The 144,179-nt window shown below is 38.8% G+C and overlaps 1 protein-coding gene across 1 annotated transcript; it reads left to right on the plus strand.

The window, feature by feature from the left end:
- The first annotated feature begins 1,151 nt into the window (after nucleotides 1-1,151).
- LOC149175510 (hypothetical protein At1g04090-like) lies at nucleotides 1,152-85,356 on the plus strand. The gene is made up of 2 exons (XM_089419695.1): nucleotides 1,152-1,632; nucleotides 83,299-85,356. The coding sequence occupies exons 1-2, from the start codon at nucleotides 1,488-1,490 to the stop codon at nucleotides 84,984-84,986; spliced, it is 1,833 nt and encodes a 610-aa protein (XP_089275821.1). The 5' UTR covers nucleotides 1,152-1,487; the 3' UTR covers nucleotides 84,987-85,356.
- Nucleotides 85,357-144,179: the final 58,823 nt, after the last annotated feature.

The following is a 144,179-nucleotide window of genomic DNA, read 5'->3' on the forward strand; positions in this document are numbered from 1 at the left end:
TTCAGTTTTGGATCAACAATCAAAATTCGTTCAATCGTTTAACACCACAAATCCACGGTGAACAATAGGACACGACAACGGCTGGGGCAATTCATTTCAAAGGGAAACGCCTTACAACGTAAAAATTAATTAAATTATAACTTTATTTAAAATTATATTATTATTATTATTATTAAAAACATTTTAAGAAAATATTTAACAAGATTTTAAACCATGAAAATTATTTATCTTATCTTTAAATTGGTTTTGTTAGAATACCATGGGCCAATACCACAACTTATCACTTTGTTACAATATCATGGGCCAATACCATGACTTATCAATATGACATGCCAAAAAAAAGAACTAGAGGCAAAATAATTGTTTTGGTCCGATGCAAAAAGATTGGGCCAATACCATGACTTATCAATATGACATGCCAAAAAAAGAAGCCAAAGGCAAAAGAATTGCTTTGGCCCCAATTTGGGCAAAAAATTTTCAAAAAATCTTATAGAGGTAGTGTTTGAATAACTTTAGGGCACCTAAAATTATGAAATTTGACAGTGTTTACTTGGATTTACCCATAGCTTTAAGGGGAAAAAAAGCAGTGTCGTTACACTATGCCAAAAAAATCATAGCTTATTTAGTATGACACTAGTTCATATGACATATTTTTAATTAATAAATTTAATTAAAAAGACAAAAAATGCATGACTACTCCAAAATATTTGATGAAAGTTAAATCTCTACCATCTATATAATAATTATTGATTATTAAATTAAAATTCTGAAAACTCATTAATAATGTATACTATTAAGAATACTCCAAAATATTTGATGAAGGTTAAATCTCTACCATCTATATAATAATTATTGATTATTAAATTAAAATTCTGAAAACTCATTTCAAAATATACATGCGTATCAGCGTAACAAAAAATCAACATATCCCTTTATATATAAAAAATTAAATAAAAATATAACAAACAAATTTTCTAACTAATTAACTAAACCCATACAAATTAACATATTTACAGAAATAAATATAATTACCTTATCTTATTTTTACCAAAAGCTTTTACCGACCTAAAAACACCCTACAATCATGCTAATCCAAACAAGCCACTTTCGAAAAAGGCAAATTGAGGTTCGTTTGGGCGTTATTTTGTCTCTCACCTTTACTTTACTTGAATCGGTGGAGGACAGGATTCGATATCACTCCGCGTATCTGGAATGGTTTCCGAAATTAAATTTTACAAATAACGGATGTCAAGTTTTATGAATACCAAATTTTGTGGAGGTTTACCACATTTTGTAGGCGCAAGGCAGGAATTTGGACTTGTCACGGGTCTCCCGCGAAGGAAAATGAAGTTGGAGTGAAGGTTGATTAGCTACGGGGCTCCCGCGAGGGAAAATCACGTTGGAACGAAGAACAATGATTTCTGGCTAGACAAAGCATTCATCCTTCTCATCTGTTTGAAGGGAGGATTGACCCCCTCGAGGCTGCAATGTTTGATGGTAAGATCAACTGGTTGTGTTGGAAGAAGAGGAAGGAGAACTTGGGCCTCAGGATGAACTTGGCCTTGATGTGCTCTCCTACTTCCAATCACAAACGATTTCACCTCCCTTCGCCTCTACCATCTTGGCCCCCTGGTAAGTCCTCACTTTCTCTCTTCTCTTATGGCACACATTATGAATGCACGAGTTGCTCTGTGATTGATTGATCTGGTTGGCCCATTAATATTCAAATTTAGCTGAGGATCGCCACACATATAGCATCGTGTTTTGAATTTTTATCAATGTCATGGGCATCTTGTCAAATGCTCTGCGGGATTATGGTTCAGGGCTAATATTCAGATGTACCGTGGTTTGAATTTGTATCAATGTCATGAATATCTTGTCAAATGCTCCGGTGTGGGATTTTGGCTAAGGGCTCATACTCAGATGTAGTTGGTTTTGAGTTCGTTGCTGCTCTAGTGCTTGTGCATTGCCATACCTTCATTTATAGCTCCAGTGGTTGAATTTTTACCAATGACCTGGATACTTTGAATAGGCAGTATGGCAAGGACTCACATCTGGTAGTTGTAGTTGATCTGGAGGTTGACACCCTGGTCCCTGTGCATTGCTATACCGGTCCATGGGCTGAATTTCTATCAACAATGAGGGTATTTTTACTTTGGATACTGCCTTGTCTGACATTTTGGTTAAAACCCATGCTCACCAGAGTTGGCTTTGAATTCGATCCCCCACAGATCCTGGGTACATTGCTGCATCTCAAGTTGGTTTTGAATTCGATCCCCACAGATCCTGCGTGCATTGCTACAACTCCAGACACAGCACCATGGGTTGAATTTCTACTGAAGACATGGGTAATTTGCATTCTGCCCCGCCTGACATTTTAGTTAAAACCCCATGTTTACAAGTATTTGGTCTTGAATTTGACACCCCCGCCGTTCCTGTGTGCATCCCTGCAACTTTAGCACCATGGATTGAATTTCTATCGATGACATGGGTACCTTGTGGAAAGGCATAAGGACCCATATGCAAAGGTAGTTGGTGTTTAGCTACAGCTAGGAACCCCTTTGTAATTCATCTCTGCCATCCTTCCACCTAACATACCCATTTCTGTTAATTTTGCTCCTGGATCATTCCTGCTTTTGGATCAATTACATGCTCTGAAGATTCTTATGTGGAAATAACATCAAAAGTAATCTCCCAGCTGCTGTCCTGTAAGGTTTAGCGATATGTGGTATATACAAGCATAAACGTACAGATCCCTCTAGGGTTAACGTTTCGACAAACATTAGAGTAGGTTATGGAGTTTGGCTGCGATATGTGGTATATACAAGCATAAACATACAGATCCCTTCAGGGTTAACGTTTCATCAAACAATAGAGTAGGTTATGGAGTTTGGCTGCCATATGTGGTATATACAAGCATAAACATACATATCCCTTTAGGGTTAACGTTTCAACAAACGTTAGAGTAGGTTATGGAGTTTGGCTTGCCAGAAAACTTCGGCATTTTCACATGACTTAACTGCATTCAATGGAGAAATGCACTGCTTCATCCAGGGCAATTGTCGCATACAAATTCGATTTAGAGCTGCAGCTTGCAACTAGGATATGATTTTTTAAGAAAAGGTATTGATTTTCTTGAAGATTGTGCCAGAACAGAAAATGCTTTCTCTCTTCAACTACATAAGGAGGGGAGGCAAACATGCCCTTCATTTGGTGTACAATGTATGACTTCATGATATATGATGCTTTTGTGATGATAAAATATGGTATGCATTGCAACTCCCCTTAGCATTTTCAAGAGTAAATGACCCACGCTATTCAATGCTGAACATCTTACAAATCAAGCACCGAGTCATTAAGACAAAGTCTAGAATTTTAACAAATGCTAGTGTTTGTAATAAGTGATCCGAAATGTATTTGAACAAGTAAATGGTTGTGAGACTTAGTACCTTCAAGCTAGTTCGACTATTAATGAAGGTTAAATAAAATATGAAAGACTATGTAAATGTGAAAATAAGTAAGACAAAAGAGAGGAAAAAAGGAGAAATAAATGAAAAGGAAAAGTAATAACAGGAGAGAAAGCACCAAGGAATGGAAAATGAAAGGTCATGGCCTTTGGCCTTCCCATTATCCCAACTCTCCCTATTTGGTCCTTGTGCATCCTCCTTTGGCCAACGGAGGAGGATGCACAAGGAGAACCATGGGTTGCATTGTACTATAGATTGCCAAAACAGATTGAGCAAACATTGAATGTTGTTTTTTCTATTTGGGTTTCAAGGGTAAAATCTCTGTGTTTATTTTGAATTAATTGTTATGTGAATTCATTGTGGCATGTTATAGTTTAGTTGCATGTTTTAGTTATAAGTTATCCTAAGGACTCTCATTAAATTATATACTCATGCAATGTTGTGGTTCATTGAATTGAATAGTTGATTTCAATTTATTGTTTTGAATGATGTACATAGCAAATACACAACCAACGTAGGATGAACTCCTATTGTAACCAAATTTGATAATGTTATACTCTATTTTAAACCAGTTTTTGTCCATAACTTGGCTCCACCACGAATTAATTGATGTGGTTATTAATTCATGCTTGTAATCAATCCCTGTCCATTGTGTGGTTAGTGGCAACAGCTAGAAGTTTAAGACTGTTTATCAAATTATGTGAATGAGATCGAGAGCCGCGGTGAAAGTGCTTTTGCACATATCCAACTAGTTTATATTCTTATAATTTCATAAATAAAAATTCATTCTTGCTCTAAGTGGTGGTTGGCAATCAGAAAGACTGTATGCATTTATCGTAGGGATTTCTTGTTGTATGTGCCTTTGATATTGGCTACTTATAGGCAGATTAAATAGTTAGACTTGTACTTCTGCTCTTACTTACTCGATCTCTGTATCACAAGAAATCACAACCCACCGTGCTATTTGACAATTTATGGATATGTTTTGACTTGGGAGAAGTGTGAGGTAACATTGGGTGTTGTTGAACTTTCTAAGAAATTGTTGGAGGCAGTGTGGGGGTTGCTATGGGCTATACAAGACTATACGTGCTTTGGTAGTCCACCTTTTATTTCTTAGAGGTCGTATACACACATGGTGTGTGTTTAATTATGGAAACTTGAGAGTGGGATTTGCTAAAGCTTATCGAGGATAAACACATAATGTTATACGGTGTGACAATGCACTATATTGATTCCAATCTTCATCGAGGAAAGAACGAATCTCTTTTTGTTACTCCAAATACTCTCTCATGTATAGTTTAGGATAGACCCACATGTCTACTTCAAGAATGATTTTTTTTGGTACACTTGTTGATATATATTCTCTTGTATAGTGAGGCTTAGTTTCTCTAGGTATTGTTGAAATGCTTTCAAGTACAGAAAAGAATGCATTTGACATTCTGTATTTCAAGTTAGTTGATTGAAATCCCATATATACTAGATTCGCTATGACATCCATTTCTCATCAACAGACAACTTACCTCTTCAATCTCCTAGTCTTTCTATCTCTTACGGGTCTTCATCATTATAGAACAACCAATTCTTGTGCCTTTGGTCATAATATTCAAGCTTTCAATAATTTCAAGTTTTTGGGATTGTTGATTAGTGATTTAGGCTTGCACCCAATTCAATCATATATGATTTATAGCTCATTGGTTGTTTAATGCCAATAGATGAGGTGGGCCTTGATTGAGGTTTGTGTACTACAATTTAGTTGAGGAGTTATAGTTGGTGGGGGTTCTAAAGATTTGAGTAGTTTGGAGCTTGGAGGCCATTAAGGAGTGCTTTGCTTTGGCCTATTGAGAAATATATTAATATAGAGCCATAGGTACTAGCCTAGAATTGCACCATATGCCTAGTACAAAACATGGGGGACACAAACTACTATGACATTTTCCTTGTGAAATTGTTGGATTATTAATTTCTGTTGCTTGAATCATCGGTGAAGTTTGTGGTGAAACAACATTTTCTCAATTCATGGATTTGTGGAAGTGTTACCTCCGAAGAGGTACCTTATATTTTTCATAGACAACACCATTGTAAGTCTAATGAGATGCAAGTCTAAAGCCTTGTAGGCATGTGATGATTATGTATATGGTGTCATATGCCTCTTATGGTTGGCCATGTCCTGCCCCTTTAGTACCCACTGTCAATTCCTTTCATCTTGGCTTGGATTAGAGGTCTTGAGATGAATCTATTGGGACACATGATTTAGGAGGTCAACATGTCAATAGGGTGTTAAATTGCAGGGTTCAGTGAGAGGATGGCATGCCATGTGGAGTTTTTCCATTTTAATGAGGCATTCTCAAGTTATGGCTGGTCAAAGGTAGTCAATAGGGATGTGCAACTTTCCAAGGGCAGAATACGTGGAGTTTTGCATCATTTCGGACATGCATTAAATCCAAAGTTATCTACTCACTAAGAGGAACAAAACCCATTTCTCAATTTTTTTTCCTCAAGGGTATTGGAGATCATGAGTTTGACCAAGTTTATGTTGCAATGCCTTGCACTTTTTCAAGTAATTCATTATATTGCATGGCAACATGTGGCAAGATGGGAAAAATAGCATGGGACGCTTGGCCAACAAGGCTAGTTGGAGATCTTGATGATGTGGAAATTCAACCTAGTAAATGCATGGAGAAGTCAAGTAAAAAAGGAAATAGCTATTAAAAGGGTAAAACTAACTGTTGAAGTTTACAATTTCCTATTAGATGCCTTTCTGTATAAAAAAGTAGCTGAAGGTCAAATTGCTAGTCTTATCTAATGGAGCTATTTTTTTTTGTAAGTTAGGTAGGCTTTATATTAAGGTGAGATCAAAAAATTACATCCAATAATTGTTGTTGTTGCTATTGGCTTGCCATTGGGGAAAACAGACCAATAGAACAACATTAACTATTTTGTCAGATAATGACATTGCCTATTTGTGATATATTCTATTGCATACCAAAATTGGGCATCCTGCCCTACCAACTTTTGTGTGATAAATAGAGGATAAATAAGTGATAACTATAAAATGACAATTAATGAGTAAACATATAAATTAGAAGTTGTCAATGAAACTCGCAATAGCATGACTAATTGGTTGGAGAGTCCACCTGTATAGTTTTAGTGTGGTCGACTTCATCCTTGGAGTCAGGGAACTGAATGTTGGCCAACTATGCTAGTATATTGATTTTCTGGTCTATCTTCCCAACTTGTTTATGAATCTCGTCCATTTGGAACTGAATGTTTTGTTGTGCCTTTGATCTTTCATGTAAGACTCTACCCATGATAGTCTTAATTTTCCAATGCGCATCAACAACTCTCCAAAATATCGAGTTTATTGGGACAGAGTGCAACTAGCATTAGGCACCCAATTCCCCACTTGTTCCAGCATGTTAGAGTTCGAAATGTATCTTCATTTGATCTTGCTATCCTCCTACTACTGGAATTTCTCTCTGGACATTGAGGGGTGTACAACTAAAGAACCTGCTAGTTGCCTCAACAACTTGTTGAGCATGAGAAATAGAGGGTGCCTCAACACTTAGTCTTTCTCGATGAACACCTCCCCTATGACTGGTTGCGCCCTTTCCTCCACTTCATCTTCCCCTAGGCATTTTACCTAAGAGCTTTGCAAACGACACATAGGGAGGAAACAGATTAAGAAAATGACAGGTTGTAATTATGGATAGCCTGTAGTCATGGTGGGAACCCAAAGAATCCTCCCCAGCCACTCTTGTAAGGCTTTGAAGTATAACAATGTTATCACAATCCAGGTCCACTCTCTTCAAGGGCTAGAGACCAACAATAAATAGTTGATGATAGAGAGAGTTAAAATTCTTCCCCACTACCAATAACTAGGCTTCGGAACACAACTAGTGGACTGGTGTTGTAGTAATAGAGAAAGATGGCCCCAAATAGAATTTAGCACTGGGTCAATGAGAGGCATAGGTCACCCCCTTTTGGAGATGATAACGAGGCTTGACCTTAATGATGCAATTATGAAACCACCAACTGTAACAAGCTTTAAACAACCAGTGAAAACCGAGGCCAACAAAGCTCCATAAAGCCCATGACGTCAAACGATGGATAGTTATAGACAACGATATAAAGCTAAAATGACTGCAATTTAACTAAACTCTCGACCAAAACCAGAGTACCCCCAACTAGAAATCTAGACACATCTCCAAATTGGATACATGCATAGATACAAGTGGTCAATACAGGTCGATACAACAAGACTTACCCCCACATAATCTGTAGGGAGACTTTTTAGCTGGAAACACCCTTCTTTTTCTCAATGGATTTACAGGCATGTTGGGATGAAAAAGCTTTGTATTGTCGGATTCAAACCTATTAACACCATCTCTATCACACTCTGATGCATGATTACCATTATCTGCCATGAGAGAGGCAACCATCATCATAATTATGAAACAAACCTTCCCTGCTGCTGATGTAATTATCACTTAGGGTGGCCATATAGTCCCCATGGACAAACAAACTTCACACGAGCTAACCTGCCTCGATGTGACCCAAATTGCTTGCCATATTTGGGCCTCAATCATGAGATTGAGAACACCTCTACTACTTGTCACAAAAATCTCATGTGATAACGCATGTTCAATGCCCACCCTATGTGGGGGGTGTTGAGAAATCAAGAGGGCTATAATTAGGATGAATTCTCTTATACTTGATAATTGCTTGTGATGTATTTTTACCTTTTCTTGATTATTAGCTTCTTCACTTATTATTATGTTGTTCTTATCATCAACCATCTACCAAAAACATGAAGATCAATAGTACACAAGAACATAGGATGTAGGCTGCAAGCTAGGGCCAAAACCTCTCCTCTTGAGAGGAAACCCACAAACCTCTTCTCTTCGTATAGATTCTTCAAATGATGAATTCCAAGACCTCTAGACCAAGACCAAGCCAAACCTTCATGATGATGTGCTTCTTCTATCCAAGTCAAACCTAGTCAAATCTCTTCTAGCTGCACAATTTCAATACCCATCTACAGAATTTTGGCCTCCACTGTAGGTCTGAAATTTTCGGTCCTTGCAACAGTTGCTGCTTCCACACGTGTGAGCGAAATTAGGGCTTCCAAGGCTTCCTTGCTCCTTCGCTTGGGTTGCTTCTCTTTCTAGGGCTAGTAGGTGACCTAAAAGTCCTTTCTTCGACCTTCTTTCTGCAACTTGACAACTTCGACCTTGTAGCTGCAAAACCCTAGCCTTATCTTTGCATGTGTGAGAGAAAGAGAGAGAATTAACCCACAAACTTCGTCCTTCCTTCTATCCTTCTACGCTTGCGTTTCTTTTGCCTCTTCTTTTCTTAGATGATGAGGAATGAGTGAGTGTCGATAGGAGGTCGAGTTCTCTCCTATATGTAGGCTTCCAAGGAGGACGACATGCTCTAAAGAGGGCGACTTGGTCTTGGAGGGGTATTTTGACACTTTAAATACAAAAATAATTCTTTTGACATGTTACAATATGCCCAATGGGGTCTTCTTCATATGACAATGACTCTATTGACTTCTTGACTCTATGACAAACCCTAGAAGCACTCAATGGGTGCTTGAACTCTAAATAAAATGACCTTGAGCATGAAATCAAATCCATGCTACAAAAAAAAATATCAATAATAATTTTTCTTTATTTTTACAATATACAAGAATCAAGAGTACATTTCATATTTATGAAGACCGAACCTAGTTACATATTTCAACACTCCCTCTTAACTAGGGAGGTATTCATAATGGTACATGGACATTCTCATATTGAAGAGATCTCATAAGAAGAGTCAGATTGGTAAGCCATCTTATAAGCTATTATTTCATTTTATCTCATTGTATCTCATCATACCAACAAACGTTGTCACATAGCAAGGCCTTGACTAACAACTCTATCTCTCCACAAGATCAGAGCACAATGTTGGCAAGAGAATGACTGATAGACACCATCATTGTCTCTTAAGGCACATACCCCATCCGAATGTTCCCAAGGTATGTTCTTCTAGGACAATTCCTGTTTTGGACTAACACATCCCCAAGGAATTTCCTCGTCGACTACTCTTACCTATTGGATGCCCTGCCTCATCCTCAAAGAGTATTGGAAACTAGATGCTTACCCAATCCTCCATTATTTCTTCACAAAGTGAAGACAAGAACAATGTGTCTATCTCTCCCTCTCAACTAGGGAGGAGATATCAACCAATCCAAGCTTGTCTCTCAAATACACAAGCTTCTTATTAGGAAGAGATTTTGTCAAAATGTCAGCTACCTTCTCATCGGTGGAGATATACTGTAGTTGCAACACTCCATCTTGCACCAACTTTCGTATGTAATGATACTTGTTGTTTATGTGCTTTGTCTTTCCATGGAATACTAGGTCTTCAGACAACCTTATGCAATTGGTGTTATCACAATGTATAATTGTAGGGTCCATTAGTCCTTCAAATAGGTCGGACAACAACTTCCTCAACCAGACAACTTCTCTACTAACTTCACATGCTGCAATGTATTCAACTTCAACACTACTCAAAGCAATTGACTCTTGCTTTCTACTCATCCATGATATCATAGAGGATCCCAAGCTAAAACATCCTCCAGTAGTGCTTCTTCCATTTGTCTCACTGCCTCCCCAATCAGAATCTGTATATCCAATCAATTGGACATCATTCTTTCTATCATACTTTAGGCAGTAATGGATTGTTCCTCATAGATATCTCAGTATATGCTTGGCTGCTATCCAATGGTCATATTTAGGCTCTATCTGAAACTGACTGAGAATATTCACTACAAAACAAATGTCTGGTCGAGTGTTCACAAGATACATCAAAGAGCCAACCAATTGTCTATATCTTGTAGGATCCATGGGGCTTGAATCATAACTTCTTAGCCTCTTCAAGTTTGTGATCATAGGGGTTGTCATAGGTTTGTAGTGCATCATGCCAAACCTTTGTAACATCTTAATCACATATTTTCCTTGACCCAGATATATTTCACTAGGTCCTTGCCAAACTTCCAACCCCAAGTAATAGTGCATCAACCCTAGATCCTTCATATCGAATTCTGCTTCCAATTGCTTCTTGCACTCTTGAATACGACCTTCCATATCTGTTATGAGAAGTTCATCCACATATAGAAGAATGATTACGGGTTCATCCTTCACTACTTTGATATAGAGATTCAAATCAATAGAACTCTTTGAGAAGCCCAATCTTTGTAGATATGTGTCCATCCTTGCATACCAATCCCTTGGAGCTTGCTTAAGGCCATAAAGTGCCTTCTTCAACTTGCAGACGTGAGTCTCTCTATCATTCACTTCAAATCCCAAGGGTTGTTCTATATAGACTTCTTCATCAATAGTACCATTCAAGAATGTTGTCTTGACATCCATTTGATGGATGTTCCATCCAATCGATGCTGCTAAAGATACCAACAATTGTATAGTTGTGTATCTAGTTGTAGGTGCAAATGTCTCTTCATAATCAATGCCTTCTTGTTGGGAGAAACCCCTAGCCACAAACCTTGCTTTATATTTATCAATACTTCCATCTGCTGCATGTTTAATCTTGTAGAGCCACTTGGAAGTCACCACAAATTTGTCTTTCGGCCTAGGAACGATTTCCCAAACTCCATTCTTCATTATTGATTGATATTCTTCATTCATAGCATCTTTCCATTCTTGATGATTGACAACTTCTTCAAAGGTGGATGGTTTTGCTTCAATCAACTTTGTCATATAGGCTGCATACCTTGAATATCTTTTAGGCTTCTTGCTTTCCCTGAATGTACCCTTAGCTGTTGCATGTCCTTCTGCATCTTGAAGAGTAGACTTCAACCAATTAGGTCTCTTTCTATTTTCAGGAATGATGACTTGTTGCATAGGTTCACTGGGACCTTCTTCTTCATGATTGGAATCCTCTTCCTCCCTAGAACATTTTTCAAATATCGGTAGTTCTTCATCATCGGAATCAATCGGGAGATCTTTAGATTTCTTATATGCAACACTTTCATCAAAGGTCACATCTTGGCTCACTTCAATTCGATGTCCTTCCTTTATGTAGATCCTATATGCCTTTGAAGTGTTACTATAGCCAACAAATATGCCTTTCATGCTTGTAGGATCCAACTTCTTTCTTTTATCTTTTGGAATGTGAATGTAGATAGGACAACCAAATATCTGGAGATGGTCTACACATGGTTTCTTCCTAGTGAATGCTTCTTCAAGAGTCATGTTGTCAAGTGATCTGTGAGGACTTCGATTTTGAATGTAGACAATTGTTTTGGATGCTTCACCCCACAAAAATTGAGGTAAGTCTTGATCGTGTAACATAACTCTAACACTTTCTTCAATTGAGCGATTCTTTCGTTCTGCTACTCCATTTTGCTCTGGATTATATGGAACTATCAACTCCCTCTTAATTCCAGCCTCCTTACAGAAAGCTATGAGCTCCTTTGATGTGTATTCTCCTCCATTGTCATATCTCAGTACTTTTATCCTTCTTTTTGTAAGATTTTCTACTTTTGCTTTGAATTCTTGAAATTTTTTGAATACTTCATCCTTGGATTTTAGCAAATATATCCAAGTTTTCCTAGAGTGGTCATCAATGAAAGTTACATAGTATAGATGACCTCCAAGAGACTTTGTAGACATAAGACCACAAACATCAGAGTGAATGAGATCCATAATTTCTTTTGATCTTGAAGCACTGCTTCCAAATGGTTTTTTAACATTTTTACGTAATGCACATCCCTTGCAAACTCCTTCATGATCCCCCTTACGTTTAGGGATGCTATTCACCATTGTGTTTAGAGTTGGTAAGATTTTGTAGTGAAGGTGTCCAAACCTTCTGTGCTAAATCTCACATGGGTTGACTTCAATGTGAACCAAGGCTTGAGAGAGAGGTGTAAGTAACCTGCAGAGTCTTCCCATATCATAAGTTTATCCCATACCATAACTTTTCCATCTATAAAAGCGACTCCATCTCCCTTATCTTCTAGACATGAAATAAAAAGTAAGTTCTTTTGTAAACATGGTACGAATATAATGTTGTTGAGATGTATGTTTCCTCCATTTTCCAGCTCCAGCGAAGTTGATCCAATTCCTCTTACATGATAGCTCTTCTTGTCTCCAAGTTCAACAGAGTAGGAATATTTTCCTCTTGATAGGGTCTTTAGTTGTTTGTGCTCACCTGTCATGTGTTTGGGTTCTCCTTTGTCAATTACCCATATATTTTCATCTTCAAACGTACTTGTAAGTGTTGAGAATAACCCTTTGTCCTTTGTAGTAGAAGTCTTGGTCATATGATTCTTGATAGATAATAGTAGATTCCAAAATGCTTTGATGCCTTGCTTGAGATGATTTGGCATCATAAAAAACTTTTTCAATGACTTCTTCAAAGATGTAGTGATCTTCATCATTCCTTTTGTCAACCTTAGCTCTGATACCATGTTGAGAAATCAAGAGGGCTATAATTAGGATGATTTCTCTTATACTTGATAATTGCTTGTGATGTATTTTTACCTTTTCTTTATTATTAGCTTCTTCACTTATTATTATGTTGTTCTTATCATCAAACATCTACCAAAAACATGAAGATCAATAGTACACAAGAACATAGGATGTAGGCTACAAGCCAGGGCCAAAACCTCTCCTTTTGAGAGGAAAACCAACAAATCTCCTTTTCTTATAGATTCTTCAAATGATGAATTCCAAGACCTCTAGACCAAGACCAATACCCTTCCAAGACCAAGCCAGACCTTCTTAATGATGTGCTTCTTCTATCCAAGTCAAACCCAATCAAATCTCTTCTAGCTGCACAAATTTGACCCGCAGCTACAAAAATTCGGCCTCCACTGAAGGTCTAAAATTTTCGGCCCCTGCAATAGTTGCTACTTCCACACGTGTGAGCGAAATTAGGGCTACCAAGGCTTCCTTGCTCCTTCGCTTGGACTACTTCTCTTTCAAGGCTAGTAGATGACCTAAAAGTCCTTTCTTCGACCTTCTTTCTGCAACTTGACGATTTCGACCTTGTCGTTGCAAAACCCTAGCCTTATCTTTGCATGTGTGAGAGCAAGAGAGAGAATTAACCCATAAACTTCATCCTTCTTCCTTCTATCCTTCTTCGCTTGCCTCTCTTCTGCCTCTTTTTCACTTAGATGATGAGGAATGAGTGAGTGTCCATAGGAGGTTGAGTTTTCTCCTCTATATAGGCTTCCAAGGAGAATGACATGCCCTAATGAGGCCGACTTCTTAGCTACTAAGCCGCCTTGGTCTTGTAGGGGTATTTTGATACTTTAAATACAATGACTCTATTGACTAATTGACTCTATGACAAACCTTAGAGGCACTCAATGGGTGCTTGAACTCTAAATAAAATGACCTTGAGCATGAAACTCATGTTACAAAAAAATAACAATAATAGTTTTTCTTTCTTTTTACAATATACAAGAATCAAGAATACATTTCATATTTATGAAGATCGAACCTAGTTACATATTTCAATAGGGGGTATTTAACAGAGCTAATTACCAAGGCTAATCATCCTCATTTTCAAGGCAAGTTGAATTGACCATTAGGGACATCGAAAGCTTAGACTAGAACGTTGGAGCATATTTATCTACTATTTTCCTATTTGCTGACTTCCAAACCCTTTCATGATGGAGTTTTGGATTTTCTTGGTTGTGTTGGAGTAATTTGACCCACTAGGTGGGGAAATTCATTGTATTAAAATATTATTTCTCTTTCTCAAGTTGACTTAGTCTTAGTACTGATTGTGAATGATAAGTCAAATATTATTATTTTATGGAAAGAAGGAAACTAGCCATTAAGAAAAGTTTTATAAATAGCTAGTTCCTTGTCCCATTCGAGGTTGTTGATTGTGAAATCATTTGATGCCATTAATACAAGAAACCAATTTGCAAAAAATACTCTCATTTGTGTTCTTGAGTTGTATTGAGTTGATTTTCTATGCTTTTCTTTCTAAATATTTTGCCTCTATCACTGTGCTTTCTGAATTTGTTTCGCAGTTACAATTCTTTCATCACAAGATTGGAGTCAGAATCCATTGAGGGATAGAAGATCATGTGGAAGGGAAGACTAAAATCTTTCCCTTTGGTAGCCACTAAAAATACACATTTTCAAGTGTTGGACAAGCCCTTTAGGGGGAATCTCCATCTAGAATTGTGGGCTATTGGTGTTGCAATTTCTAATTCAGTTGGGGCATCTTGAATGAGCAGGTCCTCCTAGTGTGCTAGGATTTTCATCAAGGCTTAGAGAGTGGGATTGTTTCACCCCCAACTCCTCACTCTTTAGTCTTAAAAGGGAAGGATTGACAAAAGAAGGTTTGTGATTGTGAGTTTACAAACCGGTAAGGTAAGGAGGCAAGGCAAAAATTCAGTCTTCAACCCCACTTTATTTCAAAATGTTAATTTTCCATGGATTTCTACAACTACTTAGATGAATAACTGAAAACTGGAATCTAGTTTACTTTCACTAAGATACATAATTTCTTAACAACTTATTAGCAGCGAAATAAAAACATAGAGATAACAACACATCACATGAATTGATACACTTATTTTTCTTAGGAAACCCAACAGGGAAAAACTGGTCTCCTTGATGTGGTATTTTATTGTTCTTCAGCAATTGAATCAATTGCAAAGCAATCTGTCACTTTGAGAACACACTTGTTCTCCTACTGATCTAGCCTGGACTTGCCCTGCTAACCCTTGATCCCAACTTCTAATCCTTTGCACACTTTATGACCCTATTTCCTTACGCACTACGACTATCTCTTTGTGCACAAAATCTCCTATTTTATAGCGTACTAGGCTCCTATTTTTGTGCGCACCTGACCTCTTATTTTGTAGCGCAAATATGCTCAATAAACTTGTGCGCTCTTGCTCCTCAAGGCTATGCACACCACAAGTAGATCTCACAAAAATTTGTGCACTCAACAATGAATAAACCTTGTGCCTTCATCCTTTATAGATTCGATCCATGCTGAATTAGGCAAGTATACATTTAGAACTTGAGTTGTTGATTGATAAGTTAATTGAGTCAAACTGGTTCTCTCTCCAATCATCAATGGAGTCATAACTCGTCCGTCCTTTAATCAATCATTGAAGTTCCATCTCGTTCTATTTGAACTCGAATTGCCACCCAAACCTGTAGCTAAATTGAAGAAGGCTCCATGTAATTGATCCTCCAACACTATGCATAAACTGAAGTCTAACAATGATTTCGAACCATGCTAAGAGGACAAACTCGTGGTCTTTCTGGCTAAGGCACAAGCCAAAAGACTTTCACTTGCTACAATTTTCAACACTCCTCTTAGCGAGGAAGGGATTTTGTACAACTCCCAACTTATCTCTGAAATAGACAAAATCGCCTCTTGCCAATGCCTTGGTCAAGATATTTGCTATTTGCTCCTCTGTTGGAATGTACGGTAGCTTCACTATCCCTTTCTGCACACAATCTCTGAGATGCTGATACGTAATCTCAATATGCTTGGAGTGATCATGAAACACTGGCTTCTTAGAGAGCTTAATGCAACTCTAATTGTCACGATGTATCACAGTAGGCTCCATCCCCTGTCTGAAAAGTCCCACAAGCAACTTCCTCGTCTAGATAGCTTCGCACACTGCCAAAGTGGCAACCATGTACTCGACCTCTGCTGCACTGAGTGTAACTGATCTCTGCTTCTTGCTAAACCACGAAACAACTGCTGGCCCATTGCTGGAGACGCAGCATGAAGTGCTCTTCTGATCTGTGGAGCACCCTTCCCAATCTCCATCAGTGAAGCCCTTAAGCCTCACTCCATCAACCTATCTGTACCATAATCCATAATTTGTTGTGCCTTTAGGATACCTCAAAACATGCTTCGTAGCAACCCAATGAACTCTGGTCGGTTCCATCATGAATTGACTCAGCTGGTTTACTGCAAAACAAATATCAGGCCGTGTGTACATCGAGTACATCAACGACTCGATGAGCTGCCTGTATAATGTAGCATCTACATGCCCTGCTCTGCTAGCATCCACCTTCCTCCAGTTTGTGACTAGAGGCATGGCCATGGGCCTACAATCCTAGATATGAAACCTCCTGACAATCTCTTGCATGTACTTGCCTTGTCCCAAGAAGATCTCACCATCACCTTGCCAAACCTCCAATCCAAGGAAATAGTGCATAAGCCCCATATCCTTCATCTCAAACTCCCTTGCGAGGTCTACCTTGCAATCCTGAATCAAGCTACCTGCCCTGGTCGGTATAAGATCGTCAACATAGAGCTCTAGAATGAGTGAAAGCCCTCCAATCATGATGTAGTACAAGTTGGGATCCGCCTCACTCTTAGTGGAGCCCAATCCTTGAAGGTAGCTGTTAATACTATTGTACCATGCTCTCGGAGCGTGCTTGAGCCCATAAAGAGCTCTCTTTAGTCTGCACACGTGTGTCTATGGTGAACTGCTCAAACCCCTTTGGCTGCTCCATATAGATCTCCTCCTCAACCACTTCATTAAGGAATGTTGTCTTTACATCCATCTGTTGGATCTTCCACCCCATTTGTGCTGCAAGTGCCATAATCGTCCTAATGGATGAACATCATGTTGGAAATAATACTGAGAGGGGGGGGGGTGAATCAGTATTATCAAGTCAATAAAACTTTTTCATTTCCATACTTAGATACATATACGCTACTTCATTCAAGGGAAACTGCGTGTATACGCCACTGTGTCTAAAGCAACTAGCGTATATCCAAAATACTTATGATTCAGTTAATCCATTAAATGTTGATCTTTAGTTAGTGTATCAGAACTTCATTAACCATATGAACAGTAAGCAGGGGCAGTAAAATAGAACAGATCATCACACACAAGAAGCACACATGAACACCATGATATAAGGTGGAAACCCAATGTGGGTGAAAACCACTTGCTGCAATTCGTTTCTATCTTCCTTTAATAAGAAACTTCTTTTACAATGTACTGGTGCAGTCCTTTACCAGCACGCAGGCTACAAACTGCAGAAGGCTACAACCTTCTCTCGTTCTCCAGACTCTTCTGGAAGGGAGCTCCAACCCCCTTTGCTCTTGTACTAGCTAAGATACTAGTACGTAGGCGCCGGCCTACAATCTTCTCTCCTCCGGGTACCACGTTTCATACATTTTCAGACTGGATACTCCTGAAGCACAACACTATAATCTGAAGGCCACGTTTCATCAAATTTTCATACTGGACCCATAAATATCATTGAAGCACAAAACAATCAATACTAGCCTCATCAATCTCTGAATCACTGAAACACTGAAACCCTGTCAACAACACAGTCACCAGAACACAGAGCAGAACTCTGCAATAACAATCAGAACCAACTGTACCATTAAAATCATGCATCAGACTGCATACGCTACTTGGAAGTGCCGAACCTGCGTGTATACGCAACTTCATCAAGATGAACCAGCGTATATGTCATTAATCACTTATTCATAACTTTGCTGCACTTCCTGACTTCAGACATAACCAGATCATGACATATACAAGGATAATATATGTGTTAGCACCCAGATCTAGTCCATCAGATCTCATAAATATGAGTCATTATGATCCTGATCCAATATTAGTTCTCATCCATCAATACTGAAGCTAAACACAATCAGCCAAACAAGATATGCAGAATACTGACACCTTTAAACTGTCATCAGAACCCTTCAACAACCAGAACCACCTGTAACTTCAAATATCATAGCTCAAAAGGTATACGCTACTACAATGAACTCAACCTGCGTACATACGCGCTTACACCAAAGCCAACCCGCGTACAGATCTATAAATATTCAATCATGACTTGCAGCGATTTCAAACTTAAGTTATACCCAGTTCAGATCATTACATGCGTCAGTATACAGATCTAGAATAAACATAATCAATCATATAGAGATAGTTCATTTCAAACCATTTGATCCCGATCTATCCTTAGATCTTGTTCTCCATCCACCGGTGAGATCCCTCCTTAGCTCAGATCAAGCAATGCATCATCAACCCATAACCTGCATACTGGATCTCATACTTCCTCAGATATTCAAGACTTTTCGGATGCCCTTGCCTAATGATCTTCATCTTCTTTTATAGTCTTAGCCCTTTCTCAATACCATGGTCCAAAACCATAACAAAACAATACTAGGGACCCAATACCTGGGTTCAACAACTTCGGACGCAATACCAAGGACCAAAACCATAGGTCTAAATACCACGGACCCAAAAATAAGCTTTCCGACATGTACGCGCTTTTCCGTGCATGAAACTGCGTGTATACCCTACTTGGTATATAGCGAACCTGCGTATACGCGACTTGGTATATAGTGAACCTACGTATACCTGTGTGTATACCCTACTTGGTATATAGCGAACCTGCGTATACGCGACTTGGTATATAGTGAACCTGCGTGTATACCCTACTTGGTATATAGTGAACCTGCGTATATACTCTTCTTTCTTCATTCTTTGTAGTCTGATCATCAATTCTTTGCTACTGACCTGCTGCACTATAATTTGTCATCTGTGTGATTTGCCATCAAGGACAACACTTGTCTCATAATGCCAACACATAATACTACTGGGGCAAACGTCTCGTCATAGTCTATGTGTTAATTTTAGATAACAATGGTATGTTATATGCTTAAGAGCAATTTACTTCAATTTTCTTATTAGCCCAATATCAATTTCCAGATTAGCAATCACATTAACATGATAGTAAATGCAAGTAGAACATAAATAAAAACAGTAGAAGACAAGCCAAGACAAGAGGACACAATATGTGGCGCATGCCAAGTACAAACCGCAATGTGGAGAAACCCTTTGATCGATTCTTCTTATTATTCTTCAAAAGTTCAGTAGAGAGAGAGAGTACAATATGCAAAATTCACTTGCCCAATCAAAGTCAAATCTGTCCAGTCAAACAACAACCATAGGAAGCCCCGACCAAGAATTCAATGCTAGCCAACAGGGCATAATTTCTCCTTCAAATCATTTCGGCCAAACCCAGTCAACTTCACCTTCAACAGTCATCCAAATCAGCCCAAAACAGTCTCGAAAATGACAGTCAAACTTGGTCAACACAGAGGTCAAACTTGCAGTCAATTCCCTGTGGTCAATGTTGGTCAAACAACTCTGTTTGCCTCGATTTTTGTGCCCAGAAATGCGGTCTGCCCAAACAAAAAATTCCCCAAGAAAAACGTAGTCAAACTTGGTCAACGCCCAAAATAGAAAACGCAGTCTGTCCTTCGCATGTGTCGAGAGAGACAAGGCTGCCCTGAATTTGTACAACCCAATCCGATGAAGAGAGAGAGATATGTGTGAGAACGAATGATGATCAAATGAGGTAGATGCACCTTCTATTTATATGCAATGTTGAGGATGAATAGATGTGTCTTTTGGGCTTCTGAGCCTACATTAGATTGTTGGCCGACCTTGACAATTTGTCCATAAACAAAATAAATTCATAATTCCATTTGTACATGTCAAAATGAGATGATCTTTAGATCAATCCTACACCTCTTGGGAAGGGAAATCCAATAAAAATATCAGCTGCATCATATGAGCTGTCCAAGGTGGAGTTTGGCCCTAGTTGCCAAATTTAACACTCCCTCTCAACTAGGAAGAACTCCACCTGCCAAACCATCTGACAATCTGTACCATCCCTGTCATCCCTGCTCTGCTCTGCTGAACCATGAAGAAATAATGAAGAAGAAATGATCGAGAATGTATCATACCATTCTCCACTGACCTGAAGTCAGTCTCCAATAATCGAGTGTATCATACTACTCTCCACTGACCCGAAGTCAGTCTCCATTGATCCTAGATCAATATCAAACATCCTAGCATAGGGAGTACGGTAGTACACGATGCGTCCATCGGTAGTACTATGGTCCCTATCCTCATTTCCCTACTCATTGGCCAGATGAGAGGTACTTCCCATGAGTCTCAGACTGTGTGGGTAGGACGTATCAATAGGAGAAGGTGAACCACTCATTCTATGCATATTTCAACCATCATGGTGTGTCACTGGGGAAGGTGAATCACTCACCCTGTACATTTCGCACCACTAGGGGAAGGTGAACCACTCACCCTATGGTCGCTCATCGCTCCAAGAAGTACCCCAAGCCCCTCGAAGCTCCCAGAGCTCAATATCCAAATCAAATGGGACCCTCATAAGAGGGTCTCTCCACGACTCCAAGTCATTCATGGAAGGTTAAGAATTTGACCTTCCCCAGGGGCTTCGTAAGAATATCTACGACTTGATCATCAGTCCCAATATGACGAAGCCTTATTGCTCCCCGTTGTACCATATCTTGGATAAAGTGGTACCTGATATCAATATGCTTGGAGCGGTCATGAAACACGAGATTCTCAGAAAGACGAATCCCACTTTGGTTGTCGCAATAGATCACAGTGGTATCCAACACATGTCCAAATAGCTCACTAAAGAGCTTCCTCAACCAAACAACTTCACAAGAGGCCATACTAGCAGCAATGTATTCAGCCTCAGCGGTGCTCAAAGCAACCGACTTCTGCTTCCTGCTCATCCAGGATATCGAAGCAGAACCTAGAGAGAAGCAACATCCAAATGTGCTCTTATGATCCACCACATTGCTAGTTCAGTCAACATCAGAATAACCATGGAGCCTCACATTCCCGACAATATATCTCAGTCCATAGGTGATTGTGCCCCGGAGATATCTCAAGAGATTCTTGGCAGCAATCTAGTGTATGTGATGAGGCTTGACCATAAACTGACTTAATGTATTCACTGCAAAACATATGTCCGGACGAGAGTTCACCAAGGACATTAGGGCCCCCACGAGTTGACGATACTTAGAAGGATTTCCCAAATTGGGCCCAGTAGCACTTCCGCATAACTTCTTAAAGTTAAGTTCCATCGGAGTGATCACGGACTTGCAGTCCACCATCCCAAATGTTTCAAGTAGCTTCACAATGTATTTTCCTTGAGAAAGGAAAATCTCACCTGGCTTTTGCCAGACCTCCAACCCTAGGAAATAATGCATGAGTCTTAGGTCCTTCATCTCGAATTCGGAAGCCAACTCCCTCTTACATTGACGAATAAGAGGGTCTGCACCTGTCATAAAGAGATAGTCTACATAAAGTACCAAGATGAGACGTTTGTCATTCTCAACCTTCAAGTAAAGGTTTAGATCAACTTCATTTATTGTAAATTCCAGCTTCATCAGATAACTGTCGATCCTCTCATACCAAGCTTGGGGAGCTTGCTTCAACCCATAAAGGGCTTTCTTCAACTTGCATACATGTGTTTGATGATCTTGAACTTCGAACCCCTCGGGTTGTTCTACATAGGCTTCCTCTTTAATTGAACCATGCAAGAAGGCGGTCTTGACATCCATCTGGTGTAGATTCCATCCTTGCATGGTAGCTAGGGCTATAATCGAACAGATGGTGGTATATCGGGCAACTAGTGCAAATATCTCATCATAGTCCACACCTTCCTTTTAAGAGAAGCCTCGAGCCACAAATCTAGCCTTGAACTTTTCAGTACTTCCATCAACTCCATGGTTGATCTTGTAAAGCCATTTCGAGGTGACAATGGATTTGTCCTTGGGTCTAGGGACCACATCCCAAACATCATTCTTCATAATCGACTCATACTCTTCGTTCATAGCATCCTTCCAAACTTGGTGCTTCACAGCTTCTTCGAATGTGCAAGGCTCAGATTGAACAATGGTGCTCATGGCAGTTAATTACCCTTGGTACCTATTCGGCTTCTTACTTTCACGAAATGCCCCCCTGTGGAACATGTCTCTCGGCATCTTCGAGAGTTTCCCTAAGCCATGAGGGTCTCCTTTCCGAGGAGGAGGGATCATGAGGAGGTGGATCAATGGGATCCATTGGTCCTTTAGCATCGGGCATTGGCTCATCCTGCGATTCTCCTTGTTTTCCTGAATTTGCTTCTTTGTCCTTCCTTGGAATAGGGAGGTTACTAATCTTCCCAAGGGCAACATCTTCGTCAAAGGCGACATCATGACTTATCTCCACTTCTCTTTGACTAGGCACATAGATTCTATATGCCTTAGAAGTTTCACTGTAGCCCACAAATGTTCCTTTCTTCCCAGATGCATCCAATTTGCTTTTTTTTCTTTTTCTTTCGGCACATGAAAATATATGGGGCTGCCAAAAATTCTAAAATGAGAAACATCAGGTTTCTTACCGGTGAAAACTTCTTTGGGAGTTTTGGAGTCCAACGCTTGATGAGGGCATCTATTTTGAACGTACACAACAATGTTGGCAACTTCCACCCATAAGAACTTCAGAAGGCTTTGATCATGAAGCATGGCACAAATGGCTTCTATAATAGAACGATTCTTCCTTTGAGCAACTCCATTTTTCTCAGGAGTATATGCGGTAGTAGTCTCCCTCTTAATGCCAGCTTCTCTACAATAGTCATTAAACTCATTTGATTCATATTCGGTTCCATTATCAGTCCTCAAGATTTTGATCTTCTTCTTTGTTTGATTTTCGACCAAGGCTTTGAAAGAACGAAACCATGAGAATACTTCGTCCTTCTTCTTTAAGAAATATATCCAAGTTTTGCGAGAGAAATCATCCACAAAGATAGCATAATATAAATATCCTCCCAAAGAGTTCACGAGCATCATACCAGATAGATCAGAATGAATCAATTGCAATATGTCGGTAGTCTTGCTATCACTTGAGGGGAATGGTCCCCTTGTATGTTTTCCTTCGGCACATCCTTGACAAACACCTTCATGTTCTACTTTAAATTCGGGCATACCTATTACCATCTTCCTCGCATCGGGTAGGGCTTTATAATGAAGATGAGCAAACCTTCAGTGCCATAATTCGGATTGAAGAGATGTATCGCAAGACATAGCTCCTAATGGACTTCCTCCAACTTGATATAGGTTGTCAACCTTGAATCCAAGAGTAAATGCTTCTTTGAAATTTCTTTTCCAAACACGTACCTTTCCATCAATGAATGCCACCTTAAATCCTTTGTCCTCCATTGCCAAGATAGATAACAGGTTCTTCTTTAGATCAGGTACGTATAGTGCTTCTTGTAGATGAATGGTGTTACCTTGATTCAGTTGAAGAGTAACATTCCCAACTCCCTTCACGGGATAGGTGGCATTGTCTCCAAGAATGATTTCCAAATTTGTATCCTTTTCTATCAGATTTGAAAGAGCTTCCTTATACCTAGTGAAGTGCCTTGAGTCACCACTATCAATCAACCAATTTCCCAAAGTATCCGAAAGAGAGGCAGTAAAGAGGGCAAATATAAGATAAAATTCTTTTTGCTTGTTATCAACAACTTTAGATTCATCATACTTGAAGTTTCTTGATCTTTTGGGAGGTCGACCATTTCCATGTTGGGAGCATTCCTTTTTCCTTTGTTGTTGAACTTGCCATTCCTTTGATTGTTGTTGCCCCTGAAATTGTTGTTGTTGTGGTTGTCATCATCATGAGGTGTATCCCTTCTATTAGGACACTCCCTAGTGTAGTGGCCAAACTTGTTACAAATGAAGCATCTTCCCTTCCATCTTTGAATCCCGGTCTTCCTTGACATTGCTTCTTTGAACCCGCATTGTTCTTTTTAGCATGAGTGGAGAATGCAATAGGATCATTCCTATTTGAAGGCATATCCATTTCCATAATCCTTGTCTCTTCTTGAGAACATCTAGTCAACAATTTTTCAAAACCTAGAATCTCGATGTTATTAAGAATAGTAGTGTCGAACACATGCCATTCACGAGGGAGTCCTCCAAGGGCAATGAGAGTGAGCTCCCTATCAGCAATAGCTTCTCCAATCGAAAGAAGATAATTTTTGATCTCGGTAGTCCTCATGAAGTAGGATTGAATATCTTCACCTCGTCCCTTCTTTATGTCCTTCAGCTTGTTCTTGAGGAAGAGAACTTGGTTTGCATTGCTAGCTTTGAACACGCCAACCAACCTGTCATACATTTCCTTAGATGTGTTCAAGTCAGAGATGTATGCAACCAAATGCTTGCTAATAGAGTTCCTGATAATCTTCTTTGCTTTGAATTCACCCTTCTTGTACTTTGTCTTCGCGGCAGCCGGTGCATTTGAAGGAGGTTCAGAAATCTGTCCCTGCACATAGTCCATAACATCTTACTCTTCCAAAGTCAAATCAAGAGACAACTTCCATGCATGATAATCAAACTTATCATTGAGCTTGAAGTAAGATGTGGAGGCCATTGACTCTTGTCCCTGTCCAACAAATCTTGGTGATTGCTCTTCTTAGTGATTGCTCTTTTCACTCTTGCTTGGGCTTTGTCTTCACCTCAACCCTGATACCATGTTAATTTTAGATAACAATGGTATGTTCTATGCTTAGGAGCAATTTACTTCAATTTTCTTATTAAGCCAATATCAATTTCCAGATTAGCAATCACATTAACATGACAGTAAATGCAGATAGAACATAAATAAAAACAATAGAAGACAAGCCAAGACAAGAGGACACAAGATGTGGCGCATGCTAGGGACAAACCCCAATGTGGGGAAACCCTTTGATCAATTCTTCTTATTATTCTTCAAAAGTTCAGCAGAGAGAGAGAGTACAATATGCAAAATTCACTTGCCCAATCAAAGTCAAATCTGTCCAGTCAAACAACAACCACAGGAATCCCTAACCAGAAAGTCAATGCTAGTCAACAGGGCATAATTTCTCCTTCAAATCATCTCGGTCAAACCCAGTCAACTCGGCCTCCAATAGTCATCCAAATCAGCCCAAAACAGTTTCGAAAATGACAATCAAACTTGGTCAACACAGAGGTCAAACTTGCAATCAATTTTCTGTGGTCAATGCTTGTCAAACAACTTTGTTTGCCTCGATTTCTGTGCCTAGAAATGTGGTCTGCTGAAACAAAAATTTCCCCAAGAAAAATGCAGTCAAACTCGATCAACGCTGGTCAAACCCTTCCTGCAATTCGGTCAATGCCCAAAACAGAAAACGCAGTTTGTCCTTCGCATGTGTGGAGAGAGAGAAGGCTGCCTTGAATTTGTATGACCCAATCAGATGAAGAGAGAGAGATATGTGTGAGAATGAATAATGATCAAATGAGGTAGATGCACCTTCTATTTATATGCAACGTTGAGGATGAATAGACGTGTCTCTTGGGCTTCTCAGCCTACATTAGATTGCTGGCCGACCTTGACAATTTGTCCATAAATAAGATAAATTCATAATTCCATTTGTACATGTCAGAATGAGATGATCTTTAGATCGATCCTACACCTCTCAAAAAGAGGAATCCAATAAAAATATCAGCTGCATCATATGAGCCGCCCAAGGTTGAGTTTGGCCCTATTTGCCAAATTTAACACTATGCCCTCAACCTATGAGAAGCCCTTGGCCACAAACCTGGCCTTGTACTTCTCCACACTCCCTTCTGCTTCTTGCTTCACCTTGTACACCCAATGCAACCCTGCTATTGATTTGCCCTCTGGTTGTGGCACAATCTCCCAGACATCGTTATTCATGATGGAGGAATATTCCTCCACCTTGGCATCCTACCAAGCTTGCTAAGACACTGCCTCCTCATAACAAGAAGGCTCTGTGTCCAATAACTATGTCATTAGTGCCATATACCTACTGTACCTCCGTGGTTGCTTGCTCTACCTGAATGTAGAGCTAGCAGGTTCAACATGCTCTTGGGCCTCTTGAATCAACTTGTCGTCTCGGTTGGCTCTCTATCTCCCTGTGCTAGGATTCTCTTACTGAGTAGCTGCTTGCTCTCGTCTTGGTCTCTCGTCCTCATCATCTTGCTGGTCATCCTGCGGTGCGACCCTCTTGCCACTTGGCTAAGACTCAAACTGTGATTTTGGTTGAGGCTCGTCTTTGGGAGCGAGTAACTCTTCCTCAGGTACTCCAACCTGCTCTCGCTCTGGGGACTCTCAGAATTCTGTCCTCCTCAAACCTCACATCTTGCCTGATGACTGTCTTCTTGAGTGATGGAATATATACCCGGTACGCCTGATATGTCTCACTGTAACCCACAAAAATACCATTTTTAGCTGTGGGCTCTAGCTTCTTCCTACTATCTTTAGACACATGGCAGTAAACTTTTGTGCCAAAGATGCGAAAGTGCGAAACGTTAGGCTTCTTGCTTGTGAAAGCCTCCTCTAGTGTAACTCATCCAAGCACCCTGTGTGGACTCCTATTCTGCAAAAATACTGCAGCGTTGCATGCCTCTGCCCACAAGAACCTAGGCTGTCCCTAATCATGCAACAAGGCCTTGGCCACTCCAACTATGTTGTGGTTCTTCCTCTCGGCTACCCCATTCCGCTGAGGGTTATGTGTCACTGTCAATTCTCTCCTAATGCCCTCCTTGGCACACTCATCCCTGAAAGCATTGGAGATATATTCCTTGCCATTGTCACTCCTCAATGCTTTAATCTTCTTCCCGGTCTAGTTCTCTATCAAGGCCTTAAACTCCATGAACTTAGAGAAGACCCCATCCTTCTTCTTTATGAAGAAGATTCGAGTTCTCTTAGAATATTCCTCTATGAAAGTAACATAAAACTTGTGTCTCATAAGTGATGGAGAAGAGAAAGGCCTGCATACATCTGAATGTACTAGCTCCAAAATCCCTTTGGCTTTGTTGTTTTGGCCCTGGAAAGATGACCTGGCATACTTGTTAAGTGTGCACCCCTTGCGCACTCCATTCTTGTCAAGACTGTACTGTGGTAACCCTATGGCTATTTGTTGAAGGATATTCAACACCCCATGATGCAAGTGTCCCATGCGCCTGTGCCAATGTTCTCCTACATCTCTACTTTGCCCACCTGTTGCCTTGTTGCTTAAGGCTTCGTATGTCTCAACTAGCATCTTGTAGAGATTCTTCATCCTCACACCTATCTGCTTCACTGATCTAGAAGCTAGATGCTTGAGGTATGCCTTACCTCTGCTGAAGATGACATCATAACCAGTGTTGTGAAAATCGCAATATTATCGTTTTATCGCGATTTTTTCCTGAAGCCGATATTATCGCAAGTAATAATTGCGGAATTTTTTTTTTTTTTTTTTTATACCCGATAATTTCGAAAAAATCGCGATTTTTTCCCAATTTATTGCCGAGGGTCGGGGCAGCGCGATTTTATAAGGGATGCTAAATGTGACATTCTCCTTAATCTTCATTTTCATCCTTTTACTTAAATTTTTAACATTACCATGAAATGACTCAGGATGTTTGAGAGTGGTTCCGGCCTCATTGGATTTCATATGGAGAAAGTAGAATTTTAGATTTCATTCAAAATCCAACAGAGTTATCAGTTTTTCAGGATTTCAAGATTGGGAGATTGTAATGTTTCCAGGTGACACCACCTGCCCAGGCTACCCCTGCCACCAGTAGAGGACGTGGTCTACCTCCTATAGCTCCTACTTCTAGTTCTTCAGCTTCTAGAGCACAGCAGACTCCACTGCCAACTCCACCAGCACCAGCATCTACATCTAGAGGGAAAGGGAAAGCTGTGGCATTTTCTCGCAAGAGGGGCAAAGGAAATCAATAGGATTAGACTTTAGTTTTTTTCTTCATTTTATTGTATATGACATTATGACATGATGAGATACATTATTATATTTTTTGTTGATATTTTGAGGTTGAGTTGGGACTCAGGAGTCAGGACTTACTATTCAGGACATGATTCAATGTTATGTGTGATTTTAGCACTACAAATGATATTAAACATCTTATATTAGTTCTTTTATCATATTTATGTGTCAATGTATTTATTTTATGTTGTAGATGGTTTAGATATTAAAAAAATTGAAAAAAAATGAAAAAAATAATATTTTTGTACCAAACAATTTTTTCTCGATTATTTCCGATTAGTTCCCGATAATTATGATTTTTTCCGATTTTTTCCTCGTGCCGATATTATCCTGATAACGATTAATGCAACATTGATCATAACCCTTGTCCTCTAGGGTAGCCACTGAAACAAGGTTCTTCTTTAGGCTTGGAACATAGATGACATCTTTGAGATGGAGACAACTCACGGTCTCCCTTTCAAAGCTGACAATACCAAATCCCCTAGTTGCGTACTTGCCATTATCTCCTAGCTAAATATGAACCTGCAAGTCCTCCTCCAACTGGCTGAAATACTCCTTGTTCCCTGTCATATGGAAGGATGCTCTTGAATCAATATACTATATGTTTTCACCTACTAAGCTTGCCATGCAAACTATCAGTGAGAAATCTTTCTCAAACTGAGAAGAAAACCCATCTACCTCAGATGATGCAACCACATGATCTTTACTGGACCCCTTCTTCCTGTTAGGACACTTAGTGGTGTTGCCACACAATCTAGCAAGGCTCTAGGAGGGGAACTTATAGGACAACTACTAGACCAAGTAACAACAATGGGACAAAGACCCTCTGTCACCTCAGAGAATGTCCCCTCCTCTTTACGGAATTTCATCTATGGGACGAGTCTTGGTATGAAGGAAATCACTTGTGATGATATGGTCAATGACAAAGTATAAAGTGATTTCCAAGGCCCATCCAAAGAGAGACTCAATTAGGGCTCAAACGCTTAAAAGAAGCTAAAAACTCTCTAAGAAAGCTTTCCCAGACTCCCTCTCAAAGCTGACAGTACCAACTCCCCTAGTCGCGTACTTGCCATTATATCCTAGCTCAATATGAACCTGCAAGTCCTCCTCCAACTGGCTGAAATACTCCTTGTTCCCAGTCATATGGAAGGATGCTCTTGAATCAATATACCATATGTTTCTGCCTACTAAGCTTGCCATGCAAACTATCAATGAGAAATCTTTCTCAAACTGAGAAGCAAACCCATCTACCTCAGCTAATGCAGCCACATGATCCTTACTAGACCTCTTCTTCTTGTTAGGACACTTAGTGGTGTTGCCACACAATCTAGCAAGGCTCTAGGAGGGGAACTTATAGGACAACTACTAGACCAAGTAGCAACAATGGGACAAAGACCCTCTATCACCTCCGTTAATGCCCCCTGCTCTTTATGGACTTTCACTGATGGGAGGAGTCTCGATATGAAGGAAATCACTTGTGATGATATGATCAATGACAAGGTATAAAGTGATTTCCAAGGCCCATTCAAAGAGAGATTCAATTAGGGCTCAAATGCTTAAAAGAAGCTAAAAGCTCTCCAAGAAAGACCTAGGAGGAAAATCTAGACCTAGGGTTAGGGATGAAGCATGACATGACTTAGACATAATGATATTGATCAACATCAAATATGGTTTTCTGAAGAAAGAAAGAGAGTTGATAATGGCAACTCCAAGGAAGAAGAAATTGCAGCTTAATGGTTAGTTTGTTCCATGGGCACTTTGATTACAAGTGATTAGCATGGAGAAGGATCTTTGGTAAAAAGATGAAGATAGACCATGAGAAAAGATGTTGATCTCAAAAGTAAGCAAAATAAAGGCCATCATATTGAGGTAGTTTTGATATTGATGTCTTGGTTTTGGTTATCTAGTTGATACATGTTTTTTGGCTACTTGGGAGGATATTGCAGAAATGCATAATGGCAATTGAGGCAAGTACATCTACAACTATTGGTCTTGAACTCAATGGATATATAGATTGGGTGGTTGGCTTTGTTAATCTATATGGTCAAGATGTTTACATCATCTTGAGATTGAAAGGTAGCAGTACAAGAAGATAACCTGATGACAATGAAGATCACTTTCATGTTTAAAGGGAGCTATGATTAAGCTCTACTTTGGTAGGCTCAATATAATGCCTTTATTTGATAAAGGAAAGTGATTTGAAAGGTTGATGGCCCGAATCTTGTCACAAGTACATTCAGGAAGATGAAAGCTCAATTTCATGAAGATACGAAGAAGAGGAGGAGCCATGTAGCTACTTGAAAATCTCCATGAAGAACTAGTAGCTGATGCATTAATGAAGACACACTAGAAAGCTTCTCAATTGAAAGGAAGTAAAAGAATCTCCTCTATGCTTTAAAAGGAGTAAGAAGTCTCCTTAAATGTTTGAGAAGGAGAAAGGATCTATTTCCCAATCAAGAGGGAATGAGGATCTACTCACTGGTTAGAGGGAGTGATGTTAAAGACATTATATTCTCTTCTTCATGTGTCATGCGCTAGGCCAGGACTAACAACTGTATGTCTAAGTGAAGGCAATGGAGAGAGAATGGTGGATGAAGGATTGGATATGCATCTGAGATTGATATTCCCTGAGGATAGAGAATCCAAGATAGGAAGTTGACCGACACTCTTTGAGGATTGGATAGGTATCCAAGACAAGAGTGGTTGAAGAGGACTAATATCCTTTGAGGATTGAGAATCCAAGATAAGAATAGTCCTAGGACATACCTAGTGAACATTCAGACATGGTATGTACTTTGAGAGGCAGTTTGGTGTCTCACATAAAGCCTCCCAACATTTTTGCTCTGATATAAATAGAGCTTGTCAAGTTAAGGCCTTACTATGTTTACAATGTTGGTTAGATGTTGATGCTTAAAGATGGCTCACCAATCTGACTCTTCTTATGAGAACTCTTCAGTTTGAGAATATCCTTGTACAATTATGAATGCCTCCCTAGTTAAGAGGGACTGTTGTAAAATGTAACTAGTTTCGGTCTTCATAATTGTCATTGTACTCATGTCATTATGTATATCTTATGTAACAAGCAAAAGAAGAAAGTAAAATTATTATTTTCAACATGGGTTTCATGCTTCTTTTGATTGGTCATCTAGAGACTAGGTTAAGCATGTTTTTCATGCTTCTAGGGTTTGTCATGTCATAAGATTAATTGTCATGAGTCAATGTCATGTATATAAGACCCATTTGGGAAAGATGTATCATGTAAAAGAATTTATTTTGAGTCTAGAAAGTCAAAATAAACCTCCTAGCACAAGTCGGCCCTAGTGACAAGTCGGCCTAGAAGAGGCTATTCGACCTCCACAAATGTGTATATATAGAAGCAATTTCGACTTCATTTGTCACCAATTCAATTTGCACAAGAAGAAGTTAGATCTCAAGTAAGAAGAGGAAGACAAGAAGAGTGAAAGAGCTAGAAGACAAGGAGAGAAACCCTAGTGAAAAACGAAGTTGAAATATTGATTTTTTTGCTCACACGTGTGAAGTGAATTAGGGTTTTCGTGCTACTACAGGGCTGAAGAGTTGCAGGTCGGGTTGCAGACCCGAATTGCAGTGCCGAGAGCTGGATTAGGGGTTATTTGAAGGACGTTGACTCTTGTTAACTTTGGAAGACTTCAAATTATTGCAAGGGATTTGTTGGAGGGCTGACTTGGTGCTTGAAGGAGGACTTGGTCTAGAGTTTTGGGATTTCCCCTTGGAGGGGTTTTGCCTTGGCTTGGAGCCTACTTCTTGTGTCCATTGTCTTTATTGTTTTTGCTCTTGATAATTTTTTGATGAAAAGATCTAATAAAGAAACATAAGAAGATAACTAAAGTTCACAAGCAATTATTAAGGTTAAGGAGAATTGGTTTAAATAGCTGCCATAGTAGATTCTCCAACATAAGAATCAGATTAATCTTCAACCCCTACCCATTATTATTAGTGCTAGGGACCGGGACCAACAAAATTGGGTTGCGAGAATTGAGCCATTGTCATTACTAGTTTGCCCACTTTAGTAATATCCACAAACAAACCAAGCCATGCTGGGGGGAATTACATTGATAACTAGGGGATATTACGATAGGGAACAAAATAATCAGTGTTAGCATGAAGCTATGAAATATGAGAAACAATGTAAATGTAAAAATAAATAAGACAAAAGCATAGTTTTAAAATTGAAATCAGTAATAAACCCGATCCACCTATCAAATTAGTTTTTGAATCGGAACCGAAAAAAATCAGATTGGTCAGATCTCAATGAACTAATTTAGTTTAATGAAAAAATCATTTTTAAGATTTAAAACCATGATTCCAAACCATTAGTGACAAAATATGCAAAGTTTGCTCATTTATATACCATGTAAGGGTGAATATAGCAAAATGGCATCGAGTGCAATACATATTAGCAAACAATACATAATCAATGAGGCTCTAAATGGCCTCTAGAGTCCAAAAACGATGATACAAGCTATTGGGCCAATGGCTTACTACAAGTCTACATTTCGGTGAACAACATGATCACTCCTCATCAAATTCATCTCCACTACTAGACATGGGATCATCAACAAGAATTGCATAAACATCATCTGGGTCAGAGTCCGAGGACTCCTCAGACTCCTTTGCAACCTCAATTGTAGTAGTAATAGCAACAAAACTAGACCTAACAAAAAAACAAGTTGGTTGAGCAGCACATCGGTTCTTTGCCTTGCTTTATTCAACTATTGGTTTTAGTTCCATTGACACTAATAGATATGCATTGGGATCGATCTCTACAACTCCAAATGAGATGTGTGAAGCAAATGAGAGGGGAGGTATGACTTTATAGGCTCCGAGGGGTTGTTTTTGGAGGGAAATTGCCCCTAGTTCCCCAAAAAACCACTCACAGCGACCCTAAACCGCCTTGTGTGTGTCTATAAGCGTGCATGTGCATGCTGTCAATGACTCGACCAAGTTATGATGTAACCAGTCGGTTCATATTAGTTTGGTACCAAATCGAGGTCAACCTCAGTCCAGACTGGGGTCATTGGCTGGATTGATGTTCGAGCCGAATGAACTGGTCGGTTTGATTGGGTAGCGGTTCAACTTGTTCGGTTTTTAAAACCATAGACAAAAGAGAGAACAAAAAGAGAAATAGATGAAAATGAAAAGCAATAATACGGGAGAAAAGATTGAGGAATGGGAAATGAAAGGTCATGCTTGTTGACCTTTCCATTAACCTAATTCTTTATTTTTTCCTATACTTTCGCTCTCGAAGGGATTTTTGTTGGCTAAGAGACGAGGATGCATAGAGAGAGCCATGGGTTGCATTGTACTAGAGATTTTTGAAATAGATTGAGAAACCATTGAATGCTGGTTTTCCTATTTGGGTTTCGAGGGTAAACTCTTGGTGTTTATTGTGGATTAATTGTTGTGTGAATTCCTTGTGGCATGTTGTAATTTAGATGTTTATTTTAGTTATATGTTTCTATTTAGCTAGACCCACAGGGTTTTGAACTGATAACCTTCATATAAGGAGTGCCTTAATAGTACAATTTATTGTTGACTATTCCATGTCCCATGGGATTTTTAAAAGGAGGACATGGGAGTGGGATTTGATCCACTTATGTATGCATGAGCCACCAGACTATTTAATATAATCTCTTTGGGTGCAACCACACGTTCAACCACTACCTAAAGGTGCCCCTGTGGCTTTAGGCTAGGCCCTTAGGGGAATTGAACATTGCCCAATGGTGAAAAACTTCTCGCTTTCCACCATTGGATCCAACCCCTTTGGGATTTAGAAATGAGGACATGTAGGTGGGCTTTGATTCTTTTATGTCTACATGGGTCACAAGACCATTTAATATAGTCTTTTTGGATGCAATCACATGTTTGACCACTATCTCAAGGTGCCCCATGGCGCCAAGTTAGGTCTGTTGGAAAATATGGAGACTTGTAGATCATAATTTATTTTTCCTTATCATGATAATTACTTGTGATGTTAGTTGGTTCTTTATTAATTCTTTAGTTTTGTTCATCAAGAAGGTACCAAAACATCACAAAGAGACAAAATCCACAAGATATAGGCTCCAAGCTAGGGCAAAACCCCTCCAAGGGGAAAACCCAGAAAATGCTTCTCTTCTTCTTTAGAATCTACTTACAAAAGAGACTTCCAAGACCCAAAGACCAAAGCCAACAAACCCTCCAAACCCCAAGCCAGCCCCCAGCAAGATCTTCCTTGAGACAACTTTAGAACTTCGATACTACTTCCTTGATGCTGCAACTTTGGCCCTTGCAACAGAGTTTCGACCCTGCAATTTCAGCCTCCTGCAACTGCTTCAGAATTTCGGCTTCTTGCAACTGGCAACTTCACAAACCCTAGCGAGACAAGGAAAGAGATTCTTTGATAGACTTCGACTTCTGCTCCTCTTCTTCGTCCTCCCAACTACTCTTCTTCACCTTCGCTATTGCAGATTGAACTTGCTTTAGATGAGTGACCAAATGAGTCGAGCTTCACTCCTTTATATAACCTTTCTTGAGGGTCGAATTTTCTCCCTTTAGGTCGACTTGATTTGCTCCTTGGCACGACTTGGTCTTGGGCTTATCCATGGCTTTTTCTCGATAAAATAAATATTTTCCTTCATAACAATGAGTCCAAATGGGACTATGACACATGACCAATATTATTCTTTATCAAGGAATTTAGACTTCTGTGATCCATAACGTTTGTTTAGAAACTTTTTGGCGAAATCACATAATTGATCATTATTCTTTATCTTAGAAAGACCTATAAAGACTTAGAAGACCTAAAAGCATGAAGAACATGCTTTTGGATTAAACTTGAGTATGAAACCCATACTCCAAAAGATAATATAAATACTTTTTCTTTCTTTATAAAGAATATACAATGTCATGTTTACAATTACATCATAATGAAGACCGAACCTAGTTACAATTTCAACACTCCCTCTTAACTAGGTAGGTATTCATGGTACACATAATCTCAATCTTGAAGCATTCTCATAGGATTAGTGGGATTGATAAGCCATCTTTTGTCAAGCATCTTTTATCATAACCAACACTGTCCCTAGAGGCCTTATTTGGACAAACTCATCTTTAATTATGAGAATTATGTTGGGAGGCTTTATGTGACCTACCACACTACCTCTCAAGGCACATACCCCATTCATATGTCTACAAGGTATGCCCTTTTTAGGACTATTCCTATCATGGATTCCAAAACTTGGGTCCTCAAAGAATATCGGTCCTTTTCGACTACTCTTATCTTGGATGCCCTACCTCATCCTCAAAGAGCATTGGCCATCAACTTCTTTCCTTAGATTCTCCAATCAATAAAAATTTCAAATCTAGATGCTTGTCCAGTCCTTCAGACTCTAATTTTTCTTTATGGCCTTCACTAAGACTTACGACTATTAGTCCTAGTCTAGTGCTTGACCCATAAAAATAAGAACTATCCTATATCACTCCCTCTCTATCAGGGAAGAGATATCCACGCTTATCTCTCAGGTACTCAAGCTTCTTGTTTGGTAACGCTTTAGTCAGTATGTCTGCTACTTGTTCATCTGTAGGTAGATAGTGCAGCTCCACGACCCCATCTCGTACCAAGCTTCTGATGTAGTGGTACTTGTTGTTTATATGCTTCGTCTTAGCATGAAACATTGAGTCTTCTGTCAATCTTATGCAACTTTGATTATCACAATGTATCCATGTAGGGCTAAGCGGTCCTTCAAACAAGTCTGATAGCAACTTCCTGAGCCAACTGCTTCTTGACAGACCTCGCTTGCAGCAACATATTCAGCTTCAACACTACTCAAAGCAACTGTATCCTGCTTTTTGCTCATCCATGAGACCATGGAAGATCCTAGGTTGAAGCATCCACCTGTCGTGCTTCTTTCGTCTGTCTCACTGCCACCCCAATTTGAATCTGTATATCCCACGAGTTGGACTTCATTACTAGTGTACCAGAGGCAGTGATATATAGTCCCACATAAATATCTTAGGATATGCTTGGCTACAATCCAATGATCATGTTTGGCTCCATCTGAAACTGACTTAGGACATTTCTTGCAAAACAAATGTCCGGTCTTGTATTTACTAGATACATCAACGACCCAATTAATTGTCTATAGCAAGTAGGATCCGCTGGGCTAGATTTTGAACTCCTCAACTTCTTTACATTGACAATCACAGGAGACAACATAGGCTTGCAATGCCATACTTTTGAAGCATCTTGATCACATACTTACCTTGACCAAGATATATCTCTCCTAACTTCTGCCATACTTCTAGTCCCAAATAATAATGCATAATCCCAAGATCCTTCATATCGAATTCGGCTACTAACTGCTTCTTGCATTCTTGAATCCGATGTTCTACACCTGTAACTAGTAGATCATCCACATACAAGAGTATGATGACTGGTTCATCCTGGACCACCTTGATATATAGGTTAGGGTCTACAGTACTCTTGGTAAAACCAAGTCTCAATAGGTATGCATCCATTCTTGCATACCAAGCCCTAGGTGCTTTCTTTAAGCCATATAGAGCTTTCTTTAATCTGCAGACATGAGTCTCCCTATGATTTATTTCAAATCCTTGAGGCTACTCAATGTAAACCTCCTCATCGATTGTCCCATTTAGGAAAGCTGTCTTGACATCCATTTGATGGATGTTTCATCCCATAGTAGCAACCAATGAAGCTTCTCAATGTAAACCTCCTCATTGATGGTCCCATTCAGAAAAGTTATCCTGACATCCATTTGATGGATGTTCCATTCCATAGTAGCAACCAACGAAACCAATGATCTTATGGTTGTATACCTAGCTGTGGGAGCAAACTTTTCTTCGTAATAAATTCCTTCTTTTTGTGAGAAGCCTCTTGCTACAAACCTTGCTTTGTATTTGTCTATGCTTCCATTTGCAGCATGCTTTATCTTGTAAATCCATTTTGAAGTGACTATAGATTTGTCACTTGGCCTATGGACAATCTCCTTGACATCATTCTTCATTATGGACTAATATTCTTCTTGCATAGCATTTCTCCACTCATGATGTTAGTTGCGTCTTCATAGGAGGAAGGTTCCGCTTCAACAAACCTTGTCATGTATGCAACATATCTAGAATACCTTTTCGATTTTTTACTTTCCTTGGAGGTCCCTAATGCTGCATGTCCTTCTACTTCTTGAAGAGTAGTTTTCAACCAAACAGGCCTCTTCCGACTTTCTGGAATAATCACTTGTTGTATGGGTTCACAAGGACCTTCAACATTTTCTTGAGTAGATGTCTGCTCTTGACCATCATTGTCCCTAGAGATATCCTCAAAGATAGGTATTTCTTCTTCATCAGAGTCAATCGGAACATCCCTTGATTTCTTGTAAGCTATGCTTTCATCAAAGATGACATCCTTGATTACTTCAATTCAGAGATCCTCCTTGATATAGATTCTATATACATTTGATGAAGCACTATATCCCACAAAGATGATGCACTTTATAGCTTCTTTCTCTTGTCCTTGGATATATGAATATACAAAGGACACCCAAATATTCGAAGATGACCCACACTTGGCTTCTTTCTTGTAAATGCTTCTTTCAGAGTCATGTTGTTAAGAATCCTGCGAGGACTTCGATTTTGTAAGTAGAAAGCTGTCATGCATGCATGTCATGCTTCCTTGCAGAAAACTATTAGTTCCTTGGAGGTGTATGCTCCACCATTATCGGAGCATAGAGTCTTTATCTCTCTCGATTAGGTTTTCCACTTCATTCTTGAACACCTGAAACTTTTCGAATACCTCATCCTTGTTCTTGAGAAGGTATAACCAAGTCTTCCTTGAGTAATCATCAATGAAGGTTACATAAGACTAATGCCCACCAAGAGATTTTATTGCCATAGGTCCACATACATTTGAGTGTATGAGATCTAAAATTTCCTTAGATTTGGTGTCACTACTTGCAAGTGGTTTCTTTATGTTATTGCCTAGAGCACATCCCTTATAGGTCCCTTCATGTTCTTCAATTCGGGGATGTCATTGACCATTTGACTTAGAGATGGCAAAATCTTAAAGTGAATGCGTCCATACCTTCTATGCCATAGTTCAGAAGGACTCACATCCAAGTTAACTAAAGCTTGGGTCAGAGGTGTATAGAGTCTATATAATGTCCCTATGTAAGCTATGCTCTCATCAAAGATGACATCACTGCTTACTTCAATTCGATGATCCTCCTTGATATAGATTTTATATGCTTTTGATGAAGTAGTATATCCCACAAAGATGATGCCCTTTATAGCTTCTTTCTCTTGTCCTTGGATATATGAATATACAAAGGACACCCAAATATTTGAAGATGATCCACACTTGGCTTCTTTCTTGTAAATGCTTCTTTCAGAGTCATGTTGTTAAGAATCCTGTGAGGACTTCGATTCTGTAAGTAGATAGCTGTCATGCATGCCTCTCCCCATAGGAATTGAGGGAGATCTTGATCATGTAGCATAGCCCTAACACATTCCTCAATAGTTCTATTCTTCCTTTCTGCCATGCCATTTTGTTTAGGATTATAAGGAACAATGAGCTCCCTCTTAATCCCTGCTTCCTTGCAGAAAGCTATTAATTCCTTGGAGGTGTATTCTCCACCATTATCGGACCATAGAGTCTTGATATCCCTCGATTAGGTTTTCCACTTCATTCTTGAACTCCTTAAACTTTTTGAATACGTCATCCTTGTTCTTGAGAAGGTATAACCAAGTCTTCCTTGAGTAATCATCAATGAAGGTTACATAATACTGATGCCCACCAAGAGATTTTACTGCCATAGGTCCACATACATATGAGTGTATGAGATCTAAAATTTCCTTAGATTTGGTGTCACTACTTGCAAATGGTTTCTTTATGTTATTTCCTAGAGCACATCCCTTATAGGTCCCTTCATGTTCTTCAATTTGGGGATGCTATTGACCATTTGACTTACAGATGGCAAAATCTTAGGTGAATATGTCCATACCTTCTATGCCATAGTTCAAAAGGACTCACATCCAAGTGAACTAGAGCTTGGGCCAGAGGTGTATAGAGTCTATATAATGTCCCCTCACGAATCCCAATTACCCTAGCATCATCAATACTTGAGCCCTTACCCCAAACCAAAACCTTGCCATCAACAAAAGCAATTCTATCACCTTTATCCTCTAGACAAGAAATAGATAGTAAGTTTTTCTTCAAACCTGGAACATATAAAATGTTGTTGAGGTGAATGCTTCCACTTGACTCGAGCTCCAATGATGTAGACCCAATGCCTTTCACTGGATAGCTCTTGTTGTCTCCAAGTTCGATAGAATGAGATGAGTTTCCCTTAGATAGGGTTTGGAGTTGATTGCATTCTCTCGTCATATGTCTAGAGGCACCATTGTCAATAACCCATACATTCTCATCCTTGAATGTGCAAAATAAAGCGGAGAACTTCCTTTTTGAGCTTGGAGATGATCTTCAATAAACAATTCTTGATAGATGTAGCAAGATTTCCAAGAACCTTGAAACCCTTCCTTATAACTTTTGCCACAATGCCAACAAAGATGTGATCTTCAGTCTCGTTGCACCTTAACTCTGACACCATGTTGGAAAATATGGAGACTTGTAGATTAGGACTTATTTTTCCTTATCATGATAATTACTTGTGATGTTAGTTGGTTTTTGTCAGACCAGGCAGTAACTCCTTAAAGCAAAAACTGATTCGTGTATATTCCTTCAGGTAGGTTTTCATTAAATACATGAGGGAGACACTGTTCAGTTCATCTCCCGATGACTGTTCATATTATTTATCTATCTATTTACATTATTCACCCAATCACGAGGATTAGGTGTCAACATTCCCCCCCTTAATCTGAAGGGATGTTGGTGAGTCCAAGCATCATTCTGAATCATTCAAGCGTTTCTCTTCCAAGCGCTTTGGTGAAGATGTCTGCAATTTGCTCATTTGTGGAACAATGACGGAGATGGATTGTTTTGGCCTCAACATGATGTTGAATCAGATGATATTTAGTATTGATGTGCTTCGTTCGAGCATGGAACTTTGGGTTCTTGGCCAACTTTATTACAGAGGTATTGTCAATCATGAGTGGAGTTGATTGTACTTGTTTTACTTGCAAATCTTCAAGAATTTTCCTAAGCCACACAATTTCTTTTGTTGCTTCAGCTGCTGCCACGTATTCTGCTTCTGTTGTGGAATTTGCTGGAACTGATTGTTTGCGTGATCTCCAAGAGACAGCTTGTGATCCACGACTCATAGCATATCCTGAAGTAGATACCCCAATTTCTTTGTCTCCATCGAAGTCTGAATCAGAGTATCTAATCAAGCTGAAGTCGTCCACCTGTGTATACTTGATTTCAAAGTCTTGAGTTCCCTTCAAATACCTTAGAACTCTTTTTGCAGCAGACCAATGTCCCTCACAAGGCTTTTGCATAAACTTGGAGAGGATTCCAACAGCAAACGAAATGTCTGGTCTGGTAGTAGTTAGGTAGTTGAGACTTCCTACAAGCTGTCTATACTTTGTTGCATCCTCAAATTCTTTTCCTTCAATAGATGTGAGCTTTAAATTTTGTTCCATTGGAGTAGTAAGAGGATTGCACTCTGTCATGCCAAACCTGTTCAACAGATCTCCAATGTATTTTTTTGAGAAAGAAATATGGACTTCGGATGTTGGGTTACTTCAATGCCAAGATAGTAATGAAAATAGCCCAAATCAGTGATTTCAAAACTTTTCCCCAATTCCTTCTTTATTGTTCCCTGTCATCAAAAGATCATCTACATATACCACAAGATATACAACTGTTTTGCCAACTTTCTTGACAAATAAAGTTGCATCATCAAGATCATAATGTTTGAAATTGAGTTTCAGAAGATGCTTAGTTAGTTTTTCATACCAGGCTCGCGGTGCTTGTTTGAGGCCATACAAGGACTTCACCAGTTTGCATACTTTAAGTTCATGTCCTTTCACAGCAAATCCTTCAGGCTGGGACATAAAAACATTCTCTTTTAGATCTCCATTTAAGAAAGCAGTTTTTACATCCATTTGGTGGACTTTCCAACCGTTCTGAGCTGCTAGTGCAAAGAATGTCTGGATGGTAGCCGATTTTGCTGTGGGGGCAAAAGTCTTCTCATAATCGACCCCTTCCTTTTGTGCAAAACCTTTTGCCACAAGCCTAGCTTTGTGCTTGTCAAGTGAGCCATCAGCGTTATACTTGTTCTTGTAGACCCACTTGCAGCCAATTTGTTTGGTTCCTAATGGAGGATCAACCAGCTTCCAAGTGCCGTTCTTTATGAGGGCATCATACTCCTTTTGCATTGCTTCTTTCCATTCATCATGAGAAGCAACTTCTTTAAAGAAAGTTGGTTCAAAATCTGTAGACAAGTTCAATTCACAATCATAAGAAACATCCATATCAATAGGTGAATTAGAGTCATCCACATCACCTCCATTTTGCCGGTTTGAATTTCTAGTTCCTGTCTTTCCAACTTCATCAGGATGAACACTTTCAAGTGTCTTTGTCAGCCACTTTGGGGGACCTTTCTCAGATGGTCCAGGCTGCTCCGTTGATTGAGTTGGGACTGAATCAAGATTGAGTCTCCCAATTCTATCAATCACATCACTTAAAGCATCATCTGTTGTTGGAGTTTAATGCGGGGGAGAGTGTTCCTCAGAAGAAGATTCCACATGTTGATCTAGTATAGGAATCTCCCCTTCAAGATGTGGAATCTGATTATCAAATTCTTGAAATGATTTTGCTTTTGTGAATCTATCCAAGCGATCAAGTTGCCGCTCAACAACATTGTCAGTGTTGGATGATTCAAGAAAAATTACATCTCTAGATATAACAAACATTTTATTTACTTCATCATAGAGACGGTATGCTTTGGAGGTGTTTGAATACTCGAGGAAGATACACTTACAACTTCTAGCACCAAGTTTGTTTCTATGTACCTTGGTATCAAGGCATAACAGGTGGAACCAAAGACCCTGAGATGCTTTACCAAAGGAACTTGTCCATACCACATTTCATAAGGAGTCTTGTTTCTAATAGCATTAGATGGACATCTATTCTTTATATATGCAACACATAGAACAGCATCAACCCAAAACATTATCTTTACATTTTTGAAGAAGAGCATGGATCGTACCATATTTAAGATTGTCCTATTCATTCTTTCAGCTACACCATTCTGTTGGGGATTATAAGGCATAGTTGTTTGATGTTTGATCCCATGTTGGCGAAGATAGTTTTCAAATTCATTTGATGTGTATTCTTTTCCATTATCAGTGCGAATAGATCCAATATGAGATTGTGCATCATTTTCAATCCGTTTATGAAAATTCTTGAATGTTTGAAAAGCATCAGATTTGTTCTTCACTAAATAAACCCAACACATTCTGGTGTAGTCATCAATAAATGTCATTATATATTTGTTTCCATTTGCAGAAGGAACAGGCATTGGACCACATAAATCTGAATGAATGAGTTCAAGTTTTCTATGTGCTCTTGAATGTGAATCATGAAAACACTGTTTGCTATGCTTTCCTAGAATGCAAGCATCACATTGCTTAAGTTTTCTAGGAATTGTAGGCAAACCAGCAACACCATTTTTCTTCAACAAGCAGAGGCTGTCATAGTTCAAATGTCCAAATTTAGCATGCCATAATAAACTTGATGGAAGTGTACCTTCTTCATGAGGAGAATTGTATGGAAATGTTGTGCATGAGCAGAGGTTCCTTGCAGCTTGAGAAGCCTTTCTTCTTCTATTCCCCTCATGACAAGTGAGTGGTCAGATGCTTTTCTTACCTCAAGCTTGCCATCAAACATATGAATGGAGTGACCTTGCTGGCGGATGTGGACCAAGGACAGCAAGTTTCTCTTGAGCTGCGGGAGATATAGAACATGACGCAGAAGAAAGTCTGGAAGACCAGGCAGTTTAAGCTTGATTGTGCCGAGCCCTGATAGCTTGATTTTTGATTGGTCTGCAAAGTATATTGCTCCATCAACATTGTCAATGAATTCTTCAAAAAAATCTTTTCTATGAGTCATGTGGCAGGTTGCTCCTGAATCAAGCAACCAATCATTTTTTCAAGAAGCAAGTGAAACATTAAATAAATCTTCATTTACTCCAATATTACATTGTGCCACAACATAGTGAGCGGATTCAAGTGCTTTACCTTTGTCTGTATCATCAGTTTTACCTTTCTGTTGGTTTCTTTTTTGTTCAATTTTGTCCCATGGTAACTTGCATGTAGAGGCATCATGTGATCCATTTCTCTTGCAGTGTATGCAGTGCAAATCTGCCTTTTCTCCTTGAAAGTGTCTGCCCCCGCTGCCTCTGAAATATCTTCCTCTTCCTCTTCGACCACCTCTTCCTATTGAATGCATACTGTAACAAAAAACTTCTGTTGCAAAACTTTTACTCTTAATGGGAAAAATAAGACGGGACAGCAAATTCAAATGTCAATTGGCATTCATCTGGACAACGTTAAAGTATAGAATATATGGGTGAGACAGCCGAAATATGAGTGACTGTGTATATATATATGGCAGCCTAAATATACCATAAATATATATAAAAAACTGTGCAGCGCTGAACACAAAGCTTTACAACGCATACAAGAAGGTTTATATCAGAGTTCCAGCAGCGTGATAGTGGCCCTTCACGCAGTACTCCCAACTTAAATTCACCGCATATCAATCCAATACCATGTGACCCATATAAGTGTTTTGCTTTAAACCTCATATAAATCCACCATTATATATGTATATGCCATACGTCCCCTTTATAAAAAAAAAACTCAATTACCATACGTCCCTTTGTATATGTATATACCATACCATTGATGTAATCTTTTCACCATTTAAAAACGCCATTCGGTCTTCATAAAAAAAGGGATTTTTCACTATTTAAAAACACTATTTGGTCCTCATAAAATTGGATAGTGCATAGTCAATTTACCAACACATGAAATGGCTTCAAGAGAAAAACCCAATGCATGGTACTCACCATAGAAACCAATGCATTGCATAGTCAATGCAACATCAACAACTGTCGGCGGGATTTTGATAGAGATACTCCACACTCACTGCATCATACAACCCATTTTGAAATGCAGAGATTTCATAGCCCATACAATACCATGTGCAACAGAAGAAAGAATTAAATCGTCTTCAAGACTGCTGATACTGTACCAGCGTTCAAAACAGCATATATGTGACAGCGTATATGAAACAGCATTAATATGGAGGGAGCAGCGTATATGAAACAGCTACCAGGAGCAGTGTATATGAAACAACGTTTATATGGAGGGAGCAGCGTATATGAAACAGCTACCAGGAACAATGTATATGAAACAGCGTTTATATGGAGGGAGCAGCGTATATGAAACAGCTACCAGGAGCAGTGTATATGAAACAGTGTTTATATGGAGGGAGCAACGTATATGAAACAGCTACCAGGAGCAGCGTATATATGAAACAGTGTTTATATCAATGTTTACCAAGAATTTCATACAAGGATTGAACCTGGAGCGCTGTTATACCAGCGTGGAGAGAGCAATAGCGTATGGAGGCTGGCTAGCATGGAGAGAGCAGGTCTGGGTTTTGAAGGAGCAACGATTGCTGCAACAGAACTTCTTCAAGGATACCAGACAGCGTTATATGCAACAACGTTATGTACAGAATATTCAACAGCGTTTATGGAGAGAGCAGCATGATATACCAGCGTATGGAGGGAGTTTCATATTGCTTATCTAATTGGGTGAATAAGATCAAGGGACAGGGTGAAAGAGTTGTTGCACATATCCAACTAATAGTCTATTCTCATAATTTCATAAATAGCAATTGTGTTCTAGGAGGTTGTTGGCACTCAGAACAATCGTACACATTCATTTTGAGGTTTTGTTGTTGTATGTGTATTTTGATATTGGCTGCTTGTAGGGGGATTGAATAGTTGAAAATGGTATCCCTTCTCCCACTTACTTTATTGATCTCTATATCATGAGAAATCACAACCTAGCATGCTATTTGACAATTCATGGGTACAATCTGACTTAGGACTTGGGAAAAGTGTGAGGCAACATTGAGTGTTGTCAAACTTCTTGAAAAGTTATTGGAGGAAATGTAGGGGTTTCTATGTCCCATACAAAATTGTACGTGCTTTAGTAGGCCTCGTTTGATTTATAGGAGGCCATAAGCATGCACCATTGGTGTTTGACTATAGAAACTTGCAAGTGGGATTTGTTGAAGCTACTTGAGGAACGATATATAATGTCATATGGTGCGATAGTCCACTATATTAATTCCAATCTTTGTTGGGGAATGAACAAAGCTCTTTTTATTGCTCCAGATATTCTCTCATGTGTTGTATAGGATAGAACGGTGCATCTACTTCAAGAATGCTTTCTTTTGGTAAGCTTGTTATTATAGATTCTCTTGCATAGCTAGGCTTAGTCTCTCTAGGTATTGTTGAAATGTTTTCAATTACAAAAAGATATTGTGTTTGACATCATGTGTTTCTAGTCGGTTGCTTGAAATCCCGTATATACTGGATCCACTATGACATCCATTTCTTATCAGCAAACAACTTACCTCTTCAATCTCCAAGGTCTTCTATTTCTTGTGGGTCTCATCATTATAGAACTGCAATTCTTGTGCCTTTGGTCATAATATTCAGGTTTTCAATAATTTCAGGTTTTTGGGAGAGTTGATTACTGGTTCAGGCTAGCACCCAAGTCAATATTATGTGATTTATATCTCATTGGTTGTCTAATGCCAATAAATGCAAGTGGACCTTGATTGAGGTCTGTGCATTACAGTTTAGTTGAGGAGCTACAACTGGTAGGGGTTCTCAATATTTAAAGCAATTTGGACTTTGGAGGTTGTTACTGCAAAATCTAGCACCTTAGTGCAAAGCCTCACTAAGCATTCTAGATTAAGGGCAACAGTAGGATCAATTGCCACTATCACTTTTAGCAACTGCTCCCTTGTTGTTCTGTGGTTGGATACTATCCCCACAAGGGTGGCTTCCCCAACGGATCTTGAAGATTAGATCACCCTAGTATTCCTAGGCCAAATACCCTTCCAAGGTTTCGCTAAATAAAACACCCAAGGATAATGTTCAATAAAGTAGGGCTTTAGGTGATATGAGATGTAATTCCAAATTAAAGAGCTCAATGGACCCTATAGCGAAACCTAGAGAGCTTAATTAGTCGTGGAGAGACCCAAATAGGTTTCCAAACACATGCTACCTTTAAATTACCAATTGCTGTTATAAATTAGGGTTTTTAAGAAGCACAATTTACAACATGCAAAATTTATGACAACAATAACAAAATAGCCTAAAATTGATGATAAACAAGAAAATAAAGAAAGACTATTCAATGAGTAAACTAGGAAAGAGGTTGCAACAATTTTTTAATGGCTGAAAAAACATAAAACAATTATAAAGCCCTAAACATCAACCCTAAAAATTCGCTGAAAAATGCATAAAAAATGATTTTTCCTTTTTCTTTTCCAATGTAAGATATGCAAAGCCTAACCCTAGAACTATGAGGTCTAAGGTATTTTATGTTATTAAATGTAGATTTTGTTGTAACCTAACCCTAATTTACCTTAGAAAACATAAAAAATTAGGGTTTTAATTTTTATAAGATTGACACACTAATAGACTAGCGCCTTTCTCATTCATAGGCTAAGGTGAGGTCTATGACTGATGACCAATTGAAAAGGAGTTATGAGAGAGAAGAGGGTACAATGAGGTTTCTTTTCATCAAAATGCTAGCGACTTTCAATCACTTGGAGGTAAATAGGCAAATAAGCTATACTAAGGTTCTCCTTGATGGAGACTTGATGATAATTTTGCCAAAGGAGATGTTAGAGCCATAAAAGATTCAACACACATGGTGAAAAATTTAGTGAAACTGTAATTCTACAACAATTACACAATGGAAGAAGATTTGTATAATAAACTTGCACATAATCACCACAGAATCACATTCATCATCCAAGAGAAAATTCCTTTCAATTTCTCAAGACATTTTGCTCAATTAATGCTCCATTTCATCCAAGCGAAAAGAGACACTAGTGTGCACTCTTTAATGAATGAGTGTGTTACAATAATCCATCTCTAAATCAACTTCCCTCTATTATATATGAGGATAACCAAGTCGATTTAGTCCAATAATTGATTAAAAACCCTAGAAATGATAAAATATTTGATTATAAGTTAAGTAGGTTACAAGCAAGCCTAAAAAATAACTATCTCAATGATAAAACATAAAAATAAGACTCCTTTTAACCCACGTGTGAGTAAAAGGCCTCCATGGGTGATGTCATCCTCTAAAAGTGCATGTCTTCATCACAATATGCCATGGATGGGTAAAAAAGGTGATCCTCACTCAATCGCTGATCTCCTCATCAACAAGGTGTCAAATCATCAAGCGAAACCCCTGTCATCAATATGTCATCATAAACCAAGCCCCCATAATCACTCCAAACCACATGAAGGGGATGCCACATGCCTATGGCATGACCTCTTCATCTAGAGAAGTGTACCATCCTTTCGAGAAGGGTTCCAAGTCATCATCATCATCAAATCAACTCAAAAATAGGGCAATGTCCATCAAGAAGGTGTAGTAATAGTCTGGGGGCGTGTCCTCGTCTCTATGGTACATTAGCTCCCTGTGTAATGTCCTACCTAAAATATACATTGTTTCAAGATTTGAAGGAAGAAATGGTCATCATTAGTGCTAGATACATCCCAAGGTCAATGCTTCTCAAAAGGTGGTCAACATCCTAGCTTTGGTGCCTAGAATGGTCATCAAATGGGTTGAATGTCCTTTCTAAAGTGTTGGAGAAACCTCACACAATCCCGTAAAGGATGGTAGTTCTACCTAGGAGTAAGCATCTAAAACATACCCTCAAAATTAAGTGAGACCATAATCACAAGTAAAATAACCATAATATATTATCAAATTGGGCCATATCTAACGGAAAATGCACCAAAGTACTTCACACAAGTATCATCTTCAATTATCTTCCTAGCTAAGTGTTGTAAGAATCGCCTCTTCTGCTCCCAACCTTGGAACCACACTTTGAGTGAAAGCACTAAAGGAGTGCCCTTGGGACACACTCTAGACCTTTTGGGCACAATCCTTGCCAATTTAGGAGCGTGGCGCTTTGAAGGATGCTCCTAGAGCCAAGAAACACACTCCCAAGGTACTCCCTAGACACTCCTTAATGGTAATGTTAAATTCTTAAACCCTAGTACTTAAATTTTTAACATTATCATTAATTGTTGCAGGATGTTTGAGAGTGGTTCCAACCTCATTAGAGTTCATATGGATAAAATAAAATTTCATATCCCATTCAAAATTTAGTAGACTTAATAGTTTTTAGGATACTAGGATAGATGGGATTGCAACATTGTCATTGGATTTTATCATGTATGAGGGTATGTGATTGGCATTCAATCAAGATCCCTGTCACCCACCCTAAAGTGGGTAACCCCATTGGAGAAAATTTAGGAGAAACTTTTTCTCCTCCTTTGGACAACCAACCATCTAATAGCCCTACATTACTCAGTACATGATGACATGCCATGATCCTCCACCATTTGCATCAGACCTCTCACCATTCGACAAGTACTTTAACCATCTTGCAATCAAGTGCTTTTACTTAAAGTTTTGGGCATTCTAACATGGATTAAGGGGTGATATGGATGTTTGAGCGATCTTGACTGTAAACCTGTTCTCTCACTTTACCAGGGAGGTTAGTTTTTGAACCTAGTCCCATGCAAGGTTGTAGGAGGGACTCTACTTGGGAGACTTGGATTGAAGTAGTGTGTCCATGATTATTCCATACTTACCATTTTCCATCATTCCCTAGATTTCATCTCCATTCTTCGGGCTTGTGGTCATTGGTTCATTAGGATTAGTACTCTCTTATCCTCATCCTTGAGTTGGGGTTGGAAACTTTGCCTTGGAGGTTGATGCAACTAAAAGAACGTTAAAAGCATAAAATGGCCACAATGAAAGAAAAGGAAAGTTAAAATGCAAAAGATGGTTGGGACATTAATTAGCGTGTGGGAAAAAGCCTAACATGAGCTCTACCCCCCTCATTAGCCATCACCCAGTTCCTTGAGCACTTGATGCTCCATCACATAATAAAGGAGCTATTGCATGTCCCAACCCCGATGAGCAATTAACCGACTTGTCATTAAGGGGTAAATAAATGCTAAATAATTAAAAGCAAGCTTGGGATCCTAAGCTATGCTCCTAGTCAAAGCATTAATAAAAATAAGTAAAACATGCACTAGAGGGGTGGAAAAAACTAGGGGGAGGAATGGGGTAACTTATGCCTCTGCGATTGGTCCCTCCTTACATCTATACAGTCAAGATGATGCACCTCCATCAACTAGTCTTATGATCGTGGCACCTTGCCCTGAAGTCTTTCCCCTCCACTGCCACTATTATCACAAGCACTTATGGATTGAAGGGTTGACCTAGGACATGTCACCTCCCCTTGGGGGTTGGAAACACCTAAAGGTTGACTATTTAGTCATCCCTAACACAAGTAGGGAACCCTTTTATGGGACTTGGTCTAGTTAGATACTTGAAGGTGACTTCAATTTGAAGTGTTATCATGCCCTTAACAATTAAGTATGGTTTACTATGATGGATCTGTGGTCATTGGTGGCTTTCACTTGATCTTGAGATGGTTTTGCCAGGTGGTTCTCCGAATAAAGAAAAGGTCTGTGAGGGCACATCAAAACACCACTATGCAGCATGCCCAAGCCTTTTTGCACCTTCCATAGAGCAACAATAACCTTGTAGATGCAGTGTTTCCCCTCCAGAGCATAGCGTTAGGCACTTGATGATTGCAAATGATGATTTACACTCCAAAGCACCTCCCAGATATTGAAACGCTCAGCTCCTCTTGCTTGATTTACTAGATGTTGTACTCAATAGACCCAGGATGCCCATAGGCTGGCCTTGACACTGTTTGATGGGCATTGCTTCATCTGGAGTCCAAATGAGGATGGTCATCCCCTGGATGACAAGGGAGGACTTATACTCACACTTGGAGCCCCAACGTTGGAGAGAGATAGTGCCACGTCACCGATCTAGCCCTTAAGAGGGTGACGTAGGGCACCTAGAGCATTGTTTTGGACATGGAGGCACTTCTTCAGGTCTCCCCTCAAGAATTGGAGTTGATTATGATGATGGGACGTCTCATTAGCCCATCCCATACATTTTTGTAGCATTTATGACCCGAAAAGGGCATGGCATCATGCTTTTGGAGGACATCGACCCACCTGTGGGCATTTATGGCATTATTTTGTTGATTTGAATTATGGTGTTGGCTTACAACCCCTTGTCTTGTCAAACACTCAAATTCACATTTGTTTTAGGACTTGTAGGCTCATATTTTGTAAAATTGAAGGGATAGACCTCATATAAATAAAGGATCCCTCCACTTCATTTGTTCATCATCACACACGTGAATTCAACCTCCTTAGAGAGTGCGAATTGCCTTGTCTACTTATGCTTGGTAAAAATGTGCTTTTGTGGAGCATCTTATTATTGGAGATTAATTCTTTCTTTGGAGACGTGTTTTTTGGATTGAAAGAAGGCTTTTCTTGGAAGAAATTGTAATTGTATTGCTGATTTTTCCATATTTTGTATGTGAATGAGTTATTGTAAGGGTTTCTAAATGTTCCATGATTAAATGCTTATTATTTATTGGAGATCTTGGTAAATTTTTGCATGTTAAAATTATTCTTCCATGAAACCTATAAAAGAACTCCTAGGGTGCATCCTCTATATTTAATTTCTCCCCTCACAAAAAAGATAGAGTTTTACAAGTGGAAAATTATTCGCGCCCCCCCCCCCCCCCCCCCCCCCCCATCCCCCCCACTCCAAACGATCTTCTTCTTCCTTTAAGAATTTGCCTTAAAACTCCATCTGCTTAGGTTAGAATAAGCACTAGCCAAGGTTGTTTTGATAAAAAAATCTTAAAACTCAAATATTTTCTTCTCTGTGATTTCTCCTAGGCTTTTTAAGGCAAGCTGCTAGGGCTTTTCTAGGGTCAAATTGCTTGTAGGGTAATATTGGATGGATGTTTGTGGATGAAATTCTCGGGTTTGCCTATATAAATCATTTAAACACAAAGTCTAGCAATTTTTGTGGTAAAACTTCCCTAAAGAGGGCTAATGTCATCCTTTCCAAACGATTTTGTGCCCTAGAAACTCTAAACCCAAGCCAAGTGTCAACTTGAATCCTATTTGAGGGTTTATCTTGTTCCTTTGTTGATCTAATAATTAAGTAAACCCTTTCTTTAACTTCTACATGTCTAGGCACTCCTTTATCATTGCATATCAATAAGGCCTCGTTTGTAGTAGTCCTTGTCTAGGCTAGGGTTAGTATACTTGCTCCTTATTAGAGAATATTTGAGACTATTCCATCATTAAGGTATTTTTCCCTAGCCTATTTATATCACCTGGAGCCCTCTATAATAAAATATACTATAGGTGAATATAGGGAAGCCTCCCCTATGGCGAAATTCCACTAAACTTGAGGGGGAAGATTGTTGAGTTGACTACGAGATTTTGTGGTAACAAGCACCAAGGCCTATATGTACCCGTGTCTTATTGGTGTGGAATGTTGAACTCCTTTGTCACGGCCTTAGCAAAAATGTACCCTTCATTCAAACCAAAATCATTGATCATGCATGTTAAGCTTTTTCTACCATATTTTAAGGCTTGAATTAGGCAATTTGCATCAAAATTGGGTGGTGTCAATTGATGTCCCTAGAGGATCGAGGTAAAGGCTAAACAAGAGGAAAAGAATGAAGAATGATAGTAATAATGAGGATCTCGTTAAGCGACGGTAGAATTTTGCTTGTCAAGGATTGGTGGAACATGCATGGCGGTGCTATCACAAAACTACAACATTTGGCAATAGGGTGCTCTCAGAATTGGTGAACACTTCTTCTATAAAGAGGTGTTTCGCAACTAGCTCAATTTATTTTCTTGGACCTTTTAGTCTTCATATTTTGGTGTGTAGATAGCCTATTTTGTAAACATAACTATTTGGTTAGGTTATTGTTGATTGTTACTACGTAACGTATTTCATTCCATAAGTTAATTGTCTACTTTCTATTATATAGCTTAAAAATTTGTATGTTCGTTTGTAATTGATAGAGTCTAGATTCTATATAGTGTGCCATGGTGTCACAGCCCCATGCTGTGGTTACCAAAGACCACCGTTGGCGACGTGCAACATTGACGAGATTTCGTTGCAAGTTATACAACTACTTTGACCCCGTCCACGCCTAACTTCTAACTCTTCAATACTTAGTCAATTATTCATTTTTAATCTTACTTATTACAGTTATATAAAACTGCGATATCGTACAACGAAAATAGAACAATACAAATAAGTGCGACGGTAGGGGGCAACTCCCAAATACGATTTCTCCCCTACTCTTCTTTTCACTAAACTTCAAACATGTTACAATAGTTTACAAAGGGCTAGCCATGGCTAAACCTATGCGCTGCCCAAGTTTCTTCAAGTACAAAGTGGCAGTTGTTGGCCCAGCCCAATGCACTGGCCCAGAACACCAAGTCCCACATCCAACGCGTGCCCAACTTGAAGGTCAACAGCTTGCCCAGCAAAAACTTAAAAATCTAGCGCCCAACCAATTCAGAAAACCAACCTTACGATGTGCCCAAAAATTCAGTTCACTTGGGCGAACCTGCCTCTTCCTCGACCTTGTCATTTGTTGTGTTTTCCCTTTCTGTGATGCGCGCCCTTGCCCGTGGTTCTGCGATCTTGTGCAAACTTACATCTTTGCGATTTCCTTGATGCCTTCTCCAAGTGCGGTCACCCTCTACTTATATGCATTCGTGCCCATGTATTTCTCTTGGGTCGATGCCCCTTCAAGTGTTGGGCCGACATAAGTTTGGTCGTGCAGGGGCCCTTGCTAGGTGGGCGCCTTGTCATGCCCAACACGCATTTCTCCTTGTGTGCCTGGGCGCCCTGCCTTCGTGCGGGCATGGGCGTTCACCCTGTCGTGCACGTCACGCTATGTGTTTTCTCGTTGGTTCCTTCATCCGCACGTCGTGCCAACCAGTTCACCCATGTTTGCTGTGCCACCTCCACTCGCCGTTATGGTTTACTTCTTCCACACTTCTTGCTTGGTCCGCTCGTTGTCATGTCGTGCAAGCCTACTTTGGGCGCCAAGATGCCTCACCTTCGTGTAGGCGCGCCTAGGGCGCACGCCCTTGTGCCATGCACACGTCGCCCCACAGGTCCACTTCGCTTCCTTTTCATTTGGTTCATCCGTCGTGTTGCCCAAGCTTGCCTGCGTTGTTCTGTCGCGCATGCCATGTTTGCCCATGGGTGCCTGGGCACCCTACCTTCGTGCGGTCGCGCCTAGGGCGCTTGTCTTCGTGTTGTGCATGCGATGCCTCCACAGTCCCACTTCGATTCATAATTTGGTTTTTCGCCACTTCAAGTGGGCATGGGCCGCCATGGTTCCAACTCGGGGCTCTAACATCCTCCCCCAATTCAAAACGGTTGTCGTCATTGACAACAACTTCTCTTGGCTAACTTCATCACCAAGTCTAAACTGTCGCAAAGTGCCACCAACTCCAACGTCTATCATCCCTGCTGCATGAACTCCTTGCCTTCTTCATATGAACCTTCACCAAGGCTCAAGTCTTCATGCTGGTAAGACCTCCTCCATCTCACAGTCATTGGTCACAACTCATCGCAATCCTCCACACTGTCCCAACTCATGGAAGGTTGCCCCTCCACTTGGCTGCATACTTCGGTCACAACTCGTATCGTGCCAATCCACTGCATATTTTCATGTGAACTACTGTTGTCATACTTCAACTCGACTCAAACACATCTCAACTCATTGAGCTCCCCCATGTCTTGAACTAGTGATTGAGGAGAATCTCGTCAGATTAGTTGCACAGGTTCATCGTCAGATCAGTTACACAGTTCAGTGTCGTCATCAGCTTTCAGTTCAGTGTCGTTCAGTTTCGACAATGTTGTTTATGGTTCAGGTTGTTTAGGTGATGTTAATGGTTTTCATGGTGATATGATTTTGTACCTGGCTGTTGACATGTGGTTGTCGTCAGTACCGCCAGAATTTGGTGATCGACATGTGTTTGTCGTTCGCCTCGCAGGATTTGGGTTGTCGACATGTGGTTGTCATCCACTTTGCAGGATTTGGTGTCGACGTGGGTTTGTCGTCGAGTAGGGTTTGGTTGTCGTCATCATGTCACGAATGTCGCAAATGTCGCTTTGTGACAATTTGATGTAAATGGTTTCTTTTCGATGTAAGGACAAAAACATAACCTAAAGACCTAAAACCCTAATACACATAAACCTAAGTCCTAAACCCTAACCTAATGTATTACCTTTATACATTACAATATGTATTAAAACTCATTTCAATACATTAAAAAGCCTAATCCTATACCTAATGGACCATACTACAACTCTATGTATGAAAGCAAACCCTAAGTAATACTCTCGGACTATATAACATAGTAAAAACATTGCAAAATTCAACCATATCAGTGCCTAACCGCCATCCCTAACCGCAGCGGGACCGCGACTCATGTGAGCGGAGATATTAACCATAATCGTTGTCTTAAACCGCTCGGGGAGGCCGACCGTGACTGCAGAACATGTGAGTAGCTGGGGTAACCGTCGGGGTAACCATAACCGCATCAGAACAGCTCCAAACATAACCGCATCAGTATGTGAACAACGACTCATTTCATCGCATAGTCAGGGTTTATCTCCGCTGTCTTGGTGGACAGTTACGGTCAGGCGGGTGGCAGTGCTATGTGAGCGCCGGGTTAGCTGCAACCGGCAACTGTCACGGCAAAAGGTCAGCGGAACCGCCGAAGCTCAAACCGCGGGGTTAGCTCACCTGTTCACATTCGTTGTCAGCTCCTCCGCCTGGTTAGCTAACTGCTAACGGATTTGGGCATGTCCAAAATCATTTTTGGGTTTTTGTAATTAAGTTTTGGTTATTTTAATACAAGGACCTTGTAACGAATGCCTAAGGTGGCAAACTATGATAAGTCCCTAACTCCAAGAACCCAAATTAGACCAAATGCATTCCTAAACTCATTGGAGGAAGTTCGAGTGTACCTGGTGGGTTTTAAAAGGCAGTTTTGTTCATTGAAGTAAGGAGGAGTGGTTTTGGATTTTGTATGCAAGTTCTGGAGGTCATAGTCGTTTTTGTTTTCAGTGTAACAGGAGCATCCAGAGTCGGAATTGGGAACCATGACAGGTGTTGGAAAGCTGGTTCAGAGAGCTATCCTTTGACAGTGACTAGAAGTGCCTACGTGCACATTCAGTTTGGTCAAATTTCTGTGTAATTGACCTCTTCTGTTTCAATCCTAATAAAGCGGTCGCCCATCTTGAAAGTGGACCCGGAGACGTAGTCCATCAGGGACGAACTCCATAATCAATCTTGCTGTCTGGTATCATTGTGTATTTGCTGTTTTCATTACTGTTTTGCATCTTACTTATGTTTTATCAGCTATCGTAAAGTCTTTCTTCTCAAGCAGTTCTCTCGATTTCCGCACTTTCAGTTAACATTCAATTCATTAATGGCTAATCAATTCTACATCAGTTTTAACTTATGATCATTTTAGATCATATAATTTGGTATCAGAGCAGGTTGCGTTTGTAGAATTTGCCATTGAATGTTAACCAGGTCAAAGTCGCAACGTGGAGAAGGAATCCTTGAGCAAATTGATCCAGAGATTGGAAAGCGACGAGTCGTTCATAAGTCGACCATGACAGGATCTGATGCAGGTGAAAACACTAAAACTAAGATGAGTGATGAACAGTTTTAGCAAGCATTCTTGACTATGCAGCAGATGTTGGGAGAACTTTATGAAGACAAGAAGACGAGAGATGCAACTTCTTCTTCAAAGACATTGAAGAAGGACAAAGGTAAAGGCAAGGTTGATAAACCACCTTCACCTCCATAATCTCCATCATCATCATCATCATCATCTTCTTCTTCTAGTGCAGAATTTGAAACAGAAAAGAAACCTAAGGAAACATCTCTTTTGAAACTTGACATAAAATCTGAGTTACCTATTTATGATGGCGAAATGAATGCTGAAAAGCTAGATAACTGGATTAAGCAGTTAGAAGTGTATTGTCGTATTCAGAACATTTCTGATGATAAAACAAAAATTCAGTTAGCTACACTTAGAATGGGGGGAACAACTTTAATCTGGTGGGAAAGTAAAACTCAGATAGATGTAAAGCGGAAAGGTAAAGTCATCTCTTCATGGTCTAAGTTCTTAAAAGCTCTTAGGAAACAATTCTATCCTTTAGGATACATGCAACAAGCTGTTATTGATTGGCAGCATCTAAGGCAAGGTAAAGGGCAGAGTGTTTAGGAGTTTACTTAGGGATTCAGAAAGAAAGCATTGGCGCTTGGTATTTCATTGGATACACGTGAAACTTTATTAAAATACATCGACAGTTTACATTCATATTTGCAACATACATTATTGATGTTTAATCCTGATGATTTTGATGAAGTGTGTGTTTAGGCCATACATATTGAATCAAGTGGCAGACCATTCAAGTTTTCATTGCAATCATCCAAAGAGTTGGATATCAAAGATTCCAATGATAGTAAAGGGAAGAACAATCTAAAGAGAAAGAAATCAATGATATCTCAGAAGGAAAGACCTACTTCTTCTCATTGCTAGAGAATCGGTCATGATGAATCGAAGTGTTAGAAACTTCATCTAGAACTTAAGCCCAAAAAGCTCCTTAAGGAGAAAGATGAAAAGAAGGCAATTGCAGCAATCCAACAAGATCTAGGTTCAGATTTAGGTGATGAAAGGAGGATAACTGCTATGGTTACGACAGGTAAAACTTCTGACACTGGTTCAAGTTCGAATACTATTGCATCTTCATCAAACATAAATCCTTCAAATGAGGATAAAAGAGTTGAATTGTTTAACATAAGGATAACTTCTAAGCATACAAAGATAGATACAATGTTTGACAGTGGATCACAGGCCAATCTAATATCTGAATATTTAGTTAAGAATTTGGGTTTGGAAACACGGAATCATCCAAGACCTTACCCATTAGGATGGCTAAATAAATCAACTCAGATAAAAGTCACAAAATAGTGTCGATTAAGATTTTCCATTACAGCTAATTACATTGATGAAGTGGAATTAGATGTGGTTCCAATAGACATATGTGGAGTTGTCTTAGGAAGTCCTTATCTTTATGATCGTGATGCAGTATTTTATAGGAGAGAGCATAAATATCACCTTAAGAAAGATGGGGTTGAATTTATTGTCAGGGCACATCAAAACAAAAATCACTTGAATTTAGTTGTTTCTAATCAGATGAAGCGATTAATAAGTTCAAATAAAATATTTGTAATCATGTGTGTAAAGGAACAACATAAGAAACAACATGATGTTTGTTCAGGTTATGAGACTCAGCTTAAAGATAGTTTGATTAAAGAGGTAGAAACTTTTCTAGTTCTATTTAAAGAAACCAAACATCTTACTCATAAGCAGGGAATACAACATGAATTACAATTGATGCCTAAAGCTCCTTTTCCTAATGTCAAGATGAATCAATTCAGTCCAAGTTTGGAAATTAACAGTTACAGGGATACAGGTCAGTATTTGGGAAAGTCAGTGTTAAATTTCTCTTATATTGTGTCACCATTTCATGTTTTAAACAGTTTGGAAGCCTCTTTTCAAGTGGAGAGGAAACCTATTTGTTTTCATCTCAAAGCCTTTTCTAAAGCAGTGTCAAAGTATTTAAGGGAAACTTATGCATTAGGGGAAAGTGCTAATCAATGGAAACATCATATAATGAATAAGGAAAAAGTGATTCAAACAAATCAACAACGAATTCATTACTTTCAAAGACAAACTAAGTTGCATCAGTTTTCAAATTACAGTTTGATGGGTTCAATGCAGCAAGTTCACTTAGTAATCAGGAAACAAGAAAGTATGTTAAATCAAGTAGCTGGTTTGATGTCAAAAATGTCTTTGATTGTCTCTGTCGTTCTGCAATATAAATTGTTAATACATGTCAATGGTATTGAACAATATCCTGTAGAGACTGTTTTCAAAGATGATTATGAATCACTAACTCATGGTATTTTGTGGAAAGAAATCAATTGCCATGTTCATAATAGGTTGTTTGACCATCGTCGCAAGTTGTTCATACTGCAGATGGATGGAACAGGTCACCAAATCAAAATGTGCCATGGTTAGCATCATCAGGGTCATCACTTGCAGGGGATTGATCGAATGTATTGGTACGTCATCAGGACAAGGTGGAAAGTGAGGGAGCTCTACCCTCATCAACAATTTGTTTAGTCAAATTTTTGTGGTCCAAAAGCTTTCAAGTGGAGAGGATTGATCCAGGAGGATCTCGTCAGATCAATTGCACAGGTTCATTGTCAGATCAGTTACACAGTTCAGTGTCGTCATTAGCTTTCAGTTCAGTGTCGTTCAGTTTCAACAGTGTTGTTTATGGTTCAGGTTGCTGAGGTGATGTCAATGGTTTTCATGGTGATATGGTTTTGTACTTCGCTGTTGACATGTGGCTGTTGTCAGTACCGCTAGGATTTGGTCGTCGACATGTGTTTGTTGTTCGCCTCGTAGGATTTGGGTTGCTGACATGTGGTTGTCATCCACTTTGCAGGATTTGGTGTCGACGTGGTTTTGTCGTCGAGTAGGGTTTAGTTGTCGTCATCATGTGACAAATGTCGCAAATGTCACTTTGTGACAATTTCATGTAAATGGTTTCTTTTGATGTAAGGACAAAAACATAACCTAAAGACCTAAAACCCTAATACACATAAACCTAAGTCCTAAATCCTAACCTGATGTATTACCTTTATACATTACAATATGTATTAAAACTACATTTCAATACATTAAAAAGCCTAATCCTATACCTAATGGACCATACTACAACTCTATGTATGAAAACAAACCCTAAGTAATACTCTTGGACTATATAACATAGTAAAAACATTGCAAAATTCAACCATATCAGTCCCTAACCACAATCCCTAATCACAGTGGGACCGTGGCTCATGTGAGTGGAGATATTAACCATAACCGCTGTCTTAAACCGCGTGGGGAGGCCGACCGTGACTGCAGAACATGTGAGCAGCGGGGGTAACCGTCGGGGTAACCATAACTGCATTGGAACAACTCCAAACATAACCGCATCAGCATGTGAACAACAACTCATTTCACCGCGTAGTCAGGGTTTATTTCCGCTGTCTTGGTGGACAGTTACGATCAGGGGGGTGGCAGTGCTATGTGAGCGCCGGGTTAGTTGCAACCGGCAACCGTCACGACAAACGGTCAGTGGAACCGCCGGAGCTCAAACCGCGGGGTTAACTCATCTGTTCACATTCATTGTCAGCTCCTCTGCCCAGTTAGTTAACCGCTAACGGATTCGGGCATATCCAAAGTCATTTTTGGGTTTTTGTAATTAAGTTTTGGTTATTTTAATACAAGGACCTTGTAACGAATGCCTAAGGTGGCAAACTATGATAAGACCCTAACTCCAAGAACCCAAATTAGACCAAATGCATTCCTAAACTCGTTGGAGGAAGTTCGAGTGTACTTGGTGGGTTTTAAAAGGTAGTTTTGTTCATTGAAGTAAGGAGGAGTGGTTTTGGATTTTGTATGCAGGTTCTGGAGGTCATAGTCGTTTTTGTTTTTAGTGTAACATGAGCATCCAGAGTCGGAATTGGGGACCGTGACAGGCATTGAAGCTGGTTCAGAGAGCTATCCTTTGACAGTGACCAGAAGTGCCTGCGTGCACATTCAGTTCGGTCAAATCGCTGTGTAATCGACCTCTTCTGTTTCAATCCTAATAAAGCGGTCGCCCATCTTGAAAGCGCACCCGGAGACGTAGTCCATCAGGGATGAACTCCGTAATCAATCTTGCTGTTTGGTATCGCTGTGTATTTGCCGTTTTCATTACTGTTTTGCATCTTACTTATGTTTTATCAGCTATCATAAAGTCTTTCTTCTCAAGCAGTTCTCTTGGTTTCCACACTTTCAGCTAACATTCAATTCATTAATGGTTAATCAATTCTACATTAGTTTTAACTTACGATCATTTCAGATCAAGTAGTTGGGTGTTCAATCCAACCATCATGTCCGAACCATGAGAATGCACCTCCTTATGCCATCGTCGGTTGTTTCTCGAACACTTTGTCATATCTTCGACTTCGATTAAGAACTCTCCCATCTTCACACATCTGTCCTTCAACCAACCATCGTGCCATATCCAGGTCCATGAAGAAAACTTTATCTCATCTCTGATATGTTGCTCATTGTCGGTGTCAAAGGGGTAAGTCTTCACTTGCCTCATTGTCTCGTCCATGTGTTGCCCTTGGTCATAGACCTACAACCTCCATGTCCACCAAAATGGTTAAGTCTCATCAGTCCCAACCCATGCCTAAGTGCTCCACTAAGGCTCTTTCATCGCTTCAGCCATCATCCAACTCCAAGGCTCTCGCTTCTATCGCATCCATGTAGTCACTCCTCATGAACACATCCCATACTATGCCCAAGGTATGTACCCCATATCACGTTAAAGTCAAGTCCAAGACTGACCTCATCTCCTCAACAAACTAGATACTCCAAGACCACCATCAAACGAAGTCTTCATCGATTGCAACTTCAATCAAGTTCTTCAAGTCATCTCAGGCTCCTTTGAACCATCTTCAACTCGTCACTTCAAGAAGGCACACTTGTCTTGGTCATAAGTCACATCGCAAGTTGCCTTTGCCCTCTTTGTCGCATGAATGCTCTCATAGGTTGCCCATGTATTCCTCCAAAATGAACATGGTCTTGCTGTTCGAATGCGCTCAACATCCCCATCAGTCCTTTTGCATAACTTATTTGTATGGCATTGGCACGTCCACCCTGAATGACATCCTTGCTTGGCACTTTTGCTTGATGCCCATATGTGACTTCTTCTGCAAGCGCACTTGCTTAATGTCCCTGCACGAAGTTTGCCATGCCCTTCTCTTCTACTCGATGCACACAACTTCAGTTGCCCAACTCGTCCACTTCAGCAGGACTAACACAACTTCAGTCATCTTACCCTTGCCTTTGGTCAGGTTAGCGTGCTTGGTCGCCCTACACTCATGTCATCATCGTAGGTCCCTTCCTTCATCGTTGCCTCCCCCACTAAAGGTTTGCCAAAGACTTCTCCTTGGCTCAAATGAGACTCCAATGATGAAGTCCACCCATGTGTATGTCATATCGCCTTCCTCTTCGGTGTGCCCTTTCTTCCTTCTTTCCATGAGTCTTACCTGGCACTTAGCCAAATCTTCATTCGCCAAGCATGACTCGCCCATCGTATACAGCAATGTGGAAAAAGTCGAAGTCGGGATTAATTCGGCAAGGGTCCAAAAGTTGAAAAACTCGGCAAAGTCAGGAGTTTTTCGAAAAAGTCGGCAAAAAGTCGGCAAAATTAAAAAAACACAAAATTATTCATTTTTTTTTTAATTTTTTTTAACATCTAGAGTATCCACAACATCAAATAAATTCATTTCCACATAAACATGTAAAGAAAGCTAATATATAATATGTATATGAAGTCTAGTGCTACATCACATATCAAAATAGTGAATCAACTCCTGAATTTTGAGTCCTGTCTGAGTCTCAACTCTCAAGAGTCAAAATATCAACAAAAAATATAATAAATGTACATCATGAGTCATCTAAAAGTCATCAAGTAATCACTAATCAGTCACTGAGATCCTCTTCCCCTTTTACGAGAATAGGGAATGGCTTTGCCTTTTCCTCTAGAGGAAGAAGACCCTGCCCCTGGGGATACAAAATGAAATGGACTCAATCGTCCTCTAGAAGCTGATGGAAGAGGTGGCCTCTGTGCTACGTTGCCACTGCTGCTGCCCACCCTAGATGGTGTCACCTCCTCCTCAGCATCCTCATCCAGCTCTGCTACTGCCTCCTGACCCTGATGTTGCTCCGCCTCCTCCTCCTCTATCTCTGGCTCTCCCTCCTCTGCAACTGCTACATCCTCTAGATCCACACCTAACCAATCCGGGATCGTGTCCAAGATTGGCCTCTCAGTCTCGACTCTCCATGCAGCGGTGGTATCAATATTGTCCAATGAGATGGCTTCCACATCAGTAGGTTTCTGAAGCTGTCTCACCCACAATCGAAGATTGTAGTAGACATAGACCATGTCATTGAGGCGTTGGGATTCCAATCTGTATTAGGGTCATAGATTGTAAATTAGTACTTAGAAAATTTAAATATTAAAATTATTCAAACGAATTCAAAAAATTTAATTTGAAATCTTTTTAGTTTTTACCTGTTGCGCTTTTTGGAGTGCATTTTGTCAAATACACTCCAGTTGCGCTCACACCCAGAGGAACTGCATGTTTGGCTGAGCACTCGAATGGCAAGCTTTTGGAGATGGGGTACTCTAGCACCATAACTTGTCCACCAAGCATCTACAAGCTAAAAGAAAAATGAGAAACATAAAAAAAAACATTGAAATTCTAAACTTGAAAGTTTGAAACAAACTGAAGCTTACCTGGCATTTTGGTCGTCCTATTCTTAATAGCCATGTTAAAACCAAATGTGCCACCTCCCATCCTATAGACCTCCATTTCTTTAGAAATCTCCTCACGTTCTTGCTCAGATGACACCATCCTCTTGACACAAGTGAAGAATCCATCCATCACATCGGCATCAAATCTGAAACCACAAGCATAAGAAAATGCAGGGTTGAGGTAGACAGCTGCAGCATGAATGGGGCGATGGAGGGTATTGTTCCATCGCTGATCAATCACTCTCGATATGACCTGTTGTTTCTCTAACCCCTTGTCTCCCTTATCTGCATAATAAGCACGGATGGCTTCTTTGGCCCTATCCATGGCCTCATACAAGTAGCCCATTGCGGGCTTCTCTCCATCAACCAACCGAAGAACCTTTACCAAAGGTTCTGAAATGGCACACACCTCCTCTACTCCTGCCCAAAATCTCTAATCATATGAAACTAGTCTCCATATGCCCTCTCCCTCCGGTTTGCGGCTAATAGATAAAGAACGCCAATCCGCTGAGAGAAACATGCTCTTCACCTCCCACATAGAATTCAACAGAGACTGAAAAGATATGAAAGTAGTGGCAAATCGTGTAATGGCAGGCCGCACCAACTCTTTGTTGTTGGTGAATTTTCTCATCAAGCTAAGCACAGATGAATGATTATAAATAAATTTTGTTATGCTCTTGGATGATTCAACAATATCCCTCACAGTAGGAATTTTACCTATATCCTCCAACATCAAGTCAATGCAATGAGCAGCGCAAGGTGTCTAGAACAAGTTAGGATACCTCTCCATAAGCATCTTGCCAGCTGCAACATAATTTGCAGCGTTGTCTATTATGACTTGGACAACATTGCTTGGGCCTACTTCCTGAATGAAGAGGTCCAACAACTCACATAATAAACGTGCATCTTTAATTTGTGCAGATGCATCAACAGATTTCATAAACATTGTCCCCTTGGGACAACTAACCAAGAAGTTAAGAAGGGTCCTACCCTTCTGGTCAGTCCAACCATCTAACATGACTGTGCATCCAGTGTGCTCCCATGATGCCCTAAACTCTGCCAATCTAGCAGTGCACTCAGTCTTTTCATCTTGAAGAAGAGGGCCTCTCAATTCTGCAAAGGTGGGGGCTTTGTACCCCGGGCCAATGACAGCAACAACATCAAACATAGGCTGGTAGAATGGGTTTGTCTTGGCAATGTTGAAAGGAACATCACTCCATAGAAGACACCTACTGACCAACTTGTCAGCTTCTGCCTTTTCCTTTTTTTTCATTGATGATCTGATCCCAGGTTGTGAACCAGTTGTTGTTCTAGGAACAAAAAAAGATGAGATAGAAGGATGAGTACCCATGGGTGAGGAAGGTGATGTTGCTGTAGAAGCACTGCCACTCTCAATTTCCCCCACTCTTGAGCCCCCTACAAGTTGTTTTGTTATTGCTGCCCTGGTGTCTTTTCCCTCCTCTTTATCCATCAATGATTGAATGGCCCGTCGGATGATTTCTGGAGTTGTGTTTTTGCAAAGTTCAACATTTTGCCCCGAAATTTGTCCCAAATGGAATTTTAATCTGTTGATGCCTCCTGACATATGCTTGCCACACAACTTGCAAGTCAAATACATTCTATTGACCCCCCTAGTTTCGGGTGTAGCATCAGGCTCAACAAACTCCCACATAGAATCCAAAATCCTCGGCATTTGGTTTTAAACTTTCAGCTAGAATTTAAAGTTTAAACCTGGGCACAAAAAAAATTGAAACAACTTCAATTAGCAATGATCCATCAAAAATTAAAATAGTAGCAAATTAGCAATGAAAAGAATGCAAAGAAAGTGGTACTGTCACTGTGATTTCAATTTTCAGCCCTTGTGTATATATTTTTTATTTATTTTGTGAATATATATTTGGGATTTTACTTCACTGTTTTCGCATTTTCTTTGAATGGAAAGAATGCATGAAAGTGGTACTGTCACTGTGATTTCAATTTTCAGCCCTTGTGTATATATTTTTTATTTATTTTGTGAATATATATTTGGGATTTTACTTCACTGTTTGCTTGCAGATTTGAAGGGTAGGGCGTAGATCTCTTAAACAAGTTTTTACAGGTGGATATGGCCTCATAAGAAGAGAAACAAATTAATTTTTTAAAGGGCAAGCCCTCCTCCTCCTTTGTGGCCTAAGTTATCAATTTTTTTTGGGAATTTTTGAGGGCTGCAGACCTTTCCTAGTCTCTCTACGAAGCCACAAGCCTTCTAAGGCTACCCTCTGCTACTGTAATGTTTTTTAAATTTTTTGCAATTTTTAATTTTTTTTTGAGGTTATTAACTTTGACATGCCACTATCTTCACCACTGAACTATGAACCCATTGACAATAATCCAACTGTGTTTTAACTTTTTTTTAAAATACTTCCATTTCAGGCTTCTAGTACTTTTTCAATTAGTTGTGGGTTCAAAACTGGTTATTTAACTGCCATGATCAGTTCTGTCTAATTAAACAGATAAACACTACTATTATGAGCCAACCGATAGCCAAAGCAGTGAGAAAAGTCTTGCAGAGATGGAGGGCTGTCCAAATTATTTGGACAGAGCATTGATGCCCTAGTTAGGTTTGTTTCCAGCTCATAGAATCAGCCTAAAAGATCTGCTCCTGGGACCTGGTTTAGTGGTCTATACTTATGCAAAAGAGAGAGTCGAGACCCTACAAGTGGAGACATAATCTTTGTGGTAGACTTGGTAACCTTAGGGTATTTGCACAGGTGCACCGTGAGCAGAAGACGACAGATTGGTGGGTTGATCATGCAAGGAAATGTATGAGGTAAATTTTATGGTGAACCGTGAGACCACAGGCTCTTTCAGAAATACGTAAGTTTCCAACGAAACTTTTCAAAGTTCCAAACCCACAAAATTGAGAAATCAAAAGCAATAAATATTAAATATTAAACAGGAAAGATTTATTATTTAACATTGGATCTACACTATCGGCAATGTTGAACTGGAAGTTGGAACTTGGAACAGTTATCCAACGGCAGATTGTTCAAACTTCAACGGTCAACCTTGGCAAATGCAGCAACGCTATCAATGATTCAATCCGGCTCCTCTCCATGCTTGCAGGATGCAAACCCTTGTTCTCTCAGTTCTCCAAACGCAATGAAAAACGCACAAACCAAATCGCAAAAACTAAACCGAGTTATAACCATTTGCGGCATTTTATCAGCGAAAAAATTTTCATGCCGATTTTTTCGATCGACTCGCGATTTAATCGGGAGTATTTCGAAAAAATCGCGATTTTTTCGCTTATGAAAAAATCGCGAAAAAATCGGCCGATTTAATCCTTTTGCTGAAAAAATCGCATTTTTAGGAATAAATCCCGATTTTTTCGGGACTTTTTCCACACTGGTATACAGTTCATCATGTTCCACCCTTGTCTCGGGCATTCACACCTTAGCCAAATCTTCATTCGCCAAGCATGACTCGCCCATCGTATATGGTTCATCATGTTCCACCCTTGTCTCGGGCATTCACACCTTTTTGCAATGAGGTTTAATACCACCTGAACAAGTCCTGCAAAAATCAAAATCATCCATCGCATAAACAAAAGCAAACTCACCTCAATCTTCCAAGTGAAATTTATCCATTGCACATTCCTCCCGATCAACACAAGGGGAACCATCATACAACTTCCTTCCATGGTTGCGATATGCACAAATCTAGTCCAACTTCGACAAGTTTCATGTCACTGAGTTCTTCCTCTTTCGATGACAATCTCAAAACACTTGTTTCTTCATACTTGTCCCTAGAGTCAACTTCTTCCTTCAATGGCTATGACATGCCCAAATCTGGTTTAGCTATGGTAGGTTTCATCCCACCAAACTCTTCCTCTTTCGACACCATGTTCACATCACTTACTTCACACTTGATCGTCGGGCCAACTTCCTCTTCATACATTGCAGTTTCTTCTTCAACATGGCCAACAACTCCAACCTGCCCAATCGACCAGCCAAGGCTAAGAAGCTCCCTTCTAACCTTGTCTTCCAAAACTTCAAGTTCTTCACGCAATCTCGGCTTCTCTTCTTTCATGCGGCCCAACCTATCCATGAGCTACATAAGTCTTTCATGACCCTCTTGCAAACCTTCCATCGTACTGCCCAACTCTTAACAAGCTCACATCCTTGATTGCAGTTCTTCTTCAACTTCTTCCAAACACCCACCTTTGTAAAGCACGCTTTGATACCACCTATCATGGCCCCACGTTGTGGTTACCAATGACCACCGTGGGCGACGTGCGGCACCGACGAGATTTCATTGCAAGTTATACAAATACTTTATGTTGAGAAATCAATGCTAGTAGAATTTAGGGATTGATTACTCTTTCTTGATAATTACTTGTGAATTAGGTTGGATTCTTTTACTTCTTAATTAGTTTATCTTTCATCAAGCAATTACCAAATTATGTGTGTATTAAGATCACAAGAACAAGAGACACAAGATGTAGGCGCTCAACTAGGGAAAAACCCCTATAAGAGGAAAACCCAATCAAAAACTCTTCCTTCAGTAGATTCAAATCAAGATGAGACATTTTCTAGACTTCTTATACCTAGACAAAGACCTCCTCCAACCACCAAGTCAGCCCTTCCCTGCAAGAGATGATCTTGACAAAATATTCCAAGTGACAGCTTCCCAGCAACAGCTTCAGTTCAAAATTTTTGCCCCCCTAGCAGCAGAACTTTGACCCCCAGCTTTAGAATTTCGGACCTGTCGTAGACACAGATTTTTGGCCCCAGTAACTACCCATAAACTTTCGCATGTGTGAGAGAAAGATAACCCAAAACTTGATTTAGCTCTTCCTAGCAAACTCTGTCCTTCTCCAACTTCTTCGCTTTTCTTTTCTGCTTCTCTTTCTTGTAGATCAAACTTGTTGAGTGAGTGAGTGAAATGGGTCGAATTGCCTCTCCTTATATAGCCTTTCTGTTGGGTCGAATTGCCCACATGTAGGCTAACTTATTGGGGATAGGGCCGACTTGGTGTGGAGGTGACAAATTACCTTTTTGACTCAAAAACAATTCTTTTTACATGGTACAAAAGCCCAGGAAGGGTCTAGTAAAAATGACAATGACTCTAATGATTCAAGACAAAACCTAGAAGCCTTCAATGGAGGCTTTGACCTAGAAAACTTTGACCCAAGCATGAAACCCATGCTTTAATAAGTCATTTTCTTTAATAATAATTTTTCCTTTGACAAGTACAATTAAGAAGATTGAAGCTAGTTACATTCTTCAACACTCCCTCTTAACTAGGGAGGTATTCATAATTACATAAGAGAGTACATGGAAGATTTGAAAATGAAATGAACTACGAAGAGTTCTAGCAGACTCGGTGTTGTGGACTAGATACCTGACCAAGGTAATCTATCCGGGTGGGACTAAGATGGATTCAAGTTTTCAGCCACTCTAGTTACCATCAGGTTTACTTGCTAACCATCAACCTGGGGATCTAGGTGCGTATCCAAGGTCAGAGCTCCATGACCAATGCCACCCTCCCTCTTTGGGATCTAGACATCAACACACAGGTCGACCAGATGTCCTCCCAAGCATTCGCCATTAGATGCTTCATCTCTCCCTATCAACTAGATTTGTAATATCAACCAACCCAAGCATGCTTCTAAAATATTCAAACTTCTTATTCGGAAGAGACTTCGTCAACACATCAACTACCTGTTCATTTCTTGGAATATACTGTAGCTTCACGACCCCATCTTGTACCAAGCTCCTAATGGGATCTAGACATCAACACACAGGTCGACCAGATGTCTTCCCAAGCATCCGCCATTAGATGCTTCATCTCTCCCTATCAACTAGATTTGTAATATCAACCAACCCAAGCATGCTTCTAAAATATTCAAACTTCTTATTCGGAAGAGACTTCGTCAACACATCAACTACCTGTTCATTTCTTGGAATATACTGTAGCTTCACGACCCCATCTTGTACCAAGCTCCTAATGTAGTGGTACTTCTTGTTGATATGCTTTGTCCTTGCATGGAAGACAGGGTCTTCGGACATCTTGATGCTGCTTTGATTATCACAATTTATCTTTGTAGGATCTAGGGGCTTTCCAAACAAATTTGACAAAAGTTTTCTAAACCAAACAACCTCCTTTCCTACTTCACATGCAACAACATATTCTGCTTCAACACTACTTAATGCAACAGGATCTTGCTTTCTACTCATCCATGAAATCATTGCAGATCCCAAATTGAAACATCCACCGATAGTGCTTCTTCGATTAGTCACACTGCCACCCCAATCAAAATCTATAAAACCTGTCAACTTAACTTCCTTTCCATCATACTTCAGCGGTGATGTATAGTGCCACATAGATATCTCAAAATATGCTTAGCAATTATCCAATGGTCATGACGAGGTTCTAACTGAAATTGACTAAGAACATTTTACAACAGAACATATATCAGGTCTTGTATTTACCAAGTACATCAGAGAGCTCACCAACTTACGATAGCTAGTAGGTTCAACGAAACTAGTGTCAAAGCTTCTTAACTTCTTGAGATTAATGATCATGGAAGTAGTCATAGGCTTGGAATCCATCATACTGAACCTTTGCAATAACTCGATTATGTATTTACCTTGACCTAGATATATCTCTCTAGGTTTCTGCGAGACTTGTAAACGCAAGTAATAGTGCATAAGTCCTAGATCTTTCATTTTGAATTCAACTGCCAACATTTTCTTGCATTCTTGTATTTTGCGCTCCACACCGGTAATAAACAAGTCATCCACATATAGTAGTATAATGACTGGTTCATCCTTCACCACCTTTATGTAGAGATTTGCATTTGCAAAACATTTGTCGAACTTAATTCTTAAGAGATATGCATCCATTCTTGCATACTGTGCCCTAGGAGCTTGCTTCAAGCCATATAGGGCTTTCGTGAGTTTGCAAACATGTGTATCTCTGCTATTTATTTCGAAACTTTTTCGATTGTTCAATGTATACTTCTTCATCAATGGTTCCATTTAGAAATGTTGTATTGAAATCCAGTTGAAGGATATTACATCCCATAGTAGTAGCTAGCGAAACCAAAGATCTTATAGTAGTATACCTGGCAGTAGGAGCAAAAGTTCCTTCATAGTCTATACCTTCCTTTTGTGAGAAACCCCTTGCAACGAATCTAGCTTTGTATTTGTCTATGCTTCCATCAATAACATGCTTGATTTTGTATATCCATTTTGAGGTGACAACAGATTTGTCACTTGGTCTAGGAACGCTTTCCCAAACCCCATTCTTCATGATGGATTTATATTCTTCTTGCATCGCCGCCTTCCATTCTTCTTGATGAGCAACTTCTTCAAATGTAGTAGTCTCAACTTCTATCAATTTTTTCATATATGTAGCACAGCCTGAATATCTCTTTGGTCTTTTGCTTTCTCTAAAAGTTCCTTTTGTAGCTCCATGTCCTTAGGCGTCGTCAAGTGTAGCTCGTAACCAATTTGGCCTCTTCCTTGTTTCGGAAATAATTACAGGTTGAATTGGCTCACTTGGTCCTTCTTCTTCTTCTTCTTGGTTTGTAGTTGTCTTATCATGATGCTCTTCTTCTTCAAATAGTGGTAGGTCTTTGTCATTGGAATCGATTGGAATATCCTTGGAACTTTTGTAGGCATGATTTTCATCGAATATAACATCCCTGCTTACTTCAATTTGTCTTCCTTGATGTAGATTCTATATGCTTTTGATGAGAGATTGTAGCCAACGAAGATCCCTTTAATGCTTGTAGAATCTAACTTTTTTTGCTTGTCCTTTGGAACATGGATGTATGCGGGACACCCAAAGATTATGAGTTGTCCTTTGGAACATGGATGTATGCGAGACACCCAAAGATTCTGAGGTGGTCCACACATGGCTTCTTCCCTGTGACTGCTTCTTTCGGTGTCATATTTTCAAGGATTCTATGAGGACTTCTATTTTGTATATATACTGCGGTCATTGTTGCTTCATCACATAGAAACTTTGGTAGATCTTGATCAAATGCCATAGTTCGTATACATTCTTCAAGTATTCTATTTTTCCTTTCTACAACTCCATTCTGCTTGGGATTGTAGGGAACAATGAGCTCCCTGTTAATATTTACTTCTTTACAATATGCAATTAGTTCTTTTGAAGTGTATTCCCCACCATTGTCAGATCTCAAAGTTTTTATCTTTCTTTCGGTTAAGGTCTCCACTTCAGATTTAAACTCCTTAAACTTTTCAAATACTTCGTTCTTTGTCTTGAGAAGCCATGACTTTCTAGAATGATCATCAATGAAGGTCACGTAATAAAGATGGCCCCCAATAGATTTGTTAGACATTGACCCACACACATTAGAATGAATGAGGTCTAATATTATCTTTAGACCTTGTGTCACTACTTGTAAACGGTTTACTTGTATTCTTTTCCAAAGCACATCCCTTACATACTCCTTCACGATCTTCCTTAATGTTTGGGATGCCATTTACCATTTGACTAAGAGAGGGTATTATCTTGTAATGAATATGCCCATATCTTCTATGCCATAATTCGATAGGATTGATCTCCATGTGAACTAGGGCTTGAGGAGATGGTGTTATAACTCTATATAACCTTCCTTCACGAACTCCAATAACTGTTGCCTTATCAATGCTTGAATCCTTTCCCCAAGCCAAAACTTTACAATCTACAAAGGCAACCCTATCTCCTTTATCTTCTAAACAAGAAATTGAAAGTAAATTCTTTTTCAAACCTGGAACATAGAGTATATTGTTGAGGTGTAGCTTTGCTCCATTTTCCAGCTTCAAAGATGTAGATCCAAGGCCCTTGACTGCATAATTGTTGTTGTCTCCTAGATCCATTGCATGAGATGATGGTTCCTTTGATAGAGTATGAAGTTGTCCACTTTCTCCCGTCATATGTCTTGATGCTCCACTATTAATGATCCATGCATTGTCATCATCAAGAGTACTTGTAAGTGCAACCAAGAAACCTTCACTCTTGATTTTCCTAGATAGGTTGTAGATGATCCTTCCAATCCAACTTCCTGCAATTCTTATGATATTGAATCCCTTCTTCAAGTAACTTGCCATAGAGGAAGTAACCTTTTCTTCCAAGCCAACAAAGTGATATCCAACCTTCTTTGACCTTAGCTCTGATACCATGTTGAGAAATCAATGCTATTAGAATTTAGGGTTTGATTCCTCTCTCTTGATAATTACTTGTGAATTAAGTTGGCTTCTTTTACTCCTTAATTAGTTTATCTTTCATCAAGCAAGTACCAAATTATATGTGTATGAAGATCACAAGAACAAGAGACATAAGATGTAGGCGTTCATCCAGGGCAAAACCCCTATAAGGGGAAAACCAATCACAAACAATTCCTTTACTAGATTGAAATCAAGATGAAACACTTTCCAAACTTCTTAGACCTAGACAAAGACCTCCTCCAACCACCAAGTCAACCCTTCTATGCAACAGAAGATCTTGACAAAATACTCCAAGTGACAGCTTCCCTGCAGCAACTTCAGTTCAGAATTTCAGCCCCCCCAGCAGCAGAACTTCGACCCCTAGCTTTAGAATTTCGGATCTGTAGTAGACATAGATTTTTAGCCGCAGCAACTGCCTACAAACCTTCGCACGTGTGAGAGAAAGATAGCCCAAAACTTGATTTAGCTCTTCCTAGTAAACTTCGTCCTTCTCCAACTTCTTCGATCTCCTTTTTTGCTTCTCTTTCTTGTAGATCAAACTTGTTGAGTGAGTGAGTGAAATAGGTCGAATTGCCTCTCCTTATATAACCTTTCTGCTTGGTCGAATTGCCATCATGTAGGGCGACTTCTTGAGGATAGGGCCGACTTGGTGTGGAGGTGACAAATTACCTTTTTGACTCAAAAATAATTCTTTTTAGATGATACAAAAGCCCAAGAAGGGTCTAATAAAAATGACAATGACTCTAATGACTTAAGTCAGAACCTAGAAGCCTTCAATGGAGGCGTTGACCTAGAAAACTTTGACCCAAGCATGAATCCCATGCTTTAATAAGTCATTTTATTTAATAATAAATTTTCTTTTGACAAGTACAATTATGAAGACCAAAGGTAGTTACATTCTTCAACACTTTAACCCTATTTACGCCCAACTTCTAACTCTTCAATACTTAGCCAATTATTCGTTTTTAATCTTACTTATAACAGTGATATAAATCTGTGATATCGTACAATGAAAACAGAATAATACAAATAAGTGCGACGGGAGGGGGAAACTCCCAAATACAATTTCTTCCCTATTCTTCTTTTCATTAAACTTCAAATATGTTACAATAGTTTACAAAGGGCCAACCATGGCTAAACCTGTGTGCTGCCCATGTTTCTTCAAGGACAAGGTGGTAGTTGTTGGCCCAACCCAATGCACTTGCCCAGAACACCAAGTCCCACATCCAAGGCATGCCCAACTTGAAGGTCGACACCTTGCCCAACAGAAATCGCAAAACCCAACGCCCAACCAATTCAGAAAACCAACTCTGAGATATGGGCAAAAATTTGGCTCACTTGGGCGAACTTGCCTCTTCTGCGACCTTGTCATTCGCTGCGTTTTCCCTTTCTCCGATGCGCACCCTTGCATGTGGTTCTGCGATCTTGTGCGAACTTACATCTCTGCGATTTCCTTTATGCCTTCTCCAAGTGCCCCTTCAAGTGTTGGGCCGACCTATGTTTGGTCGTGCGGGCACCCCCGCTGGGCGGGTGCCCTGTCGTGCCCAACACGCAATGCCCATTCGGGGGCCTGGGCGCCCTGCATTTGTGCGGGCTTGCCTAGGGCGCAGACGTTCACCTTGCCATGCACGTCACGCTGTAGCCTATGTGTTTGCTCGTTGGTTCCTTCATCTGCATGTCGGCCATCCTGCTCACCCATGTCTGTTGTGCCACCTCTACTCGCCGCTATGGTTTACTTCTTCCACACATCTTGCCCGGTCCGCTTGTTGTGCATTCGCTCGCCTTCCGCCGTGTTGTGCAAGCCTACTTTGGGTGCCCGGGTGCCCCACCTTTGTGCGGGAGCGCGCGGGGCACACACCCTTGTGCCATGCACACAACGCCCCGTGGGTCCACTTTGCTTCCTTTTCGTTTGGTTCATCCGTTGTGTTGCCCAAGCAGTTGCGTTGGTCTGTCGTGCATGCCACGTTTGCCCATGTTTGCCTTGCCTCTCTGCGGGCATGCCCAGGGCGCTCGCCTTCATGTTGTGCACGCGATGCCCCCACGGCCCCACTTCGGTTCATACTTTTGTTTTTCACCACTTCAAGTGGGCATGGGCTGTTATGGGCACTTGTTTGGCCTTGGTGCCAACTCGGGGCCCTGACACATGGGGACACATCCACTAGGGTGGGGGGTATGTTCCTCTTGTTTCCCATGCTCCTAAGACTAGGAAATGCTTGGGGAAACGTTTCTCCACGTCTTCCTTTTGTGGAAACTCATGGAAACATTTCCCCAAAAGGGGTTCTTGTGGGAATCCCCTTTGAATTTTGCCTAAAAACAATAATTTATGAGTGGGGAAGCTTAATATTCAACCGTAGGACCCTACTAATGTTGTGTAATTAATGGTAATGTTAAATTCTTAAAGTAAAAGTGACATTCTCTTTTATTATACTTTATCTTTCATGACATTCTTCTTTATTCTCCTTTATCTTTCATTTTAATCCTCAAATTTTTAACATTACCATGAATTGTTTCACGATGTTTGAGAGTAATTCCAACCTCATAGCGTTTCATATGTGGAGAAAGTAGAATTCTAGATTCCAGTCAAAACCTAGTAGACTTAACAATATTTAGGATTTCAGGATTGGGAGCATTGTAACATTTCTGTTGCATTCTATCATGTGTGAGGTTATCGAACTAGCATTTAATCAAGAGCTCCAAGCCCTCTATGTACCTCAATCTTGCTATCATTGATTGTTGAACTTTGTCCCGACCCTAGTAAAAATATTCCCATCAGTCAAAAGTTGTCAAACAAAAGCTTGATTTGACATATTAAGCTTATTCTATTTTATTTTAATGCTTTGAGGGTGATATTAATGATATGTAGGTATTTATGTAGCATGATTTTTTTGTGGACGACTATCGAGAGCCTCTTTATTGATGATTCAAAGATGGATTGCACTTCGTGCTATTTTGGTTATGTGCACCCTTGCTATATATATGAGAAACTTTGCATATTTGTGTATTATGGTTTGGATTCATATGAATATTTACATATTTTTTTCAAAATTTGAATATTTATGTATTTTTTGGTCGACCAATTTTTTGGTTTGGTTTTTGTTCTAGTTGACCATTTTGGGGTCGACTGGTACGATGTTAATTTTGGGTATGTTCTATGCTAGAGCAATTTATTTCAATTTTAGTTAGCACAATATCTTTTCCTGATCAGCAATCACATCAACATTAAAGTAAAGTGCAGATAGAACATAAATATAAATCGCAAAAGACAAGCCAAGACAAGAGGACACAAGATGTGGCGCTAGCCAGGGACAAACCCAATGTGGGGAAACCCTTGATTAATTCTTCTTATATGTTCTTCAATAGTTCAGCACAAAGAGAGAGAGAGAGATAGTACGTTTACAACAGAAGTCAACACTTTGACTTATCTAGATAAGAGCATAGATCATCTCTAAGAAGATGATACATGAGATCAGTTGAATACATGCTGCTTCAACTGATTCTCCAAGGTGACTCCTTCACCTATTGTTGTGCTACATTTCGTCATCATGTTGCACCTCACCGTGTTGCACCATGCTGCACCCATCATCACTATGCTGCATCTCATCATGCTTCATTAATCATGATTGTACCCATCACTGTACTGCATTATGTGCCATTGCTACACCATGTTGCCATCCTGACCTATGTGTTGGTTGCACCTTGCTTGCTTGTTGTCCCTAGCATGCTTGTTGTCCTTCGGAGACATGCTCTGGCGGTTTCGGTTGTTCCCGACAATTTCGGCTGTTCCCGATAGTTCTGGCTTTTTCGGCTTTTCCGGCAGTTCCGACTTTTCTGGCAGTTCCGGCTTTTCTGGCTTTTTTGGCAATTCCGACAGTTTCGGCTTTTCTGGCTTTTCCGACAGTTCCAACTTTTTTGGCTTTTCCGACAGTTCCGACTTTTTCGGCAGTTCCGACAGTTCCAGCCAGTGTTTTTAAAACCGGAACCGGTGACCGGACCGGTCCACCTAATGAATCGGTTTACCGACCGGAACTGGTCTAACCGGCGCTGGTTTGGTCTAAATGAACCGGTTTTAGAAAAATACATTAAATAATTATTTTTTAATGAAAAAAATTATTTTTAAGATTTAAAACCATGATTCCAAACCAATAGAGACAAAATATGCAAAGATTGCTCATTTATATACCATTTAAAGGTGAATATATCAAAATGGCACCGAGTGCAATACATATCAGCGACAAAATACATAAGCAATGAGGCTCTAAATGGCCTCTAGAGTGCAAAAACAAAGCCTACAAACTATGGGGCCAGTGACCTACTACAAGACTCAAGTCTACATATATGATAGTACTATAATAGTGATCAACATTATCACTTGAAAAGTTGAAACTTCTCATGAGTCATCATGATCAAACTCAGTTGGTTGAGTCTCGACTCCCAAACTTTGGAGTCACAAACTTCTCTATTGGTTCATTGACTTGAGTCTCAAACTTCTGAAGGTATTCTGCCCTAATATGCCCTATTATTTCATTTGGTGCTCCACATGGCTTTACATGGCCTCCTATCCCAGCCAAGTGTTGCTTGAACCTGTTAATACCCCCTCCTTGAATGGAATTTTGGCAATATTTGCAGATCATTTTTTTGGAGGCATGATGACTACTACTTAGCTTAAACTCTGTTGTTCCACTACTCCAGCAAAAACTCAACACTCTCCAAGATCCCAAGCAAACTCACAAACACTCCAAATGAGATGTGTGAGACAAATGAGAGGGAGAAGGGGCCTCTTAAAGGCTTGGAGAGGGTGTTTTTGGAGGGAAAGCACACTTAGTTTCCCTCCAAAACCCTTAAAACATAGTCAAAAAGTCGTTTTTTGGGCTCACGGTGGGCGTGCCTCCTAACCGGCCGATTAGGACCGGTTATTTGCAAAATTTGGCGAAGTCACCCCTCTGACCGGGTTTTTTGGCCGGTTTCAACCGGTGGGCCTGCTAACTGGCCGGTTAGACCAGTAACCGGTTAGCTAGGCCGGTTTTGAATACTATGGTTCCAGCAGTTCCAGCTTTTCCTGCTTTTCCGGCAGTTCCGGCTTTTCTAGCTTTTCTGAGAGTTCCAGCTTTTCCGAATTTTCCGGCAGTTTTGACTTTTCCGACAGTTCTGGCTTTTTCGGCTGTTCCGACAGTTTTGGATTTTTCGGCTTTTTTGGCGATTCCAACAGTTCCAGCTTTTCTCGCTTTTCCGGTAGTTCCGACAGTTCTGGCTTTTCCGACAGTTTTGGCTTTTCCGGCAGTTCCGACAGTTCCAGCTTTTCTGGCTTTTTGGATCAGGGCAGCGTTATCCCTTAGGATCTCTCCTCCTACTAAAACCCAAAGACAAGTAGAGAGAGGAAGATATCCCAAGTGTGTGTTGAAATGACTTCAAGTCCTCTATATTTATACTAAAACGGAGAGGTTGAATAGACATGACCTTTGGGCTTCTTGAGCCTACATAAGTTGCTGGCCGACTTGACAATTAGTCTTATAACACAAATAAATTCATAACTCCATGAATACTTATCGAAATCGAATGATCTTTAGATCAATCCTACACCTCTCGATGAGAGGGATCCAATAAAAATATTAGTTGCCATAAATAAAATGATCCACATGGAGTTTGGCCCTAGTTGCCAATTTTAACATACGATGACCGGTCTGGTTTTGATAACATTGGTTCTATGTTGCATGGGTTCGCGACCCTGGGGTGGGGTTCTCGAATCCGTCCCGGGTTCTTGTCCCCAAGTATCGCATTCTGGTACGGGTGCTTCTGAGAAGAACCCATAAGAATTGGGTTCTTCTATGAAGAACCAAGTTCTCCATTAAAAAAATTGGGTTCTTTTGCCTTGACGAGTATGGAGAACCCTGATGATGGGTACCTGGAACCCCAAAATCGGGTTCTTTGGGATTCATTTTAGTTTTTATTTTTAACTTTTTAATTAATTTAACAGGCTTCCCCTAATATTCTAGGTACCTAGTTCTTCATCTTGCGAGAGGAATTGGAGTACTTATGCCTTTATCCATTCAATAAAGAGAAATAGGTTGGCCTCAAAGAAGGCAAAGAACTTAGTGTACATTCATAGCACACTTCATCTCATATCTTGAAAAGACCCTGGGTACAAGGAGGGTCCTTTCAAGAGATGGGACCAAGACACAGATGATGCTATGTGCGTGGACGAGGAGATACAACCAGATGGCCTTATTGAGCTACCTCCAATTGCTATGGATGAGTAGGAGCCTCAACATGAGAGTAATTCCTCCCTGGAGAGCATGCTAACTGAATATCCGAGTGATGTTGATGACATGGCTTGAGGAAGCCATTGTTCACTATCAGCTATTTTTATTTTAGTATTTTAAAATTCCCTGGTTTTTGTTTGGAGATGCATTAAGGAAAATTTTGAATGTAGTATGACAATGGACATATATCATGATTCTTATTAATATGTAAACTCCAATTTGCACTTGATATCAAACTAGAAATTTTGAAATTTCATTGTGAATGTTGAATGTTGTGCATGTTTAAATCATAAATATTTTAGTTTTCTTGTTTAAAGTTGAAAAAGATACAAATTCATATATATTATAATTTATAAAATATAATATTTATATATTATATATATATGTATATGTATATAAATTATAATATATCCCCAACGAACCCACGCACCCAATTTCCAAAAATGGCATACCCGTCCCTGTCCCCATCCCTGAACCCACGTTTCCTGGCAACATAGCATTGGTTCATTGTCCATTGTTCATTTTCAATTTTAACTTTTTAGTTTTGACTCTAGATAGTGATGACCTCGTACAAATTCTTTGACTCATCACTTTTTAGTATTTTACTATATATATATATATATATATATGATTAAAATTTAAATATATATACACACATTCATATGTGCTGTCGCCCCCCTGCCCCCGAATTTCCCTAAAATTTGGGGGTTCTCCCACGTCCCCCCTACACATCTCCTTGTTCCCACATTGATGACCGGTTTGGTTTTGGTAACATTGGTTCATTGTCCATTGTTCATTTTCAATTTTAACTTTTTGAGTTTTGACTATAGACACTGATGACCTGATACCAAGTTTTTGGCTCTTCACTTTTTACTATTTTTGAGTTTGAGTAATTTCAATTTACTCTCTGGTCTTTACTATTTTGCTTAGTACTAATCAGATTCTAGAACAATGAATGACGGATTTATACAATATTTTACTATTTTTTTTTCATTGAATCATTTACAATGTATGAATTAATGTATTTCATTAATGAATTTGAATTCGAATATGAATGCAATATATATAGGCACACTCTTGTGATGCTTCGCTCTTGAGGATTTTGGAAAATGACGTATTTGCTCTCAAAAATTCTCTCGCTCCATACAACATTGTCCTAGCTTATGGTTTGTAAATAGTTTGCCATGCATAATTATGGAAGTGTTATCAACAAGCCCTATTAGGTGCTTCCAGTCCTAACAGGAGGAACAATTCCTAGGCCCACCCGTCAATTAACAGGTGCAAGTGGTTAGTGATATGGCAGGGGTTTACTTCACGGAGGATACCATAGTCTTTGTACCATCTACAAAATACCATCATTCTTGAGCATTATATTGTGATAAGGGAACAATTGTGGGACTTGAGTTACTCCTTTCCTTGGCTTATTTTTACCAGCTCTACTGTGTGTCCTTTTCTTCTTTGATTTTCTTTTTCCTACATAGCTTGGGTTACAAGCTTTTACTTATTCACCAGGGTTGGGATATTCAAAGTTCCTTTCATTTTGATAGCTTATGACTTAGCCAAGGGCTGGGTGAGGGCTAATGAGAGGGACAGAACTCAGGCTAGGATTTTGTCCATTCACTTTATTGTATCCCAGCCAGTCTTTTGCATTTTATCATTATGCTAATGCTGTTTCTTTTTGTTTTTCCTGCTATATCAAGCTCTTAGGGAAAGGTTTGTGGGCCCCTACTCAGATGAGAAAGACAGGGAACCCGTATTGGTTACAGATGACAATCAACCCAAAGATGGGACATGGCTGTAAGGAAGAGATGGAAAGTGTTAATTATGGATTGCCATGGACATGCAACATCAATTAATGCATCCTATTTGTGTCCCTCCTGGATAGTGGAAAAAAAGACCCCAAGGAAGGTCACATTGGACTAGGGGCAAAGGATAACCACCAAGGGAGGCACGGGAACAAGAATACAACAAAAGCGGTCTTATCATTCAATTCAACTTGCGATCTATACTAGAATGCCCTTAAACATTAAATGAAAGCACTTGATTACAAAAATGGTTAATGTACCTTGTAAGTTATGATAGATGACCCACCTTCATCTGATGAGTAAGCTGGTTGAAATAAAGCACTGACCAGAGCATGGATGGAAGGCCTTTGAGGCTAGCTATCTGTGGATCGTCATAGGGCTGCAGGCCGGCAGGCTGAACAAATAGGAGAAATTCTTTCTCCTAGGGGTTATGGGTCGGTAACAGAGGTCATTGAGGGCTGTTCTGCTTTGGCACATTGAGAAAAATATAAGCAGAGAGCCATAGGTACCAGCCCAGAATTGCACCCTTTTATCATTACAGAGCATTAGGGACATCAACTACCGTCATATTTTTCTTGTGAAGCAGATTTCACATAGAAGAATGTGCATCAACACTAAAAGAAGGCTCTAATTCTTCTGTCCTCTGAACTCGGATATCATCTACTGATATCATATTCCCATGTTGTATCCTAGGGCAAAGAATAACCATTTACATTGGAATGTATGGCTAGTTGAGAAAATTTCACCCTTAGCCAGCATAATGCATTTTTTTTAGTGGGGTGGAAACTCATCTATGATGTGTTTGAAACATATGAAACAACAATTTTTTTTTGGGGTGGAAAGTCATCTATGAGATGAGTATGAAATATATGCAACATAATCATTACAATCATCATGGATGTCGACCACTCATGAACTGATTAGGTCAGCCCCAAAGTTTAGTTTTCTCAATATGTAATTGAAAGAGGCAAAAGCTTCTGATCTTCTGAACCTCTTAAGAGCTACCCTAGAATCTGACTGCTCATAATTGTTACATGCCAATGCTCAGGTTATGTGCAAGAATGTATTTGTGCAGCCAAATTTATCACCCGGGATGTCTATATTTGGAGAGGACTTGCTAAGAAAACTGAGTTATCATCATCTCTTTTCCCAGAACTGTTCTCTGGAGGCTGCATTATTACATTGATCATTTTACAGTCATAGGGAGGCCACATCTTTATTGAAAGTTTGGCCTCTAATAGAAAAATAGATAGCGACGTTTTCCCAAGCTAAAAGTCCTCTTTTAGAGGCATAGAAGCAATAGATCCATTGAGCCACGGCCTAGTTGTAATGAGGAGCAGTTATTGTAATGATAACTTGAGTTCAAATCCTGATGGATTTGCCTCCTAATGTTAAAAGTTAAAACAGGCCCATGATAATGCGGGGCAAGCAGACTAGCCTATCTGCAAATCTTGGGTGAATTTTGACAGCATAAATGCTCCTTAGCCAAAGCAGATAGTAATTTCCCTGTTCTATGATCAATAATAATAATGATGATATAAAGGAATATAATTAAGTTTGGTGCCTGAATTGCTCACCAATATGCAACCAAGTCAAGGAACTAGCATGAATTCTTCCCTGTCATGGGATGTTTTTGATTTGTTTTTCTATCCAGTACACAATTTTTAACAGACAAATGATACAAATCCCTTGATTTCTTGATCTATGCTTGTTTGCTTTTAGGAAATAATATCTTGCCAGTGTGCTAAAATGACTAAAGAATTGTTGATTGAATTTAGAATGACGCTTGATGCTCAAGTAAGGGCTGCTCTGTACAAGCAGATTGCTTAGGGTCAAAATTTCAAAATTTTTGCATAATTTTATGAAGATACTGTTAGCTATAATAAACTTGAGTAACCTTAACTAAATCGAACAGATTTTACCTGCTTCAAGAATCTCAGTTTCTCGTTAGGGAGGATTTAAAGTAATTAATTCAACCATTACTGTTAATGAGATACACCATTGTTTCAAATGTGGCTGGATGGACAGGCAAATAGAAAAATGTAACACACTGTATGTGTGTGTATATAATTATTAATTTATTTCCTTTTTCTCCTAGGGAAATGTCGCAGGGACACCCAAGGGATGCTTCCCTTCATTCATGTATGGCATCCTTAGTAAACCGATTGCTGTAGACCAATGTGCCTTTGCCAGGTGATTGGAAATTTGGAACTAGGCACGTGCTACTGCTAACACAGAACTAGCCAAATGCTCAACAACATTGGTGGCAACTGGTTGAGCCAATCCCATGGGCTACATATGTTTATTTATATATTCAGTTTATATTTGTCTCCTCCAAAAGTACAATATATGAAAATTGATCAACTGGGCAAATTCTACAATATGGTATGGTTAGAAAAGTCAAACTTCTTATATCTGAAGATATATTTGAAAAAAATATGGATTTTTCAAACGAGACTAAGAATACTATCAAATTTGTGTAGTGTTTTTGAGAAATGTCTAGAATTTTCATCTGTGGGGTTGGCAGTGCTCCTGATATATTAGCCCACGATACCCAAGGGCCAGAAGGCCTATAAAGTATGTATCCAACAGGCCTTTGAAACACAAAGGTCTCAATCTTAAAATATAAGAGCTTGCATACACTAGTCACGACCTTAAAATATGAGACCGTACATACACTAAGTATGATCAGTCATTTGACATGGGCCATACTGGTGTGTGTGAGAGAGAAAAGTAAGGTGCATCCTACAGGTCAAATGGTGGTGGGGGTGATCCATCATCACTTTATGTGGTGTGCATATGCATTGGATGGATTAGTGTGACACTAGCACAGAACCATCTAAACTCGTGTGATCTAGACAGAGCATTGGATGGATTAGTGTGACACTAGCACAGAACCATCTAAACTCGTGTGATCTCTCACAAAGTGTGAGGATGTGTATCTTGAGTTCTCAAGTGGCCAACTTGTCAAATATTTGAATTAAAAATATATAACCTTGAGCTTTGTGACCTCAAGGTGCAGATCAGGTCCGGCTGTAAATGGGTTTGTGTTTTAAATGGATGTGTGTGTGTGTGTGAGAGAGAGAGAGAGAGAGAGAGAGAGATCACTTCTTTTATTTTCATGCATTGAAAGAAGGCAGTTAGATTTCTAAATTTTGTGGTTTCAAAAATGAATTATGCAGGCTCGGGGTTTGCAACAGGGAAGATATGTTTGGGGGAAATTGAAGTATCTCAGGTTTCTACATTGGAAAAAATATGGAGTTGCAATGGAGGAGGAAAGAATGACAAGGGAGTGAGTTTCTATAAACCTGTTGAAATACCTGCAGGGTTTTTTAGCCTTGGGCATTATGGGCAGCCTAATTGCTCATCACTACAAGGCTGGGTCCTGGTTGCTAAGCAGAATGTGGATTCTTGTAATCTGTCATGTGAATGTAGAAAGGAAAAAATTGCATCAGAGGATCCTAGCAGTCTTTTATTATTGGCCCAAGAGGGGGAAAAAGCATGCTGTGAAAGAGGACTGCCTCCACCACTGGCTAAACCACTGAACTATACCTTGATCTGGAGTAGCGTTTCTTGGACGGGAAATCAGGATAGGTTTGCCTACTTTTGGCAGCCTTATCCCACTGATGGATACAAAGCCATTGGTTTTGTAGTCACAAATACTCCAAATAAACCCTCTTTGGATGAAATTAGGTGTGTTCGTGCAGATCTGACGGACACATGTGAAACAAATGGTCTGATTTGGAGTATAGAGTCAAGTATTACTAAAGTACCTTTCAGTGTTTGGACTCTGAGACCGAGCCATAGAGGAATGTGGGGACGTGGTGTGTCAGTGGGAACATTTTATTGTAACAGTTCCTGGGCTACTGGGACCAACCTTTCTGTTGCATGTCTGAAGAATGTTAGTTTCAGTCTGAGGGAAATGCCAGACCTCAATCAAATCCATTCATTGGTGAACCATTATGGGCCAACAGTTTTTTTCCATCCAGATGAGATTTACTTACCTTCATCTGTTTCATGGTTCTTTGAGAATGGGGCATTGCTATACAAAAGAGGTGTACAAAGGCCTGAGTTGATTACCTTTAATGGTTCAAACCTACCCCCTGGTGGTTTAAATGATGGAAAATACTGGTTGGATTTTCCAGCTGATGGTAGAGCAAAAGTAGTAAAGCTGGGAAATTTGCAAAGTGCAGAGGTGTATGTGCATGTTAAACCTGCATTAGGGGGGACATTCACTGACATTGCAATGTGGGTTTTTTGTCCCTTCAATGGACCAGCCACTGCTAAAATTGGGGTTCTCAATCTACCTCTGGGTAAAATTGGAGAGCATGTTTGTGATTGGGAGCACTTCACTCTTCGGCTGAGCAACTTTACAGGGGAATTATGGAGAATATATTTCTCACAGCACAGTGGTGGTGAGTGGGTCAATGCCTCGGACTTGGAATTCATCATGGGTAATAAGGCCGTAATCTATTCTTCCAAAAGTGGACATGCAAATTTTCCCCATGCAGGGGACTATCTTCAAGGGGACAGCAGACTTGGAGTAGGAATAAGGAATGATGCAGCCAGAAGCAAATTTTCACTTGATACAAGTAAAAAATACCAAATTATTGCCGCTGAGTATTTGCAGATGCTCAGTGTTAATGACATTCCCTTGGAACCACCATGGTTGCAATACATGAGGGAATGGGGTCCTAGGGTCATCTACAATACACGAGCTGAGCTTGATAAGATGCTAAGATTGCTCCCTCCTAAAATGAGGTACACAATACAGAATGTTTTTAACAAACTACCAAATGAACTCTCAGGTGAGGAAGGACCAACTGGACCCAAAGAGAAAGACTATTGGGAAGGAGATGAAAGGGGTTGAGTAGGATTTCTTAATTCCAAACAAGAATAATGCCATTTTCAATGGGAACTCTCCAGCTAACAGTGCTGTATTGCTAGGGATGGATTTGTTCTTTGGCATGCGCTTTGTATCAGGAAAAAGTATATCACCTCTTTTGTATCACTATTCACAGCAATACGAGTGCTGCTTTGGAATGAGTACTCCCTTTATGTACAGCGTTGGAGTTGGCTCCACCTGTAGTGATAGTCTTGGTGTCATTTTTTCTGGTTATTAATGGGCTGCTTGGTTTACCACACCTGTGCTTCAGAATTACATGAATTCATATCTGATCTCATGATGTTCTCAATATATAATTTTATTATAATGACATTACACCATTCTTAAAGGAAAACTTTAATGTGTTTTTGTATCCAGGATAATAGGTTTGTATCTGTTGTGTCTGGCTATGTAAGAAGAAGCAAACAATGCAATGCAATTTTTCTCGATGCTCCACAGTTGATCAAATAAGTGTTTTATTTTCAGAATCAAATAAATGTTTAGAAAAAGACAATATCGATATAAGAAGAGATTTAACTTTATTTGTGTTAAGTGATCCCCATATTTGACTATGCTCAAGAGCACTAAAGAAGACAGCTGGGAAGAATGCGTAGATTTGTCATCTCCTTGGTTCTGTTTCACACTAATGAATCAACAATAATTCTGCTCCCTAGAGTCTGATGGAAATTCAGTTATGCTTTATTGGGTTATCGAAATCCTCCATGTTGGTATTTACTATAAGATGCCCATGTTGTAACGATGAACAAGAGAGAAGCATGCCAATGTTGTAACGATGAAACAAGAGAAGCATTCTCTTGCAGTGGGTTTAATATAGGTCCGTTAGAGTCTGTTATATTGAAGTAACTATTACTACTGGATGATTCCTTGATGAAACATCTGCCGGGACTTTAAGATGCAATTAAGTTTTTGTCTCCATTTTATTTGAAGTATGCCAATAAAGTTCATTTCAATGCATAAATGTTTTTAAAATGCCTGGCTCTTTGAGGGCTCTGAAGTTTTTGGATAATTGCATATTCTTGATTTGGATCAGTTACATTTACCGCTGGGCGATGGGATGCTTATAGTGAAAGAGATGTCCATGCAAAGAGAGAGAATTACATATTGTCATTCCGTTCTACTAAATGATGCATTGATATAACATCTAGGCAGATTTGTTTGACACTGAGGCTGACCATTTATATGCTCCTAATAGCAGAATTAGGGAATTTTCTTGATGTGGTCCTTATGGAATGAATATAAACTTCAACCTGTTGGGTACATCAAAATTTTATGTGATATGACAAAATAAATGTTGACATAAAATATACGGTACACTAGGTGGTCTATCAAAACTTATCCCAAAATAATATGCTGGTTTGAATTCTATATTAGGAACACTGGCAGTACTGATGTGATGAAAATGTAAGCAAATGGGGAATTAAATCTACCAAAACCGAGGTAAAATATCATCCTTGGCAATCTTCACTTAAATTGTAAAGCAATTAAAGCTATGAGAGAGAAACTTGGCTTTACATGGCACTTCTTTTATTGTCGTTAACATTATTTTGTGTGCATATATATATATATATATATATATATATATATATATATAGCAGCTAGAAACAAAGCAGCACTGAGCACACAAAGTCTGTCATCACCATTTTTCCTCTCTATTTTAATTTGCTTCCGTCTATTGAGTAATTACAATGATTTCCCCCTTTTTTTGGTGTACAAGGGGCTTATATTATTGAAATGCAAAATTTACAAAATAACGATGCCATAACCGGATCTTTTAATTTGGTTCTTGGGGTTTTAAATGATGATTATATCTCTCGTGTACATAATCATTTTTGCATATTACTATGGACTATCTATTACAGATTTGATATATATAATGATAGCTATGGTGAAGAAATAGATTTGCAACATAATGGCTATAAATCTAAAATCCATTAATCAATATCTTCTTTCCTTGCACCCTGGAGCAAAACTGGAACAACTTGTAGTCACAAGTGAGTAGGCAGTTTTGATGAAGCTCCAAGATGCTGTGAACTTGGGTGCAACATTTAAACTTCCAATTATACTTCTCTGCAATATTAAATTTAAAAATAAATTACACACACAATGATGCAACAGAAGAATGGAAGGGACAGTATATTAGAATGCTTGCCCCATTCCAGAGAGGGCAACTCTTTCAAAACAATGCCAAAGCATCATTAATACAACCAACCCAAAATCCACTGTGATTGTCATCTCTTTTTTTCCATGTAACCAAGCACCCTGTCCTCCATTTTGTAGTTAAGGGTAAGGTATTCTTCAAGGCTCAAATCCATTACAACAGTATACTTAATATGAGCTCAACATGTCACTTTCAGGAATTGAACCTAGGTAGGGAGGATAATAATCATTCCTCCCAACCACCCAAAATAAACCCTATTTACATGATCATCCTTTCTGATTTATAGACCTATGGATTTAACTCTAATCAAAGGCATTAATGGCCTTTATTTGACTTAGCTACATCGCATTAATTAACACACCACATACCGACTATTCTTATTACCATAGTCATCTATCCAATCACAAAATTAAACTAGGGGAGATTCATTTAACTTATCATTCAAAATTTACCTTACTAATGTCCTCACACCTAATTACACACCTAACTAGTCAGCATCAACATAAGCATTGATGTACAAAACATGTTCTCCTCCTGAAAATACTTTTTCCTTAAAGCTTGTCACGGAGAAGCCATACAAGAACATGCATAACCTTGAAGACCCTTAAATAATGAATTACAACCGAGTTGATACTAAGGGAGACACTAGTTTGGACATGACAATAGCATTTTAAGTGGATGAAAGAAAGCATATAAACCCTCTCATAAAGTGGATGAAAGAAAGGATATAAACCCTCTCATAAGTTGCACAATTATCTTGTACAATTGTCTTTGGTGAAAATGGAGGAGGCCTAGTAGATGTCATAGAGTCAAATAGAGCATGTTCACATAAATTTTGTAGGTTGTATATGGTTATATATCTTGAACTACACCATTTGATCCTTTAAGGAATCCCATGATCCAAATCTAAACATCTAACTTGAGTTCATGCTTTAGGAAACTTGTATATGATTGAATGCAATGAATAAATTGGTTGGGTTGGTTGGATTGAATAGCAAGAACTTGGTATTGCCAAGTAATGTCCCTTTATTTGATCATTGTTGACATTGATGACTTTTTAGTGGATGTAGTGAGAGCCAAAAAGTTTTCCATTCTCTTAATCATGTCCTAGATTTGATGCGGATTTGTTGTTGGTTTGGACTTGTGATTAGGCCCTTGCTCTAACTGGAGGCACAATGGGCTATTATCATTCACTAAAAATATTTATTGCTTGCAACCTTGCTCCCTAATAGTATGCCAAGCAATGATCTTAGAATGGATCATGACTTAGTGATATGCACTCCTCTTGTTTTGTTGTCACTTTTCCAATTGCCAACTTGTGATTCTAGATTTTAAAGTGGATTGATATATTATTAGGGATATTGTTTTGTTACAACTCCATTGGTGGTATATGGAGGGGTCAAATGTATATGTAAATAGGATGGTTTCAAAGTTTGCTTACATGGGCAATGAATGACAACTAGTATATTAGAGGACAATGGAGTTGTTACCCACCAAACGTGGGCACCCCTAGCATAAAATTTCTCCTATTCATCTTTTTCTAGTCGGGAACCAACAAACCTTGACAACCACCTTGTACCCTATGTGATGTGCCACTTTATTTCCTCCACCTGCATTAGCCAAATGTTTCCTCGCCCATTTGTCAAGAGCACATGTTAGAGGTGGGCAATTTGATTCAAACGGTATGTTATTCATTATGCACTCAAGTGCTTATGCTTGTTTTTCATTTGGGTCTTTGACATGGATTATTGGGTGACCTGGAAGAAGGAAGGGTTTTGACCGTGGTTTCGTTCCCTCACCTTAAATGGGGGCTCAATCTTCAATCTTAGTCCAATGGGACCTCCCCTATGGGCCCATGGATTTAGGGAGGGCACTACTTAGGTCCACATGACCATTGGGTCCACAGGGTGCTGACACACCCCTCCACTTGTCCACATACTTAGGTCAAGCCTGGAAACGTTGCATCGAAAGTTTGATGCAACTAAAAGAAAAGTTAAAAGCATATCATGGCCACAAACAAGAAACAAAAGAAAGAAGATAATAAAATGAAAAAGAATGGCCGAGACATTAATATTAGCACATGGACAAAAGCTAGAGCTCTACCCCTTATCATTATGGCCATCACCCGGTGCCTAGCGCCAGTCTTTCCCTATTACATCATTAAAAGGAACCCTTGCATGTCCCAACCCCTGGTGGGCGACGAATTGCCCCAACTTTAAGGGGCTAAACCACTGCTATAAATCATTCACAACATGCTCTCATTTCCTAGAGCTTCGAGTAGTAATACAAGGAAAAATCAGGAAAATGAAAAATATAATAAGAGGGGTGGAAAAATGAAGGCCAGGGTAACTCATGCATCCACGATTGCTCCCTCCTCACATCTATATACCCAATATGTGGATCTCCTTATCATTCCTACCCCTTGGCCCATGGTAGGAGGCTTTGAGACTCCTTCATCCCCATTCCGTTCCATCATTATTCACATGATACCTATCGATTGAAGAATGTACCAGGGACTTGTTTATCCCCTTAGGGGTTGGGAACACCTAATAGGATCGTCTATTAGCCTCTTCTACATAGGGATGTAACATTATTATGTGATCAAAGCCCCAAATTTGGAAAGGGAAGCCTCGTATGAAGTGTTAATTTGCCTGTGACTAACAAGCTTGGTTCACTTGGATGCACTAATGATTAATTGCACCTAATGGTGAAGATGCAACAATGGACATTGTGTGTGATTAGCAAGTGATTTTATCATGGGATGGGCAATCTAACTGGACCGCAAGTCCACTAGAGGAGCATTATGAGACCCCACAGGTGAAGCGTTGAGAGCCATGGGACTTCTGTCACTTGCAGAGCATCACTTCATCCCATGGGCACCTTCAACACCACAACAATATGTACTTTGCCCCACATTAACCGTGAGATGATGCACTTGGACTAGTGTTCCCCCAATCGAATTAACAATGTATACATAGTTTGATAGCGTATCTGAGGCCCATATGAGGTTTGTCTCACCTCTTGTGACATGGTACGGTTAGCACCACCCTCTAAGCCCTCAATGTTGGAACAGAAACATGCTATTCCATCACCAGGAGACCCATGAGGCCCATTTTGTGACCCAAACACAAAACTGGGGTCCACATGATGATTTGCATGGATATTTAGGGGCCAACCCTTAGAGGATGATTTTTGGAGCCCTCTTCCCTTAGTGCGGCATTAGAGGAGCCCAACGCATGCCTCCAAGAGGCCCACACATGCATGATGTCAACATTTCAGCCCTCTTGTGGGTGTTTTCTTATGTTTTCACATTGGCTATGAGGTTGACTTGTAACCTCAATTAGTTTTGCCCATCATTTTACAACTAAGAGGGGATTTTAGGCTAAATTAGAGTTCATTAGACATGTATAAATAAGAGAGATAATTTGATCCTCTCATCATCATCACTTGGAGAATTCAGACCTCATAAGAGAATTCACACTTGTTCCTTCTTGGCTATTGGAGATTCTTGGAATGCATTTGAATGTGTGGAAGCTATTTTGGATTTTCTTTGGAGCTATTTCTTTGATCAATGGGTTTATATACTACATGTTATCTTATAAGTGCCTATTGTTGAAGATTTTCATTTTGAAATTGTCTAATGTATGGAATTGCTGCTTCTAGATTATGCTACTTTGTGCCCTAATTTGTTGAAAACTAATTTTAAAGGCTATCTAGTTGAGGATTTCATATGTTACTCATTATATAACATGTAATGACTGTTACTAGTGGAGGAATTCTTATAACTCTCCATCAAACTTCACTTATCATTGAGTTGGTAAATGCTAAAATTTTGATATCTAAGGCATCACATTTCAGCTCCTTAGCAACAAATTTGGTTTATTTGGAGCATCCTTGACTACATATGCCTAAAGGACAAGGAACTAGTTCAAGTCTTTGGTGATCATCCTTAACCTTTTTCCATAAATTTATCTCCTTAAATTTAGTCCTTTTAAGGCTAGGGAAAAAAATCTACTTGCAGCGAAATTTTAGGGAGGAGGCTTTTGGTGATTTGAGAGCTTAATATGTAATGTCTGTTACCAATGGAGGAATTCTTATAACTCTCCATCAAACTCCATTTATCATTGGGTGGGTAAATGCTAGAATTTTTATAGCTAGGGCATCACATTTCAACCTCCTTAGCAACAAATTTGGTTTATTTGGAGCATCCTTGACTACATATGCCTAAAGGACATGGAACTAGTTCAAGTCTTTGGTGATCATCCTTAACCTTTTTCCATAAATTTATCTCCTTAAATTCAGTCCTTTTAAGGCTAGGGCGAAAAATCTATTTGCAACGAAATTTTAGGGAGAAGGCTTTTGGTGATTTGAGAGGTTAAACATCAAGAGATAGGTCTAGGCTACCTAACCTATCAATTTGGTGGGCATCCACTCAAATTTCATCCATAATTTTTTTTTTCCCTAGGTGTTGCTCCATAAGGGAAACCCTAGTTTCTTTTCCCTCAACTTGAGGACATTCTTGAGGGTTTCATGAGCCTTGGATTAACTTAACATCATTATAAGAAACCCTTTCCCTTGGGCCTCGACCTTGTGAATTCCTATTACCATCGAAAATCTCAAAACTCAAAACCCTAGGCCTTGAGCCTTATTTTTTAGGGTTTTTCTTTGAGAGCGTTTTGTTTCTTTGAAGCTGTGAACCATTATTGAGCCTTTCTTTTGAATGAGCTCTATCTTGATCACTTTTGTGCCATATACTTAGCATATCTATTTTAAGTGATCTCCTTCCTACTAGAACTCCTCCCTTCGGTGAAAGTCTGTAAATATTAGGGGGTTTTGGCTGAAGTGACATTGGGCCTCTACCCCATTGTTAGCACTTTATCTAGCTTTTGTCTTGTAAGGTTATTCTCTCCATGGTCTGCTAGATTTTGTGGTAACATTTTTGCATCATTGTCGGGGACACGAAGTGTGTGTTTCCTTCCTAACAACAATATAGATCATTAGTTGGTGACTCCATTGGAAGAATGAAACCCTTGTTCATCATTGAACCTCAAAGTCAATGCTTGTAAGGTGAAGCAAACATCTCTCAAGGTATTTTGAATTCACTCTGACGACTCCCAATTAGATTTTTATGTGAAACTTGGGGAAATGGATCCTTGGGATTTGCATGAGGTTGACATTAATGAGTTCCTTCATATAGAAGAGGGGAAGTGCGAGATTAGTCTTCATTTTGATAATGACCTAATATATGACACTGATGATGATCTTGTCACTCCAACTTCATGATATCACCCTCACCATGACAAGAATGATATGCTTGAGGCTATTCTACATAAAAGGTTCATGGGTTTGGTTGTTGAATTTTCCATTCTTTGGTTACATGAGAGGATCCAATGGTTTAATTGGGATCCCCCCTCGCCCATGATTCATGACAAATGGTTATGTTATTTTTCCACCTCCCACCCTTTTTGTTCATTAAGCTAACCTTGCCAAGGATGATGTAATATTCGGTTTCCCTTCTTCATAATCATTCATAAGGGAAAGTATCTTTATATTGATCTAATGACATGTTGGTTACATTGGCTATATGACTATACTTAGCTCATACATGTACTGGCATTGCATGTTAGGGTTGGTGCATTGCATATTATGTTTGCATAGCTAACATCATCATATTGTGTTCTCATGCTAGAGTAGGTGCATATAAGATTAGATTGCACTTAGAATAGATTTACTTTTATGTATGGATTTATTATTTGATGAAAAAAATGGGCGATAAAAGTACGCCCAATGCACATGCTTCCAATAGTTATATTGTGAGGTGCAGGATAAAGGTATGCGTTCCATGAGTTTGTTGGAGTTCTCATGACCTCCCCGTTCGAGTACATGGATCATGCACTCTCTGGTGAGCTCATGTCCCAGTTGGAGCTTACCCACCAAAAGTGGGTAGCCCTAGGAGAAATTTTCTCTTATTCATCTTTTTCAGCGGGTAGCCAACAACCCTTGATAACCACCTTGTAGCCAATGTGATGTGCCACTTTATCTCTGCCACTTCCGTCAGTCCTAGGTTTCCTCTCCCATTTGTCAAGAGCACATTTTAGACGCTGGGCAATCTGATCCAAAAGGTATGTTATTCATTGTGCACTCAAGTGCTTATGCTTGTTTTACGTTTGGGCATTTGGCGGTGACCTGCAAGAAGGAAGGGTTTTGACCGTGGTTTTGTTCCTCACCTTAAATGAGGGGTTAATATTCAATCCTAGTTCAATGGGACCTCCCCTGTGGGCCCATGGATTTAGGAAGGGAACTACTTGGGAAACCCCGATTTTGGTAGTGTGGTCTGGTTTTTCCGTTCCATATTTATCACTTCTCTCTACACATTATGAGCCCTATACATCATCTCCCTTCTCTGGGTCCATAAGTGCTGACACACCCCCTCCCCTTGTCCACATACATGGGTCGGGCCTGAAAACATTACCCTAGAGGTTGATGCAGTTAAAAAAAAGTTAAAAGCATATCATGGCCACAAGCAAGAAACAAAAGAAAGAAAATCATAAAATGAAAAAGAATGGCCGAGACATTAATATTAGCTCGTGGGCAAAAAGCCAAACATGAGCTCTACCCCTTATCATTATGGCCATCACCTAGTTCTTAGGCCCAAAATTCCCTATTACATAATTAAAAATAACCCTTGCATGTCCCAATCCCTGGTGGGCGATGAATTGCCCCACCTTTAAGGGGGAATACCATTGCTATACATCATTCACAACAAGCTCTCAATTCCTAGAGCTTTGAGTAATACAAAGAAAAATCAAGAAAAGGCAAAAGGAAATAAGAGGGGTGGAAAAACAAAAGCCGGGGTAATACATGCGTCTACGATTGCTCCCTCCTCACATCTATATACCCAATATGTGGATCTCCTTATCATTGTTACCCCTTGGCCCATGGCATAAGGCTTTGAGACCCCTTTATCCCCATTTCGTTCCATCATTATTCACATGACACTTATTGATTAAAGGATATACCAGGGACCTTTTTTTCACCTTAGGGGTTGGGAACACCTAATAAGATCGTCTATTAGCCACTCCTACCTAGGGAGGTAACATTATTACATGATCAAAGCCCCAAATTTGGAAAGGGAAGCCCCATATGAAGTATCAATTTGCCCTTGACTAACAAGCTTAGTTCACTTAGATGCACTAATGATTAATTGTACCTAATGGAGAAGATGCAACACTGGACATTGTGTGTGATTGGCAAGTGGCTTCATCATGGACTGGGAAACCTAACTGGGGCCCAAGTTCACTAGAGGAGCATTATTACACCCCACAGGTGAAGCGTTGAGAGCCATGGGACTCCTGTCACTTGCAGAGCATCACTCCATTCCATGGGTACCTTCAACACCACAACAGTGTGTACTTTGCCCCAAATTATTCGTGAGATGATGCACTTAGACCAGTGTGCCCCCAATTAGCTTAGCAATGTAGACACGGTTTGGCAGCTGATCCGAGGCCCAAATGAAGTTTGTTTCACCTCGTGAGAATTGGGAGGGTTAGCACTACCCTCTGAGCCCTCAACGTTGAAGTAGAATCAGGGTATTCTATCACTATGAGACACATGAGGCCCATTTTGTGCCTGTTAGCCACCACTTGTGGGTAGTATGTATTGGAGACTTTTTTTTCCTAGATGGTCCTCAACCGACAACCGACAACCCCTTGCAACTACCAGATAGCTCGATGTGCCATTATCTCTGCCACATGAGCCAACCATGTGGTCCCTCACCCATCTGTTATGATCGTATGTTTGAAGGTGGTATTCCCGACCCCCAAGGTATGGATTTTCATTGGTATAGTTGAGTAATTTTCCTTATTTATCATGGACGCTTTTGGGCATGGATTGGTGGGGGGATTTAGCGGAGAGAGTGGGATAGGTCTATACTCTTGTCTCCTCCGCTTGTTTTGGTGGTTACCCTTATATCCTAGACCTAAGGGATCTCCTTTACTGGCCATTAGCTTTAGGGTTGGCACTACATGGGGAATCTTGATTTTGGTTGCATGGTCCACTTCCCGACACCATATACATCACTCCCCTTCGCTCATTCTAGCCCCATTCATCATTTTAACCATGTGGGTCCACATGTGTTCATTGGGTCTACATAGGGTTAACATCCCTCTCCCTTTGTCCACACCTTGGGTCAAGCCTGGAATAATGCCCCAGAGGTTGATGCAGCTAAAAAGAAAAGAAAAAACATAATTTGGCCACTCTCAATGGGAAATGTACCACGAAATGCAAAAGATGGCTAGGATATACAAATTTAGCACGTGGGCAAAATCCAAACATGAACTCTACTCCTTATTTATGGCCATCACCCTAGTTTTTATGGGCCCTAGATGAGCCCCCTCCACATTAAGGAACCCATGATTGTCCCAACCCTTGGAAATGAAATGCCCCACCTTAAGATGGGGTAACTATTGCTATATCCTATACATCATGCTCTCATCCCCTGGAGCCTCTTGTAGTTATGAAGAAAAATCAATTAAAGGCAAAAGACATATGAAGAAGGGTGGAAAAACAAAGGCTAGGGTAACTCATGCACCACAATTTTCTCCCTCCTATACTCATATACCCAAGTGTGTGCTTCCCTCATCATAGCTACCCTTGTACCATGACATGTGGTCTAGCATTCCCCTAATCCCCACTCTATTGCATAACTATATCTCTTGCCACCTACCCACTAGTGTATGTACCATGGACATTTTACCCAATTTAAAGGCTGAAACCTCCTAATAGGGTTCTTGGTTAACCCCCTTATTAAGCTTGGAGACACTTGTACATGCTAAAGCCCACTATGGAAGGGCATGCCACCATGAAGTGCCCCATTGGTTCCATGGATTTGTAAGCTCTTTTACTTGATTATTCTAATGATTTGTTGTATTGGAGGGCAAGGGGATGCACTGGATCGTATGTAGGATCACAGGTGGATCTCCATTTAGGGTTTGGTCTCTTTATATGGGGTCCAAGCCATTCAGAGGGCCACATTGGCACTTGTAGGGTGAGCGTTGAGAGCCATGGGCCTCAACCATAGCAGAGAGTACTTCATGGATCTCCAACATCGTTCAATGATTGTTCGTGTTCCACCGTTTGGATGATGATGATGCACCGGGATCACCATGCCCACACAGCTCCACACTTGTACCACACACTTGGCGGAGGTTTTAGGGTCTAGATGAGGATGTGTCTCACTGGAGGAGACAAAGGGGGGGATTATGTCACCATCCTAGCCTTTACAGATTGTTTATAGGCATTATCGATCCACTTGGAGACCCATGAGAATGTCCTTGTGCCCCCGCACCCACTTGGAAGCACCACCGTGACTTGCTTGGAAAACAAGGGGCCAACCCCTTGTTGATCCGAGTTGACTCAACTCCCGGATTTAACCAAGATCTTTTACTTCCATGATGTTGCTAGAATTGCATTTAAAAGAGCATAAAGGAACATATGTGCATGCTGTAAAGAGGAAGGAACATGACAAGAATCAACGACATAAAACACAAGACATTGATAACAGAGTTCGTCCAAAGTGGACTACGTCTCTAGGCCCGGTGTCAAGATGGTGTAGGCTGCTGCATTAAGTGCTGGAAAGAGTGATGATGTACATGCATGTGTTTTCTCTATCATGCAAGGAATATGCCCTCATGCAAGAGTGGCTCCACGAGATGTTCCGCTGTAGGAACTTTTATTCACGAAAGGACTCCTATCAGTGTGACATAATTTCATGTATGATAATAATGAGCATCTTGCCAACATGGCATCAAAGGGATCTCAATTCAAACATGCATGGCGACACATGAGTATTTCGTCAACATGGCGACAAAGGGATCTCAATCAAAACATGACAATAAGTACATCTCACACCAAGAACAAAACAAGATTCCACATCAAACATCAAATAGGGATCTATACAACACAATGCATCTCAAGTAAAGAGACAAAGAAGTACATGATCACACTACATATACCTCACATCAAGGAGTTATTTGAAGAAGAGGATGATAAACTGTTGGATCTGGTTGTACCATCAATCTCGTGGCGTCGAATATCATGGAAATCACTTCTCGCACATTGAATGTTGACACCTGCACTCCACTTTGAAAAGTGGCCAAAAAATGGAATGATCAAATGGAAAATTTGATTACACCATCAGATTCGTGGCGTTGAATAATGTAAAATCAACTGTCAAATTTTTGAATTCTGACAAAGTGAAAATTTGGGCTACAAGAATCTTTTAGATTCCCCCTAAATTCCTCAAAGATTCCCTCCTCCGGGTCATCTGAGATCTGCTGCTCAGGTTCGCCGTCAGGTTTGTGTTGCCGAGAAGTGTAAGATCGACATAAAGTTTGTCCAATTTGGACACAGGAAAAATTTCGCCCCCGTGAAAGTTGGGATCAATCATGGTTCCCCCTGTCTCTGCTCCTCATGGTTCCACCTGCAATTAATCAAAAAAAATTGTCTCGAACTCCACACTCTGCCTTGGCCCCTGCGCACTAAGGAAATGAGGGTTTATAATAAAATTTGAGGGTGGATTTTTCAAAGAAGCGCCACTAGTGCGTTGGTAAAAATGGAGAAGTGGTTGAGGAGTGGTCGGGAGATCAAATCCTGCCCCTCCTAATTCTGGCGTGCTGTTTTACGTTTTGTTTGAGCGCATTGTATTATTTTTAAACACAGTTATGGTGCAACGGTTTGGTTTTTATATGAATGTTTATGTTTGGGTTGGCGTATGCCACATGGGGCCGCTCGGTGGAAGCCGACCCACGTGGGCCGGGCGGGTTCAATCCTCGCTAGCTCCACAATAAATGTTTTGGTTGGTTGTATGTCGTATGGGGAGGTTGGGTGGTGGGTCCGCCGGCGGTGGCCCGCACCTCGTTTAATACTTGATATATGTGGTTGTTAGGGGGCCGACAGGGGTCATGGCCCGTCGGCCCATATTTAAAAATTCCGTTTAATGTTATGGTTTGGGTGCGATGGGTGTGGCGGAGGTCATTGCCTGCCACCCCTTTAATTTTTTTATTTTTATTTTTATTTTTAATACAATTAATAGCCATTTTTGAATTTGTCTAATATAAGGGATATTAGACAAATTAAAGAGGCAACAATTTTGCCCACTGTTGGGAGCTAGGTTCCCTTGCCGATTGACGGTGAATTTGTAGGACCATTAAACTTGGCCCACAACCCAACTTTGACTGGCTCTTTCTCCCTCATACGAGCTCAGATTTGAGTGTCGTTCACAGTGTTGGAATTAGGGAGACGAGCACTTCGATCTCGTGGTGGTTTGGGAGTGATCTAACCACTTTGATTTTTGACCCTTTGTGCGTTCTCTTGGACTTCTGCCTGTGTCTGGAGCCACCTGGATCACTTGTCCACTATGTTTGGAGTCCATTCTCTCACATTGACACATTTTGGATTCCATCAAGCCCTCACAAAGGCCCAACGACTCATCATGTTTATTATTTTGCCCTCTTGAGAGTTCTTATTTTGTATCATTGAGCTATCTTGGTGGGCTTGTCACCAAGGGATGTTATTATTGCACATTATTTTATTATTTGGGGCTAAAGTAAGCCTAATTAGGCAAATCAAACTCTTTGGAGAGGATATATACTGATGAGAGGTTCATTCATTCCTCATCATCACTTGGATTTGGAATTAGTAGCTACTTGAAGAATTTCACATTCCCTTTTGGAGGATGAGTTTGGTTTCATGGATGAATTTTGATGTTTGGATACTATTCTCTTGGTCTTGGAGCTTCATTCTTGTCATGATTTGATGATTGGATATACTCATTGTACATGTAAGTGATTTCTTTTTCATGTTTATTCTTGTATTTATCATGTCACATGAATGTTGTTGGTATTTTCACTATTTGGGTCTGAAATTTACTGCTACTCTATGTGAAATGGTGGAGTTTTTGATCTATTGAAGTGTTACATACATTGCATGTGTCATGTATGAATGGGTGAATGTTCCTAGAGGTTATTTTTATTGAATATACCTTGATAAGTCATCAAACATTGCACATCGAAGTATAAAGTCCTCTGGTAGCTACTCTCATGCCCTAATTGCCATGCGAAAGTTGTCTAGAGGCCTCCTTGATTGGGTTAATTCTCTCCAAATCACAAATTCACCTTGATTCCATCTCTCCCAAAGGAAAGGCATTGATCCAACCATCGATGGTCACTAAGATGATTATTTTTCTCGCCTTCTCCTCTTTCTAGACCTAGCCCTAATAGCTCACCTAGGGCATCAATCGAATTCCCTTCTAGCCATCAAATCACCTTGATTTTTGGTCCACTATTGCGCTGAGATTTTGTCTAGAGGTCCTCCAAGTTTGAAGCAAATTCGACGGTGGAATCCCAAGATATAGCAAGCCCTAGCTACAAGACCAATTCTTGCCCTAGATTGACTTAGGTTAGCGTCCTCATTGGGATCATTGCATTCAAATATCGAAAGAAAATTAGTCCTTTGATCCTATTCCCTAACCTAATTAGGTCAAGCCTCTCATTTGATGATCAACTCAATACCATTGACTTAGTTTTAAGTCCACTTGGCCCTATGTGGCCCCGCATCTTTGTAACTCCATTTCCACAAGGATTACATAGAAGCCTCTTATCCATAAGGATCCTTAGGTCTAGGAAGCCCCTTGTTAAGGCATATCCTCCAAACCTAGGCTTAAGAATCCTCTTAGCCCTTCCTAGAGAGCCCATTACTTTGCTTTTGAAGCAAGCAAGCTATCGAATTATGCCTTTCTTGTGAATAGGCCTTAGGAATCACTCTCTATCCTTTCATAGATCCATCCTTCCTAGTGGTTCCCCTTATATTGGGTCTCCTCCCATTGATGAAAGTCCATAAAGAGCAAGGAGCCTTAGCTGAGGTGACAGTGGACTATCGTTCCATTGTTGCCCCTTTGACCTAATAGTCACTCAATAGGATCCCCTCTTAGGACCCTTGCTAGCTTGAGTGATAAAAGTGCCCTAAACACAAAAATGGGGTCCACATGATGATTTGCATGAAGATCTAGGGTCCAACCACTAGAGGATGAATTTCGGAGCCCTCTTCCCTCAATTTGGCGCCAGAGGAGGCCAACGCATGCCTCCAAGAGGCTCATGCATGCCTCCAAGCGGCTCACGCATGTATAACATCAACATTTCAACCCTCTTATGAGTCATTTCTTATGTTTTTACATTGGCTATGAGGTTGGCTTGTAACCTCAATTTGTTTTTCGCATCATTTTACAACTAAGAGGGGGTTTTAGGCTAAATTAGAGTTCATTAGACACGCATAAATACAAGAGAGATAATTTGATTCTCTCATCATCATCACTTGGAGAATTCAAACCTCATAAGAGAATTCACATTTGTTCCTTCTTGGCTCTTGGAGATTCTTGGAATACATTTCGATGTGTGGAAGTTATTTTGGATTTTCTTTGGAGCTATTTCTTTGATGAATGGACGAATATACTACATGTTATCTTGTAAGTGCTTATTGTTAAATATTTTCATTTTGAAATTGTCTAATGTATGGAATTGTTGCTTCTAGATTATGTTAATTTGTGCCCTAATTTGTTGAAAGTTAATTTTAGAGGCTATCTAGTTGAGAATTGCATATGTTACTCAATGTATAACATGTAATGAATGTTCCTAGTGGAGGAATTCTTGTAACTCTCCATCAAACTCCATTTCTCATCGAGTGGGTAAATGCTAGAATTTTGATACATAGGGCATCAAATTTCATCCTCATTGGCAACAAATTTGGCTTATCAAGAGCATCCTTCACTCCATATGCCCAAAGGACTAGGCACTAGTCAAAATCTTTGGTAATCAACCTCAACCTTTTTCCATAACTTTTCTCCTTAAATTTGGTCCTTTTAAGGCTAGGGTGAAAATCTAGGGCTTGCAAAGAAATTTTAGGGAGGCTTTTTGGTGATTTGAGAGCCTAAACATCAAGAGATAGGTCCAGGCTACCTAACCTATCAATGTGGTGGTCATCCACTCAAATTTGATCCATAAAATCTCTTGCCCTAGGTGTTGCTCCAAGAAGGAAACCCCAAATTTGATCCATAAAATCTCTTGCCTTAGGTGTTGCTCCAAGAAGGAAACCCCAAATTTGATGCATAAAATCTCTTGCCCTAGGTGTTGCTCCAAGAAGGAAACCCTAGTTTCTTTTCCCTCAACTTGAGGACTTTCTTGAGGGTTTCATGAGCCTTGGATTCGCTGAACATCATTGTAAGAAACCCTTTCCATCGGGCCTCGACATTGTCAATACCTATTACCATTGAAAAACTCAAAATCTGAGGTCTTGAGCCTTCTTTTTTATTGCTTTTCTTTGTGAGTGTTTTGCTTTTTTGAAGCTTTCAACTATTATTGAGTCTGTCTCTTGCATTAGAGGAAATTCAGCCTAAAAGTGGCCTCCTAAGGAAAAATAATAAAATAATAGTTAAAATAATAAAATAAGAGCTATGAATTTTCGAGGGAAAAGAAGAAAACTATTTTTTTAATTGTATTGTTGGCCTCTCCCTTTATAAGTTTACTCAAATTTCAAGTGTAGACATTCATTGGATGCAGAATTAAATTCCGCATCCAACGAGTACCCATTATGCTTACTTTTTAGAAGACCCAAATTGATAAAAAATGAAAATACATTAAAAAATGTGTTCAACACGTGTTTTTAATGTATCTTCAATTTTTATTAATGTGGATTCTTCTCAAAAATATGCATAATAGGTACTCGTTGGATGTGGAATTTAATTCCACATCCAACAATTATCGACACTTGAAATTTGAGTAAACCTATAAGGAGATAAGCAAAAAATACAATTAAAAAATGTAGTTTTTTCTGTTTTTTTTTTCCCTTCAAAATATTTACATGTACCTCTTTTTCATTTTAAAGGATTTTAATTGGTTTACATATTATGACATGGAAATTACACGAAAATTTCATGGGCACTTTTAGGGTGAAATTTCCTCTAATGAATGAGCTTTAGCTTGATCACTTTGTGCCATATACCTAGCATATCTATTTTAAGTGATCTCCTTCCTACTGGAACTCCCATTGTTGAATATCTATAAAGAGCAGGGGGTTTTGGCTGAGGTGACATTGGGCCTCTACCCCATTGTTAGCACTTTATCACGCTTTTGTCTTGTAGTGTTTCCCTCTCCAAGGTCTGTTAGATTTTGTGGTAACATTTTGACGCTGTTACCGGGGACATAAAGCATGTGTTTTGTCTCTAACAACAATATATATCGTTATTTGGCAGTTCCATTGGAAGAATGGAGCCCTTGTTCTTCGTTGAACCTTAAAGTCAATGCATGTAGGGTGAATCAAGCATCTCTCAAGACATTTTGAATTCACCCTGGTGAATGCCCATTAGATTGTTATGTGAAACTTAGGGAAATGGCTCCTTAGGATTTGCATGAGGTTGAAATTAATGAGTTCCTCTATATAAAAGAGGGGAAGTCATTACGACACATTGAATGATGATTATTGTACTTTAAAGTGATTTGGGATGTGTCATATTTCTTCTTTTCATCATAAATAGTTATTATGTAATTCATAATAATAATTCATGTAAATTGTGCATATAGATTTATTTTGCTTTATTGTGTATTAAGTTCATAACATTTTGTATTAGAATGGAATGATTCTTCATTCAACCCATTCTAGGAGTATTTTTCACCATAGGAGCCATAAGTTTTTTAGGGATCTCCAAATTTAGTGAGACTTAAATTGTTGGAAATAAAACATTCTTGACTGTATCTCTTCAAAATTTCAGCAGTGAAGCCACAGATTCTTGGGGGTACATATAAGTTATGGTTTTTATCTAAATGTGAATATGATATAACAAGGGTTATTCTTGTGGCTTTAGTTTCTAGCTTGATTAATGAATTACTTAGAATCAATTTAGGAGTGAAAATATAGATATTGATTTAAAAAATGGAGCATTCATTATTTTCCTTGTATTGACAATTTTCAGATGTTTCATTGGAAAGATGGAATGTAAAAAGCCCATAGAGCTATCAAAATTATTGTTATATCCCAACCATCACTAATTACTAACTAGGGAGTTTCTTTGCATATATTTGGGCTATACAAGAAGCTAGAGCCAATTCCCTAGTTAAGATAGCAATGAACAATGGGACTGCAATCTCTAAATAAGAAAAATGACCCACCTATGAGTCCTTCCTTCTATGCAAAATCATTAATGTCTATGGTGATGATGGTTGTGGAAAGCACATCTAAGCTATTAGACAAACGAGAACAATAATCACTTTTATTTAGCAAGGGATATAGGTACTCGACAAACTTTAGAACCTTGTTGTTCATGTCATTTCCAGAGGGAATTTTCTAAGTGCTTATATGTATGGAAAACACATATTTGATGTATAGATTGAGCAGTTGATCCTAATTTTTGAAGACTTTTCTAACTTCATTAATCTAGGTTATAGAGTTTTACCAACTTAAGTTGAAGGTTAAAAAACTAGACCAAGGAATTTTACAGTGATCAAGGCAAATAGCTACAAATGATAAGAAAATTGGGTCAATGAAAATGGCTTATGAGAGCCCCTGTGATAGTGATTTCCTTGGCTTGATGATGGTGACAATTGAGGAAGAAATGAGGCATTTGAGCGTTCCTTTCCATATATAATTGAAGAATGCAATATGTTCATTTGCGTAGGACATTAGACAACTTCTATTTTATTAGCATGCATGTGTGTTGGCACTAATAGAAAGAAAGGAAGTGATGAGATAATTTAACATTGCCAATGTGAACGACCTACCATGACTATGAGGAAGATGAAACAATTACTCCACAAAAATTTGCTACTTATTATTAGTGTATGCATATGTATGTGCATGCAATTCTTAGTAAGGAAATAGGGGATCAATGCATTTTCTGGGGCCATTATGGGAACATGGTAAATATAGATATCGTAGTGCCTTCCAACATATTCCAAATAAGGTATTGAAGTCACTAGCAGAGAACATATAACTAAGGTTTAGTAGAAGCTCAAACTTTTTCTACAACTTCAAAGATTTTTTCTTCCTTGAACATATATTTATGCATGTAGACCGTGTTTTCATAAGATCTATAACTTATAACATTTTACAAAGTGTTCTTGGTTTGTTTAATTAAAATATACTTTTAAGACTAATTGGAGTGTGATCCACAATTCCATTGCTTCTCCTTCTTAGGAAATTATCCATCATGATATGTATAAAAGCCAAAGGTTTGGAAGAAAAAGGATTGCCCTACAAAGACATGGAGAGATAAATACATGAAGCATTGGAGGCAAAAAGTATACAAGATGTTTTTGTACTTTATAGAGATTAGGTGATTTTGTGAGATTTATGAATAATTTGTTTTTTCAATATTTGTTACGTTACTATTTTTTTATGATGGGACAACTTCAAGATGTTGTACTACCTTTTATTTAAAATACAAATTTGTTCGCTGGTTTTTTTTAATAGAATTAAAACGTCAATTCATTGTATGCTTGGTTTTAGTTTATTGCTTTAAAACTACGACTATTATTAGATGAGATTTCAACTTAAAAGTGACCTCCTAAGAAAAAATAATAAAATAATAGTTAAATTAAGAAAATAAGAGTTATGATTTTTGGAGGGAAAAAAATAAAACTATTTTTTTTTTTCTTATTGTATTTTTGCGTATCTCCTTATAGGTTTACTGAAATTTCAAGTGTAGACACTCATCAAATGAAAAATTAAATTTCACATCCAACGAGTACCCATTATGCATACTTCTAAGTAGACCCACATTGATAAAAATTCAACATGTTTTTTTAATGTATTTTGAATTTTTATCAATTTTCAACATGTTTTTTTAATGTATCTTGAATTTTTATCAATGTTCAACACATTTTTTTAATGTATTTTGAATTTTTATCAATGTTCAGTTGAGAAATCAATGTAAGTAGATTAGGGTTTGATTCCTCTTTCTTGATAATTACTTGTGAGTTATGTTGGCTTCTTTTACTTCTTTATTGTCTTATCTTTCATCAAGCAATTATATTTTTATGAGTGTATGGAGATCACAAAAACAAAAGACACAAGATGTAGGGATTCTGCCAGGGCAAAACCCCTCTCAATGGGAAAACCTAGTTAAAATTTCTTTTCCTTCAATAGTTTTTCTTTGAGATTCTTCAACCTAGACATAGACCAAACTTTCTCTCCACACCAAGTCAACCCTTCCAGATCTTTGACCCATTTGCAGCAACACTTCCACCCTAGCAACTTCGACTATGCAACAACTTACGACATGAGGCATCAATTGGCAACAACAACACTTGGAAGACTTCGATCTCCCAAACCAGGGCATGAAAGAGAGAGAGAGAGTAGCACCAAAAATTCGATTTCTTCCTTCTCCTTAGCCTTGGACAAACTTGCACTTCCTTTGACTTCCTTGACCCATTTCGCACTTTTCCTAGCTTCACTAGAGATATCAAACTAACTTGAGATGAGATGCTCCAAATGAATTCGATCTCCTTCTATTTATAGGCTTCATGTGAGGTCGAATTAGTGTCCCTTAGGACTACTTGATTTCCTTTAGGCCGACTTGGTGTGGAAGTTACATAAATCATATTTGACTGAATAATAAATCTTTTTACATGATTCCAAAGCCCAAAAATGGTCTCTTTAAATGTAAAATGACTCTATTGACTCAATATTAATCTTAAGAATCCACAATGGGGACTTTGACTAATATAATGATGACCCAAGCATGAAACCCATGTTTTAATAAATCATTGATACAATAATAAAAAATATTTTCTTTATTCTTTTGACAAGTACATTACATGATGACTCAAATACATTAATGAAGATCGTACCTAGTTACATTTTCCAACACTCCGTATTAACTAGGGAGGTATTCATAATATACAAATATAATTGAAGATCTAAAACTATATGAACAATGAAGAGTTTAGGCACTGCAATGCCATGTACTAGATTCCTAACCAGAGCAATTTATCCATTGGTCTCTCAACAGTTTAGGCACTGCAATGCCACAAACTAGATTCCTGACTAGGGAAATCTATCCAAGTGGGACTAAGGTGGAATCAAGCTTTCAACCTCTCTAGGTACCATCAATTTTACTTTCTAACCACCAACCTAGGGACTTGGGTGTGTATCCGAGGTCAGAGCTCCATGACCAACGCCACCCTCCCTACTTTGGGATCTAGACATCAACACAAAGTGTCGACTAGATGTCCTCCCAGACAACGCTTCACTTGCAAAACCTCAACAATCACTTCCAACCTCTTATCATCAATACAATCAATAATATCTACTAAACCAAACATGTTTCTTAGATATTCAAACTTCTTATTAGTAAGAGACTATGTTAGTATGTTTGCTACCTGTTCATCTGTCGAGACATACTCCAACTTCATGATCCCATCCTGCACCAAGTTCCTAATAAAGTGGAACTTATTGTTGATATGCTTCGTTCTAGCATGAAACATAGGATCTCCTGACATTTTAATACAACTTTGATTATCATAATTAATCATAGTAGGACCCAGAGACTTCTTAAAAAAATGTGTCAGAGGCTTCCTTAACCACACAACCTCCTTTCCTACTTCACATGCAGCCACATATTCTACCTCAGCACTACTTAAAGCAACGAGATCTTGCCTTTTTCTCATCCATGAGATCATAACAGCTCCCAGACTAAAACATTCTCTGGTAGTGCTCCTTCCATCGGTCTCATTGCCACCCCAATCAGAATCTGTGAAGCCAATTAGCTTGATTTCCTTACTATCATACTTCATGCAGTGATGTATAGTGCCACAAAAATACCTACTATGTGTTTGGAAACTAGCCACTGATCATGATGAGGCTCCAATTGAAACTGACTAAGAATGTTTACTACAAAACATATATCTGGCCTAGTATTTATGAGATACATTAGGAAGCCCACCAATTGATGATAGGAGGTAGGATCCACGAGACTTGAGTTTGAGCCCCTCAACTTCTTGAGATTGGTGATCATAGGAGTAGTCATAGGCTTGGAATCCATCATCCAAAATTTCTGTAACAACTTGATGATGTACTTTCCTTGCCCCAAATATATCTCCCCAAGTTTCTGCTATACTTCTAGACCCAGGTAGTAATGCATCAGTCCTAGATCCTTCATCTCAAATTCAATTGCCAACATCTTCTTGCATTCTTGAATTCTTTGCTGCACACCTATGATGAATAAATCATCCACATATGGTAGAATAATGATGGGCTCATTATTCACGGCCTTGATGTAGAGATTAGGATCGACAGAACTATTTACGAGCCCAATTCTAAGGAGATATGCATCTATTCTTGCATACCATGCCCTAGGTGATTGCTTCAAACCATATAGGGCCTTCTTGAGTCTAAAAACATGAGAGTCCCTACTATTAACTTCAAAAGCCTTTGGGTTGTTCGATATACACTTCCTCATCAATGTTCCCATTCAGAAATGAGGTCTTCACATCCATTTGATGGATATTCCAACCCATTGTAGCAACCAATGAAACCAAGGATCTAATGGTAGTGTACCTCGCTGTGGGTGCACAAGTTTCTTTATAATCAATGCCTTCCTTTTGAGAGAAACCCCTTGCGACGAATCTAGCTTTGTACTTGTCTATACTTCCATAAAAAACATGTTTGATCTTATAGATCCATTTGGAGGTGAAAACTGATTTGTCACTAGAACTGGGAGATTTCCAAAACCCCATTCTTCATAATTGATTGATATTCTTCTTGCATCGCTTTCTTCCAAACCTCTTGATGAGAAAATTTCTTGAATGTAGATGGTTCAACTTCAATTAAATTGGTCATATATGCAGCATACCCAAAATATCTCTTAGGTACTTTACTTTCCCTGAAGGTTCCTTTCGCAACTTCATGTCCTTCAACATCTTCTAATGTAGCTTTTAACCAATTTGGCCTTTTCCTTGTGGTTGGGATGACCACAAATTGAATAGGCTCACTTGGTCCTTCTTCTTCTTCTTCCTTATTTGTAGTAGGGTTTTCATGATGATCTTCTTCTTCTTCAAATATTGGAACTTCTTCATCATCAGAATCAATAGGAATATCCTTTGATTTCTTGTAGGCTTGGTTTTCATCGAATATGACATCTCTGCTTACTTCAATATGTTTTCCTTTCTTAATGTAGATTCTGTATGCTTTTGAGGAGAGACTATATCCAATGAATATTCCCTTGATACCCTTGATACTTGTGGAATCCAATTTCTTTTGCTTGTCCTTTGGAACATGGATGTATGCTAGACTTCCAAAGATTCAAAGGTGATCCACACTTGGTTTCTTTACTGTGAATACTTCTTCGGGTGTTATGTTATTAAGACTTCTATGAGGACTTCTATTTTGAATGTACGCAACTGTCATTGCTGCTTCTCCCCATAACAATTTTGGTAGGTCTTGATCAAGGAGCATTGTTCAAATGCCTTCTACAATTGACCTATTCTTCGTTTCAGCCACTCCATTTTGTTCGGGATAATAGGGACAATGAGCTCCCTCTTAATTCCTGCTTCCTTACAATATGAAATCAATTCCTTAGAAGTGTATTCCCCACCATTGTCAGACCTTAGATTTTTTATCTTTCTTTTGGTTAGGGTTTCCACTTCAGATTTAAACTCGAATTTTTCAAATACTTCATCTTTTGTTTTGAGAAGGTAGATCCATGTCTTTTTAGAATGGTAATTAATGAATGTCACATAGTAGAGATGACCTCCAAGTGATTTGTTAGACATGGTACCACACACATAAGAATGAATGAGGTCTAATATTTCTTTAGACCTAGTTTCACTATTCGGAAATGGCTTTCTTGTATGTTTTCCCAAAGAGCTTCCCTTGCACACACCTTCATGATTTAACTTCATTTGGGAATGCCATGAACCAATTGATTAAAATTAGGGATGATCTTATAATTTAGATGACCATACCTCCTATGCCATAACTCAATGGGATTGATCTCCAAGTGAACCAAATCTTGACGAGGTGGTGTGATAACTCTATAAAGACTTCCTTCACGAACTCCAATAACCCTAGCTTTATCAATGTTAGAATCTCTTTCCCAAACCAATAATTTTCCATCAACAAAAGAAACTCTATCCCCTTTATCTTCTAAGCAGGAAATAGAAAGAAAATTATTTTTCAAACCTAGAACATATAGTATGTTGTTGAGGTGCAGCTTTGATCCATTTTCTAGCTTCAACGATGTTGATCCCAGGCCTCTCATAGCATAGCTTTTGTTGTCACCCAATTCCACTACATGAGAATATGGCTCCCTTGATAGTGTATGAATTTGTTTACTTTTTCTTGTCATGTGCCTTGATGCTCCACTATCAATGATCCATGCATTGTCATCACTAAGAGAACCTGTAAGAGTAGCCAAGAACCCTTGACTTTTGACCTTGTTGAATAAGTAATGGATGACTTTCTTGATCCAACTTCAAGAAATTTTGATACCCATTCTCATATAGTTTATCAAAGAGGGAGAATCCATGTTCATTCATTTTGAGCCAACAAAGTGATCTTCGACCTTTCTTGACCTTAGCTCTAATACCATGTTGAGAAATCAATGCAAGTAGATTAGGGTTTGATTCCTCTTTCTTGATAATTACTTGTGAGTTATGTTGGCTTCTTTTAATTATTTATTATCTTATCTTTCATTAAGCAATTACCATATTATGAGTATATGAATATCACAAAAACACAAGACACAAGATGTAAGCACTATGCCAGGGAAAAACCCATCTCGAGGGGAAAACCCAGTAAAAAATTCTCTTCCTTTAATAGTTTTTCTTTGAGACTTTTCAACCTAGACATAGATCAAACCTTTCGTCCACACCAAGTCATCCCTTCCAGATCTTCGACCCCTTTGTAGCAGCACTTCCACCCCAACAACTTCGACTATGCAACAACTTATGACATCAGGAAACAATTGGAAACAACAACACTTAGAAGGCTTCGATCTCCCAAACTAGGGCACGAAAGAGAGAGAGAGAGAGTAGCACCAAAACTTCGATTTCTTCCTTCTGCTTAGCCTTGACCCAACTCGCACTTCCTTTGACTTCCTTGACCCACTTCACACTTTTCCTAGCTTCACTAGAGATATCGAACTAGTTTGAGATGAGATGCTCCAAATGAATTCGATCTCCTTCTATTTATAGGCTTCATGTGAGGTCGAGTTGATGTCCCTTAGGCCGAATTTATATCCTTTAGGTCGACTTAGTGTGGAGGTTACATAAATCATATTTGACTCAATAATAAGCCTTTGTACATGATTCCAAAGCTCAAGAAGGGTCTCTTTAAATGTATAATGACTCTATTGACTCAATATTAATCCTAGGAGTCCACAATGGGGACTTTGAATAATATAATGATGACCCAAGCATGAAACCCATGCTATAATAAGTCATTGATATAATAATAAAAATTCTTTTCTTTATTCTTTTGACATGCACATTACATGATGACTCAAATACATTAATGAAGACCGTACCTAGTTACATTTTCCAACATGTTCAACACACTTTCTATTGTATCTTCAATTTTTATCAACGTGGGTCTTCTCAAAAGTATGCATAATGTTTACTCGATGGATGTGTAATTTAATTCTGCATCTGATGAGTGTCTACACTTGAAATTTGAGGAAACCTATAAGGAGATAAGCCAAAAATACATTTAAAAAAATAGTTTATTTCTTTTCCCTCTAAAACATTTAGATGTATCTCTTTTTAAATTTAAAGGATTTTGATTACTTTACATATTATGTACATTAAAGTTTCATAGGATTTTTTAGGCTGAAATTTCCTCTAATGATATTTTTAATATGATATGAAATGTTGTTTAAAAAAGTTTATTTTTCAAAAACTAATTTTTTTGTTTGGTTGGAGCTCACATTGGGTGAAATCATCAATTTCTGAAAATCACATATCTAAATGTAGGGAGTGGACCAAACATATTAATTGGGGTCACTAATTATCACAGAGTTGCAAAAATCCAATTGTGTCCTCAATAGGTATGGAAAGTGGTTTTTTAGCATGACCTTTCCTTGGGTAAAAATATGCTTATGAGCCAAATGAGAGATTTAGCTGCAAAGATTGGTTTGGCCAAGGTCACTAATCATTATGGTGGTGAAAACATCCAATTCTAAGCTATAGAATTGTGAAAATGTGCTGGGACTTGCTTTAGGCCAAATTGTGCACAAATGAAAAATGACCTAGTTGAAGGCAATGATTTGTTAGAATTTGTGACAACAAATTAAAATAAAATTAAAAGAAACTATAAAAAATATAAATTTACTTCACGTAAATTTTTGGTAGTTTGTATAATGATATTGGTTTATGAAACAAATAGTAGTTCAAATAATGTTTGTAATTATTATTGTTGATTTTCTAGTGCAATTAGAATTAACACAATATTTCTGAAATTCTGATAATTACTTTTGATGTAGATCTTCTTTTAACTTATTACAATATATCATTCAACAATTATACTTTAGAAATTGAACAATAAAGAACTATAGAACAATAGAGATGACAATGCACAAAAGAGAGACAAAATTTGCCCTGGGAAAACCCACTATGGGGAAAAACCAAACAACCCTTTCAATACAGAAATTCTTCTTGTTCAATAAGAGACACACCTATACCTATGGTCAAACCTAGTCTTCTCCTCCAAGTCAAGTCAGCCAAACTGATCCTGAAATTCCAAAATTTTGGCCCTCTTGAAATAGCCAGTTACCTGGAATTTTGGCCCTGTAATAGTTGCCCTAGTAACCTAGAAAATTTTGACCCCCTGCAATAGTTGCCCCAGAAATGACGAGTCACAGAGAGAGATAGATTCCTTCACACATGCGAGTTGTTAGAGAGAGATAGGAGAGAGAAAATTCAGCCTTGTTTGTCCTTCTTCATCCTTCTTGTCCTTCGCTCACTTGCCTAGAAATTGTCTTGAGAGAGGAATGCAAAATTTCCCAAATGAGGAGCTCAAGTTGCCTTTATATAGTATTCTGTCTAGGGTGAATGGAGGTGTCTCTTGGTCAGGGATGACTTGAATTGGAGGGAAGCCGACTTGTCACTTTTGAAGCCAAAGATTTCATTTCAAAAATTCAAATTTACATCTTTTAAAAGTCGCAATGGGACTTTGACTAAAAATAAATTTTCCTTTGAATCAAGCATTTATAAATATGCTTTACAATGATAAGTATCATTACATCAAGTGACCAAAAAGTACATTATGACGACCAACCATAGTTACAAATTCAACAACTCCTATTAATTAGGGAGGTATCATAATCATTGTCATAGATGTTCTCAAATTGAACAAATTTCTGTAGAGAATTCAGTGCCAATGAAAAGAGTGTGTCATACCACTCTTACTGACCCGAAGTCAGTCCCAATGAAGAGAGTGTGTCATACCACTCTTACTGATCCCAAATTAGTTCCAAAAGAGAGTGAGTTATATCACTCTTACTGACTCGAAGTCAGTTCCAATTGATCCTAGATCAATGTTATCTTAGCATAGGGAGTACGGTAGATACACGATGCATCCATCGGTACTACTATAGTCCCTATCCTCACTTCCCTACTCATTGGCCAGACGAGAGGTACTTCCCATGAGTCCCAGACTGCATGGGCAGGATGTCTCGACAGGAGAAGGATGAACCACTCATCCCGCCTACATGTCGCCAAGGGGTATCACAAGGGAACGCTGAAACCTGTACACAACGCACCACTAGGGGAGGGTGAGTCACCCTATGGTTGCTCGTTGCTCCAAGAAGTACCCTAACCCCGCCGGAGCTCCCAGAGCTCAATGTATGCATCATATAGGACCCTCATAAGAGGGTCTCTCAACGACTCCTACTCATTCTTGGAAAGTCAAGAATTTGACCTTTCTCAGGGGCTTTGTTAGAATGTCGATGACCTGCTCATCTGTCCCAATATGATGGAGCCTTATTGCTCCTCGCTGTACCATATCCCAGATAAAGTGGTACTTGATATCGATGTGCTTGGAGCGATCTTGATATACAGGATTCTCGGACAAAAGAATCCCACTCTAGTTGTCGCAGAGGATCAAGGTAGTATCTAATGTATGTCCAAAAAACTCACTGAAGAGCTTCCTCAACCAGACAGCCTCACAGGAGGCCATACTTGCAGCAATGTATTCTGCCTCAGTGGTGCTCAAATCCATTGACTTCTCCTTCCTGCTCATCCAGGAGATCGAGGCAGAACCCAAAGAGAAATAGCACCCAGAAGTGCTCTTTCGGCCCACCACACTGCCTGCCCAATCAACATCGGAATATCCATGTAGCTTCACATCTCCAGTAGTGTATCTTAACCCATGAGTGATTGTGCCCCAAAGATATCTTAGAAGATTCTTGGCACCAATCCAATGTGAGTGATGAGGCTCAACCATATATTGGCTCAACGTGTTGACTGCAAAACATATATCTGGACAGGAGTTCACTAAGAACATCAATGCTCTTATGAGTTGACGATACTTAGAATCATTTCCCAAAGCAAGTCCGACAACACTACCACATAACTTCTTGAAGTTAAGCTCCATTGGGGTAGTCACGGGCTTGCAGTCCACCATACCAAATCTCTCCAAAACTTTCACCACGTATTTTCCTTGAGATAGGAAAATTTCTCCTGGATTTTTCCAGACTTCTAGCCCTAGGAAATAGTGCATCAATCCTAGGTCCTTCATCTCAAATTCAGAAGCCAACTCCCTCTTACATTTGTGAATGAGAGGGTCTACACCTGTTAGAAAGAGGTCGTCAACATACAACACCAGTATGAGAGGCTTATCATCCTCAACCTTAAAGTAAAGGTTTGGATCGACTTCACTCCTAGTGAATCCCAACTTCATCAAGTAGCTATCGATCCTCTCATACCAAGCTCGGGGTGCTTGCTTCAACCCATAGAGGGATTTCTTTAACCTACATACGTGAGATTCCCGATTATGAATCTCAAACCCCTTAGGTTGTTCCACATAGACTTCATCTTTAATCGAACCATGCAAGAACGCGGTCTTGACATCCATCTGATGAAGGTTCCATCCTTGCGAAGCAGCAAAGGCTATGATCGAGCGGATGGTGGTGTATTGGGCAACAAGTGAAAATATCTTGTCATAATCTACACCTTCCTTTTGAGAGAAGCCTCGAGCAACAAAGCGAGCCTTATATTTCTAAGCACTCCCATTGAATCCATGCTTTATTTTGTAAATCCACTTCGAGGTGACAATTTTTTTGTCCTGGGGTCTGGGGACCACATCCCAAACATCATTCTTCATGATGGACTCGTATTCCTCATTCATTGCATCCTTCCATACTTGATGCTTCACGGCTTCTTCGAATGATGAAGGTTCATTTTGAATGATGGTGCTCATAATGGTCAAGTATCCCTGATACCTGGTCGGCTTCTTACTTTCACGGAAAGTCCCTTTGGGTGCAATATGTCCTTCGGAATCATCAAGTCTCCCCCAAGCCATGAGTGCCTATTCCTAGAAGAGGAAGGCTCTTGCAAAGGGGGATCAATGGGATCCATAGGTTCTTCCACATCGGGCATCGTCTCATCTTTCTTCTCATCCAGCTTCCTGGTGTCAGCTTCTTTATCTTTCCTTAAAATAGGAAGATTGTCAACTTTGCTAAGAGCCATATCTTTGTCAAAGGTGACATCATGACTTATCTCGACTTCTCTTTGACCAACCACATAGATTCTATATCCCTTGTAATTTTTGCTATAGCCCGTGAAGATTCCCTTCTTTCCATATGCACCCAATTTGCTCCTTTTATCTTTTGGCACATGAAAATATACGAGACTTCCAAAAATTCTAAAATGAGAGACATCATATTTCTTACCAGTGAACATTTCTTCGGGAGTCTTGGAGTCCAACGCTTGATGAGGGCATCTATTTTGAACATATACGGCGGTGTTCGCAGCTTCGGTCCATAGAAACTCCAGAAGCCTTTGATCATGGAGCATGACACGAACCGCTTCCACAATCGTACAATTCTTCCTTTCCGCCACACCATTATGCTCAGGAGTGTATGGTGTTGTGGTCTCCCTCTTAATGCCAGCTTCTTTGAAAAAGTCATGAAACTCATTGGATTCATACTCGGTCCCATTATCAGTCCTTAAAATCTTAATCTTCTTCTCGGTTTGATTCTCGATCAAGGCTTTGAAGTGACGGAACCAGGAGAACACTTCATCCTTCTTTTTCAAGAAGTATATCCAAGTCTTGCGAGAATAGTCATCTGTAAAAGTGAGATAATATAAATATCCTCCCAAAGAGTTCATGGGAATCATACCAGATATGTCAGAGTGAACCAACTGCAAAATGTCGGAGGTCTTGCTATGGCTTGAGGGGAATGGTCCCCTTTTGAGCTTTCCTTTGGCACATCCCAGACATACACCTTCATGCTCTATTTTGAACTCGGGCATCCCTGTCACCATTTGTCTCACATCGGGTAGAGCCTTATAATGAAGGTGGGAAAACCTCTGGTGCCATAGTTCAGACTGAAGAGTTGTGCCACAAGACATGACTCCTAACAAACTTCCTCCAACTTGATATAAAGAGTCAACTTGAAACCCAAGAGTGAAAGCATCTTTAAAATTCTTTTTCCACACACGTGCCTTGCCATTGATGAAGTCCACCTTGTAGCCTTTGTGTTCCATTTCTGAAATGGACACCAGGTTCTTCTTGAGATTAGGTACATATAGGACTTCTTACAAAGGAATTGTGTTACCTTGATTTAATTGAAGAGTAACATTCCCTACACCCTTTACTGGACAAGTGGAATTGTCTCCAAGAATAATCTCCAAGTTTGTCTCCTTCTCTATCAGATTAGAGAGAGCTTCCTTGTAACCAGTGAAGTGCCTTGAGGCACCACTATCAATAAGCCAATTTCCCAACGAGACCGGAGGAGAGGTAGTGGAGAGGGCCAATATCAGATAATATTCATATTGCTTATTGTTAACAACATCTGATTCATACCTGGAGTTCCTTACTTTCTTGGAGGGTTGACCACTTCCTTGATTTCTGACATTCCTCTTTCCTTTGACATTGAACCTGCCATTCCTTTGATTGTGGTTGGAGTTTCCCTGAGAGTGATTTTGATCATCGTCATGAGACGTGTCCTTCCTATTTGGACCTTCCCCCGCATAGTGGCCAAATTTATTGCAAGAGAAGCATCTCCCCTTTCTTCCACCCTTCGATCTGGCCTTTCCTTTTGTTGGCTTGTTAGGGCCTGACCCAGGTTTAGAGTTAGTTAGCCAAACAAATCCTGGTACTGTTGGCCCTTTCGGCAACAGTTCGCGAAGCCTAGACTGAGGTATCACCCAAAGTAGTATGGGAGGGTGCTAGAACCAGGTTTCCACTGCCTAGAGATGTCTGATGAGTTTGACTGGTCTGCGGTTTCTCCTTGCACGCAGGTTGCTTCGCGCACCTTCCCGTTCCTCATGACCTGAGACACTGCCTTCGCGCAACCCTATCCAGGGGCTATGTCGCATTTTGAATTATTACCCAAGACCTTGCTTATATTCCAATGTTAGTTAATTATCTTTGTCTACTTGAGTGCTTTGAGTTATACTTAACAACATAAAACATTCATACAAGTGCACGCAGTAAATAAACAATATATTTGAAAGTTATAACAATCATGTATTAACCCAAGAACAGATACACAGAATTATAACCAAACTTCTTTTTATTGATTCTTTCCATGGTTACAAACTCGATTCGCCCTGCGCACTCATCTGCAGGGGTCCGCACACTCAGCTGCGGACTACTAGGCTTGTGCGCACTCAACTGCAGAGCCTTCTCCTACCCTACGACCCAAAGACACACTTCACACTGCGACTCAATTACTTAGACTTCTCATGCTCATCCTTTTTTTCCCTATTTTGTCTATTTTCTTTACACTTAGAGCCTCGCTCTATTTATACAATCCCATGGTCTGCGGACCATGGGTAGGTCTATCCAACCGACATTACATTATAAAACTAGGGCGTACAACCCTGTGACTCTATCATACTTTCGCGCCCCGCGCCCGCAATTCACAGAGCTTTACAACAAGATTCAGTCAAAACTTGGGCTTTGAGCCCCAAAATATGCCTTGGGGGGATTCCATGTCCAACACCTTTGAATTTAGACCCATAATTATTTCTCCTTTTAGCATGAGAGGAGAAAGCAGTGGGGTTGCCTTTGCTTGAAGGCATTTCTTGCTCTACCATCCTTGCCTCTTCTTGAATGCATCTCGCCATCAATTCCTGAAATCCTGGAATTCGATCATTGTTGAGAAGAGTGGTTCTAAATACATGCCATTCGGATGGGAGCCCTCTAAGAGTAGTGGTAGTGAGTTCCCTGTTAGCAATGACTTCTCCAATCGATAGGAGATCATTCTTGATCTTAGTGATCCTTAAGAAGTAGGATTGAATATCCTCGTCTTTTCCCTTCTTAATATCTTTCAGATTATTTTTGAGGAACAAAACTTGATTTTCATCACTAACTTTAAACAAGCTTACCAGTCTATCGTAGATCTCCTTGGAGGTGTTCAGCTCGGAAAAGTAGGCCACCAGACGCTTGTCAATAGAGTCCCAGATGATGTTCTTTGCTTTGACTTCACCCATAGTGTACTTGTTCCTTGTAGCAGCCGATGCATTTGATGGAGGCTCCGTAATTCTGCCTCTCACATAGTCCAACACTTCCTGTTCTTCCAATGTTAGATCAAGAGAAACTTCCATCCATGATAGTCAGATTTCTCACAGAGCTTGTCTTCGGCGGGGAAGTGTGATGAGGAACCCATGAAGACTTTTGACTTTTTCCAACTGCCTTCGATGATTGCTCTTGCTCTTGCTTGGGCCTTGTCTTCACCTTAGCTCTGATATCATATTAAATTATGGTATGTTCTATGCTTAGAGAAATTTACTTCAATTCTTCTTATTACCCCAATGTCAATTCTCAGTATAGAAATCACATTAACGTTCAAGTAAAATGTTGATAGAACATAAATGAAATCGATAGAAGACAAGCCAAGACAAGAGACACAAGATGTGGCGGCTAGCCAGGGACAAATCCCAATGCGGGGAAACCCTTTGATCAATTCTTCTATATTCTTCAATAATTCAGTACATAGAGAGAGAGATAATACAATATGACAAATCTGTGATTTACAACAGCAACAATATAATTCAAATCAGCAAGGTCAAAGATGGTCAAACAAATCACCGATGACCTTAAGATATCCTAGGAGAACTCGACCTCCAACAACAAGTATATGCAACCCAAAATAGTCAAAGTAAGATGGTCAAATCAACAATGAATGCTACAACAAACTGCTGCCAACGCTAACCAGTCAGCGTTGTCCCAAATCAACTCTCCAAAAGTCAACGCAGGTTGTCCAGCACTTCGTTTAGCCTAGGAGAGGTTGCCCATACAAAGCCATAGTCAAAGGAGGCAGTATGCTGGTCAACACATGCCTAAACCACTTGCTGCACCTTCCTGCATCCTTGCTGCCCTAACTGCGTCCTCCTCCTATTTTTCCCTAGAGATCTGCGTCCTCCTTCAATGCTACCCAAGAGATTTGCGTCCTCCTTCCTTCGTATTCCCAAGAGACAAGGAAGAGATGAGAGGATGAGAGTGAGTGAAATGAGACACAATGTCTCCTTCTTTTATATGCAACATTGAGGTTAGCTGGGGGTGTGCAACACAACTCGCTGGCCGACCTTGACAAATTGTCAAGAAATACAAATAAATTCATATCTCCATGAATACATGTCGGAATCAGATGATCGTTAGATCAATCCTACACCTCTCGACGAGAGGAATCCAAGAAAAATATCATCTTCCATAAATAAGATGACCCACATGGAGTTTGGCCCTAGTTTCCAATTTTAACAACAATCCTGCAAACAACTTCTAGAGCCATATTGCTTCGATACAAGCCTCATTGGTTGCGGTGTACTCTACTTCAGCAGTGTCAAGTGTGCTCGATCTCTACTTCTTGCTCATCCATGATATCATAATGGATCCCAAACTGAAGCATACTCTCGAGGAACTCTACTTGTATTCAACACTTCCTGCCCAATCTGCATCTGTATATTCCCGAAGCTATACATCCTTTTTTGCAACATACCTCCAACCATAGTTCACTGTACCACACAAATATCTCAATATGTTCTTTGCTACAATCCAATGCTCATGTCTCGGTTCTACCTGGAACTAGCTCAAGGTGTTCACAACAAAGAAAATGTCGGCCTGGTGTTAATCAAATACATCAACAAACCAATCAACTGCCGATACATAGATGGATCTACCAATTTGAAGTCAGAGCCACTTAACTTCTTCAAGTTAGTCACCATAGGAGTCACCATGGATTTGCAATCCATCATACCGGATTTATGAAGGATCTCTATCACATACTTTCCTTGACCAAGGACGACTTCACCAGGTTTCTGCCATACTTATAATCCCAAGTAATAGTGCATCAACCCAAGATCCTTCATATCGAACTCCAAAGCCAACTACTGCTTGCACTGAATGATAAGAGGCTTGGAACATGTCAGAAACAAGTCATCAACATATAATAATAAGATCACAAGTGAATTCTTCACAACCTTAAAGTAAAGGTTTGGATTGGCTTCACTTTTGGTAAATCCCGATCTCATCAGATAACTGTCAATACATGCATACCAAACTCTTGGAGCTTGCTTGAGTCCATACAAGGCCTTCTTTAATTTGCAAACATGAGACTCCATTCCATATACCTCAAATCCTTGAGGTTGCTCTATGTACATATCTTCCTCAATTACTCCATTGAGGAAAACAACCTTTACATCCATCTGGTGTAGTTCCCATCCCATAGAAGCAACAAGTGAAATGATGGATCTAATGGAGGTGTACTTAGAAATTGGATCAAAGGTCTCATCATAGTCTTCTCCCTCTTTCTGGGAGAATCTTCTAGTCATGAGCCATGCCTTGTATCTATCAATACTCCCGTTTGCAATGTGTTTAATCTTGTATATCCACTTGGAAGTCACCACTGACTTCCCTTTAGGCCTTGGCATAATTTCCCAAACATCATTCTTCATGATTAATTGGTACTCCTCATTCATTGCTTCCTTCCACACCTATTGACTATCTGCTTCTTCATATGTGGAAGGTTCTTCATCAATGAGTTTTGTCATGAGAGTTGCATAGCTAGAGAACCTCTTAGGTTTATTCACCTCTCTAGATGTGCCATCAAGAGCTGCATGTCCTTCTATCTCTTCCATTTTGGATCTAAGCCATGCTAGTATCTTCTTGATCTATGGAACTATAAGTGGTTTTGCTAGATCTTGAGGCCCTTTTGGCCTTCCAGTACATTATGTAGAACTTGAATGCTCCTCTTTTGAGGCCTCTTACTTTACTTCTTCCAAGGAATCTACTAAGACTTCCTTAGACCTCCAATATGGAACTTTCCCATTGAAGGTAACATCTCGACTGACCTCAATCTGTCATTGCTCTGAAATGTATATTTTGTAGGCTTTTGAAGATTCACTATATCCAAAAAATATGCCTTTCTTTCCTGAAGGCTCAAGCTTGTTCCTCTTATCCTTAGGAACATGAGTATATACATGACAATGAAAGATTCTCATGTGCTCGACCTTTGGCTTCCTTTTGGAGAAGGCTTCTTCAAGAGTCATACCTTCCAGAACTCTATGAGGACTTCGATTTTGAATGTACACAACTGTTTGTGATGCTTCACCCCATAAGAACAACGACAAGTCCAAATCATGCATCATGACTTTGATAGATTCTTCAATGGATTTGTTCTTTCGTTCTGCTACACCATTCTGTTATGGATTATAGGGAAAAATTAGCTCCCTCTTAATTCCAGTTTGTTTGTAGAAAGAAACAAGTTCCTTTGAGGTGTATTCTCCTCCATTTTCAGATCTCAATATCTTGATCCTTTTAGTTTCCCACTTCAGTTTTGAATTCCTAGAAATTTTCGAATACTTAATATTTCTTCTTCAAGAGATACATCTATGTCGTGCAGGAAAAGTCATCAATAAATGTCACATAGTACAATGAACCACCAAGCGATTTTAAGGGCATCATACCACATACATCAGAATGAATCAGGTTCAAAGCTTCCCTAGATCCGTTGTCACTGTTTGGAAATGGTTTCTTAATGTTCTTCCCAAGATCACAACCTTTGCATACACCATCGTTTTTTATGTATAGTTTAGGAACCCATGAAATTATTTCACTTAATTCAAACAATGCTCTAAAATCAAGACATCCATACCTTCAGTGACATAACTCATGTGGATCTATTTCATCATGTACTAGTGCTTGATCTGGTTGACTCACAAGTCTATACAATGTTCCATCACGAATCCTAATAAAACTAGCATCATTTATACTAGAGCCCTTTGACCACACAAGTACTTTTCCATCCTCAAAAGAAACCCTATCTCCTTTATATTCTAAACAAGAAGCAAATACAAGATTATTTTTCAAACTTTGTACATAAGGACATTGCTGAGGCGTATGTGGTTACCAGATTCTAGCTCTATGGATGCCTTTCCAACTCCTTTGACTGCATAGTTGCTATTGTCTCTCAAGTCAACCCTTTTAGACAACTCCTCTGTCATGCTTGAAACATAACCACACTCTCCGGTCATGTGTCTTGATGCTCCATTATCTACCAGCCACATGTCACCATCATATGCTAAGGAACCTGTCAAAGTAGAGTAGTAGAATAAATATTTTTCACCTTTGGTGTTATTTGGTTTTTCATCTTCAACTTATGCTGCAGAAGCATGCTGTTTCCCTTTTCTTTTATTGTTAGCCACATTAGGACAATCTCTCTTGAAATGTCCATATTCTTGACAACCATAGCATTGTATCTTTTATAAGTCTTTATTCTTCTTAGAGGAAGAATGTCCCTTTCCCGTCTTCTTATGTTAAGGTCCAAACTTATTCTTCCCCTTGTTCTTGAAGTGAGTTGCAAGGGCTTGAACTTCTTCATCTTGACGATCTTTAGTCATCAATCTTTCTTCTTCTTGAGCACATGATGTCCATAATTGTTCAAATTGTTAAACAAACACATGGCAAAGACAAAATATGAAGAATAAGCATTGAATGCATCTATTATTCACATGATATATATTTATAATACATTGGTGTGACTCTTGGATTCATCTTCCAAGGTATCTTGGACTCCTTTTGACTGTTCAACGTCCACACCATAACCCTTTGTGGATTAGGTGTCCAACATTCCCCCCTTTAATCCGAAGGGGTATATACGAGTCCAAGAAGAGAGCTATAATACAAAATAAAATAATGGATGAAAACAATAAGATGAATGTTCTCTCTGAAATTATGGCATAAGGTGGGAGAACTCGAGGTCTCAACCGACAGTGGTTTAAGGATGACCACCAACACTGGAAATCTTAGTGCAGTTATTGGAACTCTTCCAAATCTGGTAAGAAGCTGAAATCTTTTGCTAGAGGAAGTGTCCCTAATGCTTTGAAGAGGGAGACCTTCAACCTGGAAGAAGGGAGGTCTACAACCTGTGGTGGTTTAAGGAAGGCCACCAACCAAAGGAATGCTTAGTGCGATTCCCAGAACTCTTCCAAATCTGGCAAGAAGCTAAAGTCTTCTGTTAGAGGAAGTGTTCCTTAATGTTTTGGAGAGGTAGACCTTCAACCTGGAAAAAGGAGGTTTGCAACCTGAGGTGGTTTAAGGAAGTGCACCAACCAAAGGCATGCTTAGGGTCTTCTGTGTCTCTGTCAACAACTTTGAATCTGGGTATGGTTGTCTCTGGTTGTAGGCTCAGGCAACAAGTTCAGGGTGTGGCACAAGCTCGTTTGATACATCTTTGAAACTTGTATATGACCATCACTTCCTCCCTTGTCAGATACAAGGTGAGAAGAAGAAGAGAACTCATTTGCAAGACTTTTCAATACTCTAGAAGAAATTCTAACATATGACTAAAATATCTTCTTGGCTGTTGAAGTCCATTGCCAAGAAGCGATCCATCCAAGGTGAATATTTGTTCTTGTAGGAGATTTGTTTTTGAAGCATCTGTGTGAAGAATGAGTGTGTTGACCACAATGCTTCCATGGGTGAAGATAAAAACAATGATATTTCACTTGGCCAACTCGGTCACAACGTTGGCATTTCACAATCTGTTGTGAATGTGGAGGAGAAGAATTTGGAATAGGTGAAGGTGGTTTGCCATGAAGAAATTAAACACTCTAAAATTTGATGGGATTGGAATAGTCCGGAATATGAAAGGACACATCCTTGTCATATCCAAGACTTGCTCTTTTTTATTGTTGATAAGATCTTCCTAAGGTCTGATGATTGGCTTGGGAAGTGCAAGTTGAATTTCTCCTTTTGCATGTAAATCTGCTCCTGAAATGGGCACATGATGGGGATTAATCTCAACTTTACTGACTTGATCAATTTTTGGTAGCTGATGGGAGTTTGTCTCAATGTTTTGAACAAAAATAGACTCAGAATGATGTCTATTCTGTTGTAGCTCTTCTTGCTGTAGCTGCGATTCAAGCTGCAAAAAATCAATTTTGTCTTGTGCATTTTATAAATAGGGTAGAATATTAGAGAGAGTGTCGTCACTGATTTGGACTGTGTTGTCAACAGTGGACATGATTAGAGTTCTCAATAACTCCAATAATCCATGAATTTTTGTCATTATTTAGACAACACAAGTCAACAAATGATCACAAATGTACTTGTAAAGGCAGATAAATAGTAATGCAATATTCTTCAAGTTTAAATGTGCCCATTGATAAGAGAGAAATATACTCTATTGATAATCCTTTGCAAGAAATAAATATTGTCCTTGAAAAATGATTCCCTTTGTGTCTAGATGTCAAATAAATTTCTCTACTCTATGTCAACAAACAACAAGTTCATTGGAAGAGTTCAAGCTCACGATCTACTATGATTTTCAAAATACAGTTCACATGATGTTCATTTCTCCATTGTCTCTAACAATCGCCTTATTCCACCAATTTCAACAAAGAACCCTTACAATCTATACCCAAATCCAAAAGCACTAATTATATCTCCTTTGATAGCATATATATCCCTCCATAATTAACGCCACATCAACATTCTTCTAGTCCACACAAAATTATTTGACAAGACTTGAAAGACTTTACAAGATTCCTCGGGTATTTGCAGAGGGTTTCCCTATGGTAAAAAATGAATGGACACAAGGTAGCCTAGAAAATCAAGACCCGCAGGCTCTAGGACCTTACTTTCTTCCAACGATCCATTCCTCTTTCTCTAATGTTGGAAACTTGACTCCTCCAATGACCGAAAATGAATCGACTGGATAGAGAAACACGTACTGGAAGGTGAACATCAGATATCAAGAAATGTCAAAGTGATGCCACTTGTTAGGGTTTCTGCACTGTCTTTATTTGTTAGAGCTCGAAACAATGATCAATGCACCATTAAAACATATTAAAAATGAAACAACACATGGCCATAAAAAGCTATATCAACCCAACATACAAACTTATGTAAAATGCCTCATGTTCAATGCATAATGTCATCAAAAAACAACGAACAATCATCAAAATTACAACGTATAGCCACTTGGAGCAAAGCGCCTAAGAAAAAAAGGATGCGATCTTTGACAAGCCTGCAATAATTATGTACAATTTCTACTACTCGCTGATATAATTGTGATGGTATATCATAACTAATACAATCAAATCCTTCTTAAGTCTCTTTATTTTTACAGCACGTAGGTGCACTTCGAGAGGTCAAGGACTTTACAAGTATGCTACATGCTCATTCACGTCTTTATAGTTATGTTCCTTTCCAACACAACGCGACTCTACTTCATACTAAGCCAGGAAATCTCTTGATCCTTGTGTAGATGTTCATTCCCATTCTGAAGAAGATGAAGATGAGAGCGATAATCCGTCAAAGAAGCAAGTTGTTCCTTTCAATTTGAAGCCAAGAAATCCAATCAATGATGACGATCTGAGTCTTTTCAAGCGACTTTGACAATCGTTGGTTGCAGTTTCTATTGCTTCTTGCCTTTCTTTAGGATTGGCACACCTCACTGAAAACAATGATTGACAACCATAACTCCTTCAGACGTAGGAATGTCAATCGATGCCTCGCGGTAATTAGGGGCCAAAATGTTGGAAACGCGGGAGGAGTGGCGCATTGAGTTAGGACCTTTCTCCATCTTCGACGTTCACTACTTAACAATCCTTTGAGGGGTTATCTTGTGTGTTGAATTACGTGCCTAAGAAAAACAATTGGAGAGCACCGATTCGAATTACATTGAGGAAGCCTGAGACAAAGGCTATGAGTTTCCACTTGACAGAAATGCTTAATAGGTCAAGTGTTAGGACGAGCAACTAAGGGGCATTACAATTTTCAACGCTGCAGATAAAGTACCAAGGTTGGATGAGCTAAGAATTCATTCACGTGTTCATTGGGATATATAATGAGGTTCTGAAGCCTCTTAGTGAAAAAATGTCTGGAGAAGGTGTGCTATATATCTAATTTATTTGTTGTTTTAACAAGGATGGGATTCCTCCAAATTTCTAATCAAGCGAGTGGGTGAGCCAGGGATTTCACCTCCATGGTGGTATGCAGATATTTGAGAAGACGTTGACAGGAAAAACCATCACCGCAGTTTGAGAGACTTGATAAGGAAATATAAAACACACATTAGAAAAATGTGAAACGCATGTCAGACTAGCAACCACGGAAACACATCAACGAACATACTAACTAATGCAGGTTGGTAAATAACACATACTGAATGAGAATATGACAAATTGGTAATACAATAATCTGACGCTGTGTGAGAGGGTAGCACCAACTGACAACGAAAGAAGAATAATCATATGAAAAATCTAGGGACCATGTTGAATGTTTCAATGGGAGGAAGTGATACCAAGGTTTACAATGTGGCAAGTGTGGTAGAGAATGGTTATGAGGACTGAAAAATGGAGGCAAAGAAAGGCCACAAAAATGGTAGCTCAAATTATTAAGTAGGGCAGGTATATGCTTGCTCTGATGCCATGTTAAACAAACACACGATGAAGACAAAATATGAAGGATAAGCATTGAATGCATATATTATTCACATGATATATATTTATAATATATTAGTGTGACTCTTGGATTCATCTTCCAAGGTCTCTTGGACTCCTTTTGACTGTTCAACTTCCACACCATAAACCTTATCGGGTTAGGTGTCCAACACAAATGAAGGGACTACTTTCCAACTACTTATTCTTGTTGCAAATGAATCCCATGATCTAGGGAGACCATTGAGTGTTGTAGTCACAAGTTCTTGACCGAGAATTGATTCTCCAATAGCTTGAATTTGATCTCTTATCTACGAAATCCTCATGAAGTATGAAGCCATAAATTTTTCATTAATCATCTTTGTATTTCAAATCTCATTCTTTAAACTCATAGACTGACCAACTTTCTTGATAGTGTAGAGATTTATTAGGGCATCATATATCTTCTTGGAGGTATCATGCTTTGCAATGTAGTGAATGAGATGATATCTAATGGAATCTACTATCAGTCTCATGGTAGTAATGTGATCCTATTCGAAGTTCTCCTTTCCTGCTACATCTGTTGGTTCAATAGTATTTCCTGTCACAATATCCAACGCTTTGTTCTTGGCAAGAATAAGATCCATTTTGACTTTCCAAGCTCTGAAGTTTGATGTTCCCTCTAGTTTGTTTTCAGATTTCATGGAGGAAGCCATAGATTCCAATGTAAGAAGGACTTTAATAAAATTCTCTCTCTAGGGTTTCTGCAAAAGTAATCTCAATGTTCGTTCCTTTCACCAAAGCTCTGATACCATGTTGATTTTCTAGTGCAATTAGGGTTAGAAAAATATTTCTGAATTTCTGATAATTACTTTTGATTTTGATCTTATTTCAACTTATTCCAATATATCATTTAACAATTATACTTCATAAATTGAATAATAAAGAACAATAGAACAATAGAGATCACAATGCACAAAAGAGAGACAAGATTTACCTTGGGAAAACCCACTACAAGGAAAAACCCAGTAATCTTTTCAGTAGAGAAATTATTCTTGTTCAATAAGAGACACGCCTATACCTATGGTCAAATCTAGTCTCTCCTCCAATTCAAATCACCCAATCTAATCCTGCACTTTGCTTTTGATCCTGCACTTCTAGAATTTCGAGCCCTTGCAATAGTTTCCCTAGAAACTACGAGTCACATAGAGAGAGATTCCTCACATGTGCGAGTTGCCAGAGAGAGATAGGAGAGATAAAATTCAACCTTCTTTGTCTTTCTTTGTTCTTGTCATCCACTCACTCACCCATAAGCTGTCTTGAGAGAGGAATGTAAAATTTCCCAAATGAGGAGCTCGAGCTACCTTTATATAGTAGTATGCCTAGGGTGAATGGACGTGTCTCTTGGCCAAGGCCGACTTGACTTGGGGGGAAGTTGACTTGCCACTTTTGGTGCCAAAAATTTCTTTTCAAAAATTCAAATTTACATCTTTTAAAAGTTGCAATGGGACTTTGACTCAAAATAAATTTTCCTTTGACTAAATTTTTTATAAATATGTTTTAGAATGATAAAGATCATTACATCAAGTGACCAAAAAGTATATTATGAAGACCGACCATAGTTACAAATTCAACAATTACTAAGTCAAATATATATCTAGGGTGTCAAGAGGATGTAGTGTTTGTAAGCCTAATTTTATTATTCCCCTTGAGCAATCAAATACCTTACCTTTCCTTGTGGATGCTTTCTTGATATACTATTAGGGTTTTACCATGTAAAAGTTTTGTGTTGTCATAATATTTTTTTATCTTTGAGCTAATATTTCTTGCATCTTATATTAATTCAGGTTTGAAAACACCAAGTGGTATCAAATCTCTAGTTAGATGAAGAGGAGGAAAGACAAAGTAGAAACACTATGCACCATTCAAGTTGAGTTGTGCACATATGAGAAAGGTTGCCTGGGAACACTGCACGAGGTGAGTTGAGAGCCATTAACCAATGAATAAGTCCAACCCATAGAGGGGCATTTCACCAGTGTGAAGTCCTGATTGAGGACTTGACACCCTTTCGCTAGAGTGAAATCATATTGTCTATTCATCCATTGGAGGAGTCCGCACTGACAATTTGATACCCTAACCATCATATGTGGAGATTAAATCAAATTCAGGTGAATTATTGTTGAGGTGGAATGGGTGAAGTGATCATAGGTCCATGGTAATTTAGTTTTTGGCTTTTGAGTAATCCTGGTGGAACCCACAAAGACCCGTATTAAGCGAAAGGTGAACAATGCTAACAACCATTGCAGAGGAATCAAGTCCATGTATAAAATCAATTTCGTGCAAAGGTGGAGTTTGGTGGTAAAGTGTGTGTGTGTGTAAAAATTGTGGGAACATGTAAATATATATAGATATTTGGGGAAAGGTTTGCAAATTTTATTTTCTTTTCAAGTCATGTCAATCTCGTAAAGGCCACGGGTTTTGGTTTGTGGTGAAGATAAACATATATTTTAAAACAATTTCGAGTTGGAGGGAGCATGTGTGTAGAGATTAATCTCGAAAATAATGAATGCCAAATTTCAAGTAGAAAATTTAATGGTAAAAATAACTTTGAATTATGGAAGCTCAAACTGCAAGATTTGTTAGTACAACAATGATTGCATAAGGTGTTAGATGACAAGAGGAAGAAACCTATGAATATGATTAATCAAGAATGGGAAGATTTGGATGCAAGAACTATCAACACCATTTGTTTTTCTTGTAAATGATGTCCTAATCTATCACTAAGACTTCTGTGGTGTTGATTTTAATTCAAGTTCAAAATATCCACAATTAGAGAATTTATTATCAATGTTTTGGAGCTCAAAGCTGGGTCCATCTTCAGGATGGACTATATCTTGAAGATGGACCTTGCTTTGGGATATGAAACATCGACAATAATTTCTCTAAGTGTGGATCTTTCAAACTCGACTGAAAGTCAAATTTACTTGAAGAGGCAATCATTCAATTTAAAAATGAAATAAGGTATAAAAATCATAGATCATTTGAATGTTTTTAATACTCCTAAATCCTAGTGACTATTGTTGATGCTAAAATCATTGAGAAAGATAACGCCGTTACATTGTTGTGTTCATTGTCTGAATGATGGGATCATTTCGTTACTTCCATTAGCTTTAGTATAATTGATGCTATAGACTATGATTCTATTGCTGAAGCATTATTGTTTGAGGAGGTGTAGAGGAAATCCAGTATTCAAACCTCTACACCATAAGTAATGGTGGCTAGAGGTTGGTCCAAAGAAGGAGGGGAGAATTTGAGAGGTACAACAAGATCAAAGTCAAAATTCAAGAAGAGTAAACTCAAATTTTGGTACTATAACTAGTTATGGAATCTCAAGAAATATTGTTGGAAGAGGCAAGAATCGAAGGAAGATTCCAAAAAGGTGGAAAATTTGGTTGAATTGGGTCTAGATTTGATTGATGAAGTTTTGTCTATTTGTAATGTTTCTCAATACTATGAAGAATAATTTGTATATTTTGGTGCTTCTCATCACATGTCTACATAGAAGTTGGTTTTGTTCTTATTACATTGCTGATGGTGGTATTGTTCTTATGGGAAATAATGTTTCTTGTAATATCTTTGGGGTTGGAAGCATCAAAATTAAGATGTTTGATAGTATTATAAGGAAATTGGTAGAGGTTGGACATCTGCTTTAACTAAATAATAATACAATTTCTTTGGGAGATTTGGATTCCAGAGGATACAATTTTACATGTCAAGGTGGAGAACTGGAGGTGTGCATGGGTGCTTTAGTGGTTATGAAGGCTACAAAGATTGGAAAACTTTACAAGCTAGAAGGAAGTACTTAAATCAATGAAGTAGTAGTGTTATTCAAGGAGGCAATTAAATCCACTAATTTACAACATCAATGACTAGGTCATATTAGCGAGAAAGTGCTATAGGTACTAATAAATTGTAAATTACTTCCAAATTTAAAATATTTGAATTTTAATTTATGCGAACATTGTATATTTGGAAAGTAGTATAGATGGAAGTTCAAAGCAAACAGTGATATCAGTAAAGGTATTCTTGATTATATCCATTCAAATGTTTGGGGCAATCCCATATTATTTCTTTCAGATGATCATCATATTTTGTAACATTTATAGATGATTTATTTAGAAAAGTGTGAGTTTATGTTTTGAAAAGAAAATGGGATGTGCTTAATTCATTCAAACAATTTAAAGTTATGGTAGAAAAGAGAACTGATAGGACAATCAAATGTTTAAGAATAGATAAGAAAGGAAAAAGGCGAGTGAAAATCTTTATAATTCAAAAGATATCACAAAGAGGATGAGATTGAAAGACACAAAACCACTGTATATACTCCCCATTAGAATGGTGAGGAAAAACAAATGAACAAGACTATTCTACAAAGAGTAAGGAGCATGCTTAACAATGCCAATTTGCAGTAAGAGTTGTGGGCATAAGTGTCACTATTTCTTGCTACCTTGTGTATTGATCACCATTAGTTGCAATGGATAAAATTCTTGAAGAGGTATGAATAGGTCATCCTTACAATTATTCAATTTTTGTTGCTGTTGTGAAGCTTATGCTCTTACTGCTAAAAATTAGCGTTCTAAGTTAGACCCCAGATCGAAGAAATATATTTTTGTTGGTTATGATGATGTAGCTAAATGATATAGGCTTTGGGATCCTCTTGTCCACAAAAGTATCATTAAAAAAGATGTATTATTTGGGGAATCCCATCTCATTAAATAATATAATGTAGAATTTTATATGAAACAAGAACATGTGCCACTAAATCAACAAATTTAGTTGGAGACAATCAAATATAGAAACTAGGAAATAAGAAGAAGCTACTTATGATAAAGAAGTTGAGAAGATATACACAAGATAGAAATCCCCCTAAAAAGTATACTAATTTTATTTCATCTATTTCTTTGGTTATTGATGATGGGGAACCTTGCTATTAGGAAACAATAGATAATATCAATAGTGCTAAACGTAATATGACAATGAAAGAATACATGTATGCCTTGGAGAAAAAATAAAACTTAGGACTTGGAAGAATTTCCTAAAGATAGAAAGGTTGTTTAGTGTAAGTGGGTCTATAAATTGAAGAAAGACATTGATGGTAATGTTGAAAGGTATAAAGCCAAACTAGTCACAAAGGGGTACTTTCAAATGGGCGGTATAGATTTCGTTGAAGTACTTTCACCAATTGTTAAGCATGTTTTTGTTTGTATCACATTGGAAGTACATGCTTTGCTTGATTTAGGGTTAGAGATATTGCATGTTAAAACACAATTTTGCATGGAGATTTTGATGATTGGATATATATGGAACAACGAGAAGGATTTGTTAAACATCACAAAAGGAGGTTATTTTTCATGCTCAAGAAGTCATTGTATGGCATGAAGCAGTTTCCTAGGCAATGGTACAAGAAATATGATTCCCTTATGATGAACCAAACACTACTACATTTGGGCAGAAATTCCAACAGTGGAATCTGATAGAACAAATAAAATTGGAAAAAGTGTCAGAATTTAAATGTAGTTTTGTATTTTTTGTTACGAGAGTTATTTAATGGTTGAATATTCGATAGATTGTCATATCTTGTTGATTATTCGACGATTTCCTATAATCCCTCCTGTCGTCGAATATCTGATGGACATTCTTTTATCGTCAGATATTTGACGCTAGATCCAATTTGAAAATGTGTTGTCCAATTTCTGACAAATGACAAATAGCCTTTGCATAACATTCAATTCCATCATTAATGGTTTTTTCGCTGATAACGTCTAATATGAGACCGCTTATTAGTTGTGATTGTTTTGTAAGGTTGTAGGCTTATTTCGAGGTTAATTTTTGAACAAAGTCATCATTGAAAGTTTGGTGAAAAAAATGTCACATAACATTCCTCAAGGAGACCAAGGATACATGCAGAGATTGACATCGAGGGATTTTAGTGAGGATCGAAAATGTTATTTCCCTTATAGAAATGGAAAGCGCTTGAAGCCAAGGATAATTCTAATAAAATAAGCTAAAAAGCATTGTAGAGACTATGGACACACTGAAGGAAAACATGAATATCATCCATTTGTAAGTTATTTATTATACATTGTTTTTGTAAATGTTTATAAATGTATATTGTATTTTAGATTGTATGTCTTTGTATTGTAAATTGTATTATCTTTCTATTGTAAATGTATTTTATAATATTCTTTTGGGAGGTGTTTGAACTATGTTGTCATCATGATGTGGACTAGAAATATTATTTGATTAATTTCGCTAGGGTCGATTAAGGGGTTAGGTCGAGTTAGGGGTTAATTACTTTATGGGCTTAGGGATAACATGTTATTAATGTTTAAGGGTTTATGGGTTAATGGTTAAGGGCTTAGGCGTTAAGGGTTTAAGGGCCTAGGGGAATGGGGTTAAGGTGTTAGGGGGTTAATTTGGACCGAGAGGATTTAAAGGTTAATCATGGGTTTTTTATGGAGCATTCTTAATAAGTTTTTAAAGTATATTATGAAAAATATGACATTAAGAAATAATATGACATTATAATGATGAATGGAAAATAAGATCAATATGTTTCATAATAAAAGTAACATCTTTCTTAGATTTTTCAACATATTCTTAAAAATCTTGATAAATCGCACAAACATCACCATTGATTTGTTGTCTTTGTTTTTTGGCCTCACCTAATTAGTTGTCTTTCTTTGTCTTTGTTGTCTTTGTTTTCCTTATATATTATATTGGTAAACTGTTGTTATATTGACGTTTCAATATTTTCTATATATACTAATATACTTTATTGATTGTAATTGTATAGTATCGCCCTCTAGGGTATTGCTCGACGAGGATGAGGTGGTTGTAGTACAAGCGCTTGTTCAAGAACATGTAACGATTAATATTGAGGATCAAGCTAATGATCCTATGGAAGAAGATAATGATGCTGATAACATAGTTGAAGAAGATGAGACAAATAGATTGATTCAGGAGACATTTAATAATGTTGGAATGGATGATGATGACTACTAGTCTGATGACTGTGCTTTTGATTTACTTGTACTTGAGATGGAAAATAAACCTCTTTATGAAGGCTAAAAAACATCTCTTCTCTCTACTGTATTGTTGCTGGTCAACTTAAAGGTGGTGAATTGTTTTTCAAACACATGTGTGACACAACTCCTAAGGTATGTAATATATTTTGTGACATTTAGTACTATATACATGATAAAAAAATTATTTTTCCATTGTTTTTAATGTTAATGCGTTCATCTTCATCATTTCATTAACTTGTAGCATTTGGATGCAATATGTATGATTAATATTGTTCAGTACATTAATCAATACTATTTTTTTATGTTGTAGATTATTAGGTGAATTCCTGTTACCACCGTCAAATGCTTTAGCTCATACGTACGAGATTTACATGCCATTATAAAACATATTTAAATGGAGTATCAAACTATTCATGCATGCCCTAATGATGATATTATCTATTATAAAGAACATGCTTTGAAATACAAATTCTCAAAATGTGATGAGCGCAGATATCAAACTGATAAAGTAACAAAAAAGGTGCCTCACAAGGTTCTTCATTAGATTCCCATAATTCCACATCTGTGACAAATTTTCAAGTGCAAAAGAGTAGCAAAACTTATGGATTACTATGCAAGCAATTTAAGTGAAGATGGTGTTCTTCGAATGCCTACAGATGGATTTTGCATTTAGGAATATAAAGGAAAAGTTTCCAGAGTTTAAAAGAGAACCTCGTAATCTTAGGCTTTCATTAGTAGTTGACGATGTCAATGCATTTGGAGAGGCCAAATCTACTTACTCAGTGTGGTCCATTTTTCATTAGAGGAAATTTTAGCGTAAATTAGCCTCCTAAGGAAAAATAATAAAATAATAAAATAAGGGCTATTAATTTTTGAGGGAAAAGAAGAAAACTACCTTTTTAATAGTATTTTTGGTTATCTCCTTATAGATTTACTCAAATTTCAAGTGTAGAAATTCATTGGATGCACAATTTTAATTCTGTATCCAACGATTACCCATTATGAATACTTTTGAAAAGACCCACATTGATAAAAAATGAATATACATTAAAAAAAACGTGTTGAACACGTTTTATTTTTAATGTATATTCAATTTTTATCAATGTGGGTCTTCTCAAAAGTAAGCACAATGGGTATTCATTGGATGCAGAATTTGATTCTGCATCCAATGAGTGTCTACATTTGAAATTTGAGTAAACCTATAAGGAGATAAGCCAAAAATACAATTAAAAAATATTTTTTCTTATTTTCCCTCCAAAATATTTACATGTACTTGTTGGCTGGAAAAGTTCTCTAAGGTAAGGGTTGAAAGCCTCAACAAAGAAGGATAAGATAATAAAAAAGAACACTTAGACAAACATGTGAAACATATGTATTATCAAACATGGATTTGGAGACACACTCGAAGGTCCTACATTTGAAGATGTTCCCGTAGGGTCCAAACCCTCTTCTTCCTCCAAGATGTGCAAACTTGCAAAACAATCACAGAAATCTATCATTCATAAGATGACAACATATATCAGGAACAAGACATGAACTTCATTATTGATTAACAATAGTAAGTACATGAAAGTTACAACTTGATCCAGGCCAAAGGCAATAATGAAGCCTTCCTCTGGATCCGTCCAACCCGAGCCACGAAGATAACCTCTCTAATAAGTGCAAGTAGATGCTAGATAAGGATGCTGAGCATCTTTGCAAAGGAAACCAGGGTTTCCTTGAGACTGTTAGTGCAAGAGGCACGAGAAAAACAAAGGGAGAAATCGAGTATAATGTCAATATCCTTCTTCTTGTATTAATTAGGCCTACCTAAGGGGTGTATATATACCACCTCAAATTGGTTACTTCAATTAGGCCACGGGGTCCTATATGTGGGATCTCGGTAAAACCTGTATACCCCCCGAAAAATAACATTTCATTTTATTTTTCCATATTTTAAAAGGTATATGCAGGTATAGTGTTATGGGACTCGCGTATGTATGTGATTTAGTATGGGAAGAGTCCCGTATGGAATTTGAGATACTGTTTTTTAGTATAAAGTCAAGTCTGCATAAGAAAATGGACGTCTTAGGGCCATAAAAGAGCATCTAGTCTACAAGAGTGCTGAATGATGCTATAACAGATGCCCCCTAATATATGAGGTTAGAAGGGGAACACGATGGTCAAAATATATTAATTATAGAGAGAGAAGTCATCCGAAAACTTGAGAGGAGATTGCCAGATTCTAGCCCATTGAATACCTGTGGAAGGCGTCAAAAAGAAAACTCATGTATGAGGCACGCATACCCATGCTTAGAAGTAGTAAAGCATGTCTGCTGATCAAGTATAAATATGATCCATAATGTATACATAAATCACACAAAAGGAGCTAAAGAATACATAGTGGATCATCAGATCATAGCCGCGAAAGAACACATTAGAGCTATGTCTCAATATCACATATAGAAGAATATCTAATCAATGATCCTATAAGACTGTTTGGTTAATGATGCTGCATAATTGATCTTCATAAAAGTACCAAGTCATATAGGTGGAATAGTGGTACTACATAAAATTAGGTGCCAACATATAAGATGTTGTGAAAGACTGCAAGATATAAAGCTGAGAGGTGTCACTAGTAGAAAATTGGAGGAGTTGTCGAGCGAACCAAGATGCTGAGACAACCTGAGCCCTTCACCGACTGCATATGGTACCATTAAAAAATGTGAGACAACTCACCAATAATGATGATGAGTGTTAGGGTACCCCAAAACAATCCAACAAGTGTGAATAGATGTGTTGAAGTTGAACACTTGAAAGAATCTATCAATCAGGAGACATTGATGTATTCTCACTGTCGATAGTGAAGGAGTTTGCAATTGATGACTGAAAACCCTAAGGTATTGAAAAAGGACTCTAGACCTTGCTCCTAGAGAAATGAGTTGGATTCGATGGAAAAAGATCCATTGGAAAGAAGGAATTAAGGCATGCCACATCAACCAGTGCGAGTGTAACCCGCAGGCCAATTGGAAGAACTAGGATGAAGAAAGATGAAGTAACCATTCTGAAGTGCATTTTCAGTGTATAGGAGATGTAGCTAGCGTACGACAGAAATCCTTTGAAGCAACCAATAATGAAAGTTGACAGAGAGGCAAGGAATCCACCAATAGGGTCAAATGGAAACCAAGCTACTGCACGAATCCCAATGTGTGATAATGTAAGCTGACGTCGAACACAAGGGAAACCACTCAGTTAAAGACCCATAGTGTTGATCAATGTTGAGCACAAGGTCACCTATCAATGATGTAAATAGGTTCAGGGTGCAACTCTAGGTCTAATCTCAAAGAAATTTTTCGAAGTCGATAAGAGTAGACCCGCCAGTAAGAAGTCAATGAGGACCTTCTTAACCAACATGAGTAAATGATCATGTCACTGATGTGATGCTGAGAACAAATTGAAAGACCGGGTATGCCTGATAGAATTGAGTCAAGAGACACCTAAGAATGGCCGACAACAGGTTTACTTCCCTTGAACAAAAGCACGACTCAATGTGACTTTATGGAAGCATAAAATAACTTTGTATATATTTGCAATGAAGGAGGCATTAACAAACTCTCCATATGATTGGAAGAGATAACCAACAGGTGGAGGGCTGACTCAAGAACAAGGTTATGGCTTCCCTAAAGTCAAACTAAGTCCCATATCGATGGAGGAAATACTCATTTTAAGTGATTTGTTCAAGGGCGACACGACTGATTCTTGCTGCCATAAAATGATGAAGAAACTGTCCCGTTCCTGCTCTTTTTTTGGAATTTATATATATATATATATATTTTTGTCCTTTTTCATATTTAAAACCTAAAAAGGAATAAAATAATTCCTATAATATAGTGGAGAGAATGAGTGTCAAGGGGTGTATATATACCACCTCAAATTGGTTATTTTAGTTAGGCCATGAGCTCCCGCAAGTGGGCTCTTGGTAAAACCCATAAAACTTGCCCGAAAAATAGCATTTGATTTGATTTTTCTATATTTTAAAAGGTATACAAGGGTACAGTGTTATGGGACCCACATATGTACACGATGTAGTATGGGCAGAGTCGCGTATGGAATTTGAGATACTGTTTTTAGTATAAAGTCAAGTTTGCATAGGAAAAGGGACTGCCCAGGGACATAAAAAAGCATAAGGTGTACAAGAGTGTTGAATGATGCTATAACTATTGAAAATAGAAACAAGAAATGTTAAAACTTCAAGAAAAAAAATCCTAATTTAATTTTTCATTGAATTAAATTGTAATTCTAATTCTCATAGCAACTTCTAGTAGTTAACTAAGTTAATTTGACTTAGTTGACTTGGTTAATTCGAGTTGAGAGTCTATCTAGAGTCATGTAGAGTGGTTCCTAAATTTTAGGGGTCCAGGTTGAGTTCTTTTGAGTTGTAAATATTTAATTTAGTTTAAATGAGTTAAAATCAGTTAAACTAGATCCAACTGATAGAGGAATTAGTGGGAGATTTAGTAGTGGGGTGTAACCAACACTGCTCAACCAATAAACTGAAGATTCACTCATAATTAACTCATGCATGCTAGATAAGAGAAAGACCCAGTTGAGATTGGAGTTTAGGGATAGTGTACTATTAGTTGTAAAATCATCTAAATTAAACAGATGGTGCATGCAATCAGAAGAAGGCCTAAAATAAATCATTCCTTAATTATAAAACTCACTAATTTTAACCATTCGAATTGCCTTTAAAATGAGGAATGAAGGCACAAGTTTAATCATTGTTTTAGTGAGCACGAGTTGGTGAGACCAAGCAATAGGAAGCATAAGTTTGTGCATGGAGCTTGTGAGAGCAAGGAAGTAGGAGCTTGGAAGGCTAGGAATTTGGCTAAGTATTGACCAAAGGTAGTCAGTCAGGCAGAGGATAGAAAATACTTGTGCAGGTTGAACATAACATATTGTGTTCATCCAGATTCTTTGACTAATGCAATATACAGATAAAAAGGGTTTTTAGCTGTGGCTTTCCCCAGGAAATTATTGTGTTATGCATGATTGAATTCTTTCTCTTTTATGCCTCGTGATTTCATCGATCGTTTATTTTTCTGCTGGCGAGTAGAGTAGATTCAAGTCAATTGTTTTAGCATATTACAATATGCAGTTTGAATCTACAAGGAATTTCTACAATAACAATACCTCTTTTTAAATTTAAATAATTTTGATTGGTTTACATATTATAACATAGAAATTACGTGAAAATTTCACAGGCACTTTTAGGCTGAAATTTAATCTAATGGTTATCAACAATAACATTCCTCCGTGGAAGTCAATAAATAGGGAGCACATAACTTTGACAATGATTGTTCAAGGTATTAATTTGTTTAAAATATTTTTTTTAGCACAATAACATCTCATTTGTCTTGTTTGTTTCACAATTATGTCCTATATTTTTTTGTTAATTTACTCATATATGTTCAATTATTCCTTATAATTATGTCTTATAATTTTTTCTATTTACTCATATATGTAGTAATTATGTATTGTATGTTCAATCAATTAGGTAAGTACCAGGTCAAAGATATGAATGTATATATCAAGCCTCTTATTGATGAGTTAGTGGAGTTATGGAACAATGTCACTATGTGTGATATCTCTAGACCAATAGTTGCACAAAGGGAATTTGAATTCCAAGCAATTCTTGTATGGGCAGTTCACGATGCCCCAGGGCTAACACATTTCTATGGTATGTTATAACGTTATACATGTACTTTAATAGTGTTTAATTTTATGAAGTTCATTTCAAGTATGTTTTTTAAATAATTTGAACTTCCTTGTACATACTTAAAATAATTGATATAAAAATTATTCCATTTCTTGTAGGCCTTCAAACAAAGGGTAAATTTTCTTGTCCAGTTTGTGGTCCTAAGATGAAATCTTGTCATTCAAGAAGCTTAGGAAAGGAGCTGTTTTATGAGTATAAACACTTTCTTTATAAGAACCATAGTTACCGAAGTATTGAAAAACATCTTTTCAATGGGAAAGAAGAGACTGGATTAAGACCACGAAGAATGACACCTTGTGCATGGAAGTTACAACATAATAGAGTATCTCAAGGTATGGATTGAATTGTCTATGTATGAATATGCATGATACGTTTGGATTATTTTATCTTTTTATGGCATTTTCTTCACTATACTAATTGATAGGTTATATTGTTGTTATAATATCTTTAACTATGATTCACATTGTAGGTTGTCAAGGAATTAATAATGGGCACTTCCATGAGGAATGAAAGTTATCCCAAGAAATTCAATAGACTCCCATACTGTGAACACCTATAAATTGTTCATTTTTTTGATACAATGCACATCGAGAAGAATGTATCAGAGCCCTTATGGCGAATCTTTGATGGAAGGAGAGATAAAGAAAAAAAATGTTAATATTTGTAATGACATTAAGGAGGCCGACCATGCATTGCAAAGTGCGATTCATTCAAATAGTAATGGAGACAGGGAAAATATGAGCACCCTTCCATGGTTATTGACAGAGAAACAAAATAAGCATGTTAAAGAGGTTATTGAAAAAATTAAATTTTCAACTAGATTTTCTTCAAACATAAAGGATATCCTAACAAATAAAGGTGAATTAGGTAGGGTAAAAACTCATGATTGATATACATTCATTAAGGTAATTATTTTGGTGTACAAATATTTTATATATTGGTGAAACATCTTGTTATTAGTGTTTTTTTCTACTAATTTGGGAAAAAATAATGATTGATCATTGTTTTTGTTACAATATGTTCTATCTTTATCTCTCCCAAAAAACTTTGACAACAACGTCAAAAAAGTTATATATGATCTTGGCAAATACATGAGGTAAGTGGAGATTTATGTGCAAAGTGTAATTTGTTCAATTAGTTGTTGTGTCACATATTTTTCACTACATGTGTTTTTCTTGTCACCATGTACTATATTATTCTTTTTTTGTCGAAACCTGTGATTTTCTTGCTTCATTTCTAGATGGTTGTTGTCTAAAGAAATCGATAAAGAAGATATAAAGTATTGGAGAAAACAAATTCCTCGTCTAATGTGTGAAATGCAAAAGTATCTACCTCTGACATTTTCAATGCAGAAGAACACTACCTCATAAAACAAGTTGAGGAGATTGAAAAGTGTGGACTGTTGAAAAATGTAACTAGGTTCGGTCTTCATAAATGTATTTGGGTCATTATGTAATGTACTTGTCAAAAGAATGAAAAATATTTTATTATTATTATCACAATGACTTATTAAAGCATGGGTTTCATGCTTGGGTCATCATGTTTTAGCTCAAAGTCCAAATTAAGGACTTATAGTATTTATTCTGAGTGATTAGAGTCATTGTCCATTTAAAGAGACCCACCTTGGGCTTTTGAATCATGCAAAAAGATTTATTATTGAGTTAAATTAGGTATTTGACACCTCCACACCAAGTCGACCTTAAGGAGATCAAGTCGGCCTCAAACATAGCAATTCAACCTCACCTCAAGCCTATATATACAAGGAGATCAAATTCATTTGGAACACTCTCTCACTCACTCATAAGTTCGATACCCAAAAGAAAGAGATGGAAAATTATGAAGAAGGAAAGGAGGCAGGAAGAAGTGTGAAGTTGGAGAAGGAGGAAGGAAAAGAGAAAATCAAAGTTTTGGGCTCTCTCTCTCTCTCTCTCTCTCTCGTTTGGGTTCCTCTAGGAGATCAAAGTTTTTCTTGTCTAGTCGAAGCTGCTGCTGCTTCAAGGTCGAAATTCTGGATCGAAGTTGCTGGAAGAGGAGGATGACTTGGTGTTTGGAGGAGGTCTGTGTATAGGTTGAACTGTAACAACCCTGGTGAAAATTTCATGTAACAATATTTACTAAAGGCAAAAATAATAACCACGGTTGATGGGACACTTATTCCAAGCTGAATGTTGGGAAAAACATCATAGTGTGGGTGTTCATTTCAGTTATTATGGCTAAGGAAATTGGCAAAGGCAATGGAAAAGACTTTGGAAAGGAAAAATGGTATTTTGGCACATTCATTTATGAAAATAATGGAAATTAGGAGAAAAGGAAGGTGGAAGTTCACAGGTTGCATGAGGAGGAAATTGAACGAAAATAATGGAAATTGAAGAAAATAGAGGCCTAATTGATAAAAAGGCTTCTGAGATCAGTTTGTAACCTTTTGTCAGTTCAGTTTTGGAGCTCTCTCATTATTCTCTCTCTCTCTCTCTCGCACTCTTGGACACTTAGAGTTTTCTTGGAGCACTTTGGTATTGGATCAAGAAAGACAAAGAAGGCAAGAGGAAGGAAGGAGCAAGGAAGAGTAGGATCAAGCAACTACATCAGGATCCTTTGCAGGTATCAATTTGCATGTGTGTTTTCCTTGCTAGATTTTACATGCATGGTATTGCATGTGGTTCTTTGCTGTCATGGCATGGGTTTTTCTAGGTGTGTTAGTATTTTCATCCTAGCTTTTCCATTTCTGGATAGCCATGGTGTGATGGGGTTCTCATGTTTTGGTTGAGCTATATTGATGGATGGATTCAAAGCTGAGTGAGGTGGATCTATGAAAGAAAGAACACATGGCCTAGTGATCCCTAGATTAGACTGTGGATTGCGGTAAATCCACTGGCCTAGTGACCTCTGAACCAGACTGTGGGTTGCGGTAAAGCTAGGTATTGTGTACCTCAGTGGGCCTATGAATCGTTGACGATGAATGGAGGGATATACGGTAAAGCCTATAGGTGGGTTCTCTCCATCAGGCCTAGTAATCCTGAGATGGGACATGTGGTAAATCCTAGAGAGTGGGTCTCAGGTTAGGGCCTAGTGATTCAGTGTGGATTGCGGTAAAGTCTGAGAGACTAGGAGACATGAAAATTCCTCACGGTGTAGGTGGAGAAATCCAGTGGCATCCATGCTTGTTTTGGCCTAGTGATTTGGTGGAGATCATGGTAAAGACTGTTATTACATGTTTATTGTTTGGCCTAGTGATCCGGGATGGATTACGGTAAAACCTGGTTTCTATTGATGAGGGTGAGGTGGTTTAGCCTTGGGATGCCCTGGTTGGTTCTTTTGGTTTGAGTCCCACATTCATGCTTGGAATATGGCATGGGGATGATTGGCTGAAGAGAGATTTGGCTCAGCCAATCTATGGTCAGGTGGAACGTGGTAGTCCTATACTAGGTTGGCTACTGCATTCATTAATAAGAGGTTCTTTCCTTAACATCTTATGTGTAAATGTACTGGTTTATATGTGGATTCTATGGCTGATGTATCCTTGATATTTCTGTTGTTATTGTGCTGGTTATACACATGTATTATGACAATGATGATGTATGGCTCTCCTCATGTCTTGATTTGTAAATGAATGAACAATGTATCTATGACCTAATAGATGATAATGCAGCTAATGATATAAGGGAACAATGCTTCTTAGTGATTCTCATCTAAGTATGAGACCCTTATGCTTAGATATGTTATTTAAATCTGTAGATTACATGTGACATGTTTGACGAAATTCTTGTCATGGCTAGTAGGTGTCCAATCAAGTCCTTGTTCAATAACTTGCATTGTATCATTGTTCTATTGTTATATTTCATTCCTTAAGGTGTCATTGAGTTTTGGGAAGTGCCCTGGTCTCTGGGCCCGAAAAGTGGCTCAAATTTTAGGGACACAGGGACAACACTGGGTAGAAAAGTCCCTGGATGTTGGCATACCCATGATGTGGGAGCATCCAGAGCCCCCTAGATGCATGCATTCCCATATCAAGAGAGTGTCTAAAATATCAGTGGGACCTAGGGGATGGTTACTTGAGAGGTTGAAATGGTTCCTAGGAGTCCTGTTGATGAAGTGGAAGGTCTATATGGTATGGTTCCATCAATTCCACTTCCTTAAGGTCACTTAGGAGGTTGAATCCTATTATAGTAGCCTCTCATCGCATGTTTACCTCAGTTGGCTGGTTACTTGGGTAGATGTGGGATGAGGGTGTTACAGAGTGGTGTCAAAGGAGGTTCTGTTCTCTTTAGAGAATGTCTAGTTTATGTTCTCTTTGGGTGTTATATTATACCACGGTGTGGTATCAGAGCATGGTTCACCCCTTGGACTGGATGGGCTGTGTGTTGGTCATGCATTCATGTCGGTTGCATATGTGTTCCTTATGCTTGTAGTCCATGTGATTGTTGCATTTGCATGGTGTTGATTATGGTTGTAGTGATGTCGCCATGTGAAGGTTTATGATATTGTTGTTGGGATGTTTTAGTCATGAATGCATGTCAGTGTCCATATGTTATTATGCATGCATTGTCATGGTGAAGGTTGTCGTGCATGAGGTCATTGTATGAAATTAGGACATCATGATGTTATTGGTATGTCATGATGCTAATGAGTTGGTTGAGATAAATTAGGAGATGCAGACCGTCAAAGTGAAGTTGCAACATTGGACCTCGAGGGAAGAGCATGTCATCATACATGTTTGTATGTTGGGCATGCAGGTATGTAGGTTAAGGATTGTTATATGCATTATGGTTATGTGTATTCCTTTCATTCTATTGATGTTATGGTTACATACATGATAGATTCTATTGGATTAGTGTAGTCATATGCACATGTGTCAGATAGTCATGAATGATAGTAACCTGTGGTTGTATGCATTTCTTTTGTTGTTTTATGTTAGATAACTTGATGATTATTTTATATGTTGTTGATGCATATGTTATAGGTTAACTTGTTATTTCTATATGCTAGTAACTTGATGATTAGGGTTATTACATTAAGATATTGATGTTA

Source organism: Pinus tabuliformis, chromosome 4_1 (genome assembly GCF_031772625.1).
Source record: "Pinus tabuliformis cultivar Carrire ecotype Pingquan chromosome 4_1, CPIR1, whole genome shotgun sequence".
Classification (NCBI taxonomy): domain Eukaryota; kingdom Viridiplantae; phylum Streptophyta; class Pinopsida; order Pinales; family Pinaceae; genus Pinus; species Pinus tabuliformis.

Excerpts from the sequence above, each read along its gene's own strand:
- LOC149175510 (XM_089419695.1), top strand. The coding sequence starts at position 1,488 with ATGTTTGATGGTAAGATCAACTGGTTGTGTTGGAAGAAGAGGAAGGAG. Across the intron at positions 1,633-83,298 it reads TCTACCATCTTGGCCCCCTG|GCTCGGGGTTTGCAACAGGG; the intron begins GTAAGTCCTCAC and ends TGAATTATGCAG.